The 144,179-nt window shown below is 41.9% G+C and overlaps 1 protein-coding gene across 1 annotated transcript; it reads left to right on the forward strand.

The window, feature by feature from the left end:
• The first annotated feature begins 20,563 nt into the window (after positions 1–20,563).
• cxcl12a (chemokine (C-X-C motif) ligand 12a (stromal cell-derived factor 1)) lies at positions 20,564–58,264 on the forward strand. The gene is made up of 4 exons (XM_038960273.1): positions 20,564–20,694; positions 31,473–31,590; positions 35,560–35,643; positions 55,000–58,264. Exons 1-4 carry the CDS (start codon positions 20,628–20,630, stop codon positions 55,025–55,027), a joined length of 297 nt encoding a protein of 98 aa, XP_038816201.1. The 5' UTR covers positions 20,564–20,627; the 3' UTR covers positions 55,028–58,264.
• The last annotated feature ends 85,915 nt before the right edge of the window (positions 58,265–144,179 follow it).

Raw genomic sequence — 144,179 nt, forward strand, 5'->3', positions numbered from 1 at the left:
TTTTAAAAATGTTGCCAAAAACATATGAATTAACCCAGCACATTTTTTTAATTAATGTATTTAAAAATTTGATTATTTGAAAAGTGAATACTGATGTTTGAGTATGAGTACACATGTCCATCCTTAATAACTAGCTGGCTGCATGTTGTACTTTTTTTTTTTACAGGTTTTCTGACATTGAACCTTGTTCATCAACAGGACCTTGCATCAAAAGGCACAGAACAACCAATTACACAACATTTCCTGGAATTGTAATTTTTGCAAATTTTCTTCAGCAAAGTAACACTGCAATACTTTTCTGTAATTTGAACAGTAAAACACTATAGAATGCACAGTAAAATACCGTAAATGTGTTTTACAGCATTAATGCTGTAGGTTGCACTACATTGTGGGTAAAATGCTGAAAAATACTGTTAACTGAAAGGCCATTGCTATGGTGGTTGATGTTCTTGATGATCTTTTTGGCCTTCCTGTGACATCGGTTGCTGTAGGTGTCCTGGAGGGCAGGTAGTTTGCCCCCATGTCACGTTCCTGACCTATTTCTGTTAGTTGTTATGTGTGTTAGTTGGTCAGGACGTGAGGTTGGGTGGGCATTCTATGTTTTCTGTTTCTATGTTGGTTTATGGGTTGCCTGGTATGGCTCTTAATTAGAGGCAGGTGTTTGGCGTTCCTCTAATTAAGAGTCATATTTAGGTAGGCGTTTTCACAGTGTTCGTTGTGGGTGATTGTCTTCCGTGTCTGTGTCTGTACACCATGCGGGACTGTTTACGGTTTGTTCGATTTGTGTAGCCTATGTTTCCTATTCGTGCGTTCTTCTTGTTTTATGTAAGTTCGTCGTCTAGGTCTGTCTACACCGTTTGTTGTTTTTGTTAGTTTAGTCAAGTTCGTGTTTTCTTTAATAAATTATGTGTTCAAACTCCACTGCGCCTTGGTTCGATCACTACTCCTCCTTTTCGGTAGAAGAGGAGGAGGACCGCCGTTACACCCCAGTGATGTGTTGGGCAGACCGCACCACCCTCTAGAGAGCCCTGCAGTTGCGGGTGGTGCAGTTTCCGTACCAGACGGTGATACAGCTTGATAGGATGCTCTCAATTGTGCATTTATAAAAATGTGTTAGGGTTTTAGGAGCCAAGCCAAATTTCTTCAGCCTCCTGAGGTCCTGGTCCATGATCAGCTCCTTTGTTTTGTTGACTTTGAGTGAGAGGTTATTTTCCTGGCAGCACTCTCCCAGGGCCCTCACCTCCTCCCTGTAGGCTGTCTCATCATTGTTGGTAATCAGGCCTACTATTGTTGTGTCATCTGCAAACTTGATGATTGAGTTGGAGGTGTGCATGGCCACGCAGTCATGGGTAAACAGGGAGTACAGGAGGGGTCTGACTCACTCACTCACTCACTCACTCTCTCACTCACATTATTACGCACACACACACCAGACCTGGGCTCAAATAGTATTCAAAATTATTACACACACACAGTGGTGTAAAGTACATAAGTAAAAATACTTGAAAGTACTATTTAAGTCGTTTTTGGGGGTATCTTTACTATTTATATTTTTGACTGCTTTTACTTCACTACATTCCTAAAGAAAATTATGCACTTTTTACTCCATACATTTTCCCTGACACCCAAAATTAGTCGTTACATTTTGAATGCTTAGCAGACAGGAAAATGGTCCAATTCATGCAATTATCAAGAGAACATCCCTGGTCATCCCTACTGTCTCTGATTTGGCAGACTCACTAAACAGAGAACATCCCTGGTCATCCCTACTGCCTCTGATTTGGCGGACTCACTAAACACACATGCTTCATTTGTAAATTATGTTTGAGTGTGCCCCTGGCTATCCGTTAAAAGAATAAAAACAATAAATGATTTTTACTTTTACTTTTGATACTTAAGTATATTTAAAACCAAATCATTTTAGACTTTTACTCAAGTAATATTTTACTGGGTGACTTTCACTTTTACTTGAGTCATTTTCTATTATTAAATGTACTTTTACTCAAGTATGACAATTTGGTACTTTTTCCAGAACTGCACACACACACACACACACAGTGCACAGACTCCAAAGTGAGTTTTTATGTCTGTTAAATGTTGTATTTTTGTATTTAAATTAAATTGGTTTTGAAGTATTTGTTGTTCTGTCCATTCAAGGATATTTGAAAGACTGTTCAGAAGCTGTTCAGAAATATAAATAAATATGTATTTCAACTTTATAGGAAGTTGACACAACTTAATATTTTAAAGCAGCAAGGTTACAGTAGTTCAGTTTTTTCTGAGTATTAAATACTTAAATACATTTTAAGTAGCTTTGTTAACACAACTAACAAAATCAGCTGAGGCACATTGATTTGACTAAAAGTATCAAGTTCACTCAACAAGTCTTTAAATCCAAATTACTCAGTTCTACTTACTTTACTAGGTTTAAGTAACTTCAGATGAAGTTAGCGCAACACAAAATCCGTATTGGACTTGACTTAAAATTTTAAGGCAGCAAGGTTACAAACTTTTTTAAGTTGACTCAACAAATATTTTTTTTACAGTGTATAGTGTGTGTTTGTGTTTGTGTGTGTTTGTGTTCGTGACAAAAGGTCCACTTATTTATGATTGCTTTCCTGTGCCTGATGTGGCTTCTTCAAAGAGTATGTGTTTGTGAGGAGTGGGCCTCCTGTGCAGCAGCCCTCTACATCATGGTGAGATTATATTGGAGGGAATCTAGAAAATACCGTACAGATGCACACACAAGCTATTGGGTTCAGTTCAAACAAAAAAATGCCTGTTTAATGCAAGTGAGATTATCACTATGACAAACATTATCCACTGAGACTCTGAGAGGAACAGAGATGGGTGGCTGAGGGTAGAGTCAACACTCTACCCACCCAGAGCAGAGGGTTGGGGGTTGGGCGGGCGTGCGTGTGTGTGTGTGTTGAACAAGTAACAGAGCGTGTCACTAATCAAAGCCAGCTCTGGAAACACACTTTCAGCTGGACACGCATAGCTCTACTCTAGCTCAATCTCACTTTCCCTTTCTTCTGTTACTCGCCTTCTCCTCTCTTCACTCTCCTATCCACTCGTCTCTCTCCTACCCTCTCCTTCATCACACACAGTCAGTGAACCAAGCAGAATAGACGTATCGGGTAAACACAAACGACTGGTGGGCGAGCCACAGGAGGCCATGGGAGGGTGTATGAATCACATGGCTCATTTAGAGCAACTGCAGCACAGTCGGAGCACCCAACGGAGCCATCTCAACTGCAGCACAGTCGGAGCACCCAACGGAGCCATCTCAACTGCAGCACAGTCGGAGCACCCAACGGAGCCATCTCAACTGCAGCACAGTCGGAGCACCCAACGGAGCCATCTCAACTGCAGCACAGTCGGAGCACCCAACGGAGCCATCTCAACTGCAGCACAGTCGGAGCACCCAACGGAGCCATCTCAACTGCAGCACAGTCGGAGCACCCAACGGAGCCATCTCAACTGCAGCACAGTTCGGAGCACCCAACAGAGCCATCTTAACAGCAGCACAGTCGGAGCACCCAACGGAGCCATCTCAACTGCAGCACAGTTGGAGCACCCAACGGAGCCATCTCAACTGCAGCACAGTCGGAGCACCCAACGGAGCCATCTCCGCATCCTTAATTCAGTCTGCTCGCTGTGGTCGCTCAGACACACATGGAGGCTTTCTGATCAACATGTGAGGCTTTTCCCCTCTTTTATAAATTACCCTCAGTGTGTGCTGGGCGTGTATGTACCCCTGCGAGACTTTCCTTCTACCATGAACGATCCTCAATTTCCCACTGTAATAAATTACCCTCTGTTGTTTCTCTCTGTTACTGCTCGATGAAAAACCCCCTTCAGTCGTCCAACAGAGAAACAACAGTACTTCAAATCAGTCTCACTAAGCGAATCAGACAGTAGCTACATCTGTTACTAGTTCATATGAAATAAGACTAGATACTATGTCTTGGCCTCTTGTAGCCCTTTACACTTGTGCCTGTATGCGTGTTGAAAATGGCAGATTTGGACTGATAAGAGCCTAAATTGGAACACGGTGGCTGTGCAGTAACATGTTATACATGATGTCAGAGCTCAGGTTCTCTGCTTCCTAGCTCTGTATGGGTTTTGACTGATAGTGGTTTTGAACTTGAGAACTGCGAGCGCCAAGACGTTTCTCCCATCCCTCCCGCTAATTGGGCAACGTCTGTAAGAATTACGAGGACTCAATGCATTTTGAAAGATGAGACGTTGAGGATTATAGTAAATAGCGTTTTAATGTCATACAAGCAGGCCAAACACCTATGAGTCCAAATGTGCACTTCACATTTCCATGTCATAAAACTCATGGAATACAGTGTCAACGTTTATGATCACTATGTTTGATGTACAGTTACAAGATGACATGGCGTTATACCCTGGGGTGTCCTGAACACAATGAGCCTGTTTGTTGTATTGTGAAAAGAAAAAAAATTGCCGTTGACCACGCATCGTTGGATTGCGTAAACAACTTTAACTGTATGAAGACGGGATGCAGGGCTGTGTTCCAAACAAAACAACTACAAGAGTTCTAGTTCCTCAATGGCAGAGCTAGGAGAATTCAAAAAAGGACCTTCCTGTTGAAGACTGTTTTTTGAGCCATAAAAGTTACTTTAAATGACTTAGGAGATGTGCACACCTTTGAGAGGTGTGGCCACTTTGAAACACCAGTTAGACCTCTCACTCAAACTCTTGTCATTTTTTGGTCTTATGTTGCACCTACCCCAAATATTCCAAGAATATTTGTTTCATGTTACTAAATGTACCTAGAGTATCTTCAGATTGTGTTAACAAATGCTGCAAAAAAAATACAGTAAATGTAAAATGCACATAAAATCAACAGTGTAATGTTTGGATTCGGTCTTGTCAGGTGAAATGTTGTGTCCTCACCTTTGGTTTAATAATCTCGAAACTGTTCCATTTAAATTGCTACCATGGTTAGACATGTGCTTTCCATATATCTTCTGTAAGAAACGTTTCAATTTAGCCCTAATCATTTAAGCCAATTCCAATGAGTGTAAGGGGACAAGGTATTCTCTCTTTGACTAATAGCACACTCTAAAAAGGTTCATGGAGTATCCTTTAGTGGTTCTTCAAATTGAAACTCTTGTGGAACCCCTATAAGTTCTTAGAAGAACCCTTTAAAAGGGGTTCATTATTGGGGTTTGGTTTTGGACCACCTCCCCACCCCTCTCCTGTTATTGTTATTATTATGATATTAATAATAATAAATACGCATAAAAATAACAACAATAACACAATATGTTAGTGTTTATCTCAGTGTTTATTGTGATTTTAGTGGCAAAGCAGAATGAAAACATTTAAATATGAGGTAAACTCCCAGCAGAGCCCCAAGTCCGGTGTGTATTTCCTCTGACATGTTGATGTTAATGTGTTGATATGCTCCGTATCCATAGTCAGAATGATTTTGCAGTCCATGTTGATTGAACAGGTTTCTTGTTTTATTCATCAGAGGTGTGCGTAATGTTAGTATCTGGAATTTGTCTTTCAGCATCAGTAGAACACGCCTGACTCTCCTCCACCAGTCATAAAAGGAGAATGGTCTAATGTATCCCATCAAAACGAGAGCTGGCCCAAGCAAGCACAGGTTACACCTGAAGCATGAGGACTTGCAGCAAGTGGTGAACTTCATCAACAACTACGCAGAGGATAATGCAATAGTATTACCAGGACGCCACCCAGGACACAAACACTTTGGTGGAAAGCTGCTGCCATCCCATGTGACAAAAGCAGCAGTGTGGCGAATCGATGACATCACTTGATATGTAAAGCATAAACACATTTTGATGATTTAATTGACCTCCAACATGATTGGCACTACTTTTACTGATCTCACATTTTTTCTGTATTTTCCAGAGGTAAGTGTAGTCGGGCTGTCTTCCTTCAGGAATCTGTGGAGAAAATTGCTGCCCCACATCTCAAGCTCCAAGCCGAGGACAGACCTGTGCTGGCAGTGCCAGAGGAACAACTATGAGGTCTTCAGATCTGCCAATCTGCCAGAAGCTATTAAGTCAGCTAAGCTGAAGAAGCAAGAGTAGCATCTCCTGCTTGTTCAGAGTGAGCGGGCTGGCTACCAGAAAATGGTTGCTGACTGCAAGACCACCTGTCAAGACCTGCAGTTGTCTCTGGGGGCCCCTACTGAACCAGCCAGAAAATACATCAGGATGCATTACAGCTTTGATTTTGCTCAACAAGTAAGCAACATTTCCTCCTTTATACTTATTAAAGACATAGATGGATAGATAGATATACACTCCCCCCCAAGAAAATATAGATATACACTCCCCCCCCCAAGAAAATATATATATACACTACCGTTCAAAAGTTTGGGGCCGCTTAGAAATGTCCTTGTTTTTGAAAGAAAAGCAACTTTTTTTGTCCATTAAAATAACATAAAATTGATCCTTTTCTCAAAAGTGAGTTTACATGTGTATCAACTTTCAAAGCAGGAAAAACTAAAATATCTTGAAGAACTTATTCAAGAACGATCTAATGTAAAGCAAACTGGATGGAATATGGAGAAAAATGCACAAAATTCTTCCTGAATCTCCAATACAGCTAACAAAAAGAATTTGCAGAAACTCGTTACTGAAGACGGAGTCATCTATGATTCTCCGAATTATATTTTTAAAGAGGAAGCTAATTATTTTAGGCAGATGTTCTCTTTTCCGTCTCCTCCTTCAGGTACTCAGCAGGAAGGTCTGATTTCTCTATTTTTAAAACAAGACCTAGATGGCAAATATAAAGACCCAGTCCATCTAAAAAACTAGAGGCCCCTTACACTTCAATGTTGTGATGCAAAAATACTAGCAAAATGCATAGCACTCATAATTAAAAGGGTTTTCGCAGGTATTGTTCATCCTGATCAGACAGGTTTTTTACATGGACGATACATTGGAGATAATATACGACAACTACTAGAAATAATAGAACAACATGAAACATATAAGAAGCCAGGAATGGGATTTATAGCGGAAAAGGCATTTGATAAAGTAAGACTGGATTTTATTTATAAATGCCTGAATCTTTTCAATTTCGGTAATTCTCTTATAAAATGGGTCAAAATAATGTATAGCAACCCCAGGTGTAAAATAGTAAATAACGGCGACTTCTCAGAGAGTTTTGAATTGTCAAGAGGAGTTAAACAAGGGTGTCCGCTGTCACCATATCTATTCATTATGGCAATCGAAAAGCTAGCTAATAAAATCAGATCCAATAACAACATTAGAGGATTAGAAATCCAAGGCTTTAAAACAGAGGTATGCCGATGACTCAAGTTTTATATTAAGTCCGCAAGCTAGATCCCTATAATGTCTCATTGAAGATCTAGATAACTTTTCTGTACTCTCTGGACTAAAACCTAATTATGATAAGTGTACAATATTACATATTGGATCCTTAAAAAATACAACTTTTACATTACCCTGCAGTTTACCTATAAAATGGGCTGATGGTGAAGTAGACATACTCGGTATTCATATCACAAAATATATAAATAAGCTCTCCACAATGAATTTCAATAGAACACTTGTAAAAATAGACAATTACCTGCAACCATTCAAAAGTTTTATTTGAACCCTAAATGGTTCTCAAGTAGATTACTAAGAAACGCTCATCCATTGTTTAAAAATTGCCTTTTTGCCTTTGTGCAGATTGCCATGTCTCATTTCGATTAATTGAAAATGATACTTTTTTCAAAGTATCTCTCTTTTTCAAACAAGCATTGGAGAGCTGGCTATAATTTCAATTTCATCCCCCTGAAAATATAGAACAAATATTATGGCTAAACTTAAATGTGCTGGTTGATAAAATACCTGTATTTATGGGAAAGATGTTTGAAAGGGGTATTTTGTTCTTAAATGATATTGTAAATTGGAATGGTAGAGTTATGTCCTTCATGGAGTTATCAGAGTTGTACGGAAAGGTCTGCTCAATCCAACAGTACAACCAATTGATTACAGCATTGCCACAAAAATGGAGGAGGCGGGTGGCAGCGGAAGGAGGTAGGGAACTGATCTGTCTGCCCAATATAAAGGATCAAAACTGGCGGAGGAATAAAAATAGCATAAATAGGAAAGTATACCAGTTTCATTTCAGGACCAGGATGTTGACAACTGTGCCATACAGATTACAAAATAGTTGGGAAGAGATTTTTGATGTACCGATTCCATGGTACAGGGTGTATGAGTTGATATATAAAACAACGCAAGATTCAAGACTTCGTGCTTTTCAGCTAAAATTATTAGATAGAATTCCTGGGGCATAAAATCATCGAAGCTCTGCAGATTTTGTTGTGAGGATATAGAATCAATAGACCATTTATTTTGGTATTGCCCTCAGGTAGCCTGTTTCTGGTCTCAGGTTCAGGTTCAGGAATGGCTGAAAATGCATAGCATTGATCTAAAATTGACGCTAGAAATAGTACTTTTAGGAGATCTGGAGAGACCGGGTCAGTCAATTACTAATATACTAATACTCTTAGTAAAAGTATTTATCTTCAACTCGCAATTTGTGGATTCTATTCGATTAGATAGATTGAAATTGTACGTTAAACATCACAGCATAGTTGAAAGATATGTGTTGGGTAGAAACCCGAAGTGGGTTGCCAGCAGAGATAGATTGGATAGGCTGAGGGAAGCTGAGGGTTGGTATGTGGAATTGGAGAGAAGTGGGAGTGGAGTTGTTGTGTGAGAGATAGAATGATGGTCAAAGATAAAAGTAAAAAAATAATAATAATCAAAATAAAACATAATAAAAGTACATTTGAATGACACCTAAGTGGCAGTGTTTTGACAACTAATGCCGGTTTGCCTGAGGCTGATGCCGTGCAGATGTTTGTTCACATGCATATACACACACTCTCATTCAAATAAACACATACAAGAACACACACATACTGTACATGAAATAGTGCCAGACATGCACACAAACATATACAGTTGGCATTGCTGTTATGATTTTAGTTGTCCTTGATGTTCTTTGTTTTAAATTTATTATTAAAAAATATCTTTTTTTTGCATTGTTGTTTGCTGTTTTCTTCTGTCTTTTCCTTGTTTTTCTTTAGTTCATTCTCTTGGTTGTTGGTTTATTGGGGGGTTATTGGGGGAGGGGAATGGAATTAATTGTATTTTTTATTTTTCTTCCTGGGGAGACTGTGGGAGGGGTCTCGAATGGTTGAGGGACAGCTATTGGGGAACAGTGGGGGGATCGTGGAGGGTTCGGGTTCACGTTTTTTTTGTCCTGGTGGTAGATCGGTCAACATGCCCTTGAGCAGGGCATTGACCCTGGATGCTTCTGTGTGTCATTCTGAATGGGAATCTGTTGGATGACTGGTATGATGTAGTTGTTGAGCAGCTTCACTGCAAGTATATTGTATGTTTCGGATACTCAAAAATAAATAAAAAATTAAAATTAAAATTAAAAAACTTTCAAAGCAGAATTACTTTCCCATTGTTCCTAAAACATGCAGTGTATGATATACCATTTTGTAGCTCTGTCTCTACTTTTTTACCAATGGAAAAAAAAATGGAAAAACCTTTTGTGGGCCATTTTCAGTGCCAAGAACCATAAGGTTCTTCAAAGAACTTTGAGGATCTTAGAAGAACCCTTGTTAAACTTTTAATTTTTAAAGTGCAGTTTGATTACCATCATACCTTCCTTGTAGGCTAGATAGAGTCAAGATGAACTACAAGCTCAAATCAAAATGTAACTCCAATTACATTTCATTTGTTGCATGCTTCGTCAACAAGAGGTGTAGACTAACAGTGAAATACTTACTTATGGGTCCTTTTCCAACAATGCAGAGTTAAAGATAAACAATTAAAAATCTATAGAAATAGAAACATGAGGAATAAATCCAAAGTGAATAACAACAACTTTAAAAAACATGGCTATATACAGGGAGTACCCGTACTGAGTTGATGTTCAGGGGTACGAGGTAATTGAGTTAGCTACAAGGCCTACATTCACACCCCTGGACTTTTTTTCACATTTTGTTGCGTTGCAAAGTGGGATTAAAATTGATTGAATCATATTTTTTTGGTTAACAATATTCACAAAATACTATTTCCATGTCAAAGTGGAAGAAAAATTCTGACATTTGCAAAAAAATATGAAAAATAAAACAGTAATATTTCTTGATAAGATAAGAATTAAACCCCCCTGAGTCAATACATGTTAGAATCTTTCTGGGTAAGTCTCTAAGAGCATTCCACACCTGGATTGAGCAACATTTGCCTATTATTATTTTTTTAATTCATCAAGCTGTCAAATTGTTTGTTGATCATTGCTAGACAACCATTTAAGACTTGCCATAGATTTTCAAGCGGATTTAAGTAAAAACTGTAACTCAGACACTCAGGAACATTCACTATCTTCTTGGTAAGCAACTCCAGTGTAGATTTGGCCTTGTGTTTTATGTTATTGTCCTGCTAAATGTGAAATCATCTCAGTGTGTCACGATCGTTATGAGACGAATGAGTGGACCAAGGCGCAGCGTGAAAGAAAGACATCTTCTTTTAATGAAGACAAACAAACACTTAATAAATGAACAAAAACAACAAACGTGAAGCTAAAACGAACTACGTGCACACATGCAACATAGACATAGACAATTACCCACGAAAGCCTACTGTCGATGGCTGCCTTAAATATGGCTCCCAATCAGAGACAATGAATGACAGCTGGGTCTGATTGAGAACCTTTCAGGCAACCATAGACTTGCCTAGACAACTATACTAAACCCAACCCCATACACTCAACAAAACCCCCTATACAATACAACCACCCAAGACGAGACAAAACATACAAAACATCCCCCCTGTCACACCCTGACCTAACCAAAATATTACAGAAACAAAGAATACTAAGGCCAGGGTGTGACACAGTGTCTGGTGGAAAGCAGACTGAACCAGATTTTCCTCTAGGATTTTGCCTCTACTTACCTCCATTCCGTTAATGTTTTATCATGAAAAACTCCCCAGTGCTACTCAGTGATGTGTTGTATTGGATTTGACCCAAACATACTGTAAAACTTTGTATTCAGGACAAAAAGTGAATTTCTTTGCCACATTTTCTGCAGTGTTACTTTAGTTGTTTGTTGCAAACAGAATACAATTTTTGTGAACATTTTTTATTCTGTACAGGCATCCATCTTTTCACTCTTTCAATTAGATTAGTATTGTGGAGTTACTACAATGTTGTTCATCCAGCCTCAGTTTTCTCCTATCACAGCCATTCAACTCTGTAACTGTTTTAAGTCAACATTGACCTCTCCGACAACTGAGTTAGCAAGGACGCCTGTATCTTTGTAGTGACTAGGTGTATTGATCAGTGTTTAATTAGTACATTTGGAGGTGCCGGAAGAAAAAATGATATGGAAAATATTAAATGCTTTCTTATAAAGGAGATTTGTTTTCATGCGTTCTGGTACCTCAGAGCACCCCAGGTCACTTTCCTCTAGGGCTAAATTTTAGTTCCGGCACCTCCAAACACGGGGAACATTTTTTATAGCCTAAGGGTTCGGGACAAATGTGTCTTTTATAGACACATTTCATGCCTTTCTACATCATTTTAGATGACTGGACACCGTAGCAGAATATTTTTTAATACCTCACAAATGATCGAAATGACAGACTACTTTAACACTGACAAACAGAATCTGAGATCAATAAAAACGACCTTGTCTTCAATCTTCAATCCATCATTAGCCTAGATCTAGGTGTGAGGAGACACACATATTGTACAAAATTTGGAGGAAATTATAGTCCTAAAAAAGCTTTCCAGTTTCATTGACTCACCCAATGATGCACAGCTCACTCACCGGCCTGTTTTGGCTGCATAATGTGCACTGACAGATCTGCCGCGTGTTCCCGACTGTAGGCATGCCTCGTGATTGGACTACACACAATCCACAGCAAGGCAATTCTTTTAAATAAACTATTGATTATCTGTGGCTAAATTATAGGCCTACTCCTGGTGTCGTATTCAGAATTAATTCATTTATTTCTGAACGGACAGTAGTAATTCTATAACTTTGGCAAATGTATTTCAATTCATCAGGAGTGCAGAGGCACCTCCAGAAGCCTTCGCACAGCTATGATTCTACAAGGAAATAAATGATGAGAAAGAAAGTGCAACGCTGGAAAGATGAGGAAAAACCAACACTACATGACCAGGAGTATGTGGACACCTTCTCGTCGAACATAGAATTGTCTAAATGTCATTGTATGGTGTAGCATTAAGATTTCCCGTCACTGGAACAAAGGGGCCCAGCCCGAACCATGAAAAGCAGCCCCAGATCATTATTCCTCCTCCACCAAACATAGTTGGCACTATGCATTGGGGCAGGTAGCGTTCTCCTGGCATCCGCCAAACCCAGATTCGTTCTTTGCACTGCTAGATGGTGAAGTGTGATTCATCACGCCAGAGAATGCGTTTCCATTGCTCCAATGGCGGTGAGTTTAAGACCACTCCAGCCGGCGCTTGGTATTGCACATGGTGATCTTAGGCTTGTGTGTGGCTGCTCGGCCACGGACACCCATTTCATGAAGGTCCCGACGAACACTTGTTGTACTGACGTTGCTTCCAGAGGCAGTTTGGAACTCGGTAGTGATCGTTGGAACTGAGGACAGGCGAGTTTTACGCGCAACGCGCTTCAGCACTCTGCGGCCCCGTTCTGTGAGCTTGTGTGGCCTACCACTTCGTGGCTGAGCCGTTGTTGCTCCTAGACGATAGGAGAGTCTCGAACAGAGCTCAATCCAGTTGGTTATCCAGTGATTGTACGTTCATCAATAGAACAGAGGGCAATGGCGGTCTATTTGCTTGCCGACGTAGTGTCGTCAGGATGCCGGCTCGCCTGCCTCTTTCGCCGCCGCCTCCTCTTTTGAGTCGCGGGGATTCGGGCCGGGTCCAGAGTAAGGATAACATCCAGAGCTCCCAACTCTTTGACGTAGACATTTTCATCCAAATCGAGGTTAGTGATAGCTGTTCTGATGTCCAGAAGCTGTTTTCCGTCGTAGGAAATGATGGCGGAGACATTATGTAAAGAAACAGTGACGATCAGTGTAAAAAAATAACAAATCCATGTGGTGAAGTAACCTTGCCTGAGACCTCAAGACTTGTGTTAGCTTCCATGCCAAGGTTTTAGCTCAATGGCTTAACACTGTTCCAAATCGTGCCTATGATTCAGGTTTGATACACTAAAAATGACAACATACATCCTCAACCCCAGTCCTAACAGCTGTGGGAACGACTGACAGCTGCTGTCCTGAGTATGAAGCACCTGTCACTCTGGGTTTATGTGGTTCAGTTTAAAGGCTCTTTAAGTGTTTAATGGTGACTTGAACCCTGTTCACGCAGTAAAGCAAAGGCAGCTGTGATGTTGTTATGGATGTAGGGAAGAGCTGAGCGTCAGATAGGGGACAAAGATGGGCAATAGGGATGTAAACCTCAATAACTATCCAATACAGTATCTATGTACACTCATAGGCAACGCAACGCGATATAATGAATAGAGTATAATACAGTGTAGAGTTTGGTTACAGTAGGTTACTCCCCCATTTCTACATTGTGGAGAAAAACCAAGAATATCTGGCATATCTGAATATGACAAATCATGAGGAAGTTGGAAAAAATATACAACAGATTTGGTTACACAATACACCAGTCGTCGGCTGGCCTTATTATACACTATTACACGCCATCTGTCACGTTCCTGACCTGTTTTCTGTTGTTTGGTATGTGTTTATTGGTCAGGGCGTGAGTTTTGGGTGGGCAGTCTATGTTTTCTGTTTCTATGTTGGTTTTGGGTTGCCTGGTATGGCTCTCAATTAGAGGCAGGTGTTTGACGTTTCCTCTGATTGAGAGTCATATTAAGGTAGGTTGTTCTCACTGTTTGTTTGTGGGTGATTGTCTTCCGTGTCAGTACATGTTACCACACGGGACTGTTTTCGGTTTGTCTGTTCCTGTTCGTGTGTTCTTCGTTTCATGTAAGTTCGTAAGTTTAGGTCTGTTTAGTTCGTTTTGTTATTTTGTTTTCTAAAGTGTTATTTTGTGTTTCGTCGTTTTGTCTAATAAATCATTATGTATTCACAACCCGCTGCACTTTGGTCGAATCACTACTCCTCCTCTTCGTATGAAGAGGAGGAGGAATGCCGTTACACCATCTTATGAATAGATTCTTAAAAATAATATGTCAGACTCAGCAATATAGTCTGCACAGCTAGTTTGTCTTTCTGAGTTCTCTGATCAAATCCCAAAACATGAACATGTCAATCAGATTAAACCTCCCAATAAGCCGGAGGAGGGAGCTGGTTACTGCTGATCTCAGACCAGCTAGGAGTCATGAGGAGGGAATCTACCTCCACTCACTTTCTGTCTGCTAGAGCTGACCTGAGAAAGATTGAGAGAGCGAGAGAGAGCGAGAGAGAGAGAGCGATTGTTTGTTATTGTTTGTGTCGAGGTTTTAAGTTTCAGTGACAATATAAACTTCTGTCTTAGCAGTTTGTTGTTTATTCATGCTTGGGAGAATGTGTGTGTGTGCGTGTGTGTGTGTGTGTGGATGCATGCAAGTGTGTGTGTGTTTGTAAAGACCCTACTTCTGTTATTACAAATTTATTGGAAGTTCACTCTAAAGTTCACCATAGAACTCTCCATTCTTCCAGATGCAAAGAATCATGAAAAAGAAAAACTCACACACGATGGTCTTCCTGAGAAGAACACTACCGTCGCTCTCTGCCAGACTCCTTTACTGCACATATAAATCAATCTCTACCAGATAGAGTTCAACAAAACAACAAGAGACAGGCAAACAACCCACACAGGCTGAGTAACATTTAGCCAAAAGGCAGAGTAGCTGTGAAACATCGGAAAATGAAAGGACACACATTTCAACATTTGCATCGTTGTTTAGACATGAACTTTCTTTCAACGGGGCTTGAGAAAACACTGTATACCAGTTTAACTAATGCGTCATGACTGACCAGATTAATTTTCGGTGTCTTCTACAGTCACATCAGCGCAACTGCTGATAAACACAGGGTTGTGTTCCCGTACCACATTAAACACCAGAACACGAGGGTCCTGTCAAACCACTGCAACACTTACTGAGCCTAAACAATGCCTTTGACCACTGTAGTGGTGGTCCATATGGTGGTGCGTGTGTTTGTGTACTGTTCTGTAAGGTTAGGTCGCATTACTTTCCAAGAGGATGCAGAGAGGAAGAGAGACAAAGACACAGCTAGCAGGACCTCAATACAGCAGAGCCACTATGGAGCCCTGTAGAACCCACACTGGGCCAGTTGCCTGAGTGCTTCCTAACACAGGGCTGCTCTATGGAAACTGGCCTCCCTGCTACAATATGTGCAGTCATCCATAAATCAGTCATCTGAATCACATGGGCACTTTAATTAAGAAAATACAGAAAGGAATGATAAGGAATGGTTTGGAATAGTTAAGCATGAAACATTCTCTCTTTATTTGTCAGGAAATACAGAAAGTTTTGATGTGATATGAAGTGCATGTGGTAAGATTCACCTCAATGGATGTTTCAAATATTTAGGGAAGTAGTCATTTCTGAGATGAAATACAAGGAATCCATATGTCTGTTTGATGTGTGTGTGTGTGTGTGTGTGTGTGTGTGTGTGTCATTTGTCTGTCGATTAACGATTGGTCGGCAGTGTTTAAGCTACAAGAGGGCAGTAAATCTGTGTGTTTGTGTGTCTGCTAAGTCATTTGTTACAGTTTTCTTCAAAGACATGACAGACGCTGTACCTCTGCCCCGCTGTCAAACATACAGAGATTTACTTCCATCTGATGCGCACACGCTCACACACACACACACACACACACACACACACACACACACACACACACACACACACACACACACACACACACACACACACACACACACACACACACACACACACACACACACACACACAGTCTTGTATACCTAACCTTGTGGGGACACATAATTCAGTCCCATTCAAAATCCTATTTTCCCTAACCCTAACTCTAACCCTTACCCTAACCTTAACCCCCAAACCTAACCTTAACCATAACCCTAAACCTAACCCTAGCTCCTATCCCTAAACCTAATTCTAACCCTAATTCTGATCTTAACCCTAAACCCCCTAGAAATAGCATTTGACCTTGTGGGTGTAACCGGTGTGAAATGGCTTGCTAGTTAGCGGGGTGCGCGCTAATAGCATTTTAATCGGTGACGTCACTTGCTCTGAGACCTTGAAGTAGTTGTTCCCCTTGCTCTGCAAGAGCTGTGGCTTTTGTGGAGCGATGGGTAACAGTGCTTCGAGGGTGACTGTTGTCGATGTGTACAGAGGGTCCCTGGTTCGAGCCCAGGTATGGGCGAGGAGAGGGACAGAAGCAAAAACTGTTACATGGGAACTAACAAAATGTCCCCAGTTGGTCAAATTTTTGTTCTGGTCCCCACAAGTATAGTTAAACAATCCAGACACACACACACACTCAAAGGAGATGCGTCCGTCATGTAATTTGAAAGCACCGTAAATAACGACTCACACTATGAGGAAGAGTTGGACCCCTGGAGTGAGAAATACCACAGAACACACATGCCGACCGCAAGACACACTGACACACCATCAAACACACACCATGATCTCTAGACAGTGACACCCGGTGCAGATAAAACACAGACCTGTAGCGTTACTCATCTGCTCAGAGTTAAGCACAGTGTGGCAAACACGTGCAGATACGCACACGTATACCCACACAAACACACGCACACACACCACACACACACCTCATTGAAACATCTGTCCTCGCTAGTAATACAAATACGTACAAATATATCCTGTCCATGAGTTTACAAGCTTAATGGTGAGCTCTTGTTCCAGCTTTCATCACTCTCTCCTTTTCCTCTTCTCCCGTCATCTGTTCATCTCTCCCTTCTTCTGTTCCGAAAAGCTTGTTGTCTGTAAGCTTCTGGTGAACCTGGCTAACTATCAGAGGCACGGCACTGACTGATGTACACATCTTGTGCCAACCTGTGTGAACGCATAATTTGCATACCTCTATCAACATTCCCACAGAACCTTAGGGCACTAGTCTCACATTAGGGTGTTTGTGTGACACATGTGTCACATTAGACAATGCCAGTGTGATATCCTGGCATTGGGTAGGGTATCCACCCACTCTACTCAGAGTGGGTGAAAATGAGCTTTGGCGATGACATTTCACTTCCTTATGCTATAAAATACATTTTTACCAAGACAAATATGATTCTTCAAGTTCTGAATCGGTCAGTCGGGTCTTTATCTACTGTAACATATCATTAACAGTATATCCCAAAATTCGTAATTTCGTAATCTAATACATCCAATAATAATCACAGAGTTTAGTTGACAGAGCGGTGTCGCTTTCTCGCACGACTTTTGAGGATTTTACATGTTGTAGCGGCCTTCTGCAAAGTTGTTTCCGCGGGTCGCAAAAATCCCAAACTAAAATGACACGAGCTGAATTAACTTTAAAAGACTTTGAAAATAAAAATATTGCGTTATGCTCAGTGCTCCGTTGACATTTCACATAGATGCACTTGTATTTGTGGAACAATCTTCGAAAAAGGACAGGACTTCCGCGTTACTATGAATAGCGTATGCTAAAATATGGAAATACTACATCTCAAAATCGATATATATCTTACCTCTATATTGGCTTACGTCCTCCAGATATTTGGACAAAATATCTAATTGCGAATGTTTGTGCAGATATTGCAATTGCGATTAGGAATTGCGATTTTCAAACACTTGGGTAAAACTTGGTATTTCCACCAGACATGGTGAAAGATGAGTTCAACGGTGAGCATGTCAATTAGCCTTTATTCTCGCACAGAATCCAGCCTAGCTGACGTAATGCTATTTTCCAGATTTTTTACAAAAGAATTCTCTGGCCCTTTCTCTGTTTTAGTCACCCTAATTTTGGCCATCCTACAAGTGTAAAAACTCCAATCACTTTTGAACGGATTATGATAGAGACATGAGGTTTGGACCATTGGTTTTCGTAGAGGATTATCAACACCCACTGGTCAAAATATGCATTTTGTATAGACACCCCACTGAATGTTTTGTTTTGGGAAGTGTTATACCTCTAGTTACAGAACAGAAAGAATGTTCTGTAACATTTGAGTTAGGAGACAGTGCCAAAGTTGATAATGTAACCTACATCAAATATATTTAAACAGAAGTCCATTCACCTTTAGTATTTCACTAAATTCTAATTGCTTGGAAGATGTTGAAAGATTTAGATGCGCCATTGGGAAATGTTTTCATATTTCCTCCTCATAATTTAATGAACATGTCAAGGTTTTAGAGTTCAGAACCAGCCACATTGGGTTGAGTGGCATGTGTTAGCTTAGCTTAGCTTAGCTTAGTGTGTGCGTAAATGTGTGTGTGTAAATGTATGTATTTGCTTAGAATGACAATACATTTTAATGTATTGTTAGGTCACTAACAGACACTAGGTCACTAACGTTAGGTCACTAACAGACACTAGTCATCATATGATAAACACAGTCACTACAAAGAGACACAACAACAGCCCATGGACTCAGGACAGATAATGGCAAGCCCCTATCTGACATCACAGAAGTGTTCAGGTCTAGTTAGAAGCCATCAAGTGCTCCTCCAATGACTGTTTCATCAGTGGTCAGACATATAAAAACTAGAAAGTGGTCAAACCACAAAGACATCACACACACACATCACACTAACTGCACACACAGCATCTTCACACTTTACACCTCACACACACACTGCACCAGCTGGCTTTCACACATATTACAGTCCCTCTTGCTCAGCTCTTTCCTTTCCTTCTCCACTCAAAACTCACAGACAACCCACATCAAATAGACATACTCTCTCCCTCTCTCTCTCCCATTCTCTCTCTCGCTCAGTGTCCATCTGTGTGAGATAAGTCAACATGAAAATGCGTGATATTCCTCTCTCTGTATTCAGATCTCAGTGTACACAGCACTCCGTGGCCTCCCTGGTTCAATTTCACAGCCCCAAAAAAATCAAGACAGGAAACCTGAGTATTGGCATCAGCTGATTTTGGACCAATTAGATTAATCACTCTACCACTCATCATCACTCTTCATCACCATCATCATTCATCACTATGGCAGTCTATTTAGTCAATCGGGTTCTGCACACACATTCTCTAATGGCTACCGTGCGCAAGCTATGCACGGGGTGTTCCTGGTGACATGATATTGCTGTAACATGCGCTACTCATCATGCATGTCTGTTTTCTGCTTTCCCACCACCCACCCCAGCCTTCACCTGTTTGAGCTCTGCTTTTGTTTCGGTCAGGGGGATTTGTACAGCGTACCTTGCTCACTGCCTGTAGTTATGATGCAGAGCCTAATGCCAAGACTAATGTATTGTAATATTTTTCTAATAAATTGTGAAACTAATACAAGGTGTTTCCTGTCTGAACCTCCACACTCACACACACTCTCTCACACAGATCACACACACATACATACTGTTGTCTCCATGGTACCACTGAGAGTTCTGGGGTTAAGGGAACTCAAACACACAAACACACGTGCACGCACACACACACACACACACACACACACACACACACACACACACACACACACACACACACACACACACACACACACACACACACACACACACACACACACACACACACACACACACACACACACACACAGTTGCTCTGGTGGGCTAAAGCCAAATGTCTGGAAGTGGACATCACATCTGCATCCTGTTAAACTCACTAATAAAACACCTCCAAACACAACAGTAGAAACACACACACATTCTCACCTCAACCCTAACTGGAAGTAGTTCCAGGCCGAGGTAAAGACAATTGTTTAGGGATTCACTTAAGCTGAGAATAGACCAGATATTTCCTTTCTAACAGGACCATATGTTCTTTCTGTGGTTAATATATCTTCTCGGTCTATTCACTGGCACACGTGTTGTAATATAAGTCTGGGGCTTGGTGTGTTTTCCATCTCCATGTTTTGTCTGTTAGTGAAATTGGGGTGATGCAGGCTTCTGGGAGAAGTTAACACACCGTGACCAAATATAAACGTGTACAAATGAATCCTGCCATTGCTCTGAACGCAGCGACCATATTAAAGTCCGAGCAGAATGCATAGCTAATTTATGAGTCACTTTTTTTATTCTCCGTATCACACTAGGCTTAACAAATGCACTGTCCCACTAAACGCTATCAATTCCAGTTCCCAAAGCCAAAGATACCGAATTTGCCATTATGCCACCAGCCTGAGGTTAAAGCAGGGGAAGTTTGCACAGATTTTCGTACTACTTTGATTTAGATCCAGAGATCTAGCGGATACTCGGTTTTCAGGGGGTCATATATCAAATCCACATACACTCCCACTTAATTTGTTCATCGTCAGACACTCCCACTTTCCCGTTCTCCCCATTGCGCCATACATAACTTCAACAATCCGACACACTCGCCCACTGTCACAGTGTGCTCTGGACTCTACACTGAACGGATTACCGGTATCGTTATCGTTCATCATGGATTTGAAACTCTTGGCGGTTATGTCTGTGCTTGCTGTGGCGACATACGTTCCTTTCTCACAAGGTAGGCTACTTCGGATGAGTTTAGCTATTATATCTGTTATTCGTTATTCAAATCAAGCATTGTGTGGAGGTTTTCTATACCCCCGCGGGGCGGTTCTGTATGTGTCCGAGGCGCTGCATGTTCTGCGGCTGTTTTAGTGAGACGTGTAGCTGCTGATTTCTGCTAAAATGGTCACTCATAATAATAATAATACGTTGTTCATTCGGTCTGCCTAGTTTACACCATGCTTGAGCTACATCGAATTCGATAATGCATGTTATGGTGTGTCCACAAACGCGCTATGGGGATGTTCTGAATAGTTCAGTGGGGTCTTTCTCTAACATTTCATTAACAGTATATCCCAAATGTCGGATTTCGTAACCTAATACAACCGTGCAACTTTTTACATGTCGTGGTGGTTGTCTTCAAAGCTTCACGTGTCGCAAAAATCTAAAGTAGCATGACATGAGCTGAACTAAATGTATAAGTCTTTGAAAATAAAAAACTTGCTGTACGCTCAATGCTCCGTTGACATTTCACAGAGTTATGCTTGTTTTTGTGGGAGATCTTCAAAAAAGAACAGGAATTTCGCAATAATATCAAATGCATATACTATAATATGAAAATACTACATGGCATGTCTCAAAATCGATATCTATCTTACCTCTATATTGTTTTATGTCCTGCGGATTCTAGAAAAAAAGGACAAATTGAACAGGAAAGTAAGCCTGCCAAGTAGCCTTTATTCTCGGGTGAAAATGTGTAATTCCTTCAGACAAGTGTCAGGGTAGAGAACATCACTTCTAAAATAAAATCATATGAATGAATACATACTGTGCTAACTGAATACACAACCAAATGAAACAAATCATTTCTAACATTGTTATAGGCTACATATGATAATATATAGGATTATTACACCTACATACATTTTTAACTTGATCATCAAAATATAGTGCTATAAGCGCAGCAGTTGTTCATTAATGAATGAATAACATTATTATTATTAGTTCCTATTTCCTATTTTACCATGATGAGTTATTAAATAACCTAAGTTAATTATTTATTCAGGCAGCCATAGGCTGCAGATGTAATAGGAAGCTTATGATTGTGTAATTATGTCATTTCAATCATTATTATAATTGAAGTTTTAAGTCAAAGTGCCTTAAAAACATGTAACACGTAGCCTACCGATTACAAGGTGCAGCCTGTGTCCAAAACATTGGAATCTGGTCCAGTTATTTAACGGGACATGTTTCAACTTCACCCTTAATTTTGTTGCACAGTGTTGGGATAGCTACTTGGGAGAAATATATAAAATAATATCTCCTGCCCAGCTTGTTTATCATCCTTTTGACGCCCTCTTTGCAGACTGTGTAAAAAGGACTATGTCTTTGGCTATGTGATAGGTATTAACCTCTGTGATTTCTAAATGTCTGTGGGATGTTTTTCCGTACCTTACACTTGAAAACGCATCGGCAATCAATGCCTGTTTAAGGTAGATGGTTGGTTGTGGCAGAGGGACTTTGCTGCTGTCTGGCGATTTTGTTTTACCATGCAATCTTCGTAATGTAGGGGATGGTTATTCTTCTTCAAATGATTGAATGCATTTTTCTTGTTGCCTCTTGTTGCTACCACAAATTGCACGCTGACCAGCGTGAGCGTTGCAAAATAAATGTACATACATGTTATTCAGTCATTGCACCCACACTGCTCCCGCGCGTTAGCGTGGCCATGCTCTAAAATATAACTATTTGTGATGCTCGATGTGCCTCAAGTCCTGCCTCTCCAATCTCCTCGTTGGTTTTTAGGAGCATATACCCAAGTAGGTAATTGAAAGATGAACTGAGGTCCACACTCCAGTCGGTGGTGGTAATGCACCTTTTAAAGTTGGTTGCCAACCGCCATATAAAGTCCAAAGAAGAAGAAGAAGCATGAAGGAGGAGAGATTACTAGAAACAAACTCGGTTTACCCATTTATCTGTGGATTAATTGTTGGAGTAGAGGACCTTGTGCATTTCAGGTAAAATAACAACCCAATGTTTATATCCCAGGAGAAATTAGCTAGCAACAGCAAGCTAGCTAGCTAAATTGCCATACATGTTTAATGCTTTTCGACCTGTCCCCAAATGAATATAGTTGGTTCAGAGTTTGTTTTGATATTTCAACCTGCGTGTCCTGGTCCGTCTGGTGTGGGTGGACAAAATGAACATGTGCGCGATGGCGCATACAGACACACACGCGTGCGCCAATAATAAATGCAATTGCAAAAACTCAAATAACTTTTATCTACAAAATTAACATGATTTACCAATTGGTCAAAATATGCATTGTTGATTAGACACCCTAGCATGTATTTGATTTGTAGTGGCCCTAGCACAATAATTTTTCCTGATCACATGGTGCAATTAATAATAGAATGTCAACTATTTTATCTTATTTATTACATCTAGTTTGAATCATTGAAAAGGTGCTCCGGGTTAAACATGCTTTATTTGGATGACTCATTGGCTAGTTCCACATTCACTGTCAAATAGCATATGGAAATCATTTTATTTTCAAATAAACTGTTCAAATGAATGGCCCTTTTGAATTTATTTTTAGTGTCATATTCCCCATGAGCAGTAATAACAAGTAGCCTAGGCATTTATAAAGCATTTATAGTCTACTCGTTGTGCGTAAAGCAACACCACCAGGGCACGACAACTCCAGCAGTGCGTGCATGTGGGTCTTTTTATAAACTAGGTTTCCAGTGAGGATTTCCTACACTGGACCACTAATAAATCAACAACTTTTTTTCATGTAATTACATTATGATATAAGCTAAAGTCATACAAATTCACAAGGTGATTAAAAACCTATGTTTAACCCATTATTATGGTTGGTGTCTTGACGGATTTGTCTAAAATTGTGTGGCATAAAAAGTGTACGTTGTCGTTATATCATATATTAAGCATTAATCGGTTATATTTGACATTAAACTTGAACCCTGTAAGAATCCTAGATCTAGCTGTCGGAGGGTTTTTTGTATAGCGCTCTCAGAAATGCAGTGTAATTACGTAACATTTCATGTCTCCTTATGTTATGGGGGGGAAAACAACCCTAATAAATGCAAATTCAAAATTGAATGCTTCAAACCTAAATAAAAGAGTCACTTTACCTTGATGCTTAAAACCTAAATAAATACTGTTCTTAACGTGGCTCTTCAATATTTAGCATAAAACTTGTTGGATGCGCATTTGGTGTCCAGGTGAGTAGTTACGCCATGATATTTTCACACATCATTATCTGATCCAGGAAGGCTGAATGTCAGTCAAGTGACGAACAGCTGTTGTGATAGCGCATGCGATGCATTACAGCCCAAGTGCTGGAAAAAAGGTGTTCTCGAGGAATGTCCGGAATATTTTGGTGTCTCATTAGCTACGCCGGTGAAGACAGTTGTGCCTGGATCCACGTTGGATTTAATATCCCTAGCGAATATTATTATAATGTTTTGTTATTTCTTACATTATTTGCTCAGGACATTTATTACATTATTACCTACAGACAAAAATAACTTTGGGATATTAGATCAGTCAATCAGTCACCAGCATTTCGACCAGAAATTTGATTTCCCTAAATTGTATCCTTTGTTTGAACTCCCCGATGCAATTCCATTCATTCCGGGGGCTACTCCAAGTCTCCTTCGCAAGAAAAAAGGAACAAGGAGTGGGCTCTTCGTCAGACTCAGGAGGCGTGCATACCATCCACCGCTTCCGAGTATATTACTCGTTAACGTTTAGTCCCAGGATAAAAAAGTAGGCAAGTTCAGGGCGAGGATCTCCTTCCAGAGGGATTGTAACATACTCTGTTTTATGGACTCATGGCTCTCCGGATATACTCTCCCCATCCATTCGGCCAGCGGGGTTCTCCATCTATCCCGCGGACAGAAAGAAAGAACTCCCCGGGGAAAATGAATGTGGAGGTGTATGTTTCATGCTGACACCGTCACGTCTCTCAAGGAACTACACTGGACTTTGTGCAACCTGGAAACCGCATATCCGGAGGCCGCATTTATTGTAGCTGGGAACTTTAATAAAGGAAATCGCTACCAAAGTTTTATCAACACATCCCCTCCCATACTTTTTACACCTTTTTTTCCCCAATTGGTAGTTACAGTTTTGCCCCATCGTTGCAACTCCCATACAGACTCGAGAGAGGCGAATGTCAAGTGCCACGCGTCCTCTGAAACACGACCCTGCCAAGCCGCACTGCGTCTTGACTCCCTGCTCGCTTAACCCGTAAGCCAGCCGCACCAATGTGTTGGAGTAAACACCGTACAACTGCTGACCGTGTCAGCGTGCATGCGCCCAGCCCGACACAGGAATCGCTAGAGCGCAATGGGACAAGGACATCTCAGCCGGCCAAACCCTCCCCTAACCCGGACGAGACTGGGACAGTTGTGCGCCTCCTCATGGGTCTCCCGGGTGTGGCCGGCTGCGACACAGGCCAGAAATGAACCCGGCCTGTAGTGACGCCTCATGCATTGCGATGCAGTGCCTTTGAACGCTGCGCCACTCGGGAGGCCCTCATCAACAATTCTTGACCATTGCTACTCCCCCTTTCGGGATGGCTACAAGGCCCTCCCCCGCTCCCCATTCGGCAAATCAGATCACGCCTCCATTCGGCTCCTCCCTTCGTATAGGAAGAAAACCTGACCAGGAAGTACCCGAGGTAAGGACTATTTAACGTTGGTCTGACCAATCGAAATCTATGACGCTATGATGTTCCTGGTTGCCTCTGAGAATAAAATGTACGTATACACTGCCTCAGTGACTGAGTTCATTTAGAAAGTGCATAGAGGATGTTGTTCCCACTGTGATGATTATAACTTATCCTAACAGAAAACCATATATAGATGACAACATTCTCACAAAAAGGAATGAGTGAACTACAGCAAGTTGACTGGGAACATGGACGAGTACAAACAGTCCAGCTATGCCCTCCGTAAGGCAATCAAGCAGGCAAAACGTCAGTAGAGAGACAGTGGAGTCACATTTCAAAAGCTCAGACACGAGAGTATGTGGCAGGGATTCCAGACAATAACAGATTCTAAACGTTGCGAACACTGATGCCTTGCTCCCAGACAAGCTAAACACCTTCACCCATTTTGAGGAAAACACAGTACCTCCGAAGCAGTCCACCGCCGCTCACGAGGCCTGTGAGCTCTCGTTCTCCGTGGCCAACCTGAGTAAGATATTTAAGCGTGTTAACCCTCGCATCCCGACATCCCTGGCCGCTTCCTCGTATCGTGTGCAGATCAGCTGGCTGTATTGTTTACGTACATATTCTGTCTCTCCCTATCCCAGTCTGTTGTCCCAACTTTCTTCAAGATGTCCACCATTGCTCCTGTACCCAAGAAATCGAAGGTAATTGAACTAAATGTCTGTCATCATAAAGTGCTTTGAGAGGCTAGTTAAGGCTCATATCACCTCCACCTTACACAATACCCTAGACCCACTTCAATCTGCATACCGCCTCAACAGATCCACGGATGACTCAATCGCCATCGCACTGCACACTGCCCTATACCATCTGGACAAGAGGAATACCGATGTAAGAATGCTGTTCATTGACTACACCTTAACCTTCTCCATAGTGCCTTTCAAGCTCATCACTAAGCTCGGGGCCCTGGGTCTGAGCCCGCCCTGTGCAACTGGGTCCTGAACTTCCTGACGGGCCGACCCCAGGTGGTGAAGGTATGCACCAACACCTTCTCTATGCTGGTCCTCAACACGTGCTCAGGCCCCTCTTGTACACCCTGTTCACCCATGACTGCATGGCCACGCACGTCTCCAACTCAATCATCAAGTTTGCAGACGACACAACAGTGGTAGGCCTGATTACCAACAATGGCGAGACGGCCTACAGGGCCGCAGTGGAGACGGTAAAAATGAGCAAATTCCTCAGTCCAACAGCGCAGTAATACCTAACAATACACACAAATCCAAAAAAGAAAAAGAAAATAATGAAGAAATATTTACATTTTTTAAACGAGTAATGTCAGAGTCCAGAATATATGAACTGAATGTACTAAACATTAGGAACACGTTCTCTTTCTATGACATAGACTGACCAAGGGAATCCAGGTGAAAGCTATGATCCCTTATTGATGTCACCTGTTAAATCCACTTCAATCAGTGTAGAGACAGGTTAAAGAAGGATGCCTTGAGACAATTGAGGCATGGATTGTGTATGTGTGCCATTCAGAGTGTAAATGGTCAAGACAAAATATTGAAGTGCCTTTGAACGGGGTATGGCAGTAGGTGCCAGGCGTACCAGTTTGAATGTGCCAAGAACTGCAACGCAGCTGGGTTTTTCACGCTCAGCAGTTTCCTTTGTGTATCAAGAATGGTCCACCACCCAAAGGACATCCAGCCAACTTGACACAACTGTGGGAAGCATTGGCGTCAACATGGGCCAGCATCCCTGTTCAACACTTTCGACATCTTGTAGAGTTTACGCCCCAACTAATTGAGGCTGTACATATCTAACTCAACTTCTCCAGTATCCCTGCACACAGTACATTTGGCACTGGCACTGAACATATACTGTATATATACGGCGCATTTGGAAAGTATTCAAACCCCTTGACTTTTCCACATTTTGTTACATTACAGCCTTATTCTTACAACCTTACCCCCCGTTATGTATGTAAGTATTCAGACCCTTTACTCAGTACTTTGTTGAAGCACCTTTGGCAGCGATTACAGCCTCGAGTCTTCTTGGGTATGACGCTACAAGCTTGGCACACCTGTATTTGGGTAGTGTCTCCCGTTCTTCTCTGCAGATCCTCTCAAGCTCTGTCAGGTTGGATGGGGAGTGTCGCTGCACAGATATTTTCAGGTCTTTCCAGAGATGTTTGATCGGGTTCAAGTCCAGGTTCTGGCTGGGCCACTCAAGGACATTCAGAGACTTGTCCCGAAAACACTCCTGCGTTCTTGACTGTGTGCTTAGGGTCGTTGTCCTGTTGGAAGGTGAACCTTCGCCCCAGTCTGAGGTCCTGAGCGCTCTGGAGCAGGTTTTCATCAAGGATCTCTAAGTCTCCTTACTAGTCTCCTAGTAAGGGCCGCTGAAATACATCCCAACAGCATGATGCTGCCACCAGCATGCTTCACTGTAGAGATGGTGCCAAGTTTCCCCCAGACGTGAAGCTTGGTATTCAGGCCAAAGAGTTCAATCTTGGTTTCATCAGAGGGTCTTGTTTTGGATGGTCTGAGAGACCTTTAGGTGCCTTTTGGCAAGCTCCAAGCGGGCTGTCTTTTGCTGAGGAGTGGCATCCATCTGGCCACTCTACCATAAAGGTCTGATTGGTAGAGTGCTGCAAAGATGGTTGTCCTTCTGGAAGGTTCTCCCATCTCCACAGGGGAACTCTGGAGCTCTGTCAGAGTGACCATTGGGTTCTTGGTCACCTCCCTGACCAAGGCCCTTCTCCCCTGATTGCTCAGTTTGGCCGGGCTGCCAGCTCTAGGAAGAGCCTTGATAGTTCCAAACTTCTCCCATTTAAGAATAATGGAGGCCACTGTGTTCTTGGGCATCATCAATGCTGCAGAAATGTTTTGTACCCTTCCCCAGATCTGTGTCTCTGAGCTCTACGGACAATTCCTTTGACCTCATGCCTTGTATTTTGCTCTGACATGCACTGCCAACTGTGGGACCTTATATAGACAGGAGTGTGCCTTTACAAATCATTTGTAATCTATTGAATTCACCACAGGTGGACTCCAATCAAGTTGCGGAAACATCAAAGATAATCAATGGAAACAGGATGCACCCGATCTCAATTTCGAGTCTCATAGCAAAGGGTCTGTATACTTGTGTAAATAAGGTATTTCTGTTTTTTATGTTTAATAAACGTGCAAACATTTCTAAAAACCTGTTTTTCATTTTGGGGTGTAGATTGATGAGGATTTTATAATATATATATATATATTTTTTTTTAATAAGGCAGTAACTTAACAAAATGTGGAAAAAGTCAAGGGGTCTGAATACTTTCCGAATGCTCTGTAGCTTACACTCTCCGGTTTCTTTTCTTCCTTTCTTATTTCCTAATCGTTCACAGAAAGTTGTCACCTTGGCTGGAGGTGGCAATTGTGGACAACAAAACTATGACCGGTCCAAGTCGTTACAACAAACACTCTCTGTCTCGAGCCACTACTGGGCAGTTTCCACATAGGCACCACCAGTCAGTGTTCGTGCGAGACTCCCCAGCTTCATCAGCGGCTACAGATTCGCCGTCATCTTATTTACTCCTCAGTGTATCCTGGTTCATATACGGTTGGACATTATCATTCAACACCACTTGATTAAAGTTATAATCATAGGGGGGGTCATCGTTTGCTGCAGCTGTTCTACACGCTATAGGTTCTCTGACAGTAGTAATGATAGGAGCTTACTGACTCACACAGAACTACAGTTTCATGGCAGTTTAGCTATGAAACGGCCACAATTTCAATTCCCAGTGTTCAGGGATGGGGCAAGCGGAGACCAGAAAATCAACCTCACTCCTTCCTAAAGCTCGTTGTAGTCACCGAGGGTCAAATCGGGAAAATATCTATACCTAGCTTTTGTTCTTCAGAACTCATTTTTAAGCTGTTTTCACAGACCTACATGTTCGTAACGTGATCTGGACAACGATTTTGAGGTAAAAAAATGTCCGGAACGTTCCTTTAACAAAAAAGTGTTGCAGGGTAAACCAAAACTTCTGTACTTTTTTGATACTAGAACATGTAAAACAGGCATCCCGAGGGGCGCAGTGGTCTAAGGCACTTTGTCGCAGTGCTAGCTGTTCCACTAGAGATCCTGGTTTGAGTCCAGGCTCTATCGCAGCCGGCTGCGACCCCATGGGGCAGTGCACAATTGTCCCAGCATCGTCTGGGAAAGGGGAGTGTTTGGTGGACAGGGATGTCCTTGTCCCATCGCGCACTAGCAACTCCTGTGGCAGGCTGGGCACAATGCACACTGACACGGCCACCAGGTGTACGGTGTTTCCTCCGACACATTGGTGCAGCTGGCTTCCGGGTTAAGCGGTCCTTGTGTCAAGAAGCAGTTTGGCTTGGCCTGGTTGCGTTTCGTAGAACGCATGGCTCGCAACCTTCGCCTCTTCCCCGAGTCCGTACGGGAGTTGCAGCGATGAGACAAGACTGTAACTACCAATTGGATACCATGAAATTGGGTAAAAAAAAGAACATGTAAAACGGTACGGTGCTAGAATCTCTCTCACGGATCAAGATTATCAGCACGGCCTATGTCCCCCTTGTAGCGGGAGCGCACCGTGACTGCTCCACTTAGCCTGTACCGGGTGTCTGTGCTGCATCATGTCAGCTCCCCACCTGCACAGAAGTTAACACACTCGGATGTGACACAGCATGTAGAAATGTTTAAACTGTTAATTGCAGTTTGCAACCCAAAAAATCCATACAGGCTAGAACACTACATTGCAAGAAGATACCGGTAGCTTCCAGCTTGGTTTGCTAACATTCTTTTATTACCTTACAGCTGAAGCCAACATCAATTCACTACCCTAGTACTTTGTTTGTGATAATATGCAAACCATAACGCAAATATGCTGATTTCAAACGGATTTACTTTATTAATTCACTTAATCGGTCTTGCTATTGGTCTTGCTTAATCGGTCTTGCTATTGGTCTTGCTAATCGGTCTTGCTATTTCAGCAAACCCCTCTTGAATGACATCATTACTGGTTAAAGAGACAGCAAACACTTTTATAAAATATTCTACTTCTACGCAAATGTTGTTGATCATTATAATAGAATGAGTCCCAAATGGAAAGGAAACGCATTGTTTGTCATCTGTAGCCCAATGAAATCAGCCAAAAATAAGCTCAATAACTCAATGCATGCACACACTCCTATTGATTATACAATCACCTGTATTGTGAATAGGCCTAGGCTACATCTTGATTTGCCCAGTTTATCATAGAGATTTACTATTCTAATAAACGCTTACCATTGTTATAATGCGGTTAGATTGGTAAAAACAAAGTCAAATTGAAAATGTAAAAAAAAATATATATAATGTAATGATATTGAACTCAAATGATGCCCAGCGATTAACCAGAGCTGTAGCTGAGTTTAAAAGGCTTCCAAACTTGCAGTGAACACAAGCCAAAACAGACCAAAGGACATGTCAAATACTCAACCATTAAAGGTTTGAGACTTGCTGCCACTCCGATCTGTCCCCTGTAAACATTTAATTGTGGGGACACTACTACCACTCGTCAGTGAAATTGGTACAGCACTCTCACTCACGGGCGCAACAAATTGAGCCTCTTACCAGGCACATCTCAAAATAGGTTAATGAGCCAGAAACAACAATACCGTGCGGCCAGTCGTGGTTAAAAGGTTTTAGGAGCTCCAAAAATACTGTAGGGTACTGTATTGAATTTACTATAAATAAATAATACAATATGTTGCTTTTAGTTTGATTGTATAATGCTGTGAAATGCAGTGCAATATATAGCATCAATTCTGTAAAACACATTTAAGGTATTTTACAGTGCATTCTACAGTGTTTTACTGTTGAAATGACTGAAAAGTCTTACAGTGTAGGATAATATCCTTGTTGTTCCTGTTCTACTTGAGAGTGGGGGCCTTGCTCCTCTCTGACAGTATTTTTCACTTGGCCTTGTGTTCTCTCCTGGTTTCTGACTAAATAAGATGGTGTTTTCATGTTCTCCACTTATCTCTTAATGATTACTGTATATTGTATTCATGTTCTCTGTTCTACCCCCTCTTCAGCTAAGCCCATCAGTATGATGGAGAGGTGCTGGTGTCGTTCTACAGTTAACACCGTCCCCCAGCGCAACATCCGAGAACTGAAGTTCCTACACACACCCAACTGCCCCTTCCAAGTGATGTGAGTACCTCGCCAACACAAACATGCACAGGTTATAGGCAAGATCATGCACTGAAAGGGGTGACAGGTCTCTCCTTCTGGTCGGACTTTTCACACCATCAATCTTATGGAGCTGACAGCCAGTGAAAGGAGCTCCTGAGGCGCGCACGCACGCACGCACACACACACACTCTCTCTCGCTCTCTCTTTCTTTCTTGCTCTTCTCTCTCTCTCTCACACACACACACACACACACACACACACACACACACACACACACACACACACACACACACACACACACACACACACACACACACACACACACACACACACACACACACACACAGGTTACAGGCAAGCTCATGCACACACACTCCCAGGACCTTTGAAAGTGGTGACATGTCTCTCCTTCTTTTTTGGACATTTCACACCATCAATCCCATGGAGCTGACGGCCAGTGAACGGAGCCCCTGAGGCGCGCACACACACACACACACACACACACACACACACACACACACACACACACACACACACACACACGCTCTCGCTCTCTTCGCTATCTCACACACACACACACATGCACACACTCGCTCTCTCGCACACACACACACACACACACACAGTCTTGTACAGCTAACCTTGTGGGGACATACAATTCAGTCCCATTCAAAATCCTATTTTCCCTAACCCCTAACCCTAAACCTAACCCTAATCCTAACCCGTACTCTTACCCTAACCCTAACCTTAACCCTAACCCTAACCCAAAAACCTAAACTTTATCCTAACCCTAAACCTAACCCTAGCTCCTAACCCTAACCCTACAACTAACCCTAGCTCCTAACCTTAATATTTAACTTAATTCTAACCCTAACACTAATTCTAACCTTAACCCTAAACCCCCTAGAAATAGCATTTGACCTTGTGGGGACTAACAAAATGTCCCCAGCTGGTCAACTTTTTGTTCGTTTACTATTCTTGTAGGGACTGCTGGTCCCCACAATAATAGTTAAACACGTCCACACACACACACACACACACACACACACACACACACACACACACACACACACACACACACACACACACACACACACACACACACACACACACACACACACACACACACACACACACACACACACACACACACACACTTCTGATGCCCCTCTCATTGTCCATTCTGTAAGCCATGCACACATAATGAGACTCACAGTGTATCGTGAAAAATAGTGTGTGTGAGGGGGCTGGGAATTGGATGCCGTTTTGTTTTCAACAGGAAAACATTAATAGCAGCTCTAAATAATTGGCCTGTCTTTCCTCTTACTCCTAACTGATAGGGTCTGATACTGCTCAACATTATGAGGTCGGTGTGTGTGTGTGCGTGCGTGTGTGTGTGTGGAGAGAGGTGGTGTGTGTATGTTAAGCATAATAGATGAGAGCTTGGTGTGCTTCATTGTGATTTTAGCACAGCTGTGATATGGTTATCGGGACAAAGCGCTGACATACACTGTATACTAACAGGCTAAACATGTTATGTTTATAACATGTGTACTACTCACTTCAAGCAGTGACCCCCCCACATAGAGACATGTGATCTAACCCATGACCCGTCTGCAAATAGGTTAGGGTTATTCTGGACTAAGCCTATAGCTACATGGTTAGGGTTATTCTGGACTAAGCCTATAGCTACATGGTTAGGGTTATTCTGGACTAAGCCTATAGCTACATGGTTAGGGTTATTCTGGACTGAGCCTATAGCTACATGGTTAGGGTTATTCTGGACTAAGCCTATAGCTACATGGTTAGGGTTATTCTGGACTAAGCCTATAGCTACATGGTTAGGGTTATTCTGGACTGAGCCTATAGCTACATGGTTAGGGTTATTCTGGACTAAGCCTATAGCTACATGGTTAGGGTTATTCTGGACTAAGCCTATAGCTACATGGTTAGGGTTATTCTGGACTAAGCCTATAGCTACATGGTTAGGGTTATTCTGGACTGAGCCTATAGCTACACGGTTAGGGTTATTCTGGACTAACCCTATAGCTACATGGTTAGGGTTATTCTGGACTAAGCCTATAGCTACATGGTTAGGGTTATTCTGGACTGAGCCTATAGATACATGGTTAGGGTTATTCTGGACTAAGCCTATAGCTACATGGTTAGGGTTATTCTGGACTAAGCCTATAGCTACATGGTTAGGGTTATTCTGGACTAAGCCTATAGCTACATGGTTAGGGTTATTCTGGACTAAGCCTATAGCTACATGGTTAGGGTTATTCTGGACTAAGCCTATAGCTACATGGTTAGGGTTATTCTGGACTAAGCCTATAGCTACATGGTTAGGGTTATTCTGGACTAAGCCTATAGCTACATGGTTAGGGTTATTCTGGACTAAGCCTATAGCTACATGGTTAGGGTTATTCTGGACTAAGCCTATAGCTACATGGTTAGGGTTATTCTGGACTAAGCCTATAGCTACATGGTTAGGGTTATTCTGGACTAAGCCTATAGCTACATGGTTAGGGTTATTCTGGACTGAGCCTATAGCTACATGGTTAGGGTTATTCTGGACTAAGCCTATAGCTACATGGTTAGGGTTATTCCATCAAAAGGCAAAAAGGTATTGATCATGGATCCCCCTACTCACCAATCTTCAACTGTCTATCATTAAAACCAACACAGCTAAATGCTTCAACCTTTCCAGGAATTCCAATCTGTGACACTTTTAAATCTTCGCTAATGTGTGTATCTGCAGATAATTTGGCTACATCGGAAACATATCACCTGCAAGGGGACTATTTAACATGCCAGCAACATACGACCCTGCAACTAACTGCTGGCTTGCCACTGAAGCTAATCAGTGTCGGTCCTGGTCGGTCCCTGGATGTGAGACCAGATGCTGCTGATAGTGGTGTTGGAGGGCCAGTAGGAGGCATTCTTACCTCTGGTGTAAAAACATATCCCAGGACTGGGATTGGGGACATTGCCCTTTGTAGGGTCTCATCGTTTGGATGAGATGTTAAGCGGGCGTCCTGACTCTCTGTGGTCACTAAAAGATCCAATGGTACTTATTGTAAGAGTTGGAATGTTAACCCTGGTATCCTGGTTAAATACCCAATCTGGCATCATACCATCATGGCCACCTAATCATCCCCAGCTTCCAATTGCCTCATTCAGCCCCCCTCCTCTCCCCTGTAACTATTCCCAGGGCCATTACTGTAAATGAGAATGTGTTCTCAGTCAACTTTACTGGAAAAATGGAAACTGGGCTCGGGATGAGGAATGAACAAGTGGATAGCTTTATAAGTGACAGACAGAAGTGACTGGATCTCTTAATCCAAGCAGCCAAATGCACAGTTGTCAACCGGACAAGATGGTGGTCATTACATCTGCTAGCCTAGGGCAGATCTCAAGGTGATAACAGTATGATTACAGCGGGCGAGGATAGCAGTTAGTGGCACATATAACAGCAAGAGCAGCACAGCTTTAGCCTGTAAATATACAGAGACGATGTAGAGTTCGGGAAAGTTATGTAACACTTGACTGAGGCTGCGACTGTAAATAGAGTTAGAGAATATTGGCTAATTTTAGAGTGACCCCCCCCCCCCCCCCCCCCCCCCCCCAGAGCAGCCTTAATGAGCTGCCTGAGTGAGATATTGTACAGAGAGCTTCTCCTGTGTTGTTACTAGAGGAGAACCCCAACTCTGAATGGGGCTCAGTTTAGCAAGGGTTGGTTTAAGAGATAAGCACCAAGATAGATATCAAATCAAAGTTAATTGATCATGTGCACAGGGTGTAAACGGTACAGTGAAATGCTTACTTGCAAGCTCTCCTCAACAGTGCATATGCTGTACATAGCTGTCCATATTAATGCACATCAATTAAAATTAGGCTGTCTGTGCTGGAATGGAACAGGGCACCAGAAGCTCATTCTTTCTTCTTTCTCAATTAATCTTATCCCTCTCTTTTCTCTCTTTGCAGTGCCAAGCTGAAGAACCACAAGGAGGTGTGTATCAACCCCGAGACCAAGTGGCTGCAGCAGTACCTGAAGAACGCCCTCAACAAGTAAGGGACCCTTTAAGAGAATCTACAACCTTAAAACACATTCATGTCTACACAGAAACATGGTATCATTCTCATTTTCTCTATTCTCCACTTCATCAGGACGTACAGTACAGTAGTAAAGTAGAACACTCTCAGGGACGAATGGGAACTTGATCTGCATGTGTGCATAACTTTTCATGCACGCCTGCCAGTGACATTCATAGGCTACATGATTTAGGGGAAAGTCAAGGTTATGCGTGCAGAAATGAAATGATAAGGATTGGGCTCTAAGCCTGGATTGCTCTACAAAAACAGTTATACATTTTTATTTAACTAAATCAGATGGACTGGGCATATTCAGGATAGCCTGAACACAGATGCAACATAACATCTATGGGTAGCACTTCAGTTTACGGTGCTGAAATAAGAGTTTAATGTCCGGAAAGTACCAGGAAACAACAGCAAAGTAAGTCGGAAACAACCAGGTAAGAACACGGTAATTACTCATTAATAGTTAGTTTGTAGCTGCTAAATATTGATATAAAGAGTGATGAATAAATTTGTGTTTGTCACATGCGGCGAATACAACATTTACATTTACATTACGAATACATTACGAATACAACAGGTGTAGACCTTACCGTGAAATGCTAACTTACAAGTCGTTAACCAACAATGCAGTTAAGAAAAATAAGAGTTAAGAAAATATTAACTAAATAAACTAAAGTAAAAATAAATAAAAAGTTACACAACAAATAACAATAACGAGGCTATATCCAGGGGGTACCGGTACCGAGTCAATATGTGGAGGTACAGGTTAGTCAAGGTAATTGAGGTAATATGTACATGTACAGTGCATTCGGAAAGTATTCAGGCCCCTTGTCTTTTTCCACATTTTGTTACGTTAGAGCCTTATTCTAAAATTGATTACATCTTTTTTCCCCCCTCTACGCACAATAGCCCATAATGACAAAGCAAAACAGATTTTTAGAAATGTTTTCAAATGTATAAAAAAAAACACTGTAAATAACTATTTACATAAGTATTCAGACCCTTTACTCAGTACTTTGTTGAAGCACCTTTGGCTGCAATTATAGCCTCAAGTCTTCTTGGGTATGAAGCTACAACCACGGCACACATGTATTTGGGCAGTTTCTCCCGTTCTTCTCTGCAGAGTCTCTCAAGCTCTGTCAGTTTGGATAGGGGGCGTCGCTGCACAGGTATTTTCAGGTCTCTCCAGAGATGTTCGATCGGATTCAAGTCCGGGTTCTGGCTGGGCCACTCAAGGACATTCAGAGACTTGTCCCGAAGCCACTCCTGTGTTGTCTTGGCTGTGTGCTGAGGGTCATTGTCCTGTTGGAAGGTGAACCTTCACCCCAGTCTGAGGTCCTGAGAGATCTGGAGCAGGTTTTCATCAAAGTTCACTCTGTTCTTTGCTCTGTTCATCTTTCCCTCAATCCTGACTAGTCCCCCAGTCCCTGCAGCTGAAAAACATCCCCACAGCATGACGCTGCCACCACCATGCTTTACCGTAGGGATGTGACGCTTGCCATTCAGGCCAAAGAGTTCAATATTGGTTCCATCAGACCAGAGAATCTTGTTTCTCATGGTCTGAGTCCTTGAGGTGCCTTTTGGCAAACTTCAAGCGGGCTGTCATGTTCCTTTTACTGAGGAGTGGCTTCCGTCTGGCCACTCTACCGTAAAAGCCTGATTGGTGGAGTGCTGCAGAGATGGTTGTCCTTCTGGAAGGTTCTCCCATCTCCACATGGGAGTGCTGTCAGAGTGACCATCGGGTTCTTGGTCAACTCCCTGACCAAGGCCCTGCTCCCCGGATTGCTCAGTCACGCCAGCTCTAGGAAGAGTCTTGGTGGTTCCAAACTTCTTACATTTAAGAGAGATGGAGGCCACTGTGTTCCTGGGGAACTTCAAGGCTGCAGACATTTTTTGGTACTCTTCCCCAGATCTGTGCTTCGACACAATCGTATCTTGGCGCTCTATAGACAATTCCTTCGACCTCATGGCTTGGTTTTTGCTTTGACGTGCACTGTCAACTGTGGGACCTTAAATAGACAGGTGTGTGCCTTTCCAAGTCATGCCCAATCAATTGAGTTTACCACGGGTGGACTCAAGTTGTAGAAACATCTCAAGGATGATCAATGGAAACAGGATGCACCTGAGCTCAATTCCGAGTCTCATAACAAAGGGCCTGAATACTTTGTAAATAAGGTATTTCTGTTTTAGTTTTTTTATAAATGTTCCAACATTTAAAAAAAAACCTGTTTTCACTTTCTTATTATGGGGTATTGTGTGTACATTGATGAGGGGGGAATAAATAAATACACCTATTTGAGAATCAGGCTGTAATGTAACAAAATGTAGAAAAAGTCAAGGGGTCTGAATACTTTGCACTGTAGGTAGGGGAAAAGTTACTATGCATAGATAATAAACAGTGAGTAGCAGCAGCGGGAAAAAAAGTCTAGGTCAATGCAAATAGTCCGGGTAACCATTTGTTTAACTGTTCAGCAGTCTTATGGCTTGGGGGTAGAAGCTGTTAAGGAACCTTTTGGAGCTAGACTTGGCGCTCCGGTACTGCTTGCCATGCGGTAACAGAGAGAACAGTCTATAACTAGGGTGGCTGGAGTCTGACAATTTTTAGTGCCTTCTTTTGACACCTCCTGGTATAGAGGTCCTGGATTGCAGGAAGCTTGGCCCCAGTGATGTACTGGGCCGTACGCGCCTTGTGGTCTGCTGCCGAGCAGTTGCCATACCAGGCGGTGATGCAACCGGTCAGGATGCTCTCGATGGTGCAGCTGTAGAACGTTTTGAGGATCTGGGGACCCATGCCAAATCATTTTCAGTCTCCTGAGGGGTAATAGGCATTGCCGTGCCCTCTTCACGACTGTCTTGGTGTGTATGGACCATGATAGTGTCGTGACATGACTACCATTAATGTGATGACGGCTATTTTATCAAATCAATTAACTATATTGAATTAATACGTGATTAAATTAATCATGTAACAATGAACTCATTAGTAACATCGGGGCACCATGGAAAAAGTTTGTTTTATGAGTTACTGTTTCCCGAATTAACTCAAGAATATATCAGACTATATCATTATCATACCAGTCATCCATTAATCATTATTTCCTCATATCAGTCTCATTCTAACATCGCATAATTCTTGGATATCTGCAAGAACCCTAGTCTAAATAATGATTTAGCGATACACAAATTGGCTTATTTATTTATTTACTAACTAAATAATCACACAAACATACATAAACAGTATAGGTTGAATTGATTTCTAACATAATGCAATGAAAAGTCCCTAGTGGACTAACTCGATATGACGGCTTGTTACACAGGGAAAGGGGTGGGGAAAGAAAGAGTGGGAGAGACAGAGAGGGGACCCATCGTACATACAGTTGGAAAAATATGCTCATGGGAATGTGAATACATTTCACATGAGTGACTGCTCATTTGAAAATAATTGCAATGTATATATTTATGCTTGTATGTTTTTGTCGTCGCTCTCTGTTGAAATCGCCCGGTCCGGCTATGGGGAGTCGTTCGACAGAAGTCTCTGGTTTGGGTAACAATGTATTTTGTAGTTGTAGTAGGCTTTCTTTGTCTCTGAGTGTTCGTTAGACTGGATCCTTCAGATATACACACGCGGTGGTTTTTGGGTCGAGTTTACTAGACTAAGAGTTCTTAAACAGCTGCAGACTGAATGTTCCGATGTAGTCTTTATCTTCTTCACTCGCGTGGAGAGTTTCTAAACATTTCGTAACGTTCAGCACACGCTGTCGGTCACGCTGGTCTATATTTAAATTGCAACCATTTCAACGGTTTCAGCTCGCGCTGCATATATACTGGTCTTGTAGTTGTAAACCATTTCAACATGTAGCCACCGCTCCATGCTTTCTGGTCTGTATGTTAATTCCTCAGCAAGTCCTTTTAAGCACTCGCCTTGGAGGGTGGTTCCATCATGTTGCCACAATGTTGCCACAAATCACATTTAATCTTTTCACAAATAGTTTCATATTTAATCAAATAACATTTAGATGTAAATCTGATAACTGGGACGTATACATTTGTAGAATTACAGTTATTTAGTTATACCATCCTTAATGATATCACAAAACAATAAACCTTTGACAGGATTTGTTGTTTGGACACCCACCAACCATTCCAGATGTTTGGGTTTGAAAACTAATGTTCCAATGTCCAATCCGTTGATGTTTGAAGTTTATCCTTTGTGCAGATATCCTTTGTGCAATACTGCAGGTCCAGAGAGAGAGTTTACAACCGGTCGTTAAAGTCATAAGACCGGCCCACTTCCCCCCCTTCCTCTGGTGTGAGATAGAGTGGGCTCTCTTTGATCCTCACCCAGGAGGGAAAGCCATGACAATAGTTTGATGGTGACGTGGACACCAAGGAACTTGAAGTGCTCGACCTGCTATACAATAGCCCCGTTGATATGAATGGGGGCATGCTCAACCCTCCTTTTCCTGTAGTCTACGATCAGCTCCTTTGTCTTGATCATATTTATTTAAAATGTAAAAAGAATTGTGGTACTTTTACCCCTTTTTCTTCCCCAATGTCATGATATACAATTGGTAGTTACATTCCTGTCCCATTGTTGCAACTCCCGTACGGACTTGGGAGAGGCGATGGTCGAGAGTCATGTGTCCTCCGAAACACAACCCTGCCAAGCCGCACTGCTTCTTGACACACTGCTCACTTAACCCGGAATCCAGCCACACCAATGTGTCGGAGAAAACACAGTACAACTTGCAACCGAGTCAGCTTGTAAAAAAATTGTGGTACTTTTACCCCTTTTTCTTCCCCAATGTCATGATATACAATTGGTAGTTACATCCCTGTCCCATTGCCCGGCCCACCATAAGGAGTCGCTAGAGCGTGATGGGACAAGAAAATCCCGGCCAGCAAAACCCTCCCCTAAACCGAACAGCGCTGGGCCAATTGTGCGCTGCCTCATGGGTTTCACCGTCACGGTCCGGCTGTGACACAGCCTGGGATCAAACCCAGGGCTGTAGTGACGCCTCAAGCAATGCAATGCAGTGCCTTAGGGCCTCCTGAGTGGCGCAGCGGTCTATCTTGATCACGTTGGGGGAGGGATTGTTGTCATGTCACCACACGGCCAGGTTTCTGACCTCCTCCCTATAGCCTGTCTCATCGTTGTCGGTGATCAGGCCTACCACCTTTGTGTTGTCGGCAAATGTAAAGATAGGTTGTGCTTGGCCATGTGCTTGGAGTACAGCGAGTACCCGTGTTGAGGATCAGCATGGCAGATGTATTTGGTATTTTATTAGGATCCCCATGAGCTGTTGCAAAAGCAGCAGCTACTCTTCTTGGGGTCCACACAAAACATGAAACATAATACAGAATGACATAATACAGAACATCAATAGACAAGAACAGCTCAAAGACACACGTAGCCTACATATCAAGGCATACCCACAAACTATCTAGTTCAAATAGGGGAGAAGCGTTGTGCCACGAGGTGTTGCTTTATCTGTTTTTTGAAACCAGGTTTGCTCTTTATTTGAGCAATATGAGATAGAAGGAAGTTCCATGCAATTAGGGCTCTATATAATACTGTACGCTTTCTTGAATTTGTTCTTGATTTGGGGGCTGTGAAAAAGACCCCTGCTGGCATGTCTGGTGGGATAAGTGTGTGTCAGAGCTATGTGTAAGTTGACTATGTAAACAATTTGGGATTTTCAACACATTAATGTTTCTTATAAAAAGAAGAAGTGATGCAGTCAGTCTCTCCTCAACTCTTAGCCAAGAGAAACTGGCATGCATTGTATTTATATCAGCCCTCTGATTACAATTAAGAGCAAAACGTGCCGCTCTGTTCTGGGCCAGCTGCAGCTTAACTAGGTCTTTCCTTGCAGCACTGGACCACACGACTGGACAATAATCAAGATTAGACAAAACTAGAGCCTGCAGAACTTGCTTTTTGGAGTGTGGTGTCAAAAAAGCACAGCATCTCTTTATTACGGCCAGTCCTCTCCCCATCTTTACAACCATTGAATCTATATGTTTTGACCATGATAGTTTACAATCTAAGGTAACGCCAAGTAATTTAGTTTCCTCAACTTGTTCAACAGCCACACCATTCATTACCAGATTCAGCTGAGGTTGAGAACTTAGGGAATTATGCTCTTAGTTTTAGAGATGTTCTGGACCAGTTTATTACTGGCCACCCATTCCAAAACAGACTGCAACTCTTTGTTAAGGGTTTCAGTGACTTCTTTAGCTGTGGTTGCTGATGCGTATATGGTTGAATCATCAGCATACATGGACACACATGCTTTGTTTAATGCCAGTGGCAGGTCATTGGTAAAAATAGAAAAGAGTAGAGAGCTGCCCTGCGGTACACCACACACATGTTTGACATTAGAGAAGATTCCATTAAAGAAAACCCTTTGAGTTATATTAGTTAGATAGCTCTGAATCCACGATATGGCAGAGGTTGACAAGCAACTCTAACAGTATAACTTTACGTCTGTCCCCTCGCCCCGACACGGGCGCGAACCAGGGACCCTCTGCACACATCAACAACGGTCGCCCACGAAGCATCGTTACCCATCGCTCCACAAAGGCCACGGCCCTTGCAGAGCAAGGTGCAACACTACTAATAGGTTTCAGAGCAAGTGACGTAACTGATTGAAACGCTACTAGCGCGTACCCGCTAACTAGCTAGCCATTTCACATCCGTTACACAACAACACATATGTTTTTTCAACAACAGGTTATGGTCAATAATATCAAAGGCTGCACTGAAATCTAACAATACAGCTCCCACAATTTTTCTTATTATCAATTTCTTTCAACCAATCATCAGTCATTTGTGTCAGTGCAGTACATGTTGAGTACCCTTCTCTATAAGCATGCTGAAAGTCTGTTGTTAATTTGTTTACAGAGAAATAACATTGTATTTGGTCAAACACCATTTTTTCCAACAGTTTGCTAAGAGCTGGCAGCAAGCTTATAGGTCTGCTGTTAGAACCAGAAAAGGCCGCTTTACCACTCTTGGATAGCGGAATTACTTTGGCTTCCCTCCAGGCCTGAGGACAAAGACTTTCCTCTAGTCTCAGATTAAAGCTTTGACAGATAGGAGTGGCTATAGAGTCAGCTACCATCCTCAGTAGCTTCCCATCTAAGTTGTTAATGCCAGGAGGTTTGTCATTACTGATCGATAACAATAATTTTTCCACCTCTCCCACACAATTTTTACAAAATTCAAACTTGCAATGCTTTTCTTTCATTATTTGTTTTTTTTATGCATGAATACAATTGCTCACTGTTCGTTGTTGGCCCTTTCCTGCCTAAATTTGCCCACTTTGCCAATTAAATAATCATTAAAATAATTGGCAACATCAAAATTCCAGCATTCTTTACGACTACTGGCAGGTAACCTAGTGGTTAGTGCGTTGGGACAGTAACTGAAAGGTTGCTAAATTGAATCCCTGAGCTGACAAGGTAAAAATCTGTCATTCTACCCCTGAACAAGGCAGTTAACCCATTGTTCCTAGGCTGTCATTGTAAATAAGAATTTGTTCTTAACTGAATTGCCAAGTTAAATAAAGGTATTTGTTTTTTCATTTTTATAATAATTATATCATTGATCTTGGCTTCATAATACAGTTTATTTTTCTTTTTGTTGAGTTTAGTCACATCATTTCTCAATTTGCAGTAAGTAAGCCAGTCAGATGTTCAGCCAGACTTATTAGCCACTCCTTTTGCCCCATCTCTTTCAACCATACAGTTGTTCAATTCCTCAATCTTTGGAGCCTTAACAGTTCTAACAGTTAGTTTATTAACAGGTGCATGTTTGTCAATAATTGGAAGAAGCAATTTCATACGTTCATCAAGTGCAGCGTCTGGATGCTCCTCATTAATCCCATCAAACCAACAAATATTTTTAACATCATGTGTTGTTGCCTACCCTTACCACCTGGGGGTGGCCCGTCAGGAAGTCCAGGATCCAGTTGCAGAGGGAGATGTTTAGTCCCAGCGTCCTTAGCTTAGTGATGAGCTTTGAGGGCACTATGATGTTGAACGCTGAGCTGTAGTCAATGAACAGCATTCTCACGTAGGTGTTCCTTTTGTCCAGGTGGGAAAGGGCAGTGTGGAGTGCAATGGAGATTGCGTCATCTGTGGATCTGTTGGGGCGGTATGCGAATTGGAGTGAGCCATGACCAGGCTTTCAAAGCACTTCATGGCTACAAACGTGAGTGCTACGGGTCGGTAGTTATTTAGGCAGGTAATTTAGGCAGGTTACAATAGTCTATTTATTGTGGTGTTGAAAACGCAAGCCATGATATTGAAGTCCCCGAAGTCAGTATGCTTTCTTTATTGGTTGTGTGGTGCATTGGCACAGAAACCTTTTGGTGGGAAATTTGTTGCTTATATTTTATATAATCATAAATATGGCGTAATATGTTTAACTGTGGGGAGGGGGGCGCATTTTTTGAATGACACCTTGAGTTGGAACTTCACCTCCGTCTGCTGAACACCTGCCCTAGCCGCCGTTAACAGAACTACAGGAAAGCATCCCACCTTGTACCGGAGTCCTAGCTTAAATATGGACCAATAGAAGTATATAGTGAACTTCAAAAAGACGCCATTACTATTGCTCTATTGCACCGTGCTCTAAAGAAATGCCAGGAGGAGATTCAACCGATAACAAATGAGGAAAAAGGGGTGCTTTGGTGAATATTCGTCCCAGTTTACTAACTCCTCTTACACACTCACTGCTACCGCTTGGTTAGTAGCATGGTTCACCTTCCTCTGCTCTGGCGAGGGTGGCGTCAGAGTTGTGACATCCCTGGGATCCGGTCATGGCTAGACAGTATACAATTTATGTCAAATTGATGTCAAACGTTGAATTGGTTTTGCATTTTAGCTAACCCTTTTCCTAACCTAAACCTAATTCCACTCACCTGATGCGTAAGTTCTCCTAACCTGATACGATAAGTAAATTCTGGTCAATTCCGACATAATATCCCATCTAGTCAAAACCCTAGGATCCTGTTTAGGCTTTCCCAAAGTCAGAGCTCTAGGATGATGCCACGTTAGAAGACAACTTGGAACTTGGAAATCTCCGACCCCCTTGTTCAGTGTTTTTGCTGCGTTCACGTGCTAGCCGGAACTAGGAAACTCTGAAATGTACGACTTGGTTGTAGTTAATCAAGTGTCGCGTTCAACCAGCCAGGCCCCCCATGAAAACAACTACATCGACAATGATCCTTTGCTAGTTATGGCCACTTTCACCGTGATCCTTAGTGATTTTTTGGTGCCATTCAGCCCCTTCAGCAATATGGTGCGTTACAAATTCAAATACTTCTGGCTTCATGCATAGAAAGTTTTCCATAGAAATACGTGGATGATGCACTATCACAATCTACTGGTTTTAATGTCTATGCGTTCAACAAATTAGTAAGCCGTAATTTCAGAGTTTCCTAGTCCCGACAAGCATGTGAACGTCTCTGAAAAACTCTGAAAAAAACTAGCTTCAACTGTAAAAAATATTTTTGAAGGTTCATCAACTCTTAGAGCTCTGACTTTTTGACCTGAAGACCACTGATAGTTTTTTTCAAAGTTCCCAGTTGTCTTGAAAGCACCATGATTCCAGAGTTTCCGACTTGGAATTCCGAGTTGGATGACCTTTTAAAACGTTATTTCCCAGTCGGAGCTAGTTTTTTTTCTTCAGATTTCCCAGTTGTCTTGAAAGCTGCGTTCATAACCTAGGTGGGAAGGTGGAAATTACCAGCTGGGAAGTCGTAAATACCCGTGTGATCCATTCACATGCTTTGATTGGCTAATGGCCAACAAACTGCCAACAAACTGCATCAACCATAAACTAAAAGTACAGCTATCGTGTTTGTAAACAAATTATAGTGTTAAAAACACCATAGTAAAAGACACTTATTTATAAACAATGTTTTGTTGTTGCATTTAACTGCTGAAAATGCTGTTATCGAGGTAATTTCCTTATTAGGTGACATCAGAGGTCAGCATGTGGGAGAAATCGGAGTTCAGGGATGATTGACGAGTTTCCCACTAGTAATTACCAGTTGGAGGGGCATTTGAGGGGATTTTTCCCAGTCGTATGTGGTACATACCACATTCCCACATGGTTATGAAAGCAGCATAAAGCAAGTCGGAGGTCGGAGATTTCAGAGTTCCCAGTTGTCTTGAACACAGCTTAAGTCAGGTAATGCAGTGTGATGACATCATGACAAGGTGTTTTGGCAACGTCAAACTTGCCAGTTCATGGGAGAAATGTTTTGAGGTTTACATTGAGCTGTAGAAGGAGGGAAAGATGGTGGAAGTGGATGCTGAGTTCGAATCAAGCAGCGCGTCGAGCAAAGTTGGTGAAGACGAATGTTCTGAATGGACTTTAAAATTGGAGTGGAGGATACGTGTATGAATCGCTTCTTGTTGGGATGCATTTGTTGAGTAAGGATGCATATGTGGGAGACCCGTTTGAGGTGTCGAAAATGGTGAAGTATGCACTGGGGAAAGTGGAGTTTGTCAGAGTGACCAGGAATTGTTTTATTTTGATTAATTGTATTTCTGAAGAACAGAGGAAGATTGCAGTGAGAATCTGGACAGGGCCTCCCGAGTGGCGCAGCGGTCTAAGGCACTGCATCGCAGTGCTAGAGGCGTCACTACAGACCCGGGTTCTGTGTCGCGAGACGACCGGGAGACCCATGAGGCGGCGCACAATTGGCCCAGCGTCATCCGGGTTAGGGGAGGGTTTGGCCGGCCGTCCGGGTTGTCCTTGTCCCCCCGCTTTAGCAACTTCTGTGGCGGGCCGGACGCATGCACGCTGACTTCAGTCGCCAGTTGTACGGTGTTTCCTTCGACACATTGGTGCGACTAGCTTCCGGGTTAAGCGAGCAGCGTGTCAAGAAGCAGTGTGGCTTGCCAGGGCTATGTGTCGGAGGACGCATGGCTCTCGACCTTCGCCTCTCCCGAGTCCGTACGGGAGTTTCAGCGATGGGACAAGACTCACTAGCAATTGGATATCACGAAATTGGGGAAATAAAGGGGTAATAAGTAAAAATATATATACAGTATATAACATCCGGACAACAGAAGTTTTGTGTTTTAAACTTCGGAGTAGAGCACCCGTCAAAGAAGTCATGTCAGGGTTGACGACGGATGTTCAGGTTAAATACCTGAAGAGAATTCCTGGTGTGGTTGGGGCCCGGGGTCTGACCTGCTGGCTGAATGGAGAAAAAGAAGAAAGTCTGTCGGTCCTGTTGTTTTTTGATAAAGAGCAAATACCTACATATGTGAAGCTTGGTTTTGTAAGATACACTGTAAGAGCGTTCATCCCCCAAACCATTACAGTGTAAGAATTGTGAAGGATTTGGCCATGTTTCAAGTGTGTGCAGACGGACAGTTTAGTTTAGTATATTTATTTATTTTGGTCGTTTGGTCGTTTTTTGCTAGTTTGTTCCATTTTGGGGAATCCTGTTTCCATCCCGCACAGTAGTTGGTGGGTTGCACATTAAATTGTGCGATCTCCAATATACCATAGAAGAAGAAGAAACGTCTTGAGAAGAATAAACATTAACATCGTGAAATGTGAGTATTATGTTTATTTATTCAACAAATTACGTTAAAATGTTCATCAACATACTTTCATATGAAGGTTAAATTCAATCATTAGGACATAACGCAGAGTCAGGTCTCTAGCCAAGCTAGCTACCAGGTGATCTTGTCGTTTTTACGCTATGAACAACTAATTGTATATTCAGGAATGTGTCAATGATGTAGGAATGCACAGTTTTCAAATCCTGAATTGGTGATCTTGCTGGCCAGCTAATGACAAATCATATTTTTCAAACTGTTTTCATTCAGGGACGAAAGAGGACAATGCATTGGCAGGACAAAACTCTTTCCCGACTGGTTTGAAGGTAAGAAATTGGAACATTATCGGATAAAAATAAGCAAGAAATGCTTTTAGCTGTGTTCTGCTTACTTGCTAGCTAGCCAAATCATTTGTCATGCGTTGTTTGATTGATGTGTTGTTTTCTAGTCAATGATCATGCATGCCGTGTCTGTTTACTTCCTCTTGTCAGTTTCCTCCCTCTGTCTTGTGTTCCACCTTTGGGGTTAAAGGCAATGTTACAAGTTAAATAAAAGGCAAATTGTAATCATACTGTTAAGACTTTGATCCGTACAAATGATCAATTAACGCACAGGCTACGTTAGGATCATGGTTCAAAATAATCTAAATAATGAATGGTAAACCAAGTTGTAAGCTATACGGGCTATCTAAGGTATGGCATTGTTATGAAGAATATGTTTTGAAGTATGAAATTAGGGGTTAACAAGTCAGGGTAACAAGCCCCAGCTGAGACTGGTCAGGTAGCCTAACAAGGGTTTGGCTGCTCTCTGCAAACACGGTCCCCTTTTCTATATGTACATGAACACTACCTGTCACGATCGTCAAAGGGAGAGAGAGAGGACCAAGGCGCAGCGCGTGAAAAATACATCTTATTTTTATTATAAGAAGGAAAAACGAAACAAAACAACCGTGAAGCTATAAATACAGAATGTGCTGACACAAACACTACACATAGACAATTACCCACAAAACAGCTAAAGCCTATGGTTGCCTTAAATATGGCTCCCAATCAGAGACAACAATAACCAGCTGTCTCTAATTGAGACCCAATTCAGGCAACCATAGACTTTCCTAGACACCTACACTGAACACTAAACCATCTACTCTACTAAACCCCCTAAACCATACAACACCCTAGACAATACAAAAACACACAAACCTCCCCATGTCACACCCTGACCTAACTAAAATAATAATGAAAACAAAGATAACTAAGGCCAGGGTGTGACACTACCCCACTCTCTGTCTCTGTTCCCGTGTATCTATATTAACCCTGTCTTCTCTGCGTCATGGTTCCAGTCTATCTACAGGTGACCAGGTGGACCTCTTCACCAAGCAGGCCTTCGCTGCAGTCTTACGTCACCAGCAGAACCCAAAGGTCTATGATGAGGTACTTTATGTAAGGACAAAGCACTGGGTATTCAATGATTGGGTCATTACTGTATCATTACTGTATGAAGAATGTGTTGCACATGAATAGAATCATAGTAAGTATTATTAAAACATATGAATCTCTAATATATTATAAGAGAGTGTATTCCCCCCCCCCCCTCAGATTAAGATTGTGCTTCCAACCTGCCGCATGGATACCTCAGCATCCATGAGGGCATCATCATGGTAAGGGTAGGAGAGGGGAAGGTAGGACAGGGACGGGAAGGGAAAATAATAGAATTCTGAGTGATTAACATTTAAATGTAAGCCCTGTAACCCACTGCCTCTGACCAGTAATGGTCTCTACTCAGTCTCAATAAAGTTTTAGCTGTTTTCCGGGTTCCTTAGATACTATGTTTCTGAGCTCTCTGACCTCCTCCCTATAGGCTGTCTCATCGTTGTCGGTGATCAGGCCCACCACTGTTGTGTCAGCCATGACCAGCCTTTCAAAGCATTTCGTGACTTGACAGTTAATGCAGTTTTTGTATTCTGATCATGTTGTTCTGATCATGGAATTTCAAACACATCACGTGTCGACACCTACATTTACCGTGTCTACATTGTGTCCGGATTTTCCGTGCTATATTTCCGTGCTATATTTCCGTGCTATATTCAAATGCCAGTAAGCATTGGCAAGATATTATAATAACACAGCAACAAAATGTTTTGGTATTTTATTAGGACCCCCATTAGCTGTTGTGAAAGCAGCATCTACTCTTCCTGGGGTCCACACAAAACATGAAATGTGACATATTACAGAACATTAACAGACAAAAACAGCTCAAGGATAAAGTACATAAATGTAAAAACGGCACACGTAGCCTACATATCAATACAATATCTAGATCAAATAGGGGAGAAGCACTGTGCCATGAGGTGTTCCTTTATCTGTTTTTTTATTAACCAGGTTTGCTGTTCACTTGAGCAATATGAGACGGAAGAGAGTTCCATGCAATAATGGCTCTATATAATACTGTACACTTTCTTGATATTTTAACGAGGTTGTAAGCTAAGACTAATGCTGTTCCTCTGTTTCCAGAGTGATGGTTCATATTGTAGCTCACGAGTAGGGACTGGAACACCACCTCAGGTCCTATGTGAAGGTACAGTACAATCTCTACACTAAACTAGCCTTACACCTATAGACGTATACCACCTCATCACTCGTGCTGATCTCATATTTATCATTGAGAGCTTTTAAGTGACTGTGGCTCTCTCTGCCCCTGGTGTCTCTCTCCAGTTTGTGTTCAAGCCAGAGCCGAACTCAGCCAGCGGGGTGTCCCTAACCCTAAGAGTGTCCATGAGGAGCTGGCTAAAGCCATGACAGCCAACCTCAAACCCTCCACTTACTTCCTCACCAGCAACAAACTGCGTTTGTTTACTTTCTTTCTAGTATTATTTTTGATTATCCAGATTACAAGCATTTCGCTACACCCGCAATATCATCTGCTAAATATGTGTATGTGACCAATAAAATTGGATTTGATCAACTTGATTGGATTACAGTAAATCACTGCTGCCTTTGTTCCTTATGTGAGTGTGTGTGTGTGTATAAGTTCATGTGTAAAGTATGTTGTCCCTGTATGTTGCAGTACTCGTTGTACTCCGTAGAAGCCTTGGTGAAGTCTATGGCCCAGCATAGGACCCAGGGTGGTAAATTCAACCTGTCTAGAAGACCAAGTTTCTCTGCCTCCTTCCACCACACAGTAGATAAACATGCTGAGGCCTCACATCAACAAGAACTACAAGGACAAACTGGACGCTGCCCGAAACACCAACCACAGTCTGGCAGTCTTGGTGTGCCATAGACTGCCAACAAAAAAGTTGTTGGTTTCATTCAGAAAATTGCCACATTCAGTTCTATGGTAATGCTATTTTCTTGATATGAGGACTGATGACTTATTGTTTGCTACAAGAAGCTAAATAAATCATATTTACTATTGTAGTGTTAATCTATCTGTGAAAATCTGAAGAAAACAGAAACTAAGGTGAAAGTAATAGTAATTTACACAATAACAGGGAAACAGAGCATTGCTTTAGAATACAGTGTCAAGGCCCCGTAGGTACACTGAAACTATGGTGAAACTATCCAGGAAGTAACAGTAAGCTACACTGAAACAATGGTCCTAGTAATTTACACGGTAACGGGAACAGAGCGTTGCTTTAGAATACAGCCCCATAGGTACACTGAAACAATACGGTGAGACTACGCACGAAGTAACAGGTAAGGTACATAATATGTACTTAAGTACAGTGCTGAAATAACTATAATGACAGGAAAGTAATCGGAAACAAGACAAAAGGCAGTTTCAAGCAAAGACCTAAAAAGGACGTTTTTAGGATGGTCCACATAAAGCATAAGTGAAAGTTCCAAGTACATTCTTAATAAGTATACCCTCTATTATTGGTAGTTCTTCAGTAAGGAATAGTTGTTCCTACATAACAACCAGGATAATTCATCACTCTTTATATCAGTACTTAGCAGCTACAAACAAAATATTAAGATAATTGGTGTTCATGCCTGGTTGTTGCCATCTTATTTCATTGTTTTTTCCAGGTACTTTCCAGACATTACCCTCTTATTCAGCTAGCCTTGTGACCTAAGCCACCCTGCTATTTCCTGTTTCCTGTGTTCCTCTGCCCTCTGATTGGAGAAGAGCTGAGTAAATGTAACCCAATCCGCTTCAAGCTTTCAGCCTCTCTAGTAATAGTATTTTATGTTCTCTTCCTGTGAAGAGGAATTATTTGATAAAACAATGACTTTGTCCTTACTGCCATTAGCCCATAGAAACACATTCAATAACATATTCATACATGGTAAAACAGATTGTAAGAAAGTATGTTTTGGGGGGCGCTAGTGAGCAACCCATGGGGTAGACCAATTGCATTTATTTAATAGTTTCTTTGTGCTTTGACCCGCTAAAGAACTAGGAAACACAGCCTTTGAATGACGTGCGTTACTTTGTTCAACTTTTATTTGAGTTTTAATGTGTAAATGCGGCTCCTCGGCTCTGTGAAAAAATGAACACCAAGGATTTGAAGGCCGAGATTCTTGCTGCCCTCAGAGCGGATATTTCATCTATACTCAAGTCGGAACTCAAGGAGGCGCTCAATGAGGACTTTCATTTTATTAAGTCGGAGTTACAAGCAGTCAAGAATGAACTCGCAAAGCATACAGCAATCGTTCGTACTGAACTGGATACAGTTTTAAAAAACGGTCTGAAAGCCTGTACATAATAAAACTATTCCAAAGCATGCATCCTGTTTGCAATAAGGCAACAAAGTAATATTGCAAAAAATGTGGCAAAGCAATTAACTTTTTGTCCTGAATATAAAGTGTAATGTTTGGGGCAAATCCAATACACCACATTACTGAGTACCACTCTCCATATTGTCAAGCATAGTGGTGGCTGCATCATGTTATGTGTATGCTTGTAATCGGTAAGGGATAGGGAGTTTTTCAGGATAAAAAAGAAACAGATTGGAGCTAAGCACAGACAAAATCCTAGAGGAAAACCAGTCTGCTTTCCACCAGACACTGGGAGATCAATTCACCTTTCAGCAGGACAATAACCTAAAACACAAGGCCAAATGTACACTGGAGTTGCTTACCAAGAAGACAGTGAAAGTTCCTGAGTGGCCGAGTTAAATGTTTGACTTAAGTCTACTTGAAAACCTATGGCAATACATGCAAATAGTTGTCTAGCAATGATCAACAACCAATTTAACAGAGCTTGATGAATTTTGAAAATAATAATGGGCAAGTGTGGCAAAATCCAGGTGTGGAAAGCTCTTAGAGACTTACCCAGAAAGACTCACAGCTGTAATCGCTGCCAAAGTTGCTTCTATAAAGTATTTTAGTCAGCGGTGTGAATACCTATGTAAATGAGATATTTCTGTAGTTCATTTTCAATAAATGTGCAAACATTTCTAAAAACATGCTTTTCATATTGTCATTATGGGGTATTGTGTGTAGATGGGTGAGAGAGAAAAATATATTTAATACATTTTGAATTCAGGCTGTAACGCAACAAAATGTGAAATAAGTCAAGGGGTGTGAATCCTTTCTGAAGGCACTGTAGCTGCCAGACACAGATCAGCATGCAGACTACTGTACTATACAAACATAGAGGCAGACAGTGTACAGCTCTTACACACCGTTGTGGGCGTGTTGGAGAGCTGCACTGCTCAACTCCTTGAGAATGCCTTCGTTCGAGAAGAATTGGATCACTAAGAATCAAATGAACTCTGCAGGTGTTTCTCTGTTGTGTGGGTATTGAAAAAAGGAAATGACAGAGGTTAGATAGACTATTTTCTCCCATGCTTCTGGTGCGTGGGTGCGCTCTTGGCCAAGTGTGAAGAGCTACTTGTAGTGGGTACGCCAGTCAAAGCAACGTATATGTCCAGCCAGAGTATCTAGTGATTCTATAGAGTTAACTGGCTACAGAGAGAGATATTTAACTGGGTCCTGAGCAGTAATGGTACGTTGATAAAATCACTGGAAAGCCAAACCAGGAAAAATTGCCATACTACATCCTATGTGGTGATAATTGCGTTTTTGGCTCTATAACCTGTTAGTTCATATGCCTTGCCACCATGATAGCCAAAAACAAGATACAATTCAACCACACCTATGTTTCCTCACAAAACCAGAGAGCAACATCTGTCCGTTGAAGTCTAGAAAGCACATTGCATGTAACATGTTACATGACCTACAGCATGGTCAAGTAAGTTAATGTTTCCGACATTTTCGGACTACTAAACAACTATTGATTTAAAACAGAGTTACCGCAAGTAGCAAAGAAAACAGGAGCTGCCTCCACTATTCCAGCACCAATTTCAACTTTAACATTTCAACATCATCATATTATCTTTGCTTAGTCTAATGCAGTGACAACTAAAATATACCAAAAACTATTTAGTCCAATCAACATAAGCTAAATATTAAGTAGCAGTCCATGGTACTGATTTCTGTCTGTGCGCACGCGCGTTCAAGTAGAAAAACATGTTCACTCACCCTACTTGTAGAGAAACGCTAATACCATCCACCTTTCTCTCATGTTACCAAAACTATCTATGAGTCTGCCATACCGTACACACTTTTAGTTTTTGTTGTCCTAGGCCTAACTTCCTTTCATGGGCAACGATGAGCCAGCTGGTTAACACTAGCCTAGTACATCTAGCTACATATTGAACTTCCATCCTCTCAGGCAAGGAGCACAATGTATGAATTCATGGTTGGATCAAAATCACCATTATAATCATTGGCCAGTATGGAGAATTAAGTAAAACCACAAGTCAAAATCCCTATCTCCATCCATGGCTAATTTATGAAAGGGACATTTTTAGCTAGCTAGCTAGCCCCCTTAGGACAACAACATAACGAGATGCAACAATTTATTTTTTCTGTCAATGACGTTTGGCTTTTGATGTGATTGGAGTGAAGCCAAATCCAAACTGGCTTCCCTTCACACTTTTTTGGGTACGCCAGGACCATTCACAGTTTCGCTCACTCAGTTTCGCTCAACACTGTTTAGCTATTTATTTATTTTTATTATCAAGGGAGGCCAAATACTCGCTAGCTTCCCCTGCATTCAATGCTACGGATGGCAAAATTATCATACTCTTTTTTGACAGGACAGCATGAAATAGATGGGCTTCACATACAGAGACAGAGGGGCGCTGTTTTGCTCGCTCGGATGCTTTCTCCAGTGAGATACATTCAGCCTCTTGCGAGTTGAAGGAAAATTATGAAACACAGACAGGCAAAAGATAAATAATTGTATATGTTTTTTTCTTGGGACATTTTTTGGGGACACCTGGTTCCCTTGAAATCCCTGAATACGCTGCCACTGGTCCTGATAGAGAGACTTAAGCTGGATAATCATTGTGTTGAATGTGTTTCGTACCATTAGTCTAATTGACCCATGTGTTACTAACAGCTACAACTGTCTGGAAAATACAGAGAGTATTAATACAGGGGACACACACACAAACACACAGGAGGAGTGTTTCGCTGTGGACCCCAGTAGCAGTAGTTATCACAGGGGAGGTTTGGCAGAGCGAGGTAGTACATTCCAGTTTCTCTAACACTGGGCAGCAGAGACTCAGACTAAAACAAATAGTCATTAATCTAAATATGGTGTTTAATCAAAGTGTTTTTGCTGGCGGAACAGTCAAGTGGTTGACCTGAACACACAAGGACGAATCCATATGTCTATGTTAACTATTGTATATTCATACTGGGTGTTTCTCTGTTTCAGGATGAAGAAAGCTAAGCAGATCAACTAGAGAGCCTGCAGGAAGACCACCCAACAGAAACAGTGCCAAGTGAAGGTCTACACTCCTCTTGCACATTCTTCACATTTTACTACCTTAAATTTTTATCTAAAAAGGGATCATATTCAATTTTTTTCCAACAGATCTACACAACCTACATTTTCAAAGTGAAAGAAAGTTATTAAAAAAAAGCGAAGATGTCTTCACACCCCAGAGATAGTACTTGGTGGAAGCTCCTTTGTCAGCTATTACAGCTGTGAATAATTTAGGATAATATTCTACCAACTTTGCACAACTCGTAGGACAACATACTTGTATGACCATTGTTTTTGTCAAAATAGCTCTAAGTCAATAAATTTGGTTGCGAATCATTTATGGACAGAAATATTCAAACATTGTCTCTGATTTTCAAGAAAACGTAAGTCAGGTCTAGAACACTCAGGAACACTCAACACCTCTTGGAAAGCAATTCTGGTGTCTTTGACATAAAACATTGTGTAATTGTCTTTCTGAAAAATACAGAGGTGGGTTTTCCTTGAACTTTTTACCTGGGGTTTGCTCCTTTCATATTTGTTTTGACTTTGATTCCTTCTTTTCACTTTGTCATACAGGCCAGTAATGGGAAGGGAATGCACTGTTGTTGATCCCTTTGTTTTTTTAGTATTGTGGTGGCAGCATCATGTTATGGGTATGCTTGTCATCGGCAAGGACTGGGGAGTTTGTCAGGATCAAAATAAATATGAAAGGAGCAAAGCCCAGGTAAAATGTTAGAGGAAAACCCGAATCGGTCTTCTGAAAACCCAATCCTTGGATAGTTCTACTTTTCTGAGACAATTACACCATTTTTTATGCCAAACACACACTATAATAGCTTTCTAAGAGGTGTTGAATGTTCCTGAATGGTCCATTCTCTGTCCTGACTTAAATGTGCTTTAAAATTCTGAGACAAGGTTTGAATATTGCTGTCCATCAATGATTCCCATCCAAATGCACTGAGCTTGAGCAATTTTGACAAAAACAATGGATATATGTTGCCCTAAGAGTTGTGAAAGGTTGGTAGAATCTCATTCAAAATATTCACATCTGTAATCACTGCCAAAGGTGCTTCCACCAAGTATTTACTTTGGGGTGGGAAAACACGCAATCAATACATCCTCATTTAGTGTTTTTCAGTCATTTGAAAAATGTTATATCAAATGTGGAGTCGGTTGTGTAGATCAGTAGGAAACAAATCTAATGTAATCCCTTTTTAGATGTAATTTTAAGGCAAATTGTGAAGGGGTATGTACACTTTCACTAGCGGCTGTATGTAATGTGAGGAGTATAGCGTGTAACATCTACTCACCTGGCACGCACGCTGAACAGCACTTATCCTGTCCATCACGGAACCATCCAACCCATGGCTTGCCAAAACCACCACCTCTGTTACCTATGTTACCATAACCACTTGTACCCCTTATAGAATCCACCCCTATTAGCGCCAAGTGAAATTATATCTGTGCATGTATGTTTTTATATATGATGTATATACTGTTTTTTTACTATCCTATTTGATCGGTATAGATTTTTGGAGTTGTTTTGGCCCCTGGCTTCTCTGTCATTTAGGAATTAGAACTGTGCTTTAGGTAGGTATTGATGGGGCTGAGATAGGGAGAGGAAGGAAAGGAAGAGATAATGAGGGAGGATTCATGACAGAATTCACAACTCACAATCCAACTCTATCAGCTTGTCCTGGAGAGTGTACAAGGTTCAGCAATGCAAAGAAATATCCAAGAGGCATGGGGGTGTTCACGTGTGCAGGGCAGCGCCACTAGAACACACTACAGCATGTCTGCTTAAGAACACACCGGAGTGAATGGACATCCCTGTCTAGTACCGACTCAACCAATATTTTTTTGTTTTGTATCCAGCCATGCTGGATGTTGAAGTATTTTATATAAAGAGTCTTAATGTGAAACATAGTCTGTGATTTTATTCTCTGAGCAGCTTTGGTAATTAGCAAAGACATAGATATACACAGTTTGGAAAAGTTAGTTGGAGATTTAGAATTTCAGTCGGCGCCACGTTGGCACGAAGGTTCCAAGATATTGACTCTCAAGTTAAAATGCTAATTCCAATGTTGTTGTCATGGAACGGTGGCTGCCAGTTTGGTGCCAACAGTTGGTTTATCTCTGTAGAACTGTGACTGGTAGTGAGACCCTGTACAACCCTTCCAGTCTATAAGGTATTTTAAGAACTGTGTTTGTGGATGCGTGCGCGCGTGTGATAGCTGTTAGCTGTTAGCTGAACACGGTCATTGACGGAGAATGTTGAACGGTATGTTGTTGTATTTCGGTCTTTCTGAGTATTCTAGAACATTTCGAGTCAGAACTCTGCTTATTGAGCGACCAATGAAAAAGTAGTCGTCCGTAGCGGTGTCATGGTTATGGAAACATTAAAGGTAGTACGTCCAGATGTTATGAAAGGAACAGTTAATCCAGACTACCATAAAGGGAACGTTCAGTCACATAACTAACAACCCACGGCTTGCCAACTTCGTAGTTCAGGTTTCCCTTTAATTCCGACATTGACTAGTCCCGTACCGTATGAACTAAAATCCCAGACAACACATGCAGTGGGTTAACCAAACTAACTTGTTGTCAGACAGACTACCACGTCAATGGGTCATGAAACATTATGGAAATTATAAAGTTTCATATTTAGCAAACCAGACCCTATGAAAGCCAATCTATCAGCAGTTTTAGTGTGCTAGTGTTAGTAGCAGTATAGTAATAGTAATAGTAGAAATGGCAATAGTAGATAGATTGGCTTGACTGCCTATTAATGTCATATACTGTATGTTATTTTGGATACCGATATGCACTTTACATCCAACATATTCATTCATTAACAATACGTACGTTTAGAATGTTATAATGAGAACAAGAATATGATCCACACCGTTGGTCTACTACAGTTAGTCAACTGTTGTTTTTCTATTGTCTTTAGTGGTATAATACTTTACTTTCACTTTACTTTTTCATATAACAATCTTAAGCATGAGATGCATCACATTTTCATTTTGAGTAAAAACAAATATTGTAAGAAATATTATATTTTTGTAGTTTTATACGTCAAGCACACGTTCATATGAAGGAGCTCGAACGTATAATGTCTCCAGATCTTTTCACATGAGCCATTTCCTCTGATGTAACGTCATTTCAATGTTCAACTAGATTGTTGAGTAAAATGTAATCTTTAAATAAAAAGTATTCATTTTTATGTTTGCGTACTTTTTTCAATACTGTAAAGAGCAATAACAGAAACTATTGGCAACACTACATCACTACATCAACACATCAACACAACACAGGGGCGGCAGGTAGCCCCTGGTTAGAGGGTTGGGCCTGTAACCGAAAAGTTGCTGGATCGAATCCCTGAGCTGACAAAGTAAAATGCTGTCGTTCTGCCCCTGAACAAGGCAGTTAACCCACTGTTTCCCGGGTAGGCCGTCATTGTAAATAAGAGTTCTTAACTGACTTGCCTGGTTAAATAAATAAAAATATTCACTCAGGTTAAGTTGCCTTTATGTCATGGTTAATCTACAGCTATAGCTATTGCAGATCAGACCCCACAAACCCTGTTACAGGAAACTAGCGTTGTGTGTGCATGGGCCCTAACCCCTGCCAAATCTACTGTTTTAATATGGGACAATTAACACACACACATGCACATGTGCATGCACGCACACACACACACACACACACAAATGAACACACACATACACACTGCGCCAAGCAGGCCTCTCTTTTCTCATGCCTCCCTCAGGCATTACAAAGGGGAAACAGAGAAGGTCTGTCTCAGAGCTGCTAACAGACAGTCTATTAATGTCTGTACATACAGACCCCTGCAGTAACAAACCATGCTATGAATTAGCACACAGAATGGCTCAGATGAACCACTCAGAACTATGAAAAGAAGAACTTCTGGTCTCACACAGGGTCAATGGAAAACCAGTCCCCATACAGTTAGAATTAGTCATTCAAATTACATACCTGGTTTCCAGTGTGTGTGTGTGTGTGTGGTTAATTGTTCTCCCTTACTGTAGCTCCCATACTTTAACAATATACATACAGCCTTTGGGTCAGTCTGTGTTTGATGTCTCACACACACACACACACACACACACACACACACACACACACACACACACACACACACACACACACACACACACACACACACACACACACACACACACACACACACACACACACACACACACACACACAGTAGAGATTAAAGGAGAGAATGGTTGTAGTTATTTAGCCATTAACTGAACCACTGGTCATTATAGGAACACATTACAGTAAACAGGTTTGACCTTTGAACTTTGCTGTATGGGGGAACTGATGCAGAACTATAGTCTCTTTGATGAGAGAGATTCTTGACGGAACAAGTAAGACCTATCAGAAGATTAAGGCCTATCAGAAGCTGTTCAATTCACTCCATTTCGATCTTCAACAAACCAGCTTTGTAGGTCCATTCGCAGGTAAAACACACAGGCATTTCACAACCTTTGATGACACACAGGCAGGTACTCCTGCATGCATGCATGCATTAACCTATTACATCTAGCTACATGTTGAACTTCCATCCTCTCAGGGCAGGGGCACAATGTATGAATTTATGGTTCGAACAGAATCGCCATTATAATCATTGGCCAGTATGGAGAATTAAGTAAAACCACAAGTCCAAATCTCTATCACCATCCATGGGAAGTTTATGAAATATGCAACAGTTGAAGTTTTTTCTTTCAATGACGTTTGGCTTCTGATGTGATTGGCGTGAAGCAAAATCCAAACTGGCTTCTCTTGACACTTTTTAGGGGTGTGCCAGGACCATTCACTGCTGAGCTCACTCAGTTTAGCTGATAAAAATGATTTTAGTTGATCAAGGGAGTCCAAATGCTAGCTGGCTTCCCTTGCAGTTGATGCTATGGGAAGCAAAAATGTCATACTCTTTTTGACCAGACATCATCATATAGATGTGCTACACATACCGAGACTGAGGGGCGCTGTTTCGTTCGCTCAGATGCTTTCTCTGGTGAGATACATTCAGCCTCATGCGAATGGAAGGAAATTTATGAAACAGAGAGACGAAAGATACATTATTTTGTATGTTTTTTTCTTGGTACATTTTTCTTGGTGACAAGTGTGTGATGTTTGAGAAGCAAAGGGGTAAGTTCTATTTCATAAAGCTGTCACTACCAATTATTTGTCATGACTCAACACAGAGGCCAAAGACAATAAAATAGAACTCCCTGCTTAGTGCTGGAAGTGTTAACCGGTGAAGTAACATTAAATAATGGTGTGTTTTTAATCATTACTGAGTCAAAGGGTCTTGCAGTGCCTTCATAAAGTATTCATACCCCTTGACTTATTCCATATTTTGTTGTGTTACAGCCTGAATTCAACATTGATTAAATTATCACCTACACACAATACCCCATAATGACAAAGTAAAAAACATGTTTTTAGAAATGTTTGCAAATTTATTGAAAATGAAGTACACAAATATCTCACTTACATAAATATTGACACCCATTTGCTATGACATTCCAAAATGAGCTCAGGTGCATCCAATTTCCTTTGATCATCCTTGAGATGTCACTACAACTAGATTGGAGTCCACCTGTGGCCAATTCAATTGTTTGGACATGGTTTAGAAGGAAACACACCTGTCTATAAGGTCAAAAGGAACACTTATGTGAGAATGCTGTTCATGGACTACAGCTCAGCATTCAACACCATAGTGCCCACAAAGCCCATCACCAAGCTAAAGACCCTGGGACTAAACACCTCCCTCTGCAACTGGATCCTGGACTTCCTGACGGGCCGCCCCCAGGGGTTAACGGTAGGCAACAACAAATCTGCCACGCAGATCCTCAACAAGGGGGCCTCTCAGGGGTGCGTGCTTAGTCCCTTCCTGTACTCCTTGTTCACCCACGACTGCGTGGCCGAGCACGACTCCAACACCATCATTAAGTTTGCTGACGACACAACAGTGGTAGGCCTGATCACCGACAACAATGAGACAGCCTATAGGGAGGAGGTCAGGAACCTGGCCGTGTGGTTCCAGGACAACAACCTCTCCCTCAATGTGAGCAAGACAAAGGAGCTGATCGTGGACTACAGGAAAAAGAGAGCCGGACACGCCCCCTTTCACATCGGCAGTGCTGTAGTGGAGCGGGTAGAGTGTGTCAAGTTCCTTGGTGTCCACACCACCAACAAACTATCATGGCCGAAACACACCAAGACAGTCGTAAAGAGGGTACAACAACACCTTTTCCCCCTCAGGACACTGAAAAAATTTGACATGGGTCCCCAGATTCTCAAAAAGTTCAACAGCTGCACTATCAAGAGCATCCTGACCGATTGCATCACCGCCTGGAATGGCAATTGCTCTGCATCCGACCGTAACACGGAACCCAAACCGGCTACGCGCGTGCGCCATAGTGCACCATCGTGCGCCATCGTGCATAAATGCATTTTGTCCCCCCACACCAAACGTGATCACGACACGCAGGTTAAAATATCAAAACAAACTCTGAACCAATTATATTAATTTGGGGACAGGTCGAAAAGCATTAAACATTTATGGCAATTTAGCTAGCTAGCTAGCACTTGCTAGCTAATTTGTCCTATTTAGCTAGCTTGTTGATGCTAGCTAATTTGTCCTGGGATATAAACATTGAGTTGTTATTGTACCTGAAATGCACAAGGTCCTCTGCTCCACCAATTAATCCACACATAAAACGGTCAACCGAATCGTTACCAGTCATCTCTCCTCCTTCCAGGCTTTTTCTTCTCTTCACTTCATATTTCGTTTTTCAACCACTCCACAAATTTATTGTTAAAACTACTCTAGGATAGGGGGCAGCATCCGTAATTTTGGATGAAAAGCGTGCCCAAATTAAACTGCCTGCTACTCATGCCCAGAAACTAAGATATGCATATTATTAGTAGATTTGGATAGAAAACACTCTGAAGTTTCTAAAACTGTTTGAATCATGTCTGTGACTATAACATAACTTATTTGGCAGGTGAAACCCCGAGGACAAACCATTCAGATTTTGTTTTTTGAGGTCACTCTCTTTTCAATGGGATTTCATTGGGAATCCAGATTTCTAAGGGACCTTCTTGCAGTTCCTATCGCTTCCACTGGATGTCAACAGTCTTTAGAAATTGGTTGAGGTTTTTCCTTTGAGAAAGGAAGAAGTAACACTGTTCAGAATGAGGCTCGAGGGAAGTTTACTCTTTGTTAGAGGCGCGTTAAACAGAGGCTCGCTACACGTTGTTTTCCTCCGGTATTGAACACAGATCATCCCGTCTTCAATTTTATCGATTATTTACGTAAAAAAATACCTAAAGTTGTATTACAAAAGTAGTTTGAAATGTTTGGACAAAGCTTACAGGTAACTTTTGAGATATTTTGTAGTCATGTTGCGCAGGTTGGAACCAGTGTTTTTCTGGATCAAACGCGCCAAATAAATGGACATTTTGGATATATATCGACGGAATTAATCGAATAAAAGGACCATTTGTGATGTTTATGGAACATATTGGAGTGCCAACAGAAGAAGCTCGTCAAAAGTAAGGCATGAATTATATCTTTATTTCTGCGTTTTGTGTCGCGCCTGGAAGGTTGAAATATGATGGTCTGTGTTTGTTTGCTTGGGTGCTATGCTCAGATAATAGCATCGTTTGCTTTCGCCGTAAAGCATTTTTGAAATCTGACACGTTGGCTGGATTCACAACAAGTGTAGCTTTAATTTGGTATATTGAATGTGTGATTTCATCAAAGTTAAATTTTTATAGTAATTTATTTGAATTTGGCGCTCTGCATTTTCACTGTATGTTGGCCAGTTGGGACGCTAGCGTCCCACATATCCCAGAGAGATTTTAACAAACTATAGTTTTGGCAAGTCGGTTAGGATATCTACTTCGTGCATGACACAAGTCATTTTTAAAACAATTGTTGACAGACCGATTATTTCACTGTATCACAATTCCAGTGGGTCAGAAGTTTACATACACTAAGCTGGCTGTGCCTTTAACCAGCTTGGAAAATTCCAGAAAATGATGTGATGGCTTTAGCAGCTTCTGATAGGCTAATTGACATCATTTGAGTAAATTGGAGGTGTACCTGTGGATGTATTTCAAGGCCTACCTTCAAACTCAGTGCCTCTTTGCTTGACATCATGGGAAAATCAAAAGAAATCAGCCAAGACCTCAGAAAAAGCATTTGTAGACCTCCACAAGTCTGGTTCATCCTTGGGAGCAATTTCCAAATGCCTGAAGGTACCATGTTCATCTGTACAAACAATAGTATGCATGTATAAACACCATGGGACCACGCAGCCGTTATACCGCTCAGGAAGGAGACGCGTTCTGTCTCCTAGTGATGAACGTACTTTGGTGCGAAAAGTGCAAATCAATCCCAGAACAACAGCAACCCTGTGAAGATGCTGGAGGAAACAGGTACAAAAGTATCTATATCCACAGTACAACAAGTCCTATATAGACATAACCTGAAAGGCTGCTCAGCAAGGAAGATGCCACTGCTCCAAAACCGCATATAAAAAAGCCAGACTACGGTTTGCAACTGCACATGGGGACAAAGATCGTACTTTTTGGAGAAATGTCCTCTGGTCTGATGAAACAAAAATGTAACTGTTTGGCCATAATGACCATCGTAATGTTTGGAGGAAAAAGGGGGAGGCTTGCAAGCCGAGGAACACCATCCCAACAGTGAAGCATGGGGGTGGCAGCATCATGTTGTGGGGGTGATTTGCTGCAGGAGGGACTGGTGCACTTCACAAAATAGATTGCATCATGAGAAAGAAGAAATGATGTGGAATACTGAAGCAACATCTCAAGACATCAGTCAGGAAGTTAAATCTTGGTCGTAAATGGGTCTTCCAAATAGACAATGACCCCAAGCATACTTCCAAAGTTGTGGCTTAAGGACAACAAAGTCAAGGTATTGGAGTGTCCATCACAAAGCCCTGACCTCAATCCTATAGAAAATGTGTGGGCAGAGCTGAAAAGCATCAGCGAACAAGTAGGCCTACAAACCTGACTCAGTTACACCAGCTCTGTCAGAAGGAATGGGCCAAAATTCTTAAACTTATTGTGGGAACTTGTGGAAGGCTACCAGAAACGTTTGACCCAAGTTAAACAATTTAAAGGCAATGCTACCAAATACTAATTGAGGTTATGTAAACTTCTGACCCACTGGGAATGTGTTGAAAGAAATAAAAGCTGAAATAAATTATTCTCTCTACTATTATTCTGACATTTCACATTCTTAAAATAAAGTGAAGATCCTAACTGACCTAAGACAGGGACTTTTTACTAGGATTAAATGTCAGGAATTGTGAAAACTGAGTTTAAATGTATTTGGCTAAGGTGTATGTAAACTTCCAACTTCAACTGTATATACTAGGCGGTGTCAGAGGAAGGCCCAAAAAATGGTCAACGACTCCAGTCACCCAAGTCTCCTTAACAGCTTCTACCCCCAAGCCATAGGTGTCACGCCCTGATCTGTTTCACCTGTCCTTGTGATTGTCTCCACCTCCAGGTGTCGCTTATTTTCCCCAGTGTATTTATCCCGGTTGTTTCCTGTCTCTCTGCGCCAGTTCGTCTTGTATGTTCAAGTCAACCAGCGTGTTTTCCCCGTGCTCCTGCTTTTCTGTTCTCTTTTACTAGTCCTCTCGGTTTTGACCTTTGTTTTTCTGGACTCCATTCCCGCCTGTCTGACTATTCTGCCTGCCCTGACCTCGAGCCTGCCTGCCATTTTGTACCTCTGGAACTCTGAACTGGTTTTGATCTTTTGCCTGTCCTCGACCATTCTCTTGCCTACCCCTTTTGTATTGCTAATAAACATCTTGGACTTTAACCATCTGCCTCCTGTATCTGCATGTGGGTCTCGCCTTGTGCCATTGTAATAGGACTCCTGAACAATTAATCAAATGGCCACCCGGACTATTTACACTGACTCCCCCCTATTTACACTGCTGCTAATCACTGTTTATTATCTATGCATAGTCACTTTACCCCTACCTACATTTTAAAAATGACCTTTACTAACCTGTACCCCTGCACATTGATATAGCCCCTGTATATAGTTTCGTTATTATTATTTTATTGTGTTACTTTTATTTAATTTTTTTTACTTCAGTTTATTTAGTAAATATTTTTATAACCCTATTTTTTGAACTGCATTGTTGGTTACGGGCTTGTAAGTAAGCATTTAACGCTAAGGTCTACTACACCTGTTGTATTCGGCGCAAGTGACAAATACAATTTGATTAGCACTAAATAAATGAATAGGGACATTTTTGTTTGGGAACCACTGCCCTAAGTATATTCAGCTCCAAGCCAGCACACAGACACAGAGAGGGGTTGTGTGAAAAACTGACGTACGTATTGCAACAACCAGGACGGGGGGGGAATCTGATGTTTCATAGAGCACTGTTTGTATAATTACCTCACATCATTTGTTAGATACTGGTGTGTAGTGAAAGTCATCCTACACGCTATTCCTCAGTCCAGCAGGACATATTTCTGAGGTAATATAAAATTTGATTTCCCCAGTTGGTGAAATATGTGCATCAATAGAGGTGCTGTACGTAGGCTATTCTCATTCTGTTCCTATGTGTGTAGCTTCCTGGACACGAGGGGAGTTTTTTTTAAACCCTACACACTGTGAGAGGCAAAAGTATAAGAAATACATTGGACTTAATTATTATTGTTTTTTTTACAGGGTAGAACAGTATCCAGGATCTAAATCTCATGGTGATATGTGCTGTGCGGAACGTATAAGATCCTTTACAGAGTGTAACTGTTGTCCTGCTACAGTCCAGCAGGTGTCTTCACAACTGTTACTACCACCCCTGTAACCCACAGCTGGTTTTGTGGAGGTGAGACGGCTGCTGCGAGATGTTTCTGACCCAGAGGCCAGAGTTCCGAAAAGTCCTTTAGAAATAAAAGGAGAGCAGTTGATTCCTAAACGTCCTAAAGCCACCCCGTACAGACTCATCTCCATTAACCTTCGCAGTATGATTTAACCATCACAGTATTTCCAATAGGCTAATGTTCGTTATAACTTGAACAGGTGAGAAACAGGTTGCTTTGACTCTTTTGAAATGTTCAATGTTAAACCGGGTCGTTACGGTTTCTACAGTCTGGGTTTGAATGAATTCCATCCCTTTGCTAATGATCATCGCTCCGTTTTTAAGAGAGCAATGTCCCCCTTAGACGAGTTCAATTGTTCTTCTCGGTGTGAGGTACCACTTTGGTTCCAGGTGGGAAGATGTCTGTCGGACTCCGGGTCACCAGCAGCAGTAATACCGGGTTTACCAGGGAGCATCTGTTGTTGGGAGGCAGAATATTTTCTGAGTGTAAATATTACACTGACAATTCTCTGGTGTAGAGAGAAATGAGACACATATGTGTGTTCAGTTGTCACGTTCCTGACCTTATTCCCCTTGTTTTGTCTTTATTTAGTATGGTCAGGGCGTGAGTTGGGGTGGGCAGTCTATGTTATTTGTTTCTATGTTTAGGTTTGTTCGTTTGGCCTAATATGGTTCTCAATCAGAGGCAGGTGTTTGTCATTGTCTCTGATTGATTACTGCATCTTGCCTATGCCGTTCTGTACCATCACTCATTCATATATCTTTATGTACACATTCTTTATCCCTTTACACTTGTGTGTATAAGGTAGTAGTTGTGGAATTGTTAGGTTAGATTACTTGTTGGTTATTACTGCATTGTCGGAACTAGAAGCACAAGCATTTCGCTACACTCGAATTAACATCTGCTAACCATGTGTATGTGACAAATAAAATTTGATTTGATTTTGATTTGATTTGATTGGGAATCATATTAAGGTAGGCTGTTTTCACTGTTTGTTTGTGGGTGATTGTTGCTGTGTCTGTGTTTGTTCGCCACACGGTACTGTTTCGTTCGTTTGTTCCTGTTCGTGCGTTCATGTTTTTATGTTCTCAAGTTCAGGTCTGTTCACGTCGTTTATTGTTTTGTAGTTTGTTCAAGTGTTTTTTCGTCTTCGTTTATAATTAAAAGTATGTATTCAAACCACGCTGCGCTTTGGTCCGATCCTTGCTCTTCCTCAGACGAGGAGGAAGACGAACGTTACATCAGTATTTAAGTTTCTCCTTTGTCATTCTAATATTGTCCTCTCTTTCTGCTCGTCAGTTATTTGCTGGTGAGTTTGTGAGCGTTTAAAGTGCTAATTTTGCTGACATAACTCTCTAAGAAACGATTGTACATAATGTCCTTCCATAACATTTTCAGTTGTGTGGGATTGTTTTCTTTGCAATTAGAATGTTTCTTAACACTTTAGATGAAACGACAGTGAATTGTTATGCAATAAAATAAAAATGTGGCCCAACTTACTGCTGCTCTGCTTCTGTCCTTCCCTTCTTCCCACTTTCCATCTCCCCTGGCTACCTTCCAGGACAGCTCTTACTCTCTTTCTGTCTCTCTCTTTCTGTCTCTCTCTTTCTGTCTCTCTTTCTGTCTCTCTTTCTGTCTCTCTCTGTGTCTTTCTGTCTCTCTCTGTGTCTTTCTGTCTCTCTCTTTCTGTCTCTCTCTGTGTCTTTCTGTCTCTCTCTTTCTGTCTCTCTCTTTAAGTCTCTCTTTCTGTCTCTTAAGTCTCTCTTTCTGTCTCTCGCTTTCTGTCTCTCTTTCTCTCTCTCTTTCTGTCTCTCGCTGTCTCTCTCTTTCTGTCTCTCTTTCGGTCTCTCTTTCTGTCTCTCTCTTTCTGTCTCTCTCTTTCTGTCTCTCTTTCTGTCTCTCTCTTTCTGTCCCTACCTCTCCAATCTTGTCTTTCTGAACGGAAGCTGTAATGCTATAGTAAGTGTCCATTCAGCTAGTCTGATGCGGAAAACACACACGTGCTTCGTCTTCCCGGTACCCAAACCAAAAACAGATGTAGTGCGTTGTCAGTTATGTTTAGAGCCATGTCATCGTGGAATGCTCTGCCACCAGAGGTTACTCAAACAAAAAGTAAGTTCAGCTTCACAGCGTCTCTCTTTCTAAAGATAAAATGGAACTGTACTATATATAAGAATATTAATATGTATTTATGAATAGTGTGTAAATAGTTTTTTGTTTTGTTTCTTGGTGTCTTTCCTATACATAACTCTTATTTAATTTTAATTTTGAATTGAATGTGTTATCTTATGTTGTTCTTGTCTATTACTGTCGTGTACTTTGTCATGTATTTGTACGTTTTATCTGGACCCCAGGCAGGGTAGTTGCTGCATGTGCAGTAGATAATAGGTATCCTAATAAACTAAACCCTTGAACGTGATTACGACCACAGTCTATGCGAGAGGGTTGTATACATATAAGAGAGCGTTTGAGAGCTCTTTGGTGGATATTTTGATGTTCTTGCAAGAGCCTTTTGCGCAGGGCCTTTCTTGTTCCATATCGAAGGTTTATACGGCAGCCATCCCGGCGTGTCATGTAGGGATTGATGGCTCTACCCCGGGGTCTTATCCTCTGGTGGTGCGATTCCTGAAAGGAGTCTGCTGGCTCAGACCAGTGTCTAAGCCTATGGCACTGACCTGGGACCTGGTTTTGGTCCTGGATGCTTGGAATCTTTGGACCTGAAGGTCCTTTCCTACAAGACTGCCCAGCTCGTGGCCTTGGCGTCGGGCCAAGCGTGTTGGGGATCTCCACGCGCTATCAGTACATCCTTCCTGTGTGGAGTTTGCGCCTGGCGACTCAAGTGATGTTATGTCCTAATTCATACTTCTACTCCCGAGGTTATGCCAATGTCTCACAGGTCCCTGGCTTCCGAGCTGTTCCCTTTCTCTCCTCCTCTGTATGCTTCCAGTGAACAATGGAGGTCGCATGGCCTGTATCTGCTGCGCCCTTTACGCATGTAAATGGATAGGACCCAGCATATCTGTGTTTGTGACCATATTTTTGTCTTGTTTCGCTAATCCAGCTCGGGGTAGGGCATTTTGTTAAGCAGCGTCTTTCTCGTTGGATTGTGGAGGCTATCTCCCTGGAGTATGACAGCAAAGGAGAAGGGTTGTCTAGCGGTGTGCATTCTTTGATATCTGTGCTGCAGCGAGTTGTGATTTCCCACAGGCCTTTGTGAGGTTTTATCGCTTGGATGTACCAGCGCATTTATCCCGGGTTACCACAGTTCCCCTGTGGGATTGAGCATTGGGCTGCCTTGGTGTCCGGAAGCGCGCATATTTCACATTTATCCAGGTTACCACAGTTTCCCTGTGCCCTGTTTTGGACTTGCTGTTCTGGTGAATTCTGGCATTGCAGACTCATTGGGTCTCTGTGTGAGCCTTTTTGGAGCCAGTAGGGTCTATGGACTTCGGCCGCTGTGGGCGATGTTAGGCAGCGTTCTGTCCGGGTTACCACAGTTTCGCTGTGGGTTTGAGCCTTGGGCTGCCTTGATGGGTGGCACCGCACAGAGTGCGCATTTATCATTGTTACCACAGTTCACTGTGAGTTTGAGTCTTGGGCTGCTGTGGCTGCACGATGCTACGCAGTGCGAGTGTGCGCTTTACCAAGTTACGACAGGTGTTCTGTTGTATCGAACTTGCGGTTCCTTGTATGAGTTCTGACATGTCACAAAATAAGTATTGTTCCTGGAACCGTGGGGTCTATGGACTTGGGCTGCAGTGGGTCAGTACACATATCCAAATTGCAGCAGGTTCTGGTTCCCTATATTGGGTTCTGACAGTTCAGGCTTCTCGGGAAAAAGTTGGCTTCTGTAACCCCTTTTTGGAGCCGGTGAAACCTGTGGGCCTGGGCCGCCGTGGGCCTCCTAGTTTGGTACCCTCTGAGCCGGCTTGGTGCATTATTGTATGTCCCCATAGTATGTTAGACCGAGTGACCGACTGAAAGGGAACGTACATTTATGAATATAACTACTGTTCCCTGAAGGAGGGAACAAGGCATAACACATTTTGGACCCGCTCTGTCGGGGAGTTTGGGCTCGCTAGAGAGCGGTACTGAATTGAGGAAATGTATGCGAGCCCGTGTCACGCCCTGACCGTAGATTGCTTTGTATGTTTCTATTTTTTGTTTGGTCAGGTTGTGATGTGGGTGGGCATTCTATGTTTGTATGTCTAGGTTTTGTATTTCTATGTTTTGGCCGGGTATGGTTCTTAAATCAGGGACAGCTGTCTTTTGTTGTCTTTGATTGAGAACCATACTTAGGTCGCCTGTTTTCCCACTGCTAGTTGTGGGTGGTTATTTTCTGTTTAGTGTTGGTTGCTCCTTGCAGAACTGTTTCGGCTATTCTTTTTGTTATTTTGTATTCAGTGTTCAGTCAGTTAAGCGAATAAAGATGAACATGTACCCCGCTGCATTTTGGTCTGACGATTCCTCTTCTTCTTCCGATGAATGCCGTGACAGCCTAGGTATTATAGCAAGAAAGGCGGGGCTTTCGAGGGCGGGCTCGGCATCCATTGGCCTGTTGGGTGTGATTTCAGTTTGCTTCAGGTCAATAGGATCGGTCGTTGACTCCCCATAGTATGTTATACCTCGTTCCCTCCTTCAGGGAACGGTAGTTATATTCATAACTGTACATTCTGTGTGTATGTGTGTGTGTCTGTTTGCATGTACGTGCGTGTGTGAGTGCATGTGTGAACCACTTGAATATTAAAACCACTTAAAACCCCCACACTGAACCCGTCCCCTCCGTCTGATAAGCATTCACACTACTACTCCCAGCACTACAGATAAAGTGGACACATCATTTTCTGAGAGAAATATAGTAACATATTAGAGAAATATATAGCAGAAAAGTATGATTTATAGCAACACATTTCATCCCTGAAGGAGATTTACTCTTTAGAGAGACAGAAATATATTGTTTCCACCATTGCCTCTCACTGTCTCTACTAGGCCATAATACATTGAAAGGACGTGTCTGGATACTTAGAGCACTCATTGTGACAGAAGAAAGGTTTTAGAGGGGTTGCAGTTCTACTATGTAAGGTTTTTACTTTCAAATAAAAGCCAAGACGTGGATGTCGATTAAGGCAGCCCCCCGCACACATTTCAATTGAAGGCATTCACTTGTACAACTGACTAGGTATTCCCCTTTCCCTTTCCCCAATTGACTTGATTCAACCAGTAGAGTCGCTGTGTGATAGACTGGAACCAGAAATCGGGACAGACTGGGACCAGAAATTGGCCCGGATAATTGTTTTTAATCTAGGCTCCGACACAGAAAAATACATTCTCTATCAATTTAGCGCAAAACACCCAATTTAGACAGGCCCACATGGACGAAAGATGGACCAGCACATCTGGCTTTTTGCCATAATTTCCCTATGACAGTCCAGGGAAAGGTAGTATTTAGGAGTGTTGGTGTCGACGTCAATACATCCTCCCTGTTTCCATTCACTCGGGATCAGCCCAGAGGTGTGTGTGTGTGTGTCTGTGTGGTTACTGATAACCTTTAATTGCTTCTGCTCTGTGTTATTTTAATACACTGTGCAATTATTAGTCATGCGATGCCTAACTTCCATGGATAATAGTCAGACAGGAGAGGTATTCAGTGTTGCTTTAACAGCAGTGATGGTATTAGAGACTACTTTGACAATTCTGACTTAATTATTGCCCTTGTTTAAGGAAGTAAGCGAGTGATACAGAGGAAAATAGTCGTGCTGAAATAACTTAGCACTGTAGAGCTTTTCTTCTGGGGCTACAGACTTTTTATGGATGTTTCAGCTGCAAGGCCTTTCCTAGTCTTACATTGTTATCTAAAGCTGGTTACAGATTTTAATCATCTATCACTTTGATGTTCACAGTCAAACAGGTAAGTCTGTTTTGGTAATCACTTAAAATAAAGGATTGGCGGGTCCCCTGTGGGATGGTTGAGCTAATGTAGGCTAATGCGATCGGCATGAGGTTGTAAGTAACAAGAACATTAACCAGGACATAGACACATCTGATATTGGCAGAAAGCTTAAATTCTTGTTAATCTAACTGCACCTTCCAAATTACAGTAGCTATTACAGTGAAAGAATACCATGCTATTGTTTGAGGAGAGTGCACAGTTTTGAACGTGAAAAGTTATTAACCTTTTCTCAATATAGGGGGTGCTGTTTCAACTTTGGAAAATATCGTCTCCAAATTAAACTGCCTCATACTCAATTCTTGCTCGTACAATATGCATATTATTATTACTATTGGATAGAAAACAATCTCTAGTTTCTAAAACCGTTTGAATTATGTCTGTGGGTGAACCAGAACTCTTTCTGCAGCGAAATCCATGACAGGAACTGCGAAGGTCTGAAAACGAGGCTCTGTTCTCAGATCAGTTTAAAGCTCTGTATGTATCCTATGGGTCGACATGAACTGCACCCGCCTTCCCCTGGATGTCAGTAACCAATGAGAAGTGGAATGGAGTTTCTACGTAGTTCTCAGAGCTTATAAAAGGCCAAGGAACGAGGGGAGCTCTCTTTTCGACGTTCGTCATTGCGCAAAGCAAGACCTCAGGATGGCATTTTGAAACGCTCAGTTATCGACCTTAGATATATCCGTCTGTAATTTAATTCGATATAGGTGTTAGAAACATCATAACGAAGTTATTTTAAACCGAGTTATATCAGTTTATGCGAGTATATTGCTATTTTCGGAATTTCCTTAGTATTGCGTTTTGAGGATTTGGGCATGTTGTGGCCACATAGCTATTGTTAGCTGCTAATTCCGAAGTTGAAGACGACGTTTTACAACCAAGCAACGATTCTTTTGGACAAAGGACCACTTGCCCAAGATTCTGATGGAAGCTCGTCCAAAAGTAAGAGCTATTTATGATGTTATTCCGTATTTATGTGGAAAAATGTAAACGGATTTGTCCGCCATTATTGCGGCACTAGTCTGGCTGTAACGCACACTGTATGTCTAGTAACGTTAATTTTAAAAATCTAACTCAGTGGTTGCATTAATAACTAATGCATCTTTCATTTGATGTCCAACCTGTATTTTTTAGTCAAGTTTACGATTATTTATTGATTAGATTAGGTGCCTTTCCAAGATGGCGCCGGCCAGAATGCATGACCTGTTGCCACTGATCACATTGTATAACCACGATTTGTGCTGCTAAATATGCACATTTTCGAACAAAACCTGTATGCATTGTGTAATATGATGTTACAGGACTGTCATCTGAAGAATTCTGAGAAGGTTAGTGAAAAATTAATTTATTTTGGTGGTGAATACGTTATCGCTATGTTTGGCTGGAATCAATGCTGTTGTCTGGTTTGCTATTGTGGTAAGCTAATATAACGATATATTGTGTTTTCGCTGTAAAACACTTAGAAAATCTGAAATATTGTCTGGATTCACAAGATCTGTGTCTTTCAATTGCTGTACGCTGTGTATTTTTAAGAAATGTTTTATGATGAGTAATTAGGTAATACACGTTGCTCTCTGTAGTTATTCTAGTCGCTTTGGGGAGATTTGTGATGGTGGCTGCAATGGTAAACTATGATTTATACCTGAAATATGCAAATTTTTCTAACAAAACATATGCTATACAATAAATATGTTATCAGACTGTCATCTGATGAAGTTTTTTCTTGGTTAGTGGCTATTTATATCTTTATTTGGTCGAATTGGTGATAGCTACTGATGGAGTGAAAAAATGGTGGAGTAAGAAAAATTGTGTCTTTTGCTAACGTGGTTAGCTAATAGATTTACATATTGTGTCTTCCCTGTAAAACATTTTAAAAATCAGAAATGGTGGCTGGATTCACAAGAAGTGTATCTTTCATCTGGTGTCTTGGACTTGTGATTTAATGATATTTAGATGCTAGTATTTACTTGTGACGCTATGCTAGGCTATGCTAGTCAGCTTTTTTACTGGTGGGGGTGCTCCCGGATCCGGGTTTGGGAGGAACTAGAAGTTAATAAACAAATTAGGCACATTTGGGCAGTCTTGATACAATATTTTGAACAGAAATGCAATGGTTCATTGGATCAGACTAAAACTTTGCACATACACTGCTGCCATCTAGTGGCCAATATCTAAATTGCACCTGTGCTGGAATAATACATTGTGGCCTTTCTCTTGCGTTTCAAAGATGATGGTCCAAAAACAATACAAAAAAACAGTTGTTTTTTTCTTTGTATTATCTTTTTCCAGATCTAATGTGTTATATTCTCCCACATTCCTTTCACGTTTCCACAAACTTCAAGGTGTTTCCTTTCAAATGGTACCAAGAAAATGCATATCCTTGCTTCAGGGCCTGAGCTACAGGTAGTTAGATTTGGGTATGTGATTTTAGGCGAAAATTGAAAAAAATCCTCCTTCTCCAAGGCCTAGAGATTAATAACATTCTTAACTCTCCCTCTCTCTCCAAGGATGATGAACTTATTTTGGATCAGTGGGACGCCCACCTCGACAGGCGTTACGGCGAAAGCATAGCATTTGATCGTCTGAGGACAGCACCTCACCCACTTCCTGCATTAACATGAATTCATAACCTGCACAAGTGTCACAAAACTCAAAAACAGCGATAAAATAAATCCCTTACCTTTGAAGATCGTCATCTTTTTGCAATCCAAAGGGTCCCAGTTACACAATGAATGGTAGTTTTGTTCGATAAAGCCAGTTTAGTTGGTGCGCTTCATTCAATAATCCACCGGTTTGCCCTCGTTCAAAATGCATACAAATTGAATCCCAAACGTTACCAATATACTTTGTCCAAACAAGTCAAACTACGTTCCAAATCAATCCTCAGGTACCCTAATATGTAAATAAATGATACAATTTAAGATGGAATAAACTGTTCAATACTGGAGAAAAAGAATGAGGAGCGCGCACTCATTCACGCGAGCGCCAAAAGACTAGAGTCCTTCTGAGGGATACTTCAAAAGAATATGAATATTTCTTCATTTTTCAAAAAACAAGCATGAAACAATTTATAAAGACTGTTGACATCTAGTGGAAGCCATAGGAACTGCAATCCTATGGGTCCTAATTATTAGACTTTCCCATAGAATAGATTTGAAAAGTCCAATGACCTCAAAAAAAAAATTCCTGGATGGATTGTCCTCTGGGTTTCGCCTGCCAAATCAGTTCTGTTAGACTCACAGACATTATTTTAACAGTTTTAGAAATTTTAGAGTGTTTTCTATCCAATACTACCATGCATATGCATATCCTAGCTTCTTCCCCTTAACCTTAAAAAGTTAAGAGAAGCTAATGATCCATCATGTATGACATTCCTGGGAGTGTGTAAACTAAATTTTTTTATTATCTCTGTATTTTGTATGTTCTCTATAGTTATGTGCATGAAAATGTATCAACTGACCAATTCGGCACATTTGGGCAAACTCGTGAAGGACACCTGGCAGACTTGATACAAGCTATTGTGTTGTAATGTAATTCTTCAATGGATCAGTCTGAAACTCGCTCAGTTGCGAAATGGTAGGTCGGACAAGCTCACAGAATGTGACTGCCGAGGGCTGAAGCGCGTAGCATGTAAAAATCGTCTGTCCTCGGTTGCAATACTCACTACCAAGTTCCAAACTGCCTCTGGAAGCAACGTCAGCACAATAACTGTTAGTCGGGAGCTTCATGAAATGGGTTTCCATGGCTGAGCAGCCGCACACAAGCCTAAGATCACCATGCGCAATGCAAGTGTCGGCTGGAGTGGTGTAAAGCTCACCACCATTGGACTGGAGCAGTGTAAACGCATTCTATGGAGTGATGCTAGGAGAACTCTACATACCCCAGTGCTTAGTGCCAACTGTAAAGTTTGGTGGAGGATGAATAATGGTCTGGGGCTGTTATTCGTGGTTAGTACTAGGCCCCTTAGTTCCAGTGAAGGTGAATCTTAACGCTACAGCATACAATGACATTCTAGACAATTCTGTGCTTCCAACTCTGTGGCACCAGTTTGGGCCCTTTCCTGTTTCATCATGACAATGTCCCCATGCACATAGAGAGGTCTATACAGAAATGGTTTGTCGAGATTGGGGTAAAGAACTTGGCTGGCCTGCACAGAGCCCTGACCTCAACCCCATCAAAACACCTTTGGAACGCCGACTGCGAGCCAGGCCTAATCACCCAATATCAGTGCCCGACCTCACTAATGCTCTTGTGGCTGAATGGAAGCAAGTCCTTGCAGAAATGTTACATCATCTAGTGGAAAGCCTTCCCAGAAGAGTGGAGGCTGTTATAGCAGTAAAAGGAGGACCAACTCCATATTAATGCCAATGATTTTGGAATCAGATGTTTGGTATCCACATACTTTTGGCCATGTAGTGTATGTACAGTGCGGTATCCCTCAGGGTGGTTGCCTTGGGCCGTTACTCTTCTTTATTTTTATGACTATGTACCCTGATGATTGCACACTTAACACCTATAGCAGTGAGCTCACTGAGACTCTTAGCAAGGAGTTACAGTCAGTCAGAATAGGTCATTAACAATAAACTGGTCATGAATACATCTAAAACCAAAAGCATCGTATTTGGTTCGAAGCATTCTCTTAGACCTACACCTCAACTGCAGTTGTGCATAAAGGGTGTGACCAAGTTGAAGAAGCTAAATTCCTAGGAGTAAAATTAGATGGTCAGTTATCATGGTCAAGTTATATTGACAAAGTTGGTGTGAAGATCAGGAAAGGTATGTCTGTTATTTGTTTTTAAATCTGCATTTTTGACACAAAGATCAACTGTACCAGTTGTTCAGGCTCTGATCTTGTCCCATCTTGATTACTGTCCAGTAATATGTTCAAGTGAAGCAAAGAAAGACCTAGCAAAGCTGCAGCTGGCTCAAAACAAAGCATCATGCCTTGCCCTTATTTTCACACACAGAACTAACATCAACAACATGCATGATAGTCTTTCACGGTTGAGGGTTGAGGAGAATTGACTGCTTCTCTTCCAGTCTTGTTATGGAACATTTGTGTGTTGAAAATTGCCTAACAACTTGTATAAAACATTTGCATACACTTCAAAACAGACATACATGCCCCACCAGACATGAATCTATGGGTTTCTTCACAGTACCCAAACCAAAAATAGATTTAATGTGTCGCTCAGTTATGTATAGAGCCATGTCATCGTGGAATGCTCTGCCACCAGAGGTTACTCTGGTTCTCCTCTTTCTAAAGATTTAGCTGTACTGTATATAAGAAAATGTATAGTGTGTAAATGGTTTATTTTTATTCAATGTAGTATTTTATGTTGTTCTTTACTTTGTCATGTATTGTACGTTTTATTTGGACCGCCGCATGTGCAGAAGCTAATGGGAAACCTAATCAACGAAACTAAAACTACAATGCTCGTTTTTACCCCCACTGCAACTTCCTTCACTACCATAAATACTTCAAGACAAGCAAGCACACACATTTTCCACAGGGAATGTTATTTTCTAGTTTACACATTCTTTTCTACAGTGACCTTGTTGGCCTACAGTTGAATAGTTATAGTACACTTACCAAGGCAGCTACACAGTAGTAGTAAAAGGGAAGCCAAAAGTAAAGTATTGCAGATTTATTACTGTAAAATGTTAGGCTTCACTGTGTTTTTCAAGAGGGGATAAGTATGGTATTATTTACAGAAATTGTTGAGAAAGCTGTTTGCGTTGAGTTAACTAGTAATTCTACATTATGTTGGTGTAAGAGAAGAACTGCTTATCATCAGCATATATCACCAGTTAAGATGTGAACAACACAGATATTTTAATCTACTCCATAAACATTCAGATCATATTAAACTTCAAAAATGTAGTCTACTATACAAAAACTCAGATCCTATTCAATGACTAAACATAATTGTGCAAATATTTGCATCTGATGTGGATTATGTTTCTGTAAACTGTCTGATATCAGATAAACAAACGGAGAGTCTCTGAAACAGACCCAAATAGAGAGAAAGAGGATCTGCCTTAGTTGACAGCCATGAATGAACCATATAGAAACATTATAAACATTTGTATGACATACAGTTCTATTAGAACACACACACACACACACACACACACACACACACACACACACACACACACACACACACACACACACACACACACACACACACACACACACACACACACACAATTCCATTAATTTCAGCAATCCATATATTTGTTTTCTGCTGCAGTCGATTCACATCAAACATTGTGAAAACCACGAATGTTCAGAGGCTACTTTGATAAGTGGAGAACCTTCAAAAAAAGGGATGAGTGACGACTATCAAACAAAAGCAGAGCTACACTCACATGATGAGAAAAGACTTGATGATGGTTCACAGGTCCAACATAATTTTGTACCTATAAATCCTATCCGTTACTCTGTCAAACGAACTAGTCTTTCAGGAACCATTCTAAAGAGGACATCTTCCACCTCAGGAAGTGTATCTTCTACCCACACACTCCTACTGAGACCATGAGGTTGAAGAGAGTCGAAGCGCAGAAAGAGATTGTGTTCTTTTAGGACCATAAGGAATGTTACTCCATCTCAGAGTCTGCTGAGTGTGTGGATAGCTCAATGGCTGCCAGCTTTTTTTCCCTTTCAAAAGCTTTCACTTTGACCAAGATTCGCTGACTACTCAACAACACTCGAACCCCACTAACAGTGATACCATGTATATTAACTTTGGGTTTAGGGTTTCTCGTTGGAATCAAATAAAAGAAACGGACACATTCATCAACAGTCGTGATTTGTAAAAATAATAAAACAGAAGAGGTGAATGAATTGTAACAGGAGGGAAAGAAGGATCGGAGGGATGAAAAGCTATTTATATTTCTGTTCTGGGAAATGGGGAAGTGATCACTGGCAGCTTGCGTTCATTTGTGTTCTTTGCGAGGGAGCTGCATTAGGACCACAGAGATCAGATGCGGTATGATACATACTTGCCAGGACACACAGGCATGCCTGCACACACACACACACACACACACACACACACACACACACACACACACACACACACACACACACACACACACACACACTAAACTGTTAGTCGGGAGCTTCATGAAATGGGTTTCCATGGCTGAGCAGCCGCACACAAGCCTAAGATCACCATGCGCAATGCAAGTGTCGGCTGGAGTGGTGTAAAGCTCACCACCATTGGACTGGAGCAGTGTAAACGCATTCTATGGAGTGATGCTAGGAGAACTCTACATACCCCAGTGCTTAGTGCCAACTGTAAAGTTTGGTGGAGGATGAATAATGGTCTGGGGCTGTTATTCGTGGTTAGTACTAGGCCCCTTAGTTCCAGTGAAGGTGAATCTTAACGCTACAGCATACAATGACATTCTAGACAATTCTGTGCTTCCAACTCTGTGGCACCAGTTTGGGCCCTTTCCTGTTTCATCATGACAATGTCCCCATGCACATAGAGAGGTCTATACAGAAATGGTTTGTCGAGATTGGGGTAAAGAACTTGGCTGGCCTGCACAGAGCCCTGACCTCAACCCCATCAAAACACCTTTGGAACGCCGACTGCGAGCCAGGCCTAATCACCCAATATCAGTGCCCGACCTCACTAATGCTCTTGTGGCTGAATGGAAGCAAGTCCTTGCAGAAATGTTACATCATCTAGTGGAAAGCCCTCAATGATAATTGTAGACTAGAGTAGACCCTCTGGGATAAGGACTGTGTGGGGAGTCTCTCCAATGGGAAACACATGGACATTATAATAACAGGGGAGGTTAGCATTTTTGGGGGTGTATGATATTTGTGCGTCTGTAACTTTTATCACTCATCATTATTCACGATACATTCAGGATTATCCGCAATCAGGCTAGCATCCACATTAATGTAGAAGTGTTTAGAAACATATTATATTGTTATTTACAATAATAGTGACTATTGGGCACAAAATAATCAGAAACACAACCAAAACAAACAGCAAATGCATCCAACAAATTTGTAGAGTTACAAGCTTGATGAATATAGGACCAAATACTTAACTTTTCACTACTTTAGTTAGGGAATTTGTTCCAATACTTTTGTTCTCCCCTTGAATTTTTCCACATGTTACATTGCAGCCTTATTCAAAAATTGATTAAATACATGTTTTTCCTCATCAATCTACAGACAATACCCTATAATGACAAAGCAAAAATATTTTGTGTAAATTTTTTTTTTTTTTAAACACAGAAATACCTTATTTACATACAGTTGAAGTCGGAAGTTTACATACACCTTAGCCAAATACATTTAAACTCAGTTTTCACGATTCCTGACATTTAATCCTAGTAATAATTACCTGTCTTAGGTCAGTTAGGATCACCACTTTATTTTAAGAATGTAAAATGTCAGAATAATAGTAGAGAGAATGATTTATTTCTGCTTTCATTTCTTTCATCACATTCCCAGTGGGTCAGAGGTTTACATACACTCAATTAGTATTTGGTAGCATTGCCTTTAAATTGTTTAACTTGGGTCAAAAGTTTCGGGTAGCCTTCCACAAGCTTCCCACAATAAGTTGGGTGAATTTTGGCCCATTCCTCCTGACAGAGCTGGTGTAACTGAGTCAGGTTTGTAGGCCTCCTTGCTTGCCCACACTTTTTCTACAGGATTGAGGTCAGGGCTTTGTGATGGCCACTCCAATACCTTGACTTTGTTGTCCTTAAGCCATTTTGCCACAACTTTGGAAGTATGCTTGGGGTCATTGTCCATTTGGAATACCCATTTGCGACCAAGCTTTAACTTCCTGACTGATGTCTTGAGATGTTGCTTCAATATATCCACATAATTTTTCTTCCTCATGATGACATCTATTTTGTGAAGTAGAAACTTGACGGATGCGTGGTCCCATGGTGTTTATACTTGCGTCCCTCCTGCCGCAAAGCAACCCCACAACATGAATCTGCCACCCCTGTGCTTCACGGTTGGGATGGTGTTCTTCAGCTTGCAAGCATCCCCCTTTTTCCTCCAAACTTAACGATGGTCATTATGGCCAAACAGTTCTATTTTTGTTTCATCAGACCAGAGGACATTTCTCCAAAAAGTACGATCTTTGTCCCCATGTGCAGTTGCAAAACGTAGTCTGGCTTTTTTATGGCGGTTTTGGAGCAGTGGCTTCTTCCTTGCTGAGCGGCGATATAGGACTCGTTTTACTGTGGATATAGATACTTTTGTACCTATTTCCTCCAGCATCTTCACAAGGTCCTTTGCTGTTGTTCTGGGAAAGATTTTCACTTTTCGCACCAAAGCACCTTCATTTCTAGGAGACAGAACGCATCTCCTTCCTGAGCGGTATGATGGCTGCGTGGTCCCATGGTGTTTATACTTGCGTACTATTGTTTGTACAGATGAATGTGGTACCTTCAGACATTTGGAAATTGCTCCCAATGATGAACCAGACTTGTGGAGGTCTACAATTTTTTTAGGTCTTGGCTGATTTCTTGGTAGGCCTTGTTTGAAGGTAGGCCTTGAAATACATCCAGAGGTACACCTCCAATTGACTCAAATTATGTCAATTATCAGAATCTGCCAAAACGATGACATCATTTTCTGGAATATTCCAAGCTGTTTAAAGCCACAACCAACTTAGTGCATGTAAACTTCTGACCCACTCGCATTGTGATACAATGAATTTTAAGTGAAATAATCTGTCTGTAAACAATTGTTGGGAAAATTACTTGTGTCATGCACAAAGTAGATTTCCTAACCGACTTGCCAAAATTATAGTTTGTTAACAAGAAATTTGTGGAGTGGTTGAAAAACGAGTTTTAATGACTCCAACATAAGTGTATGTAAACTTCCGACTTCAACTGTAAAATGTATTTATCCGCTGATTATATATAGCTGAATTTTTCCTCTTCAGTGTTGGGTTTTCGAGAGAAGACGAAGACCATCTTACTCCCTCACCACAGTTATACAAAGCACATGCATGTTTTGCCTATACACACACGCATGCATGCACACACACATACAGAGATCACAGTTATAGGGATGTCATGATTTACTTCATAGAAGCAATAACAACTCTAGATACAGATTCAAAACATCTATCAGCATCTGCAAGAAAAAGCAGTGGAGCCAATCAATATATTTCTTGATAAATATACTAGATGTGTGTTGTTGAAAAACATCAATATTTTCATGATGTTTCACATTTTCCTGTCATTTGTATTTCACAGGTTTCATGAAAGAAAAACAGCTACTATTATTGCAGCTGTCTCACATCTATCGTTTGATTTCTTAGAATTAGTTTCAAAACATTTCGCCACACTTCTCACAGCTCTATAACTATAGGACTATGAGCCAATGTAAACACAGATTATAGTGTAGTACCAAAGTGAAGTATTCCAGTATATCAGAGAGGGGGCTGGAAATGTTACATTCCTGCTCACTAGACCAGAGTGACCCCGCGATAATGATCCAGCATTTACTGTATCCTGCTTCCGACTCAGAGACAGGGAGACTGTTAGATGTCATATTTGCTGTTATTATATGTGGTATTATCTACAGATTAGAGTCAGGCACACTTGCTCAGCCCTAACACTGCGATTTGTCAGTAGATGGAAGTAGGTAATACATTAATACACAGTTGGGTGCATTTTAAAAAAAAAACGTTTTTAAAAGGTTTCTCTGCGCCGCAAATCAGGTTTGCTGTAAAGTGGATATGTCATATATAAAGGAGCAATCTGCACTTCAAACAATAACAAAGCGGTCAAACAGGTAAGGGGTGGGTAAACAGCTTAGAGATGGGACTGGAGAAATGTAACCACTCCCAAATTCATAGACAGGGCTACGGATGCAATGACTGACCATCCATGAGATTTCAAAATTATAGTTTTAACCATGTTTTGACGCAACACAGTGTTTGTTTACAAGTACATTGTTTACAAACAAAGGAGTAAAACAAGCATATACAGTGCCTTCAGAAAGTATTTATCCCCCATGACTTCTTCCACATTTTGTTGCATTACAATCTGAATTCTAAAATTGATTAAATATGATTTTTTTCTCTCACCTATCTACACACAATACCCCACAATGACAAAGTGAAAGCATGTTTTTAGAAATGTTTGCAAAGTTATTGAAAAGGAAATACAGATATCTCATTTACATAAGTATTCACACCCCTGAGTCAATACATGTTAGAATCACCTTTGGCACCGTTTACAGCTGTGAGTCTTTCTGGGTTAGTCTCTACCCAGGTAGCACACACGTCTGGCGCACATCTAGCCTGATTCCGGTATGCCAGATCTAAAACTGCTGCCGCAGATCTGGCAACCGGATCCGGCCCGAGTCCAAAATGAATGACTTAACAGTCTAGGCCCAAGTCAATTGGGCCAGATCTGTCAGCCTGAACTGAGCCAAAGCTGTCATTTTAGGGCCAGAATCCACTCGATTCTACCCACCCACCTCTCCCACCTCCACTAAAAAAGTATTTACACTACCGGTCAAAAGTTTTAGAACATCTACTCATTCAAGGGTTTTTCTTTATTTTTACTATTTTCTACATTGTATAATAATAGTGAAGACATTAAAACTATGAAATAACACATATGGAATCATGTAGTAACCAAAAAAGTGTTAAAGAAATCAAAATATATTTTATATTTGAAATTCTTCAAATAGCCACCCTTTGCCTTGATGACAGCTTTGCACACTCTTGGCATTCTCTCAACCAGCTTCACCTGGAATGCTTTTCCAAGAATCTTGAAGGAGTTCCCACATATGCTGAGCACTTGTTGGCTGCTTTCTGTGGTCCAACTCATCACAAAATATCTCAATTTGGTCGGGGGATTGTGGAGGCCAGGTCATCTGATGCAGCACTCCATCACTCTCCTTCTTGGTAAAATAGCCCATACACAGCCTGGAGGTGTGTTGGGTTATTGTCCTGTTGAAAAACAAATGATAGTCCCACTAAGCCCAAACCAGATGGGATGACGCATCACTGCAGAATGCTGTGGTAGCCATGCTGGGTTTGAAGATAGTCCTTGAAATACAACCACAGGTACACCTCCAATTGACTCAAATGATGTCAACTAGCCTATCAGAAGCGTCTAAAGCCATGACAGCATTTTCTGGAATTTTCCAAGCTGTTTAATGGCACAGTCAACTTAGTGTATGTAAACTTCTGACCCATTGGAATTGTGATACAGTGAATTATAAGTGAAATAATCTGTCTGTAAACAATTGTTGGAAAAATTCCTTGTGCCATGCACAAAGTAGATGTCCTAACCGACTTGCCAAGAATATAGTTTGTTTACAAGAAATGTGTGGAGTGGTTGAAAAAAGAATTTTGAATCAGTTACGGGTGTATTCTCAAAAGTTTACAAGGTCCAGAAAATGACATTAGGCCACTCATATGGAGTATTTTGTCAGCATGCATCAGCGTTTATTGAAGAATAGGCCATAGCCTACGACACTGAGATCAAATCAATTAAATTGTATTTGTCACATATGCCAAATGTAAATAGTCTGGGTGGCCATTTGATTAATTGTTCAGCAGTCTTATGGCTTGGGGGTAGATGCTGTTATGGAGCCTTTTGGACCTAGACTTGGCACTCCGGTATAGAGGTCGACCGATTAATCGGAATGGCCGATTAATTAGGGCTGATTTTAAGTTTTCATAACAATCGTAAATCGGTAATTTTGGATGCCGATTTTGCCGATATTTTTTTTTGAAAGTGTATTACTTGTAGATTGATGAGGAAAATCTTTTATTAATACATTTTAGAATAAGGCAAACAAAATGTGGAAAAAGTCAAGGGGTCTGAATACTTTCCAAATGCACTGTAAATCAATGTGATTTTACTACAGCTTTGTTTGGGAACCCCATTCACACTAATTCTATTCATTTCAGTCATCCGGCCAACCCTGGCTTAATATAGTGGTATTAGTGATTTTTAGGCGTTTGCTGGTGGCCACGTGAATTATAGGACGAAGGAGAATACATGATCCACGACAGACAGACAGCACCACCGCCTGGTATGGCAACTGCTCTGCATTCCGACCCGTAAGGTGCTACAGTGGGTAGTGCGTACAGCCCAGTACATCACTGGACAACCATCTCTGCAGCACTCCACCAATCAGGCCTTTATGGTAGAGTGGGCAGATTGAAGGCACTCCTCAGTAAAAGGTACATGACAGCCCGCTTGGAGTTTGCCAAAAAAGAACCTAAAGGACTCTCAGACCAGGAGAAACCAGATTCTCTGGTCTGATGAAACCAAGATTGAACTCTTTAGCCTGAATGCCAAGTGTCACGTCTGGAGGAAACCTGGAACCATCCCTACGTTGAAGCATGGAGTTGGCAGCATCATGATGTGGGGATGTTCTTTAGTGGCAGGGACTGGAAGACTAGTCAGGCTCAAGGGAAAGATAAACAGAGTAAAGTACAGAGAGATCCTTGATGAAAACCTGCTCCAGAGCGCTCAGGACCTCAGACTGGGGGCGAAGGTTCACCTTCCAACAGGACAATGACCCTAAGCACACAGCTAAGAAAATGCAGGAGTGGCTTCGGGACAAGTCTCTGAATATCCTTGAGTGGCCCAGCCAGAGCCCGGACTTGAACCTGATCGAACATCTCTGGAGAGACCTGAAAATAGCTGTGCAGCGACGCTCCCCATCCAACCTGACAGAGCTTGAAGAGAATGAGAGAAACTCCCCAAATACAGGTTGCAATGTAGTGTCATACCCAAGAAGACTCGAGGCTGTAATCGCTGCCAAAGGTGCTTCAACAAAGTACTGAGTAAAGGGTCTGAATACTTATGTAAATGTGATATTTAAGTTTTGGGTTTTTAGTAGATTAGCAAAAATATTTAAACTGTTTTTGCTTTGTCGTTATGGGGTATTGTGTGTAGATTGATGGAGGAAAAAAACAATTTAATACATTTTTGAATTAGGCAGTAGCATAACAAAATGTGGAACAAATCATGGGGTCTGAATACTTTCCGAATGCGCTGTGTAGCATAGATTCTCTATGATCAGCCTAATAGGCAGAATTTTAGCTTGCAAATGACCAAGCAAATTTGACGTGAAAGTATTACAATAATCCGTTTTTTTTATTCCTACGAATAAAAACCTCATATGGCCCTACTTCAGAAAAAGTTAATCTGGCCAGGTATGCTGAAGTGGACTTGGCCCGAGTACCATTAGCCGAAACCCAGAGTAATATAATTCTGCCGGACTCTGGAAGACCTCGGCCCATGTCAAGTTGGTTGTTGATCATTGATAGACAACCATTTTCTAGTCTTGCCATAGATTTTCAAGCCAATTTAAGTCAAAACTGTAACTAGGCCACTCAGGAACATTCAATGTCATCTTGGTAAGCAACGCCAGTGTTTATTTGGCCTTGACTTTTAGGTTATTGTCCTGCTGAAAGATGAATTTGGCTCCCAGTGTTTGTTGGAAAGCAGACTGAACCTTGTTTTTCCCCTAGGATTTTGCATGTGCTTAGCTCCATTCTGTTTCTTTTTATACAAAAAAACCTCCCTTGCCAATGACAAGCATACCCATAACATGATGCAGCAACCATCATGCTTGAACATATGAAGAGTGGTACTCAGTGATGTGTTGTGTTGGATTTGCCCCAACCATAATACTCTGTATTCAGGACATAAAGTTATTATACCTTAATTTCATCAAGGAACACTGACTGAGACCAAGGTCTCTTTTACAGCTGGGCCCTGCGTATACATGTTTACACATAAAGTTTAGGTACAATGATTAAAAAACTAAACAAGACAAACAAAACGATCACAGATAACACAAAAAAGTACAGCAACAGATTACATTTACACACAGGTTATTCTACTAACAGCACAAGAACTTGCATTAACAGTTACAAGCAATACAAAAATAAAAATCCTCCAATAAATATTTAAAATGGGCAAGAGTCTCAAGTTTAAGTTTAGTCTGCAGGCTATTCCATAGGCAAGGAGCGTAACAGGAAAAGGCAGCCATACCCAACTCTGTGGAAATCACATGGGCCTCAAGAGTAATCCATGCTTGAGACCTGGTTTTAGGAATTATAATTCTAATGTTGATGAGTGATGATAAATAAGAAGGTAGTTTATTCAGACGTGCTTTATAGACAAACACGAGAGAATGTTGTTCTCGTCTCACGGACAGCGAAGTCCAACCCACATTATGATATAAAACACAGTGGTGAGTTCTGTAGCTAGCACCCGTAATAAACCTAAGTGCGCAATGATAAGTAGCATCCAGCGATTTAAGTGTGGATGCCATAGCATGCATGTAAATAATATCTCCATAATCTATAACAGACATAAAAGTAGCTTGCACAATTTGTCTTCTATTTGTATAGGACAAACATGTCCTGTTTCTATAGAGGAAGCCTTGCTTGATTTTTAGCCGTTTACAAAGTCAATATGCATTTTAAAAGACAGTTTATCATCCAGCCATATCCCTAAGTATGTATATGCAGGGACCTGATTTATTCGAGAACCATCTAATCTTGTAAGTGCAAGTGTATTTTCAACCAACTTTTTCAACCTATTTGCATTTAAAACAAGTTTCAGCTGTATAAAAGACCCTTGTAATATCTGTCTCCAATAGTGATAATGCTTGGTCAGCCGTTGAAGAGATAGAGTACATAAGTGTCATCAGCATATAAATTAATTTGACACTTATCTCATCACCGATATTGTTTATGTAGAGAGTGAACAGTAATGGACCAAGTATAGAACCTTGTGGGACCCCTTTAACCAACTCCAATGGCTCCGACTGGATGCCGTCGACTCTTAACAGCCTGACTTCTATTCTTTAGATAGTCATGAAACCAATGACATTCATCCAATCCCAGTCCTATTGACGACAGCTTACCCAAAAGTATCGCATGGTCTACAGTGTCAAAAGCTTTAGATAAATCTATGAACAAGGCGGCACAGTACTTTCTATTATCTAGGGCATTAGTAATATCATTTACAACACGTACAGTGGCCGTAATAGTACTGTTAATTTTTTGGCACATTTGCTGCAGTTTTACTTTACTGCCTTGTTTGCCAACAGGATGCATGTTTTAGAAATGTTTTTATTCTGTAAAGGCTTCCTTCTTGTGGTTGAATCTGTGTTTGAAATTCACTGCTCGACTGAGGGACCTTACAGATAATTCTATGTGTGGGGTACAAAGATGAGGTAGTCATTCAAAAATCATGTTTAACACTGTTGTTGCACACAGAGTGAGTCCATGTAATTTATTGTGTGACTTGTAAGCACATGTTTACTCCTGAACTTATTTAGGCTTGCCATAACAAAGAGGTTGAATACTTATTGACTCAAGACATATCTACTTTAAAAAAAAAATGTAATTTGTAAAAAAGTCTAAAAACATAATTCCACTTTGACATTATGGGGTATTGTGTATTAGGCCAGTGACACCAAATCTAAATGTAATCCATTTTAAATTCAGGCTGTAACACAACAAAACGTGGCAAAAGTCAAAGGGCGTGAACACTTTATGTTGGCACTGTATATTGGGTTCTGAAGGGGTTAACGATTTACCGTTGCTGCAGCACAGGTATTATTATAAGTGACTTTTGATCGCATGCATCTGTAACATCATAAAATACAGTCATTTTAACTTTGGGAAATCCATTCCCCGCACAAGTTTTGAACCCGCCGATTACACCATGTACAGTAACAGCATGCTAAATCATGATTAACTGGAAAAGTGTATCCCCTCTCCCGTATCCCCTCATTCTGATTGGCTGGGCCTGGCTCCCCAGTGAGTGGGCCTGACTCTCCATTGGGTGGGCCTATGACCTCCCAGGCCCACCACTGCCCAGTCATGTGAAATCTATAGATTAGAGCCTAATTTATTTATTTCTATGGACTCATTTCCTTCTATGAATTTTAACTTAGTAAAATCTTTGAATTTGTTGCATGTTGCGCTTATATTTTTGTTCAGTAATAATAATACGATCAGGCTGTAAAGTGTACACTAATAATCGGGACGAAGTACAGGGGGTGAATATAATAAATAAACTAACATGGAACAAAACAAGAAACACGAGGACGAACCAAAGGGAGCGACAGATATAGGGGTGGTAATCAGGAAGGTGAAAACCAAAGTCTGTCAGATTTCCAGTAATTCCAATCAATTGAATACCCCTTGATCTTCAGGAATTGGAAATATGGAAATATAGATTAGCCAAATTGTTTTACCTGAGCATAATCCAAAGCCTAAGGATTTAGCCTACTTGTTTATAATTTGTTGTCATTGAGGACTGATTGGGCTCATTTCTTCGAGATGAAAAATAAATGCTGCTCTCATGGAATGACATGCTTTGAAGCACTAGCAAAAGGTTCTCTTTGCATGTGAAAAATTTATGTCATATACTGCATTTGCTATTTTCTTTTTGTTTACATTTTTGTTGGTGTCACTTTAATATCTTGATAATTTGCAGCTGTTTAGGTCTTTCAAAAGTGCACGAGTTCCAGCATGTGTCCTTTAGGATAATGGATTTTTTTATCAGCACAAATTACTTTGAGGTAATAAAATACCCAATCGTGGTCTTGTTTTTGACCATATGGAGCAGAAAACCACGGAGGACTTTTCACTGACTGTCCATCGGCAGCAAAAACAATGATTGATAGGCAGCCAAAACTTCTTTAATTAAACCATTATTTTGTTAAAATACACATATACATTTGTGAAAAGCCATCCACAACAACCACAGTCCGTAAGGGGCAAATAGCTCAAGGAGAGAGCAGCATAGTGGGATTTACATCAATGCGCTTTGTGATATCAATAATAGGTGATATTCGTAGCGCCCGTAGGCTACACCACTGATGTCTTCCTTACCTCCAAGCATTTATTCAAATCTTTGGATGCCAACAGCAGTCGCACCATTGGAAGACATAGGTTGGACTGTAGCCTACAAAAGCCTGTTCCTGCTCTTTCCCTGCAATCCATCAAACACATTTGGTGTGTCATCATAGTGGTCTCTGACTTGTGGTCAGACTCGCTCAAGTGGAACAAACTTAAACATGGGCCTTTTTCAATGCTGACTTGAGTGTCATTGAGAAAATAGAAAGGTATCAAATGTTTTTGCAAACATCTTTTCTGAACTTAAAAGTCATTCTAGAAGTAATCATCTAGTCTCAGAAGTATCTGTAATCTGATTACAATATTTTAGCTGTTAACGTAAAGGATTACAGTTACAGTTTTTCTGGAAGCAGTCAACGTTACATGTAACTCCCCAACCCTTGTCACGCCCTGGCCTTAGTTATCTTTGTTTTCTGTAATATTTTGGTTAGGTCAGGGTGTGACAGGGGGGATGTTTGTGTGTATTTGTCTCGTCTTGGGTGGTTGTATTGTATAGGGGGTTTTGTAGAGGTTATGGGGTTGTGTTTAGTGTAGGTGTCTAGGTATGTCTATGGTTACCTGAATGGTTCTCAATCAGAGACAGCTGTCATTCATTGTTTCTGATTGGGAGCCATATTTAAGGCAGCCATAGGCATTAGGCTATTGTAGCTAATTGTCTATGTGTAAGTTGCCAGTGTCTGCACTTATTGTTTGAATAGCTTCACGGTCGTCTGTTTTTTGTTTTGTTTAGTTTGTATAGTGTTCGTTTCGTGTTCGTCTTCTCGTCAATAAAGAAGTATGTATTGTTATCACGCTGCGCCTTGGTCCACTCTTCCTCATCAAGACGATCGTGACAACCCTGCCTTTGACCAATTGAAACAGGATTGTTTTCTTGGTCTTGATATTTTAATAATAATAATATAGCGCTTTTCAAGAACACAAAATCACTTTAAATTCAGAAAAAGTTCAAACAGAACTCAAAATGAAACAATAAGACTAAACAAATACCTGACTAAAGAGAGGGGTGGGCTCAAGGAAGTGAACGATTATGATGTATCACTGTATGGGGAGGGTAGAGTTGGGGTTTGGATACGAACCCGGTTTAGGGTAAGGGGTGGGATTGGGGTTTGGATACGAACCCGGTTTAGGGTAAGGGGTAAGGGTTTGGGTTAGGTGCTGCTCAGTATGGTGAGGAGAGGACTGTCTTTGTAGTGTATTTTTTAGTTTTCTTTGCTTTTATGTGTGTGCAGGCTTCAATGTTGATCAAGAAAGGTGATACATGTGTAAGGATGGTTTTACTATCGTATGAACAGAAAGTGTTAAGACAAGGAATAAAGAAGACATATCAGTTTAATACGTCATGTACAGTACAAAGGATACATTAACATGAGACGATGCTAAGGTATGGCTAGTTCTAACAAAGGCAGTAGTGGTCAAGCACATGGCAAACAAATCACTAACAAAAAACATAATCAAACCCAAATATTGATATATATAAATGGAAAGATAACGCTCACTTCAACCATTTATGCATCCTTGGGTTATAAGGGACTTAGATTTTAGTATATGTCTAATAAATCCATATAATATAGCCTACACCTGCACAATAAAGCCATGATTTATTTTAGACAGGTCTAAAGAAACATGATATGAAGAAAATGTACTCTGTTTCAGAAGAACAGAATAGCATACTCTGAGTTGTGCTTATGTTAGGTCCTGATCTGGCTATGCCAAATGGCTGTGGGCTACTCTAGTGCAATTACCAGACAAGATTTGATTAGAATGAAATGGCATTATTTTATATTATGAAGAATACAATTGAACATAGCTGAATTAAATAGAAAGCATATTTTCTCCAAACAATTTGGGGGGGGGGGGGGGGGTTCGCACGTACAGTTATTCTGTGTTGAACGGTTAACAAAGAAATATGTACTCCTATATGCTTAATTTAGAGTTATTTATGTAACTTTAGTTGTTCTACAAACATTGGGCTATTTGTTTTGATTTTGAATACATTGTAAGGCTGCATGATTCGACTCTAATGATGATTTGAAAAAAGTAACTTGAAAGGCATGAGCTCTGCTTTGTTTAGTTTTTTTGCGCAGGCTGTACACGCTTCATTAGTCTCTCATACACAATTTGACAAGCACTTGATAATGCCTTGAATTTCCCAGCGGCATCACCTTTGTGTGGCCGTAATGCACCCTAAAAGAAATCCTTGCCGTTGTGCCCTTGGCCTGGAGTGCTGCGTTGTGCCCTTCTCCCTGAGTGCTGCATGCTCCAAAGCACCTCTCACTCACATGATCGGGTCTTTCTCACAGGCTACAAGTGAAGACAGACACATCGGCAGTGGCGACACGTCATTCAGGGAAGGTGGGTAGAGCCTCACCTGTTTAACATGTGTTGCATGTTATTTTAGCATTAAATACGTGTCACATATCAGTTTGCAAACAATGTAAAAAAGAATCTACGGGTAGAGTTTGAAAATTCAAGACCTCCCATAGACTTACATTAGAAGTGCCCATGCAAAAAGGCTTAAGGTCATTGGCCACAGATAAAATGACGATAAATCACGTTATATCGACCTTAGCTTTGATTGGACTGATCATGTCAACAGCATACTTTCAAAATGTTAGCTAGAAAGTCAGACAAGGGGTTGTCTGACAAGGGTTAAGGGGGGGGTTTTGCCGGCCGGGATGTCCTTGTCTCATCGTGCTCTAGCGACTCCTTGTGGTGAGCCGGTCGGTCGACTTCTGTCGTCAGTTCGACAGTGTTTCTTCAGACACATTGGTGCGGCTGGCTTCCGGGTTAAGCAAGCAGTGCTTGCCTCTCGACCTTCACCGAGTCCGTAGGGGAATTGCAGCGATGAGACAAGATGATAACTACCAATTGGATATCACGAAAAAGGGGGTAACGCCATAGGCCACAAATGTTTGAATACATTGGCCATGCTGTCAAACCAGCATGACTTCTGCCACATTCAAAACAATTGGATACTCGGATATAGGAAATTTCAGACTTTAATGAGTTCAAGACAACTGGGAACTCGGATAAAACTAGCTCCAACTGGAAAAATATAGAACATTATTTTGAACGCTCATCCAAATCTGAATTCCAAGTCGGTATTTCGGGCCTCTTTCTAGAGCCCACAAGAAGGACTGCCTCGCCACCTTTCTGTTCAAGTGAGCACAGTACAACAAGGTGAGTCCAAAAATGTCTTGTATGCTGCTGCATTAATGATGTAATATGTCGGGAGATATGTAAACTGTAGCTAAGAAAGTAATAGTAAGTGTACGTTGTGTAGTAAACTATTAGTAGCCCATGTGCCTCACGCTAATAATTTGCTCCCTTTTCACCTCATAACTTAGCCTACTGTTCTGATTTGGTGGTGCACATTTAGCCTATAGCCTGTTTTAGAGAAATGTCATCATCAAATATTTTAAGAGCTTTCATGTCTGCTTATATGCCCCCTTTATTTATCCTACGGTTCTGACTTGGCGTAGAGGGAGAATACTGTAAGAACGGCCCATATTCTGAATTCTGTCGCTGTACATTTAAAAAGTGCTGAACAAATTGTTATATTGACTACATCCATCTAGCTCGCTCATTAAGGTCTTAATTGTAATGGGGTGCGTACTGGCGGCAGAGAAGTCAGGCGCAGGAGAGCGAAAACTGATTTACAACGGTGTCGTCTAAAACCTCTCTGGGATAGGCGGGACGCTTGCGTCCCACTTGGCCAATAGCCAGGGAAAATGTAGAGCGCCAAATTTAAAAAAATGATATAAAATCAAACTTTCATTAAATCACACATATAAGATACCAAATTAAAGCTACACTCGTTGTGAATCCAGCCAACATGTCAGATTTGAAAAAGGCTTTTCGGCGAAAGCATAAGATGCTATTATCTGATGATAGCACAACAGTAAACAAAGAGAGTGTAGCATATTTCAACCCTGCAGGCGCAACACAAAACGCAGAAATAAAATATAAATCATGCCTTTGACGAATTTCTTATGTTGGCACTCCAATATGTCCCATAAACATCACAAATGGTCCTTTTGTTTGATTAATTCCGTCTATATATGTCCAAAATGTCCATTTATTTGGCGCGTTTGATCCAGAAAAAAACAGCTTCCAATTTGCGCAACGTCACTACAAAATATCTAAAAAATTACCTCTAAACTTTGCCAAAACATTTCAAACTACTTTTGTAATACAACTTAAGGTATTTGTAAACGTTAATAATCGATCAAATTGAAGACGGGTCTATCTGTTTTCAATACAGGAGGACAACAAACTAACGATACTTTTCTAGTCTTGCGCAACTCTCAAACAGTACACATAACGTTACACTGATTCCAGATAGCCGTTCTTCTTCATTGCACAAAGGAATAACCTCAACCTATTTCCAAAGACGGGTGACATCCAGTGGAAGCGGTAGGAACTGCAAACAGGTTGATTAGAAATCTAGTATCCCAATGAAAATACATTGAACAGACGGGACCTAAAAAAAAAGAAAATCTGAATGGTTAATCCTCGGGGATTTGCCTGGTACATAAGTTCTATTATACTCACAGATATGATTCAAACAGTTTTAGAATCTTCAGAGTGTTTTCTATCCAAATCTACTAATAATATGCATATCTTATATTCTGGGGATGAGTAGAAGGAGGTTGAAATTGGGCATGCTATTTATCCAAAAGTGAAAATGCTGCCCCCTATCCTAGAGTTAATAAACATAAAAACCACCGTAAACAGAACAATCAATGAATGAGTCAAACAAAACCCGGCTACATGAGGTGTACGACTATGATTCGGAAAAAAGGCATTGTTTCTTGACTTACGCTTGGCATCATTCACAAGTGATCATACATAATTCACAACTGATAGGCTAATGTTGTCACCCATCAGACTATTCTTGATTTAATCTTATCTTTACATATACTAAATAATTTATGTGTGAAACTTGTTTTGATTTAGAATGGGGCACTGTCATGCACCTAAATAAATACATTTCATCTATGCACTTAAATAGCGAATGGAGGACGCTTTTCCTGTGTTTCATTTTCATGGCAGCCAGGTAGACTATACTCCTGTTGTAAAGATAGGCAATGTGCTTAATATTAGGAAAGTTGAGAAATAAATATAGTAGGCCTAGCCAATAGAAAGTTGATGGGATCCTCCTCTTTTTAATAAGAGGCCATCACTCTGTTTTCTCCCGAAATTGCATAGCCTATAGAAATGTTGCGCAACATAAGCTCATGGACTCTCATGAAGTGTTTGACTACATTTCCGAATACATTTGCATTGATGTCAGAGTGATTAGTGGGACAATAGAGTGCTGAGTACCAGACAGTTAGCAAGTTTGGTAGGCCACTAATGACCATCAGCAGCATCAGAGCTTGGAGAAGCCTAATTACCGTGACTAAACGGTCACGTGGAATTTGACGGCCTACATGACTTGTGACCGCCGGTGTGGCGGTAATACGGTCACCTTGTCTAAACAGTACAGTTTCGCTTCTAGACTCTTTGGTAGCCACCCTGATGAGGATCAGGTATTACCTTTCAGGTATGCAGACAGTGTCGAAGAAACAAAAGTTCAACGGAAGGTGATTAATTAAAAATGATTACCTGAAATGTCTTGAACATCTTGTTCCAAAATCATGTGCATTAATATAGAGTTGGTCCCTCCTTTGAGGCTATAAAATCCTCCACTCTTGTAGGAAGCCTTTCCACTAGAATTGGAACATTTCTGTGGGGACTTGCTTCCATTCAACCACAAGAGCATTAGTGAGGTCGAGCACTACTGTTGGGCAATAAGGCCTTGCTCGCAGTCGGCATTCCAATTCATCCCAAAGGTGTTTGATAAGCTTGAGGTCAGGGCTCTGTGCAGCCCAGTCAAGTTCTTCCACAACGATCTCGACAAAGCATTTCTGTATGGACCTCACTTTGTGCAAGGGGAAATCGTCATGCTGAAACAGGAAAGGGCCTTCCCCAAACTGTTGCCACAAAGTTGAAAGTACAGAATCGTCTAGAATGCCATTGTATGCTGTAGCATTAAGATGTCCCTTTACCTGAACTAAGGGGCCTAGCCCGAACCATGGAAAACAGCCCCAGACCATTATTCCTCCTCCACCAAACTTTACAGCTGGCACTATGCATTCGGGCAGGTAGCATTCTCCTGGCACCTGCCAAACCCAAATTCGTCCGTCAGACTGCCAGATGTTGAAGCGCGATTCATCACTCCAGAGAACGCATTTCCACTGCTCCAGAGTCCAATGGCAGTGAGCTTTGCACCACTCCAGCTGACGCTTGGCATTGCCCATAAATGGGATGAGCTGACTTGCTGGAAAGGTGGCATCCTATGCCGGTACCACGTTGAAAGTCACTGAGCTCTTCAGTACGGGCCATTCTACTGCCAATGTTTGTCTATGGAGATTGTATGGTTGTGTGCTCGATTTTATACACCTGTCAGCAACGGGTGTGGCTGAAATACTCGAATCCACTAGTGTATTTCTGTATTTCATTTCCAATACATTAGCTAAAAATTCTAAACACATGTTTTTACTTTGTCATTATTATTATTGGGTGTTGTTTGTAGATGGGTGAGAAAATAATCTATTTAATCTATTTTGAATTCAGGCTGTAGTACAAGAAAATGTGGTATAAGTCAAGGGGTATGAATACTTTCTGAAAGCACTACATGCATGTGTCCGTGAATCACCAGAGGTCTCAGACCTCACGGCTCTTCCTGCAAACCAGACAAACCTGGACAGAAGCATACCTTTTACCAGACATTTGCTATCACTATAGTTCTGTCGCTGATTACTATTACCTCGGTCAGACTATTTAGATCAACCCAGTATCACAGATTTTGTGAAATAGACACTAATTGCTTATTGGACATTTCTGACAGGCACACAAAAAAGTATATTTTTTCCCATTGTAGTACACAATTTTTCGCTAGCGGGATCAAATTCGACAACATCCGGTGAAATGGGAGTGTGCCAAATTCAAAATACAAAATCGTAATATTCATGAAAATACAAGTGTCATACATGATTCTTTAGCTTAGAATCTTGGTAATCTAACGGCGGCGTCAGATTTCAAAAAAGCTTTACGGCGAAAGCATAGCATTCGATTGTCTGAGGACAGCACCCCATGTCAACATATCTTTCAAACCAGCACTGACGACACAAAATAGCGATAAAATAAATCACTTACTTTTGAAGATCTTCCTCTGGTTGCAATCCCAATGGTCCAAGCTACACAATGCATGGTGGTTTTGTTTTATAAAGTCCTTCTTTATATCCCAAAAACGCTGTTTAGTTGGCGCCATTGATTTCAATAATCCAGTCTTTCAACATGCATACAAAGGATTCCAAAAAGTTACCAGTAAAGTTCGTCCAAACGAGTCAAACTGTTTTTATTCATCCTCAGGTTGTCTAATATCTAAATAAATGATAATATTTCAGACGGAGAATAGTCTGTTCAATAGCAAAGGAAAAGAATGAAGAGCGCGCCCACATTCACACGCGTAAAAATACTACTTTTGCCCTGGCGCTCAACTTGGAATGACAAATACTTCTTCATTTTTCAAAAAAACAAGCCTAAAACCTTGTATAAAGACTGTTGACATCTAGTGGAAGCCATAGGAACTGCAATCTGGGAGGCGGAAATAAGATCTTTCAATTGCATTGCATTGGAAATCATTCCAAGCTCAAAAAAAGAAATCCGGATAGATTTTCCTCGGGTTTTCGCCTGCTATATCAGTTCTGTTATACTCACAGATGTTTCTTTTAACAGTTTTAGAAACTTCAGAGTGTTTTCTATCCAATCAAATTATATGCATATCCTAGCTTCTGGGCCTGAGTAACAGGCAGTTTACTTTGGGCACGTCAGACAGGCGGAAATTCAGGAAACAAGCCTTACTCGCAGAGAGGTTAACCCTTTAACCTAACTCATAAACCTAACCCTTTAAAACTACTTAGCTGTCACGGATCCCTCCGGAACTTTCATTACGCACACCTGGCCCCTATTCCCACTGATTGTATTTGTATATATGTGCCGTTTGTTCACCATGGTGAACAAAGTGATCCGCTAATGGTGATCTACTAATCCGTGACTTTAGCTAGCATGTTAGCTAGCTCTAACCCTATCCCCTGAACCTAACCCTAGCCTGACCATCTGTATCCAGACAACTAACTTTAACCCCTAACTCTAGCCTTAACTCCTAGCCTAGCTAACATTAGCTACCTAGCTAGCCTATTTAACGTTAGCCACAAGAAATTGGAATTTGTGTAATGTACCCTAATGCGTTATGAAAAAATTAATTTGTGTAATACACACCAAATGCGTTGTGAAAAATGTGACTTTTTCATGTGCCTTTCACAAATTTCAAATAAGTAATTTGTGTCTATTTCACAATAAACTGTGATAGTGTGCTGATTTGGATAGTCCCATATAGATGATCCACAGATGGTCACACTATCAACAAACTATCTGTTGATAAGAAACTGCTTGCTATGGTTATGGATAGGGTTAGTAGAGCAGTAGCCCTGGACAGTAGCCCTGGACACACACACTAAATACTTGTTTGAGGGTAATTTCTAGGGTGCCCAATCAAAAATGCATCTTTTGACCAATGGATAAAATAATTCTTAACTTCTTTGGGCTGCAAGCCCGAAGCCGGGCACAATATGGACAACAGCCACTTCAAGTGCAGGGCGCGAAATTCAAAAGATATTTTTTAGAAATATTTAACTTTCACACATTAACAAGTCCAATACAGCAAATGAAAGATAAACATCTTGTGAATCCAGCCAACATGTCCGATTTTTAAAATGTTTTACAGCGAAAACACCACGTATATTTATGTTAGCTCACCACCAAATACAAAAAAGGACAGACATTTTTCACAGCACAGGTAGCATGCACAAAACCAACCTAACTAACCAAGAACCAACCAAACTAACCAAGAAACAACTTCATCAGATGACAGTCTTATAACATGTTATACAATAAATCTATGTTTTGTTCGAAAAATGTGCATATTTGAGGTATAAATCAGTTTTACATTGCAGCTACCATCACAGCTACCGTCACAAATAGCACCAAAGCAGCCAGAGTAATTACAGACACCAACGTGAAATACCTAAATACTCATCATAAAACATTTCTGAAAAATACATGGTGTACAGCAAATGAAAGACATGAAAGACATTTCCGATTTCTTAAGTGTTTTACAGCAAAAACACAATATAGCATTATATTAGCTTACCACAATAGCCAGAAACACAAGCCATTTACCAGCAGCAAAAGTTAGCGATCGTAACAAACCAGTAAAAGATATATAATTTTTGACTAACCTTGATAAGCTTCATCAGATGACAGTCCTATAACATCAGGTTATACATACACTTATGTTTTGTTCGAAAATGTGCATATTTAGAGCTGAAATCAGTGGTTATACATTGTGCTAACGTAGCATCTTTTTCCCAGAATGTCCGGATATTTTTATGACACTCACCTATTCTGACCAAATAACTATTCATAAACGTTACTAAAAAATACATGTTGTATAGGAAATGATAGATACACTAGTTCTTAATGCAATCGCCATGTTAGAATTCTAAAAATAACTTCATTACGACATCCAGCTTACGTTATAGCGAGAGCGTGCCCAAAATCTGGGCGCAAACTAATAGTACACATGTTCGACAGATATATGAAATAGCATCATAAAATGGGTCCTACTTTTGATGATCTTCCATCAGAATGTTGTACAAGGGGTCCTTTGTCGGGAACAATCGTTGTTTGGTTTTAGAATGTCCTCTTCTCCAGTCAATTAGCACGGAAAGCTAGCAAAATGGCGCGAAGCTCTCCTTCGTGAACAAACGCAGACAACGCAACACGCCAAACGTCCCGAAAATATTTCAATAATCTAATAAAACTATATTGAAAAAACATACTTTACGATGATATTGTCACATTTATCAAATAAAATCAAAGCCGGAGATATTAGTCGTCTATAACGACAGCTTTTCAGAAGGCAATACCCGGTCCCTTCTCGCGCGTTCCAGAAAACAGGAAATTGGTGTCACGTCATGCCAAGAGCTTTTATTCGACCTCAGATCAAGTTATACACTCCATTTCTTCTCTCACTGCCTGTTGACATCTAGTGGAAGGCATATGAAGTGCATGTATACTAATACATATCAAGGACATTTATAGGCAGGCCCTAGAACAGAGCATCGATTTCAGATTTTCCACTTCCTGTCAGGAAGTTTGCTGCAAAATGAGTTCTGTTTTACTCACAGATATAATTCAAACGGTTTTAGAAACTAGAGAGTGTTTTCTATCCAATAGTAATAATAATATGCATATTGTACGAGCAAGAATTGAGTACGAGGCCGTTTGAAATGGGCACCTTTTATCCAGGCTACTCAATACTGCCCCTGCAGCCCAAAGAGGTTTTAATTGTATAGATACTCCTATAAGAAAACCAATAGTGAAAACCCCATGTCTCTATCATAATCCTTCAAAAAGCTATTTGAGTTATTACTCTTGTACAATGGCCAAAATTAGGGTGAAAAATGTCAATGGAGCTACAGAAAAAAAGTGGTCAAAAATCAGGAAAATTGCATTGCGTAAGCTAGGCTGGAGGCTGTGTGAGAATTGTGGCTAACTGATAGACTTACCTTTGAACTCATCATCTTTCTTCTTGAATCCGCAGGACATAAAACAATATAGAGGTAAGATAGATATCGATTTTGAGACATAACATTTAGTATTTTCATATTTTAGTATACACTTTTCATATTCATGCGGAATTCCTGTTTTTTTATGAAGATTTGGCACAAAAACAAGCGTATCTTTGGGAAATGTCAACTGAGTATTGAGAGTACCGCAAGCTTATTTTCAAAGCCTTTTACATTAAATTAACACTTCATGTTAATTTAGCTTTTTGCGAACCGCGGAAACAACTATACAGATGACCACCACAAGTCAAAATCCTCAAAAGTCACTGCGAGAAAGCAGCTCCGCTCTGTCAACATAGCTCGGTGCTTATTATCGGATATATTATATTATGACTTTTTGGATTTTGCGTTTCTGATAGACAGAGATCCCACTGAATGATTCAGAACATGTAAAATGTATTTTCATCACCAAAACGCATTTTCACCCACGCTGGGCAGAGTGGGTGGCCACCCTATAATTTGTCTGATTGTCCCACTTTCTAGTGGTGATACGTTATGAAAGCTCGGGAACTGTGTACAGCTGCCAACACTACTGTAGGTTTGATGCCAGAGAAGATAATCTGTTGGAAAATAGTTGGGAAGTGACCTCAGACACACACATACAACTTTGCTATTTAGTGTTTTTTTCTCTCACGTTTATCTTAACTTTGTGTATATATTTTCGAACATTAATATTTTTCTTCTTTTTTTTACTACTTCTATTTACACCCTTTATACTGTGACCAATACACTTTGATTTGATACACACACACACACTATGTGAGCAGATTTGCGAGGTGACCTCAGCTAGTTTTATCACCTATTAGCAATTATTTAACAGATCTGGCCAGAGAGTTTAATGTTCATCAGGGTTTTAGATTTTAGTCAACCCCCAGTCTGGGGTCCTGCCCGGTCTCTGGTAAGGTGCCAACCGCTCCCTCAGATTCAGTCACTTCTACAGAGATCATTTTAAACTATGTGTTCATTATAATATAGGCAATCCTCGACGGCTTTAGTGTCTCTGGTACAATAAAGATAGAGATTTAGAACCTACACACACACACACACACACACACACACACACACACACACACACACACACACACACACACACACACACACACACACACACACACACACACACACACACACACACACACACACACACACACAGAGAGATTTCTATTTGATATCAAACTCCTCATTATAAAGAATCCCTCTGGTAGTGAGTTATCGTGTGTGCTTCTACACATCTGGGAACCTTTTAAAGCCATGATAGAGTGAGTAGGCCGGTTAATCGAGTTTGTATGCTTTATTTGTCCTCCATTCCTCTGTCATTCCTCAGATTTCAGATCACAAATCTCTCCTTCTTTGTTCCTGTGTCACTGTGTCTATTGTCTGGCTCTCTAGCTGAGCTGTAAACCGCACCAGAGGTTTATAAAGAGCTGAATATGTATTTCATTTCGTACTATAGTGTGCTCCAGGGCCACACACTCCTTTACTATTGAACTGGCTGAGCAGGAGATGTGCTGGAGGCAGTTTCCAGATAGTTTTTCCTAATCTTTAAAAATGAAAGTCCTGACCCTTCTCGAATGTCCTAATCATTACAATATGAAAAGTAACTATTACTTTCCCAGATTCCCATGTTTCCAATACATAAGATCTAAAAGGCCTCAGTCAGATAAATGTATAACATTTTTAGAGTAGAACATTGAGATTAATAATGTTTATAAAAAGCTGCTTATTAAAGCAGTTACATGTGGTATTCACATGATATTCTGTACATCATGTAGACCTACTTTACCTCTGCCTAGCTGCTCTCTGGTTTCAGCCCATGCCTCGAAGAGGCAGCATCTTGGTTGGTTGATTCGAATAGTGATTTCATCAAGATTATCGCATGGCTTAGTATTTTATCAGCCAAGAAATACAAACATACACATTCTGCCAAGCTGAATCCAAGCCAGTTGGTCTTGTTCAGATCAACTTGCCTCTTCCAAGGCACTGATGTGTCACGGTGAGAAAGATTTGGGTTTTGGAGGTTTGTGTGTATATATGGTTCCTGTACCCATCTCACCTGTAGCACCACTACTGAACAGAAGATCAGTTATTATGCAACTGTCTCTTTTGACTATTTACTTTGTTATTTTCTCTACCCATCAACTTGATAGGTTGTTGGATCTGCTGTGCAATCTTTCGTCCACTTGATCTTTCATAGATAATATATAATACAACCCCTCTGAGTCTGGTTCCCCTCAAGTTTTCTTCATTATCTTTCTTGCCACTATACTTATGCTGGATCTTTGGGGTCTATTAAGGTAAAAGCACTTTGTGACAACTGTGAAATGTTAATGTGAAATGGGCTTAATAAATATTTTACATGTATTTACTTAGTAGTAGAAATATGTTTAAAAGTGTCTTCGATCATATCTTTGTCAGCAACTCTGCCTCTTCAAAACCATGGGCTGAAACCATGGGCTGTTGCACTCCATACTTATACAAAACCAGTTGTGTTCGCATACAGTGCCTTCATAAAGTATTCATAGCCATTGACTTATTCCACAAGGACCACTAAGGACCTAACATGGTCCACAAACACCTGCACAGTTGTGAAGAGGGCACGGCAGCGCCTCTTCCCCCTCAGGAGACTGAAAATATTTGGCATGGGCCCTCAGATCCTCAAAAAGTTATACAGCTGCACCCTCGAGAGCATCTTGACTGGCTGCATCACCACTTGGTATGGCAAATGCACCAGCCTTGACCACAAAGCGAGGGTGATGCGGACAGCCCAGTACACCACTGGGGCTGAGCTCATTGCCATCCAGGACCTCTATATCAGGCAGTGTCAGTGGAAGGCTCAAAAATGGCCAAAGACTCCAGCCACCAAAGCCATCGACTGTTCACTCTGCTACCGTCCGGAAAACGGTACCGGAGCATTAGCTTTTGGACCAACAGGCTCCGAGACAGCTTCTACCCCCAAGCCCAGTGGAGGCTCCTCAGTGGAGAAAGGGGAGAACCAGTAGGAACTCAGTTAATTTCCTAAAAATAAAAATAGCAAACCATTAAAAAAAGTTGTCCTTTTTAGATTAAACCATCCTAAATATATTCACGTCACCAAATAACTGATTAAAACACACTGTTTTGCAATGACAGTATACAGTAGCTTCAACAGCACCTTCCAAGGTAGCACCATGGTGTAGCCGGGGGGCCACTATTTTATGTCCTCCTCTGGGTATATTTACTTCAATACAAACCTAGGAGGCTAATGGTTCCCACCCCCTTCGATAGACTTACACAGTAATTATGACGACTTCCGGAGGACGTCCTCCAACCTATCAGAGCTCTTGCAGCATGAACTGACATGTTGGTCAGCTGGTCAGCTGTCCATCCAATCGAAATATCAGAGAATTAATCTAGTACAGAAAGCATAAGCTACAGCTAGCTAGCACTGGAGTTTACAAAATGTGTTGAGTAGTTGACAAAAAACAAAGAAAAGACAATAGTTGAACAGTTTTGAACAAATGTATTTCTTCAAAAATTATGGAGAAGGAGCAAAGAGAGAGCTACATTTCTCTTTTTTTAACTTTCACTTACTCTGCAAGCTAATGCAGCTAGCTTATTTAGCCTACTTAACAACCTGACTCAAACAGAGCGGAATGCTATTTATGTTAGCTAGCTGGATAAGGCTATCCAATACTCCAACTCTTCCAAGTAAAGGTAAGCTTTGGGTTTAATTAATGTATTGCCACTGGAGTAACTGCTAAACTGCTTGCTGTACATTGTATTGCGCACTTGTACACATGGATTGGACTGTGGGTTTACTAACATGTAGTTCTAGTAGCTATGTTGACTCTGACATTAGCTAATAAAATGACAACGATGTAAGCTGTGTGTAGCAGTTATGTATCCTTTATTTAATTAGGCAAGCCAGTTAAGAACAAATTCTTCATTACAATGACGGCCTACCGGGGAACAGTGGGTTAACTGCCTTGTTCAGGGGCAGAACAGCAGATTTTTACCTTGTCAGCTCAGGGATCCTTTTGGTTACTGGCCCAATGCTCTAACCACTAGGCTACCTGAGGTTATGGTATGAAGGTTTGGTTTGGATAGGCTTTTACACCTGGTCACAGACAGCTGTTGTGTTGTGCACTGAAATCCAAAAGCAAAGGGAGAGGAGGAGAGTGCGTAGATGTGATGATGCTGTTTTTATTGCTGCTATGAAAGTGAACTGCGGGTGATCAGGGGTGTATTCATTCCGCCAATTCTGTTGCAAAATGTTGCTTAAACAGAAGCAACCGGAACGAAACGCGGATGGACCCACCTGAATTTGTCCAATAGAAACTCTCCTTTTGACTAATGATTATACACTAGATCAGCTAGATGCAGGCAAGATTGTACAAGGTGGAATTGAATGTGTCACTGTCTGTCACCTTGATTACTCCAACTTGTTTCTTAACCTGTGCACATATGTTAGAAACGTTCATTTGTAGGCTAGGTTGTAGCAACCTCATGATGGGTATAAGCCAAATTCTAGTATTGTGTAGTAGCCTAAGCCTATTGATGTTACAATGAGCTTGTTGAATGGAGTATGAATGATTCAACCAATATGCTGTAATAGAAATGAAGCCATGCTCATAAAAAAATATCGTCCTCCCTAATCTTAAACAGCACCAACCGCCACTGATACAAACCGTATACACACTCACCGAGACACTCTACATTGACACTCCCACACACAACCAACACACATTCACATACATTACTGTACACATAACACACCCATTTTTACAAATGTATTGAAAATGAAATACAGAAATATCTCATTTACATAGGTATTCACAACCCTGATTCAATACTTTGTAAAAACACCTTTGGCAACGATTACAGCTTTGAGTCGTCTTGGGTATGTCTGTATCAGTTTTGGACATCTGTATTTTGGAATTTTCTCCTATTGCAGATTTTCTCAAGCTCTGTTAAGTTAGATGGGGAGCAGCGGTGAACATCAATCCTCATGTCTTTGAACAAATTATTAATAGGACTAAAGTCTTGGCGGGGTGTCAAGGACATTCACATTCTTGTTCTGAAACCATTCAAGCATTGCATTGGCTGTATGCTTGGGGTCATTGTCCTGTTGGAACGTAAATCTTCACCTCTGTCTATGGTCGTTTGCACTATGAAGTTTTTTCTCATCAAGCATTGCTGTATTTGGCTCCATTCATTGTTTCCTCTATCCTTAACAGTCTCCCAGTCACTGCCGATGAAAAGCATCCCTATAGCATGATGCTGCCACCACCATGCTTCACGGTAGGGATGGTGTTAGATGGGTGATGAGCTGTGCCTGGTTTTCTCCAGACATAGTGCATTGCTTTAAAGACTTCAATGTTTGTCTCATCAGGCCACAGAATATTTTGACTTATGATCTCAGTCTTTCAAGTGCCTTTTTGCAAACTCCAGGCGTGTTGTCATGTGCCTTTTTTCAGGAGTGGTTTCCGTCTGGCCACTCTCCCATAAAGCCCAGATTGGTGAAATCTGTAGAGACTGTTGTCCTTCTGGCAGGTTCTCCCATCTTAGCCAATGAACTCTGTAGTTCTGTCAGGGTGGTCATTGGGTTCTTGGTCACCTCCCTGACCAAGGTCCTTCTTGCCCGGTTGCTCAGTTGCTCAATATCCTTAATAATAAAACATTGAAAGCTTTATCATGCTTTTGCATACTGGCATAGATCAGTAGAGTTGGAAGTAGAGTAGAGTAGAAGTTGCAAGCGCCTCTACTCTACTGATCTATGCCAGTTCGCAAAAGCATGATAAAGCAGTCAATGTGTCATTATAAAGGATATGTTTTTGCATGCGTTCTGGTACCTCAGAGCACCCCAGGTCACCTCATTCTCTGGCTCATTTTTTGTTCCGGCACCTCCAAACATGGGGAGCATTTTTGTAGCCTAGGGTTCGGGAAAAATGTGGCCTTTATTTTTGCATTTCATGCAATTCTACATACTTTTAGATGACTGGAGACTTTAGCAGAATATTTTTTAATAGCTCACAAATGATCGAAATGACAGGCTACTTTGACACTGACAAACAGATTATTTAAAAAAATGTTGTTAACTTCTCAGCGCTATGAATTCCGTTAGCGGGATCACTTTCCTAAACAACCGCTGAATTGCAGGGCGCCAAATTCAAAAATATTACTAAAAATATTTATAATCATGCAATCACAAGTGAAATATACCAAAACACAGCTTAGCTTGTTGTTAATCCACCTATCGTGTCATATTTTGAAAATATGCTTTGCAGCGAAAGCAATCCAAGCTTTGTGAGTGTATCAATCAATGCTACAACAGTTAGCCTTATATTAGCTTGGTTAGCTTGGTCACGAAAGTCAGAAAAGCAATAAAATTAATCGCTTACCTTTGATAATCTTCGGATGTTTGCACTCACGAGACTCCCAGTTACACAACAAATGTTCTTTTTGTTCGATAAATATTACTTTTATAACAAAAAAACGCCATTTGGGTTGCGCGTTATGTTCAGAAAACCAAAGCCTCGTTCCGTTCGACAAATTCCAAAAAGTATCCGTAATGGTCGTAGAAACATGTCAGATGTTTTTTATAATCAATCCTCAGGTTGTTTTTAACAAACATAATCGATAATATTTCAACCGGACCGTAACCTATTCAATAAGAGAGAAAAAGAAAATGGAGAGCTACCTCTCTCGCGCGCAGGAATTAATCAGAGGACACCTGACTACTTTTGAAGAATCTTGCTCATTTTTCAAAATAAAAGCCTGAAACTATGTCTAAAGCCTGGTCACAGCCTGAGGAAGCCATTGGAAAAGGAATCTGGTTGATACCCCTTTAAATGGAAGAAAGACGGTCCAGGAAACACAGATTAAAAATTTTAAAAAATCACTTTCGGGTTAGATTTTCTCAGGTTTTCGCCTGCAGAATCAGTTTTGTTATACTCACAGACAATATTTTGACAGTTTTGGAAACTTTGGAGTGTTTTCTATCTTAATCTGTAAATTATATGCATATTCTACGATCTGGGCTCAAAAGGCTCTGCCCCACCTGCCCTGAATGACGGGTCGCCACTGGTGAGGAGACACATATTGTACAATATGAGGAGGAAAGTATAGTCCTAAAAAAGCTTTCCAGTTTCACTGACTCACCCAATGATGCTCAGCTCAATCACAGGCGATGGCCGATCCTGCCAAAAGCTTATCTCGCTCTTGTTTTACCTGGTAGAACATTGCTGTTTGCTCAATAGGCCTATTTGGAAGTTGATAACTTGGTAGCCTACAGACACATTAGTCTTCTCTTTTCAACAGGATCCATTTGCTTTCCAAGCTTTTCCCGCAACTGTATTTGAAATATTGGGAAAGGCCTGTTTTGGCTGCATAATGTTCACTGACAGATTTGCTGCGCGTTCCCGACTGCAGGCATGCCTGTTGATTGGGCTACACATAATCCAAAGCTAGGATTTTTTTTTAAATAAACTCTTCTGTGGCTAAATTATAGGCCTACTCCTTATTTAATTTCTTGTGCATAGGATTCTATAAGGAAATATATGATGAAGTCCAACGCTGGAGAGATGAGAGTTGCAGGCTCATTTCTACCAGAGTGCAGAGTGCAGAGTGCAGAGTGCGAGAGAGAGAGAGAGAGAGAGAGAGAGAGAGAGAGAGAGATCGTAGAAAGTGAGAGAGAGAGAGATCGTAGAAAGTGAATTTCATTCTAGTTCTGTGTGAGATACAGGCGCGCTTCTCTATATCACCACAGCATAGGCCACGGGATGGTCAAAGGTTACTTTGTTGCGCAAATGGCTGGCCCAACACGAATCAATTATCAGGCATGTTTTCACATTACGTTTTTTAGGGGCCAGCCAGGAGAATTACAGAGGAGTCAACTTCAATTAGCCTAAATCTGATTATAATTGGTACATTGCAAATAGTGCAAAGGGGTTCTGGAACGAAAACAGTCCAAAACTGAGAGGTGCCGGATTCTGTTCCGGTAAGATCCAGCTCAAATTAAGGCTAGGTGTCTCCCTAGCGGGACATCTTCCGGTGAAACTGGAGGGCGTGCAATTAAAATAAATAATCATAAAAATTATGGATATTAAACATTGAGGTAAATATAAGTGTCATATCAGTCATATTCAACCGATTTACAGTAGCGAAATTACAGCGAAGGCATGCATGCGATTGTTTGAGGACGGCGCCACACATGAAAATACTTTTCCACCGGCACAGGTTTCATAAATGTTCACTTACTTTTTGAAAATCTTCCTCTGATTTGTCATCCAAAGGATCCCAGCTATAACTTGTAGTGTCATTTTGTTAGATGAAATCCTTCTTTATATCCCAAATTTTTTTGTTTCAACAAGTCAAAATACGTTTCTATTTACTCCTCAGATACCCTAAAATGTAATAAAACTATAATATTTCTTACAGAAAGAACTATGTTCAATAGGAAACCGATTTTAGCAGGTGCGTCCTTTCTTCATGGCGCACGCAAACACGAATTTCCAAGACTGTGTCCCCGTACTAAAACTGATATTTCTTATTCGTTTTGGAAGTTACAAGCCTGAAACCTTGAACACTGACTGCTGACACCATGTGGAAGCCATAGGAATTGCATCGTGGGAGCAAATTTTCAGAATGCCCTTATACTTGCCATTGTAAGAGGATGGTCTCTCAAAAAGAAAAAATTACGGTTGGCTTTTCTTTGGATTTTCTCCTACCATATCTATTGTGTTATATTATTTCAACATTTCGACAAACTTCGAACTTGCCTTGTTCAGGAGCAGAAGGACAGATTTTTATCTTGTCAGCTCTGGGATTCGATCTTGAAACCTTTCGGTTACAAGTCCACCACTCTAAATACTAGGCTTCCTGCTGCCCCATTTGACCCCTTTTCGTCGCAGGAGGATAATAATCCTGCAGCAGGAGGATCTGATTATCTGAAGAAATATTTTGAATTGCCGCCAGGGGCAGCTGGAAACAGTATTTTATATACAAATGCAGTACTGTACCTACATTGTACCTCATGTAGGCTACGTTCAGGCTACAGTGCATCTGGTATGAATTCTTATGTGGATTATAATACATTGTACATTTTTGTAGAGGGTAGTTGTGTTTTTTGTTAGGGAAAATCATTTTTTTAGATAAATTGTTTTATTATAAGCAAGCAATAGGCCGAATAAATGATTTGTTACCTCAGTGCCTGTGTGGTCCAGTGGTTTACCCCGGCACAGATATGCCAGAGTCGGCATTGGTTTGAATCTGGCCCACTCCCCTTTCACTTTATTTTTGATTAATTCATTCCCGCGTGGTTACAAGGTGAATTCTGCATGGTCACAGATTTGAAACAGAAACAACTCAAAGGTTAACAAATTAGTCAATAATTCCAAGAGGTATGTATATGTATGTGTATATGTAGTATATTTATATATACAGTGGGGCAAAAAAGTATTTAGTCAGTCACCAATTGTGCAAGTTCTCCCACTTAAAAAGATGAGAGAGGCCTGTAATTTTCATCATAGGTACACTTCAACGATGACAGACAAAATGAGAAAAAAAAATCCAGAAAATCACATTGTAGGATTTTTAATGAATTTATTTGCAAATTATGGTGGAAAATAAGTATTTGGTCACCTACAAACAAGCAAGATTTCTGGCTCTCACAGACCTGTAACTTCTTCTTTAAGAGGCTCCTCTGTCCTCCACTCGTTACCTGTATTAATGGCACCTGTTTGAACTTGTTATCAGTATAAAAGACACCTGTCCACAACCTCAAACAGTCACACTCCAAACTCCACTATGGCCAAGACCAAAGAGCTGTCAAAGGACACCAGAAACAAAATTGTAGACCTGCACCAGGCTGGGAAGACTGAATCTGCAATAGGTAAGCAGTTTGGTTTGAAGAAATCAACTGTGGGAGCAATTATTAGGAAATGGAAGACATACAAGACCACTGATAATCTCCCTCGATCTGGGGCTCCACACAAGATCTCACCCCGTGGGGTCAAAATGATCACAAGAACGGTGAGCAAAAATCCCAGAACCACACGGGGGGACCTAGTGAATGACCTGCAGAGAGCTGGGACCAAAGTAACAAAGCCTACCATCAGCAAGGGCATTGAAGATGAAACGTGGCTGGGTCTTTCAGCATGACAATGATCCCAAACACACCGCCCGGGCAACGAAGGAGTGGCTTCGTAAGAAGCATTTCAAGGTCCTGGAGTGGCCTAGCCAGTCTCCAGATCTCAACCCCATAGAAAATCTTTGGAGGGAGTCCGTGTTGCCCAGCAACAGCCCCAAAACATCACTGCTCTAGAGGAGATCTGCATGGAGGAATGGGCCAAAATACCAGCAACAGTGTGTGAAAACCTTGTGAAGACTTACAGAAAACGTTTGACCTCTGTCATTGCCAACAAAGGGTATATAACAAAGTATTGAGATACACTTTTGTTATTGACCAAATACTTATTTTCCACCATAATTTGCAAATAAATGAATTAAAAATCCTACAATGTGATTTTCTGGAATTTCTTTTCTCATTTTGTCTGTCATAGTTGAAGTGTACCTATGATGAAAATTACAGGCCTCTCTCATCTTTTTAAGTGGGAGAACTTGCACAATTGGTGGCTGACTAAATACTTTTTTGCCCCACTGTAGGTGGGTATGTGCATGTATGTATATTTATAAATATATATATTTTCCCAACAAAATATATGGGGGATTGGAAATGATGCAGACAATTACATTGACGGAAGCTACAATCTATCCACAATATTGAAGCTAGACTACCCCCTAAATTAAAAATAAAAATAATAAAAATACAAAATAAATAATTCCAAGTGGTTAAGATTAGGGGAGGGCTATGGTTTGGGGAAGATTTAAAACCAAATAATTTAAAACGATGTATCATTAAAACTATGTATCATCAGTATTAATAGCATTCTTAGTGCCTGCAGTGGGACCTGCCGAAGCGCAGTGGGACCTGCCGATGCGCAGTGGGACCTGCCGAAGCACAGTGGTCTAAGCATCGCGCTCCGAGCTTCATGAGCTTCATGAGTTCGCGCCCAGTAATAGTCAATCTAGTGACAAGCCTAAGCCTACAGGCTTGAGAAAGGTGTCTCAGCTCAACGAAATCATCTTTGGCTAGTCTCAAATGCATAAACATCTTGACAGCTATACTAAATGAAATATTAAAGCCACACAATAAAGGCTTTCAATCAACACCAAAGACCAGAACTAAATCGACAAATTATATACATAGCCTAACTATAAAACCCGGGCGAGCATCCCCACTGGAGGAAAGTTTATCATTCTCTAGTAGGCCTACATCTGTCAATCAACTGATGGCCCAAATCATCTCATCAATTCAGCCAGGTAAACCAAACAGTAACACATGGAAACCATGTGTTTGATACTATTCCACTTATTCCGCTCGAGCCATTACCACAAGCCCGTCCTCCCCAATTAAGGTGCCACCAACCTCCTGTGGTGACAATGGATAGGCTAACGGGTAGCCTACAGAATGTAGCCTATTGGAATATAATAAAATAACGCGGTGCCTACATGGATGGCACTAGATTATAGCTATTCGCCCTGATCTCGATTGCTACCATTATTGAATACCTCATTACAGCACCATGAAAGATGATGTCGGTGTTACCTAGTCCTGCTTGTGTAGCGGACGTGAGTCGCTCATGGTCACGTGATGAGGTAGCCCCGTCTGCTAACTTCAAAAACAGTCGAAAACGGTCGAAGATGTTGGTTGTTCCCATGGGACACCCGGGTTAATAACCCGCGCGATACACTTGCAACCCAAATCTTTCAAGATACAGTATGTTCGCCCTCTGGTATATGTTGTCATCGAAACAACATAGCCCTTTTTGCACAGACTAAGGGCCAAATCTATTGTACAGATTGACAAGCATTCTGTACAAGAGAGAAAAGTATTTCCTCGATTACCACAGCAAATCTATTGTAGCAATTTACTCGACACTTTGTATGAATGGAAACTAATGTTGGTGTAGCCTATTGTTATTATTTTATTAGTTCCCTGTTTATGTTATCCAAAAGTGTCTGGCATGGTCATTTCTTATCAAGATCGGCTGTAAAATATCCCTGGACTGTCCATATTTGAAATGTGCAACTTAAGACATATACAGGTTATAGGAGTGAACTCTTCACTTTCTCTCTTTTAGTCTCTATCACATTCTTGCCCTCTCTGTCCCCCCATTGTTCTCCATACAGCAGATCCAAATAGATGTCCCATCTAGCACCCTTGCCTAAACAATTCCACCATAACACCCAGCTACAACCTTTCTGCCTTCCCGAGTGCCAAACAGACTCACGTTTCCTTGCTTCCTGTATCAGTCTGTTGTGATTGGCTCACACCTCACAGTGTGTGGTGACTTCCTCTGTGGTGCTCAATGTAAATGTAGCAATCCTGGTGCTGACAGACAGGCACCTCCCGAAGGGGTGGTTGTTTACTCCCATTCTTGAGCCCTGCAACAGGCATTTTGCCTCCAAATGACCTAACCAGTTATGTGACTTGTGTCATACATAACTACACTCTAAACAAAGTATTTTTTCCATCCATTAACACTTTATTAATATCTTTCCCGAATAACCATTACATTTTTTTGGTATAAATATTATACAAACTATTAATAGTAACTATTAAACATGTATACGTTTTATAACAATCCAAATGCATGTATACCATTTCTAATAATCTATAAAGAATGTATAAGCATTTATACTGTATTATTTATGAACGTTATTATAAAGCGTAACGTCCTGTCCTTACAAATACTGCACGTTGCAATGAATTTAACTGAACCAAACTGCAGTATCCCAACCTCAGACCTCAACAGTTCCAAGGTCAGATAGGAACGTCCTCCCGTCCTGGACCAATAACAGTGTCGCAATTACTGTACTTGTTGCTATTAGTTCTAATGTAAACACCATCAATTAACTCTATCATGATAAATGAATGTTGTTGTCGTGTGTTTATGCTGTATTTATGCTGTATTTACTCCACGTCTCCATAGTGCCGTTCATTATAGTGCTTCAGGGCAGTGAACTTCCCCTCATGTCCAAACCCCACGACTTGGTCACCCTTCTCGCCTACAGACCCCAGACTGTGTAGCTATAATGTACCATGTCATACCATTTTATAAATAACTTTATTTGTACAGCAGTATTAACTGTCTCTGTGTCACTGGGGTCACAGTGTTTCCTGTCATCTGTCATAACTCTATTTCCTGCAAACAAAAAAGAGGCATTAGGACGCCCACGAAACGTCACAAAATGGTTGCCTAAAGTCGCCCGGACGATGTGTCATGGTCCTGTGGAGGTTTTGTCTAGTTTCTGGATTGGTCAAGGGACGACCAATCCCCCCCCCCCCAATTGTAAGGTTTTGTATTTATTTTCTTTCTGCGTTCTGTTTCGTTGTGTTATTGAACGTAGCCCTGTTTCTTTGTGTTCTTGAACGTAGCCCAGTCTTTCATTTTTGTTCATTGATTTCAGCTGTTTTAGTTAGTCACCTGGTCTCATCAGCTCCTTATTTAGTTCAGTTCATTCTGTTTGTGCCTTTGTGAGGTATTGTTCGTTTTGACTCTACTAAGCCGTTTCCTAGCTTGTTTGTGAGAACCAGTTATAGCCTTCAGTCCTAGTTTTGATTCACCTGCCTGTTTGCCTACCTGTGACCACGATTCCTGCTTTCTGCGAAGGTGAAATAACACCTGCCGCGCTCTGTGCGTGTATTTACACCTTTTTCTCCCTGAGAATTCATTACACGAATGATGATTTTAAGAAGGTTTAAGGATATTGTGTCATGGTCCTGTGGAAGTTTTGTCTAGTTCCCAATTTGTTCTAGGGACATCCCCAAGGATGATTTTAGGACGTTCTCAGGACGACATACCCTGGATCTAGTTTGTCCCATGGAATAAATATTGTATTGTGGATCTAAATGTTTTTCCTCATAATCCTGGACTATCAGACCACCATTTTATAACGTTTGCAATCTCAACAAATAATGTGCTCAGACCCCAACCAAGGATCATCAAAAGCCGTGCTATAAATTCTCAGACAACCCAAAGATTTCTAGATGCCCTTCCAGACTCCCTCCACCTACCCAAGGACGTCTGAGTACAACAATTAGTTAACAACCTAACTGAATATCTTAATTTAACTTTGCGTAATACCCTAGATGCAGTTGCACCCCTAAAAACAAAAAACATTTGTCACAAGAAATGTTCTCCCTGGTATACAGAAAATACCTGAGCCCTGAAGCAAGCTTCCTGAAAATTGGAACGGAAAAGGCGCTCCACCAAACTGGAAGTCTTCCGACTATTTTGGAAAGACAGTACCGTGCAATATCGAAGAGCCCTCACTGCTGTTCGATCCTCCTAATTTTTTCCAACCTAATTGAGGAGAATAAGATTAATCCACAATGCAGTTTTGATACTGTCGCAAAGCTAACTAAAAAGCAGCATTCAACAAGAGAAGATAGTCGGAAGTTTACATACACTTAGGTTGGAGTCATTAAAACTCGGTTTTCAACCACTCCACAAATTTCTTGTAAACAAACTATAGTTTTGGCAAATCGGTTAGGAAATCTACTGTGTGCATGACACAAGTAATTTTTCCAACAATTGTTTACAGACAGATTATTTCACTTATAATTCACTGTATCACAATTCCAGTGGGTCAGAAGTTTACATACACTAAGATGACTGTGCCTTTAAACAGCTTGGAAAATTATGCCATGGCTTTAGAAGCTTCTGATAGGCTAATAGACATCATTTGAGTCAATAGGAGGTGTACCTGTGGATGTATTTCAAGGCCTACCTTCAAACTCAGTGCCTCTTTGCTTGACATCATGGGGAAATCAAAAGAAATCAGCCAAGACCTCAGAAATAAATTGTAGACCTCCACAAGTCTGGTTCATCCTTGGGAGCAATTTCCAAATGCCTGAAGGTACCATGTTCATCTGTACAAACAATAGTATGCAAGTATAAACACCATGGGACCACGCAGCCATCATACCGCTCAGGAATGAGACGCGTTCTGTCTCCTAGTGATGAACGTACTTTGGTGCGAAAGGTGCAAATTAATCCCAGAACAACAGCAAAGGGCCTTGTGAAGATGCTGGAGGAAACAGGTACAAAAGTATCTATATCCACAGTAAAACTTAAATCGACATAACCTGAAAGGCCACTCAGCAAGGAAGATGCCACTGCTCCAAAACCACCATAAAAAAGCCAGACTACGGTTTGCAACTGCACATGGGGACAAAGATTGTACTTTTTGGAGAAATGTCCTCTGGTCTGATGAAACAAAAATAGAACTGTTTGGCCATAATGACCATTATGTTTGGAGGAAAAAGGGGGACGCTTGCAAGCCAAAGAACACCATCTCAACCCTGAATCACGGGGGTGGCAGAATCATGTTGTGGGGTGCTTTGCTGCAGGAGGGACTGGTGCACGTAACAAAATAGATGGCATCATGAGGAAGTACAATTATGTGGATATTTTGAAGCAACATCTCAAGACAGGAAGTTAAAGTCAGGAAGTTAAAGCTTGGTTGCAAATGGACAATGACCCCAAGCATACTTCCAAAGTTGTGGCAAAATGGCTTAAGGACAACAAAGTCAAGGTATTGGAGTGGCCATCACAAAGCCCTGACCTCAATCCTGTAGAAAATTTGTGGGCAGAGCTGAAAAAGTGTGTGCGAGCAAGGAGGCCTACACATCTGCCTCAGTTACACAAGCTCTGTCAGGAGGAATGGGCCAAAATTCACCCGACTTATTGTCGGAAGCTTGTGGAAGGCTACTCGAAACGTTTGACCCAAGATAAACAATTTAAAGGCAATGCTACCAAATACTAATTGAGTGTATGTAAACTTCTGACCCACTGGGAATGTGATGAAAGAAATAAAAGCTGAAGTAAATCATTCTCTCTTCTATTACTCTGACATTTCCCATTCTTAAAATAGAGTGGTAATCCTAACTGACCTAAGACAGGGAATTTTTACTCTGATTAAATGTCAGGAATTGTGAAACTGAGTTGAAATGTATTTGGCTAAGGTGTATGTAAACTTCAAATGTAGCTTTCACTTCAGCAAATGTATTAACTTCGATGAAAAACTCATTATCATTAGAAAGCAAATTATGGACTCAACTTTGAATCTGCGTATTTCTCCAGAGCTCAGGTGTCCTGAGTCTGCACAGAACTGCCAGGACCTAGGATCAATGGAGACACTCAAGTTGTTTTATACTATATCTCTTGACACACTTGTGAAAATAGTCATGGCCTCTAAATCGTCAAGCTGCATACTGGACCCTATTCCAACTAAACTACTGGAAAAGCTACTTCCTGTGTTTGGCCCTCCTATGGTGAACATAATAAATGGCTTCCTATCCACCGGATGTGTACCAAACTCAATAAAAGGGTAATTTTTTGGCTTTTTCAAGAGAGGCTTTATTTCTATCGGCCTATATCGAACCTCCCATTCCTCTCAAAATATTTGAAAAAGCTGTTCCACAGCAGCATACTGCCTTCCTGAAAACAAATAATGTATACGAAATGCTTCAGTCTGGTTTTAGACCCCCTCATAGCACTGAGACTGCACTCGTGAAGGTGGTAAATTACCTTTTAATGGCGTCAGACCGAGGCTCTGAATCTGTCCTCGTGCTCCTAGACCTTAGTGCTGCTTTTGACATCATTGATCACCACATTCTTTTGGAGAGATTAGAAACCCTAATTGGTCTACATGGACAAGTTCTTGCCTGGTTTATATCTTATCTGTTGGAAAGATATCAGTTCATCTCTGTGGATGGTTTGTCCTCTGACAAATCAGTGGTAAGTTTTGGCGTTCCTCAAGGTTTCGTTTTAGGAATACTATTGGTTTCACTATATATTCTACATCTTGGTGATGTTATTCGGGAACACATTGTCAACTTTCACTGCTCTGCGGACGACACACAGCTGTCCATTTCGATGAAACACGGTGAAGCCCCAAAATTGGCTATCCTGGAAGCCTGTGTTTCAGACATAAGGAAGTGGATGGTGGCAAATGTTTTTCTTTTAAACTCGGACAAAACAGAGAAGCTAATTCTAGGTCCCAAGAAGCAGAGAGATCTGCTGTTGGATCTGACAATTAATCTTGATGGTTTTACGGTCGTCTCAAATAAAACCTCAGCGTTACTCTGGACCCTGATCTCTCTTTTCACAAACCTATTGTCATGATCGTTATACGGGACCAAAGCGCAGCGTGATCTGGGTTCCACATATTTGGCAATATATGTGGTGGGTGGGGTTATATCCTGCCTGGTGGGGTTATATCCTGCCTGGTTAGCCCTGTCTGTGGGTATCGTCGGACGGGGCCACGGTGACCCACCCCTGTCTCAGTCACCAGTATCTATGCAATAGGGGGCTAGGGTCAGTTTGTTATATCTGGTGTAATTCTCCTGTCTTATCTGGTGTCCTGTGTGATGGCGCACAGATCCCTTTAGCGGGATCATTTTCATCAACAACCGCTGAATTGCAGAGCGCCAAATTAAAAAAAAATTACCAAAAAAATGTACACTGCTCAAAAAAATAAAGGGAACACTTAAACAACACAATGTAACTCCAAGTCAATCACACTTCTGTGAAATCAAACTGTCCACTTAGGAAGCAACACTGATTGACAATAAATTTCACATGCTGTTGTGCAAATGGAATAGACAAAAGGTGGAAATTATAGGCAATTAGTAAGACACCCCCAAAAAAGGAGTGATTATGCAGGTGGTGACCACAGACCACTTCTCAGTTCCTATGCTTCCTGGCTGATGTTTTGGTCACTTTTGAATGCTGGCGGTGCTCTCACTCTAGTGGTAGCATGAGACGGAGTCTACAACCCACACAAGTGGCTCAGGTAGTGCAGTTCATCCAGGATGGCACATCAATGTGAGCTGTGGCAAAAAGGTTTGCTGTGTCTGTCAGCGTAGTGTCCAGAGCATGGAGGCGCTACCAGAAGACAGGCCAGTACATCAGGAGACGTGGAGGAGGCCGTAGGCGGGCAACAACCCAGCAGCAGGACCGCTACCTCCGCCTTTGTGCAAGGAGGTGCACTGCCAGCGCCCTGCAAAATGACCTCCAGCAGGCCACAAATGTGCATGTGTCAGCATATGGTCTCACAAGGGGTCTGAGGATCTCATCTCGGTACCTAATGGCAGTCAGGCTACCTCTGGCGAGCACATGGAGGGCTGTGCGGCCCCACAAAGAAATGCCACCCCACACCATGACTGACCCATCGCCAAACCGGTCATGCTGGAGGATGTTGCAGGCAGCAGAACGTTCTCCACGGCGTCTCCAGACTCTGTCACGTCTGTCACATGTGCTCATGTGTTCAGTGTGAACCTGCTTTCATCTGTGAAGAGCACAGGGCGCCAGTGGCGAATTTGCCAATCTTGGTGTTCTCTGGCAAATGCCAAACGTCCTGCACGGTGTTGGGCTGTAAGCACAACCCCCACCTGTGGACGTCGGGCCCTCATACCACCCTCATGGAGTCTGTTTCTGACCGTTTGAGCAGACACATGCACATTTGTGGCCTGCTGGAGGTCATTTTGCAGGGCTCTGATAGTGCTCCTCCTTGCACAAAGGCGGAGGTAGCGGTCCTGCTGCTGGGTTGTTGCCCTCCTACGGCCTCCTCCACGTCTCCTGATGTACTGGCCTGTCTTCTGGTAGCGCCTCCATGCTCTGGACACTACGCTGACAGACACAGCAAACATTTTTGCCACAGCTCGCATTGATGTGCCATCCTGGATGAACTGCACTACCTGAGCCACTTGTGTGGGTTGTAGACTCCGTCTCATGCTACCACTAGAGTGAGAGCACCGCCAGCATTCAAAAGTGACCAAAACATCAGCCAGGAAGCATAGGAACTGAGAAGTGGTCTGTGGTCACCACCTGCAGAATCACTCCTTTTTTGGGGGTGTCTTACTAATTGCCTATAATTTCCACCTTTTGTCTATTCCATTTGCACAACAGCATGTGAAATTTATTGTCAATCAGTGTTGCTTCCTAAGTGGACAGTTTGATTTCACAGAAGTGTGATTGACTTGGAGTTACATTGTGTTGTTTAAGTGTTCCCTTTATTTTTTTGAGCAGTGTATATTCATGAAATCACAAGTGCAATATAGCAAAACACAGTTTAGCTTGTTGTTAATCCACCTGTCGTGTCAGATTTTGAAAATATGCTTTACAGCGAAAGCAATCCAAGCGTTTGTGTGAGTTTATCGATCACTAGACAAAACATTACAAACACCTAGCAGGAATGTAGATTGGTCACGAAAGTCAGAAAAGCAATAAAATTAATCGCTTACCTTTGATGATCTTCGGATGTTTCCACTCACGAGACTCCCAGTTACACAATAAATGTTCCTTTTGTTCGATAAAGATTACTTTTATAACCAAAAACCTCCATTTGGTTTGAGCGTTATCTTCAGAAATCCACAGGCTCGAGCGGTCATGAAGGGCAGACGAAAATTCCAAATAGTATCCGTAAAGTTCGTAGAAACATGTCAAACGTTTTCTATAATCAATCCTCAGGTTGTTTTTAACATAAATAATCGATAATATTTCAACCAGACGGTAAACTATTCAATACAATAGATAAAGAAAATGTCGAGCTACAACTTTCGCGCGCATTAACTAATCAAAGGACATCTGGCTATCCACTGACGCGTTTTGATAAATCTCGCTCATTTTTCAGAATAAAAGCTTGAAACTATGTCTAAAGCCTGTTCACAACCTGTGGAAGCCATTGGAAAAGGAATCTGGTTGATACCCCTTTAAATGGAGGATAGGCAGGCAATGGAACAGGGATTTTTCAAAATAAGAGGCACTTCCGGGTTGGATTTCCTCAGGTTTTCGCCTGCTAAATCAGTTCTGTTATACTCACAGACAATATTTGGACAGTTTTGGAAACTTTAGAGTGTGTTCTATCGTAATCTGTCAATTATATGCATATTCTAGCATCTGGGCCTGAGAAATCGGCCGTTTACATTGGGAACGTTATTTTTCCAAACATAAAAATTCTGCCTCCTAGCGTCAAGAAGTTAAGCATGCTTCCTCTAATTCTCTCTCTCTCCCTCCCCTCCCAAAGGACCTGAGCCCTAGGATCATGCCTCAGGACTACCTGGCTTGATGACTCCTGGCTGTCCCTAGTCCACCTGGTCGTACTGCTGCTCCAGTTTCAACTGTTCTGCCTGCGGTTAAGGAACCCTGACCGGTTTTCGACTCTATCTCTCTCTGTACCGCAACTGCTGTCTCGGCCTCTGAATGCTCGGCTATGAAAAGCCAACTGACATTTACTCCTAAGGTACTGACCTGTTGCACCCTCTACAACCACTGTGATTATTATTTGACCCTGCTGGTCATCTATGAACGTTTGAACATCTATGAACATCTTGAAGAACAATTTGGCTTTAAATGGCCATATACTCTTATAATCTCCACCCGGCACAGCCAGAAGAGGACTGGTCACACCGCAGATTCGTATTCCTATCTAGGTTACTTCCTACATTTCTTCTTTTCTAGAGAGTTTTTCCTTCTATATCTGCATTACTTGCTGTTTTGGGGTTTTAGGCTGGGTTTCTGTATAGCACTTGTGACATCTGCTGATGTAAAAAGGGCTTTATAAATACATTTGATTGATTGAATTTGATTGAACTAGACAAAGGCCCCCTAGAGAACATTCTCAGAGGACCATCACGCAATGTCCTGACGACTGGTTAAACAAATGTCCTGAGAACGTCTTGAAGACGTCTTCTCAGTGTTGTCCTGGTAACTTACAAGGAACTAAACAAAGGTCCCCTAGATAACGTTTCCTTGGGGCCCTCACACAACTTCCTAAGTACTAGTAAAATGTATGTCCTGAGAATATTTTTTAAAAAAAGTCCTGACATGGTCATCAGTAACATCCTAGTAGCTTACAGGGAACTAGACAAAAGTCTGCCAGAGAACGTTCCCTTGTAACCATCACGTGACATCCTGAGGACTGGTACACCAATTGTCCTGAGAATTTCCTAAAATGACATGCCTGGAGCGTACCAGGAACTAGACAAAACCCTCTCACACAATATCCTGGCATGAGCAAACTAGAACCTGTACGGAACATGCTGTGTGTTCGTTGGATCTCAAGAGGAGAATGTTCCCTAATGGTCATTCAAAGATCTTATTGTAACATTTTGGCGGTAGCCAATAAGGACCTGTACTGGATGTCCCCTTGTGTTAGCTGAATGTCCTGAATATAACAACACGGGGAACTTTTTGTCCCCTTATGGTCATGCTAAGATCTTATTGTAATGTTCTGTCTGTAACAACCTAGGACCTGTCGGAAATGTCCCGAGGATAACGTCCTTTCAAAACCAAATAGAAACTTATTTGTAACCTTCCCTAGTGGACATCAAAATACCTTATTCTAATGTTATACTGCGACTGACCAGGTCCTGTACTGAACGTCACCTTATGGTCCCGGTGTTAACGTCATGTTTAATTATCCTCACGGAAACCCTAAAAGGGACCTAAAAGGGACCTAATGGGAACGTCTCCCAATGTCCTTTGGATGTCCCCTGTTTGCTGGGATTGTCCTGACAAACCTCCTGCAATAAATACTGTTAGACTGTAGCTCACCCTCGAAGGGTTTATGTAAGTGATACATGGGGGTTACTGGGGGTGTCAGGATTGTGTGTTTGTCTTTTTAATTGTCTTGTGACCCATCAAGTTAAGAAATTATTTTTTTTACCCAAGAGGAACTGGCCACGAGTCGACCCTGAACTTAAGCCCAGTTAGTTCACAGCCTTCTATAGAAGACCTAACACACAGTCCCAGTGTGAATTTGGAGGGAGAAACCCCCTCTTGACAAGAGGAAGCGGGAGGGGAAAGCAGGAGAGAGAAAGGGAGGAGGGGTGTCGTGGGGTTGAAGAAAGAAAAAGGGGAGACAGTGTGAAAAGGGGAATACTGGTCTACGTGACATTCTACAAAAAGCACATCTGATCCTCTCAGCTGACTGCAGCTTCTGTTTCATCTATATCACTACAGAAGAACATGGAGAAAAGCAAAATAATATGGAGAGAATTATACAGAAAACAATCAAAATGGGGGTTTCATAAATACTCAGTGACCATTTGGGAGTCACCCATAAATGTAATAAATGTATTACAGTATTTGATATCATTACTGTAGTTAGATCATCAAGCCACTGTCACTGTGTGGCTTTGAATCGAATTTCAGTGGTTCAAGAGTTGTAAGCACTCTGTAGGGGGATGTAATGCATGATGTACTGTAGTCACTCCAGCCAATCTTGCTGATTGATAATAAAAAGACAATGAGGATGACATTGGGCACAGGAAATGTTTTTGCCAATAATTCAGCAACATCATCAGATTTCATATTAAGAAGCGAGACTGTCGTCATGTAGACTTTCCCCCGGATATTACACTGTCATTAGGAGCTCTAGAACCAGGGAACCGGGGGATGTGTGGTTCCTCTGTCGAAACAAACACTGAGGAACATACCTCACCTCACTGAAAGATGGACATATAGAAAGATAGACATCAGTTATCCTCTGGATGCATTCCTCTCATCCTAAACCCAAATTTGTAGGTAAAATAGTGACTTAAGTGTACAAGCATGTAATGAATTTTGTAGTTGCATTTTTGTTTTTTACAAACGTAACTTTTGAGAATAAATGCAACAACACTTGCAAACATAAACATGTAAGATGATATGTGAATAAATTCAATAAGATTAGCAAGCATGCAACTACATTTGAGAATTAATGCAATTCATTTATTAAACTTGCGACTGATGAATCTTCTTCTGTGAATAAAAAATAAATTTGCCGATGTCAAATCTGTGCGCTCTGAGTTTTGGCACTAACTTAGCTAACCTCTGCAAAAAGTTTTATAGTTCTGAAAAAGAATTGTGCAAGCAAGCAGCATAGAAAAACACGAGCTCTGGTAGACGGGACTTTTTCTTCCGGTCAATCAGGTAAGGTGTTGTCATTCTTGAATATGCTTTCACGTTTCACAGTGTTCCGGTCTGGCTAGTGGTTCTTACGTTGTGTAGCAGAGCGATAGGTCTAGCTATGTTCTTGACATTTGGTGAAGACTAACATTAGTTTAGAAAATAACTGTTTACGCTGTGTATACTATATATTTTTATATGGTGTGTAACGTAAACTCACCCCATTCCGTACAAATGTGCGTAACCGCGACATTCAAACGAGGCTACAAAGAAAACTAATGGGACTGTAGCGACTGTGTTGACTTCAAAACCTGGGGTGTGAACTACGTTTCTATTCAAGCGTTGATCGACATGGTAATGGCTCTATAGTATTGGAGAAAAGTTGAAAAACGGACCCTCCGTTACATCTAGAGGTGTCATGTCGTAACGTACAGCACGCATAAAGCAACTATTTCTGTCTTACAATCTCTCTCCACCAGGTGTAGCACTTCTCTCATCCTTTAAAAACAAGAAATGGACAGTGACGGGGTAAGGGGGGGATACCTAGTAATTTTGTTGCGTCTTCATTGCATGCGATCATCATTCTCAAAGCCGCTGTTTACTTCTAAGATCACTTTATCACCGCCCTAAAAACCCGATTCAAATTCGACACAAACCTTCAAATAGGTATGTAATGACACATTATATAAACTCTTTATAGTGTTTTATTTACATTTTAGAGGCGATAAGGTGATAAGTTGGACAGATCGAGTGAAAAAAAGCTATTTTCCCACACTATCTCTCCTCACTCTCACGTATTAGTTTCGCTTCCCCAACCGCCATTTTTAAAAAGACCCGAAGGGGCTCATTGCCTGCTTGAATTATGCAGAAACGGGCTGCGTTTAGGTCATGTTATTGATTCTGTTGGAAAGGGGAGAAATTGTGCTTTACAATGGTATTGACATTACAGTTGATCTGGAAGTATTACGTTTTGGGGTGCTAAAATAAGGGCAATTGTACGAACCAAGGCGATGTACGAGTTTACGTTAGCTAGCTATCTAGCCAACTTTACATACTGTACAGAAGGCTGGCTAAGTGAATTCAATATCACCAGCTACCTAACTTCATATTAGCTAGCTATCTTGATCTATTTATCACCTTAAGAAAACTCAAAATGCATTTGTAGGTAGCTGGTAACAGCCATAGAGGAGGGTGAAAGGCCAGCAGCCCCAACTGTCAAAGTGAGAGAGTAGGCTATTCTGTGTAGTTCCAGTCCCTAAAAGTGAGGACGGATATTATAGGAACACAATATTCTGTGTGGTCTAATTTGAGTATAATGAAGTCTGTTTCTTGTGAGGTTTTCTGTCCTCAGATACAGAGAGCTGTGAAAGCCTGTCTGCAGATGAAGAGGTCCCAATGAAGAGCAGTGGTTCTCAATCCTGGTCATGGGGATGCAAAGGGGGGCACATTTTTGTTTTTGCCTTAGCACTGCACTGCTGATTCAAATGATCAACTCATCATTAAGCTTCAAGTGGTATTTATGTATTCATTTGTGATGCTATCCTAGATATGATCCTGCTGTTGTCACATGCTACACATGCATATGCGTGTGCACATGCGTCTATCAATCCAATGTTATCATGATTTGTTATAAGGGATATTATACTTTAGCAATCCACAATGAGCTGGTGATGTAAAAGTATAATAATGACATTATCTTCCATATTCCTACAGATACCTTGCAACTGGAGATTCCTTCAAAATGATTGCCTACAGTTACTGTGTAGGGCACTGCAAGGTTGGGTGACCAGGGCCATCTGGGACTGCCTCCTGGGGGAATTCAGGTGTGTGAAGGGTACCTGTGTCCTGCATAACTTCATGAGGATGGCCACGAGGACCAGGAGGGGATCTGCAGCTCGCCGCAGTGTTTCAGAGGACAAGTCTGCTGCTCTGCAGGATTTTTCAAGGATGGGGTCCAACAACACAGCAAGAGAGGCAATCCGTGTGCGGGAGATCTTCACCTCCTACTTCTTCGAAGAGGGTGCTGTTCACAGGCAACACAATAGACTACACTATGCACATCCAAAGGCTCTTTTAAGAGCCATCCACATTACAATAAGAGTATTATTCCATTTACTTAGCTATGTCAACTGCAGTTATTCAATTCCCAGTTTCTCTTCCTTTGATTTCAACTTCTCAGGTGAGGGTGCTGTTCTGGTATGGGTGATGTCTGTACAAAAACAAAACAGGCTATTTTAAGTCACCCATATTGAAAATATGTAGAACAATTAGACACCCTATAACCCACACCTACACACTCATGGATTGTTATGTGCAGTAAGCAGGCTCAGGTATATAACTGTGGCTCCTTCCACCTTCAAAGAATATGCAAGAGGGCCAACCACTTCATTATTTCAATAACTACGCTATATTGTTTGTCCTCATGTCTGTGCATGTTTTTCAGCATAAAGTACTCTGCAGCCACTTAGTATGGACACCAGGTGAGGCCACACACACAGATTCCTGTTGAACACTGTCCCTTTAACTACCTTATTTTCACAATAACAGTCTATCTCCTCACTTAATCCCTCTCTCCCATTCTCCCTAAATCCTCTAGGTTATATCAGCTGTGTCGGTGAACCCCTCCAGCATCTGAACTGGCTACATAGAGGGCACAGCATGATCAGAGGTGAGAGGTCACTTGGTCGGGTCAACGGGACGTATTATTAAAGTGATGCTTTACATTGAAATACAGATAGAGATGTAGTAGTCCCAGAGTTAATGATCCAAGGTCAGTTTTGCATTTCACCTCCTGATGATTATGATGACTGACAGTGTTAGAATAACAATAAAAAAACACAAGGCTTAAACATGCTCTCTCTCTCTCCATCTGTCTCTTGTCTGCAGGTATGTTTTGATGTGAGAGAGGATGCCAACCCCCAGTCCCGTTATCGCCACCACACCCGCTCTTAAGATAACCTTGGGAGCCCAAGGCTGGTTAGGAGACACCACTAGAGACACTATTATGTAATTGTGATGAACTGAGAGAATATTAACGTAGCACTGTGATTCATTAATCATATACTGCCTTCCCTGCTCCTCTGTTCTTACCTCTTTCCCTTTCTGTCTTTTACGCCTCTCTCGCCACCTCCTCTTTCTTCCTCTGTTTTTATAATGCACACCAGATGTGCATTGAAGTACAGATTGAACTTGTATTTATAATATAATATAACAATTATAATATTTATAATGCATGTATTATGTATTTATAACACTTCACATTCTCTACTTGTTGAAATTAAGTCTCTCCTTTGATTAAATACTACACCTATCCTGTGTTTATCAGATCAGTGCAGATTAAGGAAATTAGATATTGAGATGAACTGGTTTTAGAGTATTTACATGACGCATAGGAAGTGTAGTGTACTGTTTTTTAAATTATATTTCTGTATATATGAATTACAAATCATCCTTTAAATCATGTTTCTAGTCTATTGCATAGACACAATGTGTAACCATTGATGTCCCAGGACCAAGATTGGTAAAAACTGTTGAAATGTATAATTGTATTCATACATGCAGACACAGCATCATTCAAAGACTGGAATATGATATTCCTGGTATTGGATATGACTGAAAATTAATCTCAAAGACATGCATACCTAAACTGCACCTTTATTTGCCACGGTACAGTACATGATCAGTGAATATATTAAATATGCAGGCTACAATGTGGGGAACTCATGCATGGTAATAAGTACATGTATATACAACTTGCATCCTTGGCACAAAGTTATATTATATTCTACTCAACCCATAGGCTTCATTAATGTCATTCAGACTGTTTTGAAGTTGATACAACTGGCTATGATAGCTGAGGTTCATAGCTAGGTTCTGAACTAATATGTACTGTATACCAAACGTTTTAGGGTCCATACACAGATCAGCTACATAGCTAGCTACACATCCATAGGCATACAGGTATTTTTATCCCCCACTGCAAAATAAACAACAAAATAGTTAGCTAGCTATGTTACTTCATCTATCTGCATTGCATGGCACATATCAGCAAGGCAAGCTTACAAAATTGTACATTCAGTTTGCAGTAAATCTTTAGCTAGCTAGATTCTTTACATCCACTGTTTCACAAGATATCAGCCTGGTTTGCTGGTTGTTTCAGGGGTCCCTAAAACATGAAACAACCAGAATTACAATTGCATACTCATGTCACAACACCCATAAAGCTAGCCCCGCTTCCCTTCCATTGAAAACGAATGGGAATTGGTGTTTCACTGCACGGCACCGCTTGCTAGTGAACACAGGGCATGAGGTAACGTTTTAACCGGTCATGACTGTTGTTGACTAGGCTAGCGTTGGACACTGGACAACTTTGTTGCAACTCTAGTTGAAGGTAACTAGCTAATTGTGTCTGAAGTGTTTCGTGTAACACCCCCCAGTAAATAACGTTGGCAAGCAACAAACTGCAACTAAAATTGCAACACAGTTTCTCCGTGTCCCCTGTTATTAGGTAGTTACTGTAGCTAGCTTCCACCTCCAGATAGTCAAGTAATGTTACTGTAATACATTTTGTTGGCAGATTTGTTTGTAATGTTTTGTTAGCTCCACCTCGTTTAGCTAGACTGAAGTTGACATAGCTAATGTTTGCAAGAAAAAATAATGTCTCTGTATTTGCTGGGTGTGTGTGTTGACAAAGCATACAAGACAGGGAGCTTGTTAATGCCAACTGATATATTTAAGTTCAGTTGTCTTAACCTGTTTGGGCTGCAGGGGCAGTATTGAGTAGCCGGATAAAAGGTGCCCATTTCAAACGGCCTCGTACTCAATTCTTGCTCGTACAATATGCATATTATTATTACTATTGGATAGAAAACACTCTCTAGTTTCTAAAACCGTTTGAATTATATCTGTGAGTAAAACAGAACTCATTTTGCAGCAAACTTCCTAACAGGAAGTGGAAAATCTGAAATCGATGCTCTCTTCTAGGGGCTGCCTATAAATGCCCTTCATATATATCAGTATACATGCACTTCATACGTCTTCCACTAGATGTCGACAGGCAGTGAGAGAAGAAATGGAGTGTGTAACTTGATCTGGGCTCGAATAATAGCTTGACGTGTCACCAGTTTCCTGTTTTCTGGAGAGCGCGTGAAGGGACCTGGTATTGCCTTCTGTAAAGCTGTCGTTATGGACGACTAATATCTCTGGCTTTGATTTTATTTGATACATGTGACAATATCATCGTAAAGTATGTTTTTTCAATATAGTTTTATTAGATTATTGAAATTTTTTCGGGACGTTAGGCGTGTTGCGTTGTGTGCCTTTGTTCAGGAAGGAGAGCTTAGCGCCACTTTGCTAGCTTTCCGTGCTAATTGACTGGAGAAGAGGACATTCTAAATCCAAACAACGATTGTTCCCGACAAAGGACCCCTTGTACAACATTCTGATGAAAGATCATCAAAAGTAGGACCCATTTTATGATGTTATTTCATATATCTGTCGAACATGTGAAATAGTCGTTTGCGCCCAGAGTTTGGGCACTCTCTCGCTATAACTAAGCTGGATGTCGTAATGAAGTTATTTTTAGAATTCTAACACGGCGATTGCATTAAGAACTAGTGTATCTATCATTTCCTATACAACATGTATTTTTTAGTTATGTTTATGAATAGTTATTTGGTCAGAATATGTGAGTGCCAGAAAAATATCCGGACGTTGTGGGAAAAAGATGCTACGTTAGCACAATGTATAACCACTGATTTCAGCTCTAAATATGCACATTTTCGAACAAAACATAAGTGTATGTATAACCTGATGTTATAGGACTGTCATCTGATGAAGCTTATCAAGGTTAGTCAAAAATTATATATCTTTTGCTGGTTTGTTAACGATCGCTAACTTTTGCTGCTGGGGAATGGCTTGTGTTTCTGGCTATTGTGGTAAGCTAATATAATGCTATATTGTGTTTTTGCTGTAAAACACTTAAGAAATCAGAAATATTGTCTGGAATCACAAGATGCCTGTCTTTCATTTGCTGTACACCATGTATTTTTCAGAAATGTTTTATGATGAGTATTTAGGTATTTGACGTTGGTGTCTGTAATTACTCTGGCTGCTTCGGTGCCATTTCTGACGGTAGCTGTGATGGTAGCTGCAATGTAAAACTGATTTATACCTCAAATATGCACATTTTTCGAACAAAACATAGATTTATTGAATAACATGTTATAAGACTGTCATCTGATGAAGTTGTTTCTTGGTTAGTTTGGTTGGTTCTTGGTTAGTTAGGTTGGCTTTGTGCATGCTACCAGTGCTGTGAAAAATGTCTGTCCTTTTTTGTATTTGGTGGTGAGCTAACATAAATATACGTGGTGTTTTCGCTGTAAAACATTTTAAAAATCGGACATGTTTGCTGGTTTCACAAGATGTGTACCTTTCATATGCTGTATTGGACTTGTTAATGTGTGAAAGTTAAATATTTCTAAAAAATATATTTTGAATTTCGCGCCCTGCACTCGAGCTGGCTGTTGTCATAAGTGTACGGACGTCGGGCTTGCAGCCATAAGAAGTTAACAAAACGTTTGTTTGTTTTTAGGATGACATCTTCCTCCCTGAAAATGTTTTAATCCTGGAGGAGACTGTGCAGGAGGCAGAGGTACATCTGCTAATCCATGTTATTTCTAAGGCTATTGTTTATTTCAAGTATATGCAGTGATTATTGAATATAACTATAGCCTAATAGATGCCTTAATTGTTTTCTACCAACAGGAAAGAACGGTTAGTACAGCATGCCAAACTGACCCCTGGGTGCCAGAGTGTTCCTGTGCTGCGGAGGAGAAGAGGTCCACCGGGACCATCACTAAAGAGCTCGGGGCCCAGCTAGATTGTGCTCACAACCATCAGTGTACAACTGCGTCCTGCCCCTATACGCCACAGATGGAACGGACGGAGAGTGAGATCAGTGAAGACCATAACTCGCTGTATGAACCTGAGAGCTCAGAATCACAATCATCACAGTCCTAGCCAATATGTACTATCGATCACTTTGGGGGAGCGGCCTGGTGTTCTGAAAATGGAGAAAGAGCAGACCATTCAACAGCGAACTCAAAGATACACGCATCCATAAAGGGAATCGGAGTGGCATTGTTTTTCCACAGATTATTTTAACCGTTTCAACGGATGTGCTACTTTGTCCCGATCCTGCTGTTTCAACTCTCTCTCTCAACCTATGAAAGATCAGCTATGAAAAGCCAACTGACATTTGCTCCTGAGGTGTTGAACTGTTGCACCCTCTATAACCACTGTGGTTATTATTTTGATGTAAAAAGGGCTTTTTGTCAAATACATTTGATTGATTGTTTGCTGTGCTGGAAGCTGTGTATTGACTAACTGTCTGTAAGGACCGACGCTGGAGAAGAGAAACAGGTACGGGGAGTTGAACATTTAATGTGGAACAGACATCGAACAGGACAGTGTCAGAACCGGCTATACAAAGACAAACAAACTTTAATGCAGAAGCAGGGAACAGAACGGGGAACCAGACAGATATAGGGAAGGTAATGACAGAGGTGATTGAGTCCAGGCGAGTCCAATAATCGCTGATGCGCGTGACGGGGGAAAGGCAGGTGTGCGTAATGATGAAGCTAGGAGTGCGCAATGCTGGGGAGCCTGGCACTCAAGGCGGAAGAGCGGGCGCAGGCGTGACAGTACCCCTCCTCTAGGGGCGCCACCCGGCGTCCCACCTGGACGAGCTGGCCGAGGCACGAGCGCTGGACAAGCCGGCTGGGCGTGAACCCCCGACGAACCAGCAGAGGTGTGAGAGTCTGGCGAGCCGGCTGAGGCATAGGAGACTGACGATTGTGCATCTGTAAAAGTTTGTGAGGGTTTTAGGTGACAAGCCAAATTTCTTCAGCCTTCTGAGGTTTAGGAAAAACACTAGACCAGAGATTGAAAATATCCATGAACACATGATCTGCGCATGCTCTGAGGATGTGACTAGGGATCCTGTCTGGGCCGGCAGCTTTGCGAGGGTTAACACGATTAAATGTCTTACTCACGTCGGCCACGGAGAACGGAATTTTAATAGTCACCGTAGGAACAACTTCCCCTATACACTTCCTGATGAACTCAGTCACCGTGTCCATGTATACATCAATGTTATTCTCAGAGGCTACATATCTCATGAGGACTGAGTCCAGTTCCATGCCAATGAAGGCCACCCTCTGAGTGGGTGTCAGACGACTCTTCTTGTCGTTTACAGTAATGCCCAGCCCGCCGATGTGGGTCAGGAGCATGTCTCTGTCTAACAGGACCTGCGTCCTGGTCCTGGCACAAATCATCCAATCGTCCATGTAATTGAGGATCAACAATCCTCGGGAACGTGAGAGGTGCCAAGGAGTTCCGAAGGGAAGATCCATGAATTTGTAAGCCGTCCTTTCGAAAGCAAATCGGAGATACTGCCAATGAGCTGGGTGAACAGGAACATGGAAGTACGCATCCCTGAGGTCCAGCGTCACAAACCACTTGTCCCTGGACACGGCCTGCAACACGCGTGCTGGGGACAGCATGTGGAAAAGTACCCATTGAGGTTGCGGAGGTCCAGAATCGGTCTCTTTTTGGGACCACAAAATAGAGTAGAACCCACCTAGCCGTTCTGATGTCTTGATCCTGTGGATGGCACCCTTGTCCAGAAGTGAGGAGATCTCCAGCTGCAGGGTTTTCTTCTTCATGGGGTCGGCCACCGTAGTGACACGAAGGCCCCTAAAGGACGGGGACCGGCACCGGAACTGGAGTCGGTACCCCTTGAGCATTATGAACAACACCCAGGGGGACTCCACACCCTCCTCCCACTTTGCACTTTGAGACCAGGAGAAGCGTCCGAGGCCGGGGAAGCGTGTGTCAGGGGTCCTGCCGGGGCCCGCCTCTCCTCTGGCACCCTGAGCGCCTGGGTCCCCCAGGGGACGGTTGACGGGTTGTTGCTCCACCGCACGCTGTGCCACTACCCGCTTTCGTCCCTCAGCATGATGCGATGGGGCAGGAGAGAGACCCCAGCGTTGTTCTGGTGCAGGTGGGTGGCGACGGTCCGACTGCCTTGGACCCGGGGCCTGAGGAGGCGGCATGAACCGTTTCAGGATCTCCTGGTCCCTACGAACCTTATCGGTCTGTTCCAGAATGTCATCAACCCTTGGACCAAATGTCAGCCCTGGGGTGATGGGAAGAGTGGTAAATGTGCTCTGGAGAGCAGCTTGCAGACGGGATTGAGCCAGCCAGAGATGGTGCCGGGAGGTAACCACCTGAGCCATTTGCGCGGGCCACATCCCTCTGGAGCAGGGAAAGCAGGCGAGAAACCTCCAGCGCTTCCCGGAGGAGCTCCTCTGTGCCCTCCTGCAGCCGGGGCAACAGAGTTTGCAGGTAGGCCTGTTGGTAAGGTGGTCAACAGAGCAGAGGGACTCATATGTGGCTTTCAAGTCCACATCAAAGACTTTGGGGGGTCCCGGCTTCAGTCGCAGGTTCCGTCCTATAATCTCCCGGTCCATGGTGTCCATGGTCGGGTACTCCCGAAGACCGAATGACTTTGCGCCCGCAACATAACTCCATGGTCCACACAAAACAGGCATCCAGTAGGGCGTGCCACCGCTCTCTCCACCGCCCTCTCCGCTCACACCCAGGCAGTGCATACAGCAGGTATGCGGATCCCCAGGGGGGATGCCACCATCACACCTGTCACAAAGGCAAGCCATAAGCTCAGCCAAGCCAATAAGGCCACTGAGTAGGGGTGCGACGCCATGGGAGAGCTTATGTCGTGACCCGCTTGGAGGAATAGGAACCTGGTGAGTTACACCTAACCTAGTACCTCTGCAAAAAAAACTGGGAAGACCCATGTGGGAAAAGCAGGCAGAAAAAAAACAGCAAGCAGTTGGATTGCATGGATTTGATTTATATACTTTTTTGTTTTTGTTTCACACTAACTGCAATATTGCCTCGCCGGTTTAATATCTAAGCAGTTAAAACAGGCACCATATGATGGAGTAACTCCGTTAAGGAACTCCAAAGTGAATGTCTCAAAATAGTGGAAAGCCCACCACGATACTCTTACTCTCTGCAGGGGAAAGAACAAGAAAAAACCCTGCAGGGTAATTAGCAGAGAACCCCCGCCTATGGCGCGGGGAGCAGAATGTTAAAGCAATTCACAACACACACATAGAACAAGCCAGTCGTCAAGATGTGTAAGGTAAATAGGTCATTTTGCAGGGCTCTGGCAGTGCTCCTCCTGCTCAAAGGCGGAGGTAGCGGTCCTGCTGCTGGGTTGTTGCCCTCCTACGGCCTCCTCCACGTCTCCTGATGTACTGGCCTGTCTCCTGGTAGCGCCTCCATGCTCTGGACACTACGCTGACAGACACAGCAAACCTTCTTGCCACAGCTCGCATTGATGTGCCATCCTGGATGAGCTGCACTACCTGAGCCACTTGTGTGGGTTGTAGACTCCGTCTCATGCTACCATTAGAGTGAGAGCACCGCCAGCATTCAAAAGTGACCAGGACATCAGCCAGGAAGCATAGGAACTGAGAAGTGGTCTGTGGTCACCACCTGCAGAATCACTCCTTTATTGGGGGTGTCTTGCTAATTGCCTATAATTTCCACCTTTTGTCTATTCCATTTGCACAACAGCATGTGAAATGTATTGTCAATCAGTGTTGCTTCCTAAGTGGACAGTTTGATTTCACAGAAGTGTGATTGACTTGGAGTTACATTGTGTTGTTTAAGTGTTCCCTTTATTTTTTTGAGCAGTGTATTTTGGTTAGGTCAGGGTTTGACTAGGGTGGGTACGCTAGTTTGTATGTCTAGGGTTTTTGTATGTCTAGGGCTGTTGTCATCTAGGTGTATTGTATGTCTATGTTGGCCTGATATGGTTCCCAATCAGAGACAGCTGTTTATTGTTGTCTCTGATTGGGGATCATATTTAGGTAGCCATTTCCCTTTTGTGTTTGTGGGATCTTGTTCTATGTTAGCTGCCTGTCTGCTCTATTCTTATAGCTTCACGTTTCGTTCGTTGTCCTTTATTGTGTTTTTGTTTAAGTGAGTTTCTCTTTATTAAAAGTATGTGGAACTCTATGCACGCTGCGCCTTGGTCTCATCTTTACGACGATCGTGACAGAAGATCCCACCAACAAAGGACCAAACAGCGTGCCCAGGAGGAAGAAGTATCCTGGACTTGGGAAGAGATCCTGGATGGGAAGGGATACTGGACTTGGGAGGAAATCCTGGCAGGACAGGATCGCCTTCCTTGGCGGGAGTCGCCCAGGAGCATGAGAGGACAGCGACGAAGTCGGGGAGGTAGGCCACAAAAAACCCAATAATTGTTTTGGGTGGGGCACATGGAGCAGTCGGCGGAGCCGAGGAGCGAACCAGAGCCAGTCAGGGAGTCGGATGAGGAGCTCGACGCAAGATTCCGGAGAGAGGTGCTAGCATGGAGAGCGCTGCAGAGCGGGCGTGCTGAGGTGCGTGTCATCAGCCCGGTGTCACCTGTACCGGTCCCACGCATCAGGTCTCCAGTACGCGTCCACAGTCCAGTACGTCCTGTTTCTCCTCTCCGCACTCGCCCTGAGGTGCGTGTCATCAGCCCGGTACCACCTGTACCGGTCCCACACATCAGATCTCCAGTGCGCCTCCCCAATCCAGTACGTCCTGTGCCTCCTCTCCGCACTCACCCTGAGGTGCGTGTCATCAGCCCGGTGCCACCTATACCGGTCCCACGCATCATATCTCCAGTGCGCCTCCCCAGTCCAGTACGTCCTGTTTCTCCTCTCCGCACTCACCCTGAGGTGCGTGTCATCAGCCCGGTGCCACCTATACCGGTCCCACGCATCAGATCTCCAGTGCGCCTCCCCAGTCCAGTACGTCCTGTGCCTCCTCTCCGCACTCGCCCTGAGGTGCTTGTCATCAGCCCGGTGCCACCTGTACCGGTCCCACGCATCAGGTCTCAAGTGCGCATCCACAGTCCAGTGCGTCCTGTGCCTCTTCCCCGCACTCGCCCTGAGGTGCGTGTCATCAGCCCGGTGCCACCTGTACCGGTCCCACGCATCAGGTCTCAAGTGCGTATCCACAGTCCAGTGCGTCCTGTGCCTCTTCCCCGCACTCGCCCTGAGGTACGTGTCATCAGCCCGGTGCCACCGGTACCAGTCCCCCGCATCAGGCCTCCAGTGCGCCTCCACAGTCCAGAGCTTCCGGTGACGGTTCCCAGTCCAGACAAGGGGGGTACCTAGTCAGTTGTCCAACTGAATGTATTCAACTGAAATGTGTCTTTCTCATTTAACCCAATCCCTCTGAATCAGAGATGTGCGGGGGGCTGCCTTAATCTACATCCACGTCTCCGGCACCCAGGGAACAGTGGGTTAACTGCCTTGCTCAGTCTCGAATACCAAGCTTCATGTCTGGAGGAAACCTGGCACCATCCCTACGGTGAAGCATAGTGGTGGCTGCATCATGCCATAGGGATGTTTTTCATAGACAGGGACTGGGAGACTAGTCAGGATCGAGGCAAAGATGAACAGAGCAAAGTACAGAGAGATCTTTGATGAAAACCTGCTCCAGAGCACTCAGGACCTTAGACTGGGGCAACGGTTCACCTTCCAACAGGACAATGACCGTAAGCACACTGCCAAGACAACGCAGGAGTGGCTTCGTGACAAGTATCTGAATGTCCTTGAGTGGCCCAGCCAGAGCCCGGACTTGAACCCGATCTAACATCTCTGGAGAGACCTGAAAATGGCTGTGCAGCAACGCGCCCCATCCACCCTGACAGAGCTTTATATGATCTGCAGAGAAGAATGGGAGAAATTCCCCGAATACAGGTGTGCCAAGCATTTAGTGTCATATCCAAGAAGACTCAAGGCTGTAATCACTCCCAAAGGTGCTTCAACAAACTACTGAGTGAAGGGTCTGAATACTTATGTAAATATTATATTTACGTTTTTGTATTTTTATAAATTTGCACTGTATGTTGAATCAGGGACCACGCTATTGCAGAAATTCACACACGCATACGCACACGCATACACACAATCAGGCACATGCGCACACACACACACAGTCTTATTAGCAGAAATAGAGCCGTACTCCGGTGGTGTGTGTCTCGGTGCTCTAAAACATCGTATTTCAAATAGGGATAATTCTCTGCTCTCATGAAAGTCTGGACCATTCTATAAACATAATGGCCCAGTCAGAAATGGCTCACTATTAAACTGGTGAGTGTGTGTTCAGCGTCGTTTTCCACTGCGGACCACATGGTTGTGATTAAACCCATATTAAACACACAGACAATAGAGCAGTTCTATTAAATTGTGTTACAAGCAATTCTATTGGGCAAAGTAAATACCAAACATATCTACAACACCACACAGCCACAACACACAAACCTCCAGAGAAATGACTGGGACTGTTTCAAAGACTACAGATGACTCCCTTGAAAAGTCCAAACTTATTAAGGAACAGAACTGGAGGACTATAACAGCTATCTAACTTGACGCTCCAAATCATTGAGGAGATGACAGTGCATGCTTATGCGCTATAGATCAAAGGTACTGGCCTCACATGGAGATCTCTTGTGTCACTGAGTGTGACTTGTGTGTCACTGAATAGGGATTGATGTTGATTGGCAGAGAGAGGTCTGTTGGCAAGTGCCTCCATCTGTTTTGAAACATTAGAGGGGTCATATTAGTAGTTGGTAGCCCAAATCAATCAGAAGCTACAGATGATTTTGTGAGAAGAATGATTTTTGGGGATGTCTACTGTTTTGACCAAAAGCGCTGTAGCTCTACCACCTTCCACCACAGATGCGGAAGGCCGACATTGGCAGATGCAGTGGATTGAGATGCTTAAACAGATGGATTTCGATGGGGATAGTACTTTTAGAGAGTACTAATGTTACTGTCCCCACTATAACTGTCACGCCCTGATCTGTTTCACCTGTCTTTGTGCTTGTCTCCACCCACCTCCAGGTGTCACCCATTTCCCCCATTATTCCCAGTGTATTTATTCCTGTGTTCTCTGTTTGTCTGTTGCCAGTTTGTCTTGTCAAGTCAACCAGCGTGTTTTTCCAAGTCTGTGTTGTTCTAGTCCTCCCGGGTTCTGACCTTTGCCTGCCCTGACACTGAGCCTGCCTGCCTGACCATTCAGCCTGCCCTGACCTCGAGCCTGCCTGCCACTCTGTACCTCCTGGTTTATGATCTTGTGCCTGTCCACGACCTGTCTCTTGCCTGCCCCTTGTTTTATGATAAATATCAGAGACTCAAACAATCTGCCTCCCGTGTCTGCATCGCCCTGTATTGTTATAATAACAAAAACATGCTTCAATACATGTCATCATTTAAACATTTGATTGAAATACTGTAGAATTCCTTTCATTCCTATGAAGCGGGGTTTCCCAAACCTCTCCTCACACCCCCACTCCCAGACATTTCTCATTTTTGTTTTAACCCTAAACTGGCACACCTGATTCAATTAGTCAAAGGCTTGATGATTAGCTGACTAATTTAATCAGATGTGCCAGTTTAGGATTAAAACAAAAATATGACATGTCTGGGGGGGGGGGGGGGGGGGGCGAGGAGAGGGTTGGGAAACCCTGGTATGGAGGACAGCTCCTACTGGGGAGTGCCAATATGGCCGACTGGTGGCTTCAAAGCCTCTCAGTGGCCAATAAATAGCATCAGCAATCCAGGGTTTATATAAATCATTGGATCATCCCTGCTTCTGTGTCCATGGGGAATGATTCACGCATTCGCACACCGCTATCGGTATGGTATGGCACGCACGCACAGCACACACCCCTATCTGTATGGTATAAAACGAATGGCTCTTCTAAGAGTTGTGCATCAGGTAGACAGGTAGAGGGCGCTACAACAAAAAGGCAAAACAACACCAGTTGTTTCTCTCCCCCTTCGTGACCCTCTCTCATCCCCTTCTCCTCCCTCCTGTTACTGTTAACCTGCCACAGGCAGCCTACATTTCTCCTACAGGAACACACACACACTAAAAAAAATGTTCCACAGGAGGACAGAACAATGCTGCTGTGTGACAAACAGGAGGTGAGTTACTCCAGGTCAGAGCTATAGAGAGCTGCAGAAGGGGAAATGTGAAACAAACAACAGGAATATGTAAGGATTCAAACGGGGCATTTTGGGGTGGTAGATAACAACTACAGTAAAGCGTGAACGTACAGACTGGGAGGAAGCAACCAAGGTATTTATTGAAACACGGGGGAGATGGAGTGCAAGGCAGGGGAAGCTCGGGTGAGTTGCTGGAAACCAGGTGCGGAGGCTGAGGCTGGAGCGAGAGGGGTTGAGACAGGGTAAGCAGGTCCGGAGGGGAATTCAAGGGAGTAGTAGAGTGGGGATTCCAGGACAGAGTAGCAGGATGACGATATGTGGGACTGGAGACAGACCAGAGTCAGAGCGGGCAGAATGAGCAGAGATTACGATCTGGCAGCGTGGAAGTGGCAGGCCTGTGTATTAGTAGAGGTCTTGATTATGGAACAGGTTGCAGCTGGTGGGGATCTGCTCTGACTCCAGCACACCTGTCTCCGCCCACACAATCACGCACGCACACACACACACACACACGCACGCACACACACACGCACACACACACACACACACACACACAGAGGAAAAGAGCACTGGGGGAGGCGGCAGGTCAAGGAGACACAGGATGAGCAGTAGAGGGCGTTGCAGGAGCAGATGTGACAGTGCAGGCCATCTCTTCCTGTTCTGGACACAGACTGAATATTCATTTGCAGTATTTGTCCGGAAAGTGAGGATTTGTGGGCCCTGTCTCAAACATACAGTATGTACCCAACTTATGTGCTAACTGTCACCTGGGGCATGCAGGTGAATTGGTCCAAAATATAAAGGACAATGGTTTAAGGCCCAGTACTGTTCGCCCTTCCTACCTTTGAGGGGCCAAAATGTATCTCTCTCTCTCTCTCTCTACCGTAACCAGAGAACTGACTATTGGAATGTGTGAAAGAATAATACTATAGTATTCATGTTTGGTATATATCTGAAAAAAAAATAACTAAGGATAACTTTGATTCCATACAAACAGTGCATTAGGAAAGTATTCAGACCCTTTGACTTTTTCCAAATTTAGCCTTATTTTTAGCCTTTAGTCCCAATTTTTTTTTTTTATTCCATATCAATCTACACACAATACCCCATAATGACAAAGCAAAAACAGGTTTTTAAAAATGTATTACAAAGAGATTCGAGATTCTTGGGTATGACGCTACAAGCTTGGCACACCTGTATTTGGGGAGTTTCTCCCATTCTTCTCCGCAGATCCTCCCAAGCTCTGTCAGATTGGATGTGGAGCATCGCTGCACAGCTATTTTCAGATCTCTTCAGAGATGTTCAATTTTGTTCAAGTCCAGGCTCTGGCTGGGCCAGTCAAGGACATTCAAATCAAACTTTACTTGTCACATCCTGACCGGTTGCATCACCACCTGGTATGGTAACTGCTCAGCATCTGACCATAAGGCGCTACAGAGGGTAGTACGTACGGCCCAGTACATCACTGGGGCCAAGCTTCTTGCAATCCAGGACCTATATACTAGGCGGTGTCAGAAGAAAGCCCCAAACATTGTCAAAGACTCCAGTCACCCAAGTCATAGACTGTTCTCTCTGCTACCGCATGGCAAGCGATACCGGAGCGCCAAGTCAAGGACCAAAAGGCTCCTTAACAGCTTCTAAATAAAGTTTGATTTGATGTGACACCACGTCTCTCAAAGACTCGGCGGTTGGAACCATAAATCTCCAATTTGGACTCCAGACCAAATTACTAATTTCCATTGCTCATGTTTCTTGGCCCAATCAAGTCTCTTCTTATTATTGGTGTTCTTTAGTAGTGGTTTCTTTGCAGCATTTCGACCATGAAGGCCTGATTCACACAGTCTCCTCTGAACAGTTGATGTTGAGATGTGTCTGTTATGTCACAGTTGTGGTCGGAAGAATGAGACCAAGGCGCAGCGTTCTTTGAGTTCCACATAATTTCTTAACGAAGTGAAACTTTAGAAAAGACAAAACAATAAAGAACACAACGACTGGTCTGCTTCGTTGTGCTAACTACCTGCACACAAACAAAGAACAAGATCCCACACAGAAGGAGGGAAAGGGCTGCCTAAGTATGATCCCCAATCAGAGACAACGATAGACAGCTGCCTCTGATTGGGAACCACACTAAGGTCAGAAACAAAGAAATACAAAACATAGAAATAAAGAACATAGAATGCCCACCCAAATCACACCCTGACCAAACCAAAATAGAGACATAAAAAGGCTCTCTAAGGTCAGGGCGTGACATGTTACTTAAACTCTGTGAAGCATTTGTTTGGGCTGCAATTTCTGAGGCTGGTAACTCTATTGAACTTATCCTCTGCAGCAGAGGTAACTCTGGGTCTTCCATTCCTGTGGCGGTCCTCATGAGAGCCAGTTTCATAATAGCGTTTGATGCTTGAAATGTTCCGTATTGACTGACCTTCATGTCTTAAAGTAATGATGGACTGTCATTTCTCTTTGCTTATTTGTGCTGTTCTTGCCATAATATGGACTTCTTCTGGCTGTCTTCTGTACCTTCTGTATCTTCTGTACCTTGTCACAACACAAACAACTGATTGGCTCAAATGCATTAAGAAGGCAAAAAATTCCACAGATACATTTTTAAGAAGGCACACCTGTTAATTGAAATGCATTCCAGGTGACTACCACATAAAGCTGGCATTCTACTACTGATGTTTGTCTATGGAGATTGCATGGCTGTGTGTTCGATTTTATACAGCTGACAGAAATGTGTGTCTCTGAAATAGCTGATTCCACTCATTTGAACGGGTGTCCATATACACTTACACTATATATGCAAACGTGTGTTTTCAAGTATAGACTGAAGACGAGACCTGGGTGCCTTCTGATGACCAGTAGGAGACAAGCGATGAGGATTGGGTACCAGAGGACGACCGTTCCGAGGATAGCTCCGATGATAGCTCCGTTGATGGTTATGGAGTCTCCTGAACTGGATGTGCCGTCGTTTCCAGGGCACCAGCAATTAAGCAATGTGTGAAGATGACATTGTTGGCCAGCATGTGTCTATCACCTACGACGAGAATTGGAGGCAGCTTTCTACTTTTCTTCAGCTTCCTATACACAAATGCACATACAAAGACTACGTGACTGGTGTAGTGTGATGGCTTTCCACCATTCGAGCTCAAGATGAACTCAAGGGGAACAGCAGTCATTTTGGAATGACTGGAGATGTTCCTACAGTCCAAATTTTCCCAACAGATTATATATTTGTCCTGTTTAGACTTTAGCCTAACATCTCAGTGGAATGCCTCTATTGCTTTGTGCTTGACTTGAATTGTGCAAACGGTTTCCGTCATGACTACATTTGAGGTTTATTGAATATTCATTTCCTGTCCACTTTCTCCCCTGCTCTGTTATGTGGAACTCACAGCGCACCTTCAAGTACAGTATGCAGGCAGGTGACTTCATTTTGGCAAGCAAAATTCTGCTCTCTGGAAACAACTACGTTTTGGCAGGAGAAGAGGGCTGAAGTCACCATATATGTGTCATCCATATATGAAGTGGTACTATATTTTATGTCATCAACATAGTATTAGCTTTGTAATGTATTTTGTTCTCACATTACTTTTGATGTTTCATTTTCTGATTACTAAATGGCTTTGTGTGTGTGTAGTTTATTCTAGCTGACGGCAGAACGGACTCCTCAGGTAAATTAGAAGAATATGTATATTGTGTTTCACTTTATATGATGTGCCACTACTTTCCATAACAGTGTAAACACCATATCCCAGTCTGTTATCCCCACATGCTTCAAGATGGCCACCGTTGTCCCTGTACCTAAGAAAGCAAAGGTAATTGAACTAAATGACTATCGCCCTGTAGCACTCACCTCTGTCATCATGAAGTGCTTTGAGAGACTAGTAAAGGATCATGTCACCTCCACCTTACCTGCCACCCTAGACCCACTTCAATTTGCTTAATAGATCCACAGACGAAGCAATCGCCATTACATTGCACACCGCCCTGTCCCATCTGGACAAAAGGCATACCTATATAAGAATGCTGTTCATTGACTACAGCTCAGCATTCAACACCATAGTACCCTCCAAGCTCATCGTCAAGCTTGAGGACCTGGGTCTGAACCCCGCCCTGTACAACTGGGTCCTGGACTTCCTGACGGGTCGCACCCAGGTGGTGAAGGTAGGAAACAACACCTCCTCTTTGCTGATCTACAACACTGCCCACAAGGGTGCGTGCTCAGCCGCCTCCTGTACTCCCTGTTCACCTATGACTGCGTGACCAAGCACGCTTCCAACTCAATCATTAAGTTTGCAGACATCACAACAGTAGTAGGCTTGATTACCAACAACGATGAGACAGCCTACAGGGAGAAGGTGAGGGCTCTGGGAGTGTGGTGCCAGGAAAATAACCTCTCACTCAACGTCAACAAAACTAAGGAGATAATCGTGGACTTCAGGAAACAGCAGAGGGAATACCCCCCTATCCACATCGATGGGACTGCAGTGGAGAATGTGGAAAGCTTCAAGTTCCTTGGCGCATACATCACTGACAAACTGAAATGTTCACACAGACAGTGCGGTGAAGAAGAAGCAACAGCGCCTCTTCAACCTCAGGAGGCTAAAGACATTTGGCTTAGCACCTAAAACCCTCACAAACTTTTACAGATGCACAATTGAGAGCATCCTGTCGGGCTGTATCACCGCCTGGTACGTGAACTGCACCGCCCACAACCGCAAAGCTCTCCAGAGGGTGGTGCGGTCTGCCCAATGCATTACCAGGGGCAAACTTCCCGCCCTCCTGGATGCTTACAGCACCCGATGCCATAGTAAGGCAAAAAAAGATCATCAAGGACATCAACCACCCGAGCCACTGCCTGTTCACCCCGCTATCATCCAGAAGGCGAGGTCAGTACAGGTGCGTCAAAGCTGGATCCGAGAGACTGAAAAGCAAATTCTATCTCAAGGCCATCAGACTGCTAAACACCCATCACTAGCACATCAGGGGCGGTTGCCTGTAGACCTAGACTAGGAATCACTGGCCACTTTTAGAAATGGATCACTAGCCACTTTAATAATGTATCTGTCTCTAGCATTACTCATCTCATATGTATAAACTGCACTCCGCACTATTCTACAGTATCTTAGTCACTTTTAAATTGTGTTTACATATTGCATCACCCATCTCATATGTATGTACTGTATTGTATTCTATACTACACCACTGACTGTTAAACAGCCATCTCCAGCACATCAGAGGCTGCTGCCTAAAGACATAGATTAGGAATCATTGGCCACTTTCAGGTAATGAAACACTAGCCACTTTAATATTGTCTCCGTATCTTGCATTACTCATCTCATAGGTGTAAACTGTGCTCTATACTATTCTACGGTATCTTAGTCACTTTTATTGTTTGTAAATATTGCATCACCCATCTCATATGTATATACTGTATGCTATGCCACTTTATCTTAGTCCAATGCCGCTCTGACATACAGTACATGAATATACAT

The sequence above is a fragment of the Salvelinus namaycush genome, chromosome 22 (assembly GCF_016432855.1).
Source record: "Salvelinus namaycush isolate Seneca chromosome 22, SaNama_1.0, whole genome shotgun sequence".
NCBI lineage: Eukaryota > Metazoa > Chordata > Actinopteri > Salmoniformes > Salmonidae > Salvelinus > Salvelinus namaycush.

Bases quoted from the DNA above. Each gene is read 5' to 3' on its own strand.
- cxcl12a (XM_038960273.1), top strand. From the start codon at position 20,628: ATGGATTTGAAACTCTTGGCGGTTATGTCTGTGCTTGCTGTGGCGACA. The intron at 31,591-35,559 runs GTGAGTACCTCG...CTCTCTTTGCAG, and splicing joins AACTGCCCCTTCCAAGTGAT to TGCCAAGCTGAAGAACCACA. The intron at 35,644-54,999 runs GTAAGGGACCCT...TCTCTGTTTCAG, and splicing joins CTGAAGAACGCCCTCAACAA to GATGAAGAAAGCTAAGCAGA.